The sequence below is a fragment of the Onychostoma macrolepis genome, chromosome 09 (genome assembly GCF_012432095.1).
Source record: "Onychostoma macrolepis isolate SWU-2019 chromosome 09, ASM1243209v1, whole genome shotgun sequence".
Lineage (NCBI taxonomy): Eukaryota > Metazoa > Chordata > Actinopteri > Cypriniformes > Cyprinidae > Onychostoma > Onychostoma macrolepis.
Genome location: NC_081163.1, coordinates 1,118,901 through 1,263,079, shown reverse-complemented (window position 1 = coordinate 1,263,079; position 144,179 = coordinate 1,118,901). Strand labels below are relative to the sequence as shown.

General features: G+C 35.3%; 2 protein-coding genes, 1 long non-coding RNA gene and 1 pseudogene across 4 annotated transcripts; 1 reads left to right on the top strand and 3 right to left on the bottom strand.

Moving 5' to 3' along the window:
* Positions 1–13,656: 13,656 nt before the first annotated feature.
* LOC131546775 (NACHT, LRR and PYD domains-containing protein 3-like) lies at positions 13,657–34,615 on the bottom strand (annotated as a pseudogene).
* Positions 34,616–48,193: 13,578 nt separating this feature from the next.
* arsh (arylsulfatase H) lies at positions 48,194–62,778 on the bottom strand. The gene is made up of 11 exons (XM_058786662.1): positions 62,661–62,778; positions 62,366–62,512; positions 62,142–62,291; positions 59,971–60,092; positions 58,067–58,189; positions 55,168–55,591; positions 53,346–53,482; positions 51,921–52,043; positions 51,672–51,834; positions 51,101–51,222; positions 48,194–48,863 (listed from the first exon to the last, which is right to left on the bottom strand). Exons 2-11 carry the CDS (start codon positions 62,389–62,391, stop codon positions 48,487–48,489), a joined length of 1,767 nt encoding a protein of 588 aa, XP_058642645.1. The 5' UTR covers positions 62,392–62,512; positions 62,661–62,778; the 3' UTR covers positions 48,194–48,486.
* A 1,521-nt stretch (positions 62,779–64,299) lies between these two features.
* On the bottom strand, positions 64,300–88,288 carry si:ch211-39i22.1 (fibrous sheath CABYR-binding protein). Of its 2 annotated transcripts, none has more exons than XM_058786663.1 (19): positions 87,563–88,288; positions 85,291–85,320; positions 84,941–84,991; positions 80,426–80,578; positions 79,417–79,449; positions 79,281–79,319; positions 77,954–78,001; positions 76,594–76,617; positions 76,479–76,520; positions 75,872–75,937; positions 74,343–74,378; positions 73,186–73,236; positions 73,043–73,090; positions 71,751–71,777; positions 71,597–71,647; positions 71,087–71,119; positions 66,343–66,459; positions 66,203–66,253; positions 64,300–64,843 (listed from the first exon to the last, which is right to left on the bottom strand). In XM_058786663.1, exons 1-19 carry the CDS (start codon positions 87,624–87,626, stop codon positions 64,815–64,817), a joined length of 993 nt encoding a protein of 330 aa, XP_058642646.1. In that variant the 5' UTR covers positions 87,627–88,288; the 3' UTR covers positions 64,300–64,814. The 2 variants fall into 2 exon arrangements, with proteins under 2 accessions (XP_058642646.1, XP_058642647.1); XM_058786664.1 differs by having other exon boundaries at positions 74,352–74,378; positions 87,563–88,283.
* Positions 88,289–89,446: 1,158 nt separating this feature from the next.
* LOC131546778 (uncharacterized) lies at positions 89,447–130,913 on the top strand. The gene is made up of 4 exons (XR_009272778.1): positions 89,447–90,716; positions 102,586–102,680; positions 119,406–119,749; positions 128,264–130,913. It is a non-coding gene; the product is annotated as an uncharacterized LOC131546778 (long non-coding RNA).
* The last annotated feature ends 13,266 nt before the right edge of the window (positions 130,914–144,179 follow it).

Sequence of the window (144,179 nt, the reverse complement as noted above, 5' to 3'; positions counted from 1 at the left end):
GCCCGGCGTTCCCCCAGGTTCAGGGGCATCCGGTTCACTTCAGTCAAGGCCGTCGATGCCCCTGTCTTGCGTGCGGAAATTGCAGTCCTGCTGGCGAAGGACGCGATAGAGCCGGTCCCTTCAGCCGATATGAGGTCGGGGTTTTACAGCCCTTACTTCATTGTGCCCAAGAAAAGCGGTGGGTTACGACTGATCTTGGATCTGCGAGTTTTGAACCGTGCACTTCACAAGATGCCGTTCAAGATGTTGACGCAGAAACGCATTTTGGGTGCGTCCGTCCCCTAGATTGGTTTGCAGCGATCGACCTGAAGGACGCGTACTTTCATGTCTCGATTCTCCCGCGACACAGGCCATTCCTGCGATTTGCGTTCGAGGGTCGGGCATATCAGTACAAGGTCCTGCCCTTCGGGCTGTCCCTTTCGCCTCGCGTCTTCACCAAGGTCGCAGAGGCGGCCCTTGTTCCCCTGAGAGAACGGGGTGTGCGCATCCTCAACTACCTCGACGACTGGCTCATACTTGCACAGTCTAGAGAGCAGTTGTGCGCACATAGGGACCTGGTGCTCAGGCACCTCAGCCAGTTGGGTCTTCGGGTCAACTGGGAAAAGAGCAAACTCGTGCCAACGCAGAGTATCTCTTTTCTCGGCATGGAGTTGGATTCGGTCAACCAGACAGCACGCCTCACCCAGGAACGTGCTCAGTCGGTGCTGAACTGCCTCAAGACTTTATCAGGCAGGACGGCGGTCCCACTGAAACTCTTTCAGAGGCTCCTGGGGCATATGGCTGCAGCTGTGGCGATAGTTCTGCTCGGTCTGCTCCATATGAGACCGCTTCAGCACTGGCTCCATGGCCGAGTCCCGAGGTGGGCGTGGAAACGCGGTACTCACCGGGTTCAGATTACACCGCCTGCCGCAGAACCTTCAGCCCGTGGACAGATCCTCGTTCCTTCGGGCAGGAGTGCCCCTGGAGCAGGTATCCAGGCATGCTGTGGTATTCACGGATGCCTCGGCCACCGGCTGGGGAGCCACGCATAACGGGCACGCAGTGTCAGGGGTGTGGACGGGTCCCCAACTGCGTTGGCATATCAATTGCCTCGAGTTGCTGGCAGCACGCTTGCCTTGAGCCGCCTCAGAGGGCGCCTTTGGGGCAAGGGCGTTCTGGTCCGTCACGGACAACACTGCGACCGTTGCGTATATCAACCGGCAAGGCGGTTTACGCTCCCGTCGCATGTCGCAACTCGCCCGCCACCTCCTCCTCTGGAGTCAGAAGCATCTGAGGTCCCTTCGTGCCATCCACATCCCAGGAGTGTTCAATCAGGCGGCCGACGAGCTGTCTCGAGCGGCACTTCCTGGGAGTGGAGACTCCATCCCAGGCGGTCCAGCTGATTTGGAGTCGGTTTGGAGTTGCTCAGGTAGACCTGTTCGCGTCTCCAGAAACCACCCACTGCCAGTGGTTCTATTCCCTGTCCGAGGCAACGCTCGGCACGGATGCACTGGCACACAGCTGGCCCCTGGGCCTGCGCAAATATGCGTTCCCCCCAGTGAGCCTGCTAGCACAGACACTGTGCAAGATCAGGGAGGACGAGGAGCAGGTCTTGTTAGTGGCTCCATATTGGCCCAACAGGACCTGGTTCCCGGAACTCATGCTCCTCGCGACAGCCCCTCCTGGCCGATTCCTCTGAGGAAGGATCTGCTTTTTCAGAGACGGGCACCCTCTGGCACCAGCGTCCAGACTTGTGGAAACTCCATGTGTGGTCCCTGGACGGGACGCGGAGGTTCTAGGTGATCTGCCCCAGGAGGTAGCTCTCACTATTGCTTCAGCACGAGCACCGTCCACAAGACGGGCCTATGCGCTGAAGTGGAACCTGTTCGTCGAATGGTGTTCCTCTCACCGTGAGGACCCACGGAGATGTTCGATCAGAGCCGTGCTTTCCTTTTTGCAACAAGGGTTGGAGCGTAGGTTGTCCCCCTCCACCCTTAAGGTTTATGTTGCTGCTATTTCCGCTCACCACGACCCGTGAGAGGGAGGTCGGTGGGAAGCACGATCTGGTTATCAGGTTTCTTAGGGGCCAGGAGGTTAAACCCGCCTAGGCCTCCCTCCCTACCCTCTTGGGATTTGGCATTGGTGCTAAGAGCCCTACAAACTGCCCCTTCGAGCCTTTGCAGTCAGTTGAGTTGAAGTTTCTCTATGAAAACCCTGCTCCTGACTGCGTTGGCCTCGATCAAGAGGGTGGGGACCTGCAGGCATTTTCGGTCGACGAATCGTGCCTTGAGTTTGGGCCGGCTGACTCCAGTGCAACACTGAGGCCCCGGCCCGGCTATGTGCCCAAGGTTCCTACCACTCCTTCAGGGACCAGGTAGTGAACCTGCAAGCGCTGCCCCTGGAGGAGGCAGACCCAGCCCTAGCTTTGCTCTGTCCTGTACGCGCACTGCGACAGTACGTGGATAGAACTCAGAGCTTCAGGACCTCAGAACAGCTCTTTGTCTGTTACGGAGGACAGCAGAAGGGAAGGCTGTCTCCAAGCAGAGGATGGCCCACTGGATAGTGGATGCCATCACCTTGGCCTATGAAGCACAAGGTGTGCCCTACCCGCTCAGGTTGCGTGCTCACTCCACTAGGGGTGTCGCATCGTCTTGGGCGCTGGCTCGTGGTGCCTCGCTAGCAGACATCTGTAGAGCTGCGGGTTGGGCGACTCCTAACACGTTCGCTAGGTTTTATAGCCTGCGTGTCGAACCGGTTTCCTCCTGTGTTCTCACCTCAAACGGGTAGTGGCATTGAGAGGCCCGGCTCAGAGTCGGCTTGCGGTGTTCTTTCGCCTAATTCTCCAGAGAGTTCCTTAACCAGGCAAACCCTGTCGAGTCCTCCAGCACTCCGGCGTCCGGACGTGGCGGAGCGTCCGGCGCCAGGCCTTTCAGCCAATGAATTCTTGAAATCTGATGTGAGGCTAGTGCCCATATGAGAGACCCTGCCGGGATCCCATATGTGTATTCCACGGTATGCTTATTAGAGCCGTGTTTCCCCTGGCAGACCACGTTCTGCCATCTCTAGTGATGCAGCCTGTGCCATCTCAGAGACTTCCATGTGCAATAGGGCCCTACGGGGTTACTTCACATGTCTAAATGCCACTTAACCGCCTCTGGGAGGAGGTGACTCTGCAGTGTGCCTCTTCCAAACGGAAGGGCATGCTTCCCAGTGTTTCCAAGTCCTACTGTCTGGGTTGTCCAAGGAACAACAGTAGTTGACCTTCTCTGTGTAGAGCCCGGTCCTATCGTCTGCCTTATAGGAAGGATCAAGAGGTCTACACAGGGCACTGGAAGGGGCAGCTCCTGTGGCGTTTTGGTAGGGATCCCAATTCGTCACGTCCCGTCGCCACAGTTTGCTGTACCACCGCTGAGCGGCCGGGTCACCGGCTCGGCTCCTCAGCGAAAGCATGAATTAATGCGGTGCACCCGCTGCCTTAGACAGACTTGCAGAAGAGCTGAAAGAAGGTGGAAGAAAGATAAGCTCCAGATTTCTATGAAATCTTAAGGTCTTCTTTATCTCAATTTCAGAAGTCTATGTATTTATCTGAGGACCAAGAATGCTCTTCAATACTATAAATGCGTTTGTGAATCCACCTGTTTGTAATTATCTTTCTGAACGTTTTTGTCATGTTTTTGTAGAGAAGATAAGGAAATTTAGACAAACTATCAGGCCTGCTACTTATGATCCTGCTGTTCATTCAGATCCCAGTGCTACGTTTAGCCAGTTCAGTTCTATTCCCTTTTCTTTCCTACATGAGATTGTTAACCAGCTAAAGCCGTCTGGGTCTCCTTGTGATCTCCTCGTCTTTTTAAAGATGTTTTTGATGTGGTTGGCCCTGAAGCTCCACAGCAGCTGAACGAAGTCTTGTGAGGGTAAATAAAGATCTTGCTGTTTGAATAAGTACAACGTTTTCTGTACGCGAGAAACACTATGTCTAAAGGCTCATAATTTTATGTATTTGAGGTCTGAGATATGTGGGACCGGAGAGAGAGGGCTAGCGTTTGCCATCTAGTCGTAGCCAATACACTTAAACAGCCTGTGCATACAGTCACATTTCATCTCTTTTATAAAATGAGATTTTGGCCAAATGTATTTTACAACAGGAAAAACTGAGCGCCCATATAGCTACAACAAACTTTGTAACTATGGTTACCACAGTTTTACTCCAGCATTACTAAAATATTACTTTAGTAGAACCATGATATCAAAACCTTAGTTTGAGAAAGACTAAAAAACCCTGATTACTACAGTTATGATTGCTAGTTTTACCATAGTAAAACCATGGTTAACTGTTGTAAGGGTACACTGCTTTTCACAATCAAAGCAGCTTTAGAAAATTTTGAAAAAAATCCTATCAACAGCCTGAGGTGACTGTGATTCAATGGGGAGCATCTTCTGGCAACAAATTAATGTCTATATGTCAATAACTCTAAGATAATACAAGTTATGTGTTCAAAGTCATGTTCAGTTAAAGGGACAACCATTAAAGGGTAGGTTCGGGGAATTTAAATCCACTTTATACTGTCACAAAGTCTGTAATATGTAAATAAACAATATTCGGATAATGCAAAATATTATTTGGCTGACAAATAAATGGGTATATCTCATGGAACTCAGAGAAAGATTAAACATTGTTCGTTCACATATATCACCATCATAGTAACAATACAAAGTGGGTTGAAAATCACTCAACGTATACTTTAAGGCATGATTGCAATACATAACATTTGTCAGGTTGGTATGTTCATCTGTAGTTGCCATCATCTGGAGTCTTCATCTGAAGTCACCACAAGTGAGGCTGGATCCAAGCTGTAGTAACACTGGGATGGAAACCTGAGAGATAGAAACAGGAAAACAAAAGAAGAAGAATTAGCATAGATGCTGTTCATATTATTTCAGGCAAAATATGATCATACGCATTATTACTAGAGTACAAGGTTATGAGTTGTTATGTGAACGCTTGGCTAAAAGATGTATTTTTAATCTTGATTTAAACAGAGAGAGTGTGTCTGAGCCCCAAACATTATCAGAAGGCTATTTGAGAGTTTAAGAGTAAAATGCGAAAAAGCTCTGCCTCCTTTACTGGACTTTGATATTCTGGGTACTATACTGGGTACTTTGTGACATCATTTAGCTTACTTAGCTATAATTTGGTTAAATCGCAATCTGATTTTATTCTATATCCCTTAGTAAGCATATAATTTGTCCTCAGTATTCAGGGACACAGTCTACACAACAGACACAGTCTACACTCTAAAAAGTAGTTTTATAGTCCATTCAAATCAAATGTTTTAATTGCTCAAACATTTAGAAGACTACAGCAAGTTATGTCATTTAAAATTTAACACTTTACTCCATGTGTTTTATATGTTACCTCAACTAAGATTTATTATTTGGGCATCATAAGAAATTGCGGGGGAACTAAAACATATATTTTTATAATTTAACAAAATTATTAAAAATGATTAACTGGTGCTTATCAATCACTAAAAACACAATTTACAACACATAATAGCCATTATTTAATAACAATCTGCATTTATAACATTTGTCATACAGACTAAACATACAGGCTTAAAAAAAAAAAGTCACCTACATCTCGGATGGCCTAAAGGTCAGTAAATTAACAGCAAATTTAAATTTTTGGGTGAACTATCCCTTTAAAGCTCCAGCTGACAAACATTACATCTGTAATACAACTGCAAAATTCAGTTTAAACTTTCATGAACTAAGAAAAACCTAAACAAGCTAAACAAAATGTTAGCAAACAAACATTTACAAATATTACTACTGTTCACAATTACATCTTTAAAATGAGGCAGAAGTCACAAAAAAAAAAAAAAAAATGAAGCAGGAGTTACAGTATATAAAATCAAGTCAAGTCACCTTTATTTATAATGCACTTTATACAATACTGATCGTGTCAAAGCAGCTTTACAGTCAAACAGGAACATAGTTTGTTAATAATGCAAGAGGACAAGTCATTTTTCCAGTTAAAGTCAGTTCATTGATGATTCAATGAAATCATCATTCAGTTCAGCTCTCTTCCAATAGTGTCTATGCAATCAGCCAAGCGTCCCCAAATAAGCAAGCCAAAGGCGACAGCGGCAAGGACTCAAAACTCCATCGGTGACAGAAACTAAGTAGAAACCTTGGGAGAAACCAGGCTCAGTTGAGAGGCAGTTCTCCTCTGGCCAGACGAAACCAGCATGGCATGGTTTAATTCCTGCACAGGTCAGATTGAGCAGAGGACTTGTCTGGTTCTCGTGGTCTTTTCCCGATGGCCAACGAGGTCTTCACTGGGCTCTGTCTCTGGAGCTCATCTAGCTGACATGGTCTCCGCTGACATTCAGGGCTGTAGAGGTCGTCTCTAGGTGCTGATCCACCATCTGATCTGGATACGGACTGGATCTGGGTGGCTATGGTGACCTCGGAATAAGAATGAAACAGACTAATATTAGCGTAGAAGCCACTGAGAACAATAAAGCACATTATAATTGTAGTAAACACTCTAAACATTTACACACATTACCTGGAATGAAAACAATAAACTCCTAGTCTTGAAGGTACACACAGTATGTAGTTGCAGTGGAGCGGTCTGGTGTTTGGTGCCTTGGAAGAACTGACTGGGCTGCATCTGAAATCTTGCAGTGATGACAAAGCACCAATGAAACCTTTGGCCACACCCTGATGGAGAAAGAAAAGTACATTTTAAGTTAAAAAATTTAAATTATATCCACTTAACAACTCATAAAACACTTTCTAAATGTCCACTCAAAAAAGTTGGATATGTTGTATGATTTTCTCGTTAAATTTAGTCTAAAAAATAACATTTATTTAGTGCAACTCACCTGACTCGTGAACTTGACAAGATGACGGTGCTGTTTCTCCTGCGAAGTCACTCAAGCTCGTGCACGTGCAGAATGATCTCAGTGTTGGCTGGATTTGTTTTTATTAGTTTAGTCAACATTTAGCATTCTGATTGTTGATTGGATTTGAAAATAACCATTCATTTAATATTTTTTTAAATATATTTGTGCAGACTTAATATGTCTTCTCAACTAAGCACAAGCAATAAAAAGAGTTCAACTTAAATATCTGGTAACACTTTATTTCGATAGTCCACTTTAGACATTCTACTAACAGTAAGAAACTTTGCAACTACACGTCAACTAGCAGTCCATAGAGTATTAGTAGACTGTCTGCTTAATATCTTCTAACACTTTATTTTGATGGGTCCACAACATACAGCATACTGACTATGAGAAACTTTGCAAGTATATGTCAACTTATTCTACTAACCCTAAACCTACCCTACTGAGAGTTAGTTGCAAATTAATGAGAATTAGTTGACACGTAGTTACAAAGTTACTTATAGTTAGTAGAATGTCTAAAGTGGACTATCGAAATAAAGTGTAACCAAATATTTTTGCCCTTTCAACATTTTGTTAATTGGATTTTTTACAATGTACTGTACATATGCCGCAGTATTATTGAAGTGGGAGGAACATCATAACTAATTTACACAACTGTGACGCCCCCAATTGTTGGTTCTTCACAATTGATGACACTAATGTTGCTTCTGCATGTGTAAATGCATTAAAGGGAATGGTGGTTCCACTAGACCGATAGAGGGCGCTGTGAGAGTGCAGTGTGTTGCAAGGCGTCTGTTGGGTTGCTGGTCATAACCCAGCAAGACGAGAGCTGATCACACGCACATTTTGTCCTGTCTTTATTACACCATTCCACAGGTTGCTGGGGAACACTTAACTGTCAGCTGATGCAGCAGCCCTGTACCCGCTACACAACTGTTAAAAAGTCTGGGGTCAGTAGGATTTTTACATCTTTGAAAGAAGTCTCTTATACTCACAACTCAAAAAACAGTTAAAACAATAACATTGTGAAATGATATTACAATTCAAGAGAACAGTTTTTTTTTATTATTTGAACATGTTAAAATTGTAATGTATTGCTGTGATCAAAGCTGAATTTAACATCATTACTCCAGTCTTCAGTGTCACATGATCCTTCAAAAATAAATCTGATTTGCTGCTCAAGAAACATTTCTGATTATTAAAAATATATAAAAAAGATGTGCTGATAAACTTTTTTTTTTTTTTTCAGGATTCATTGTTAAATCGACTCCAGACCTTTAAATGGTATTGTACAATACTGTTCTAAAGTTTACAGTCAGTGAGGTTTTTTAATAAATTCATTTTTATTCAGCAAGGATGCATTAAATTGATGAGAAGTGAAAGTAAATATTTTTGTTTCAAATAAACACTGTTCATTTTAAACTTTGTTAATTAAGGAATCCTGAATAATACAAACAAAACACAAAACAAAATACGGATCAGGAATATTTCCTGAGCAGCAAATCAGCATATTAGAATGATTTCTGAATAATCATCATGTAAAACTGAAGAGTAATGACGCTGAAAATTCATCTTTGATCGCAGAAATAAAATACATTTTAACATCACTCACTGATGTTTGGAAACCTTCTTAAAATAACTTTAATAAAGAATTGTAAACGATGCATGGTGATATGCATTTTTCACTACATATTTGCATATATGAAGTGATTTAATGAGCTTTCTCACGCACCTTACCTGTGTTTCTATCTCTGTCAGCAGCTTCCTTCAGACATTTAGATATCTTGGAGCTTCTTCTGTTGTAGAAGTGTTACTCCTGAAACCACAGAACAATTTTTATCAATAATTGTTTGCCATTAAATATCAAATCACGTTTTAACTAGATTCAGCTAATACATGCTCCTTTAAGTGACGTCACCGATTAACAGTGAAGTTACAGCACATATTTTAGGCTAAATAAATTCATCTAATTCCAATAACCCATTGACAAAACCTTTACAAAGCTATTAAAATCTTCCAACTACACATAAATATGTGATGAAGTCAAAACTTTGATAAATCAGAGCTCAATATACAGAGTTAGCATACATCGTCTGAAAACAGTTGAGATGCTAACGGACTTTTTCGAAGACACTAAACCGTCTTTATGAAGTAAATATTCAACAGAAGCGTATCAATTACAAGAAAGAAAAGTGTCAGGAACAGTTTTATGTAATATTTGTGTGATTTTAGGGACTAAACTCACCTGAAGACGGTGAAAACAGCAGCGAGAGACGCAGTGTTGCAACTGTCAGTTTGAGAGTTGCCGCCCCGTTTCCATGGTAACTCCCTCCCTGCAGCGTTTGAATACTCAGAGCGCGCTCAAAACATGTCACAGTTACGCACCATTTAAATATACTTTATATAGAACATAAACAACAACAACAACAAAATTTATTTAATTTTGAATTTTAATCGTTTTGTAGTTATATGACCCATTCATACATAGGTGTAAACTGCAACCCGCACGTGATAGTGGGACAAATTAGCACTTTTATTTATTTATTTATTTTTTTTGCTATTTTTTTATTAGATTTTGTATTGTTTTTACGATCATTCAAACTATTTATTTCATTTAAAAATGTGCTTGCAGTTTTTATACTAAACTTTTGTTAATAATTAGAACTCTCACTATTTTTATTCAGTGCTTCAGATTCCTTTTAACTGTAAAAATGTAATGCAATACATAAATGTAATATATATATATAATTTATAATACAAAGATGTCATGTAAGAGCTCAGCAGAACAGGACAGACCCTCCGCTTGCCACTGGTGCACCGACGGAGGCCCAGCCGCGGCAAACAGCTGGTGGCGTGCCACCCAAAAAACACAGACAGAGTTTTTAGATTGATCGGCTCACCGATGGTGTGCCGACGGTGGTCCGACCGTATTAAGCCGCTGAATTTGTGCCGCCCAAAAAACGCTGGTGGACCGCCAGGTCATTGTTTGCTGGGAATGACGGACAAAATGCGCATTTGCCAACCCGATCTCATGAAAGTGCGTATAAATAGTACGCCAAATAAAAATAAAAACTCGTGGTACTGATACGCAAAAATAGACTTTGGCGTGTATATGCTGCGCGATGGGTAGGATTAGGATTGTAGGTAGATGCGTATCATATGTACGCGAAAACTGCGTATCATGCACGACAACAAATTTCGTATCATATGCATGTGAAAACTGCGTATTATATGAACGCCAAAGTCCATTTTTGCGTATCAATACCATGAGTTTTCATTTTATTTGGGCGTACTATTTATACGCATTTCCATGAGACCGCGGCTCATTTGCACACGTTCACTGGTTAAAAACCCCGTAACTGCTTTTGAGTTTTACACAAAGCGACTGAGTGATCCTAGTCACCTAGGTAAAATATATTTCTAAATGTCTTCTTTAATTTATGATTGCTGATACACCTAATTTATTAACATTTAAGCCCCGTTCACACCGCCTGCGATTTTTTCGCTGCTTGTCGCTTGTGGCTGGCAACCACAGTTGCCAACTCTCGCGAGACAAATAAGCAACTGCAGCTTCAAAAACAAGCCCAAAACAAGCCCAATATTTTTTTGATGATTTATTATCATCAATATTATTTTTTATCAATTATTTATTACCAATAAATGAGCCTGCAACATATTAAACTGAAACCACTCTTTTATCTGAAAAGCAAAAACAGAAGCTATTTTACAAAAATTAGCAAACTGCAACAAAAGTAGGAACAAAACTCGTCTCCAATCATCAGTGAGCAGAATAGGGTTGGAGAGATGGAAAAGCAGGAAAACACAAGAGCTTCAAAGGGGAGCTGTAAGTAAAAAAAAAAGTACTGCTGGAACCGGACTTCATCCAGCCGCAGCTCCTGCTACCGGGTTGGGCACAGCACTGTAGCTAGTATTGTGCAAGAAGTTTCGAAGGCCATTTGGGAATGCCTGGTGGAGGACTACATGCCTGTTCAAACCACATAAGACTGGCGGGACATTGCAGCAGAGTTCCACCATCACTGGAATTTCCCAAACTGTGTAGGATCTATTGATGGAAAGCATGTAGTGATCCAGGCACCCAACAACTCTGGATCACTATTCTACAACTATAAAGGGACATTCTCTATTGTCCTTTTAGCAGTTGTAGATGCCAAATGCTGCTTTCACATCATAGATGTTGGCAGTTATGGGAAGACCAGTGATGGTGGGACTCTGGCTAATAGTCCCTTTGGTGAGGCTCTTCGCCGTGGCACCCTTGGCTTACCCGAGGACACACTTCTGCCAGGAGCAGAGCACCTAGGTCCCCAGCCTCACGTCTTTGTGGCAGATGAAGCCTTCCCTCTCCGCAGAGACATGATGAGACCCTTCCCCGGAAACACCCTTCCCAGTAGACACAGGGTGTTCAACTACAGGCTTTCACAAATTCTCAACAAATTAGAATACTTCATAAGACCAATAAAAAAACATTTTGTGAATTGTTGGCCTTCTGGAAAGTATGCTCATTTACTGTATATGTACTCAATACTTGGTAGGGGCTCCTTTTGCTTTAATTATTGCCTCAATTCGGCGTGGCATGGAGGTGATCAGTTTGTGGCACTGCTGAGGTGGTATGGAAGCCCAGGCTTCTTTGACAGTTGCCTTCAGCTCATCTGCATTTTTTGGTCTCTTGTTTCTCATTTTCCTCTTGACAATACCATGGATTCTCTATGGGGTTCAGGTCTGGTGAGTTTGCTGGCCAGTCAAGCAAACCAACACCATGGTCATTTAACCAACTTTTGGTGCTTTTGGCAGTGTGGGCAGGTGCCAAATCCGGCTGGAAAATGAAATCAGCATCTTTAAAAAGCTGGTCAGCAGAAGGAAGCACGAAGTGCTCCAAAATTTCTTGGTAAACGGATGCAGTGACTTTGGTTTTCAAAAAACACAATGGACCAACACCAGCAGAAGACACTGCACCCCAAATCATCACAGACTGTGGAAACTTAACACTGGACTTCAAGCAACTTGGGCTATGAGCTTCTCCACCCTTCCTCCAGACTCTAGGACCTTGGTTTCCAAATTAAATACAAAACTTGCTCTCATCTGAAAAGAGGACTTTGGACCACTGGGCAACAGTCCAGTTCTTCTTCTCCTTAGCCCAGGTAAGACGCTTCTGACGTCTGTGGTTCAGGAGTAGCTTAACAAGAGGAATACGACAACTGTAGCCAAATTCCTTGACACGTCTGTGTGTGGTGGCTCTTGATGCCTTGACCCCAGCCTCAGTCCATTCCTTGTGAAGTTCACCCAAATTCTTGAATCAATTTTGCTTGCCGATCCTCATAAGGCTGCGGTTCTCTCGGTTGGTTGTGCATCTTTTTCTTCCACACTTTTTCCTTCCACTCAACTTTCTGTTAACATGCTTGGATACAGCACTCTGTGAACAGCCAGCTTCTTTGGCAATGAATGTTTGTGGCTTACCCTCCTTGTGAAGGGGGTCAATGATTGTCTTCTGGACAACTGTCAGATCAGCAGTCTTCCCCATGATTGTGTAGCCTAGTGAACCAAACTGAGAGACCATTTTGAAGGCTCAGGAAACCTTTGCAGGTGTTTTGAGTTGATTAGCTGATTGGCATGTCACCATATTCTAATTTGTTGAGATAGTGAATTGGTGGGTTTTTGTTAAATGTGAGCCAAAATCACAATTAAAAGAACCAAAGACTTAAACTACTTCAGTCTGTGTGCACTGAATTTATTTAATACACGAGTTTCACAATTTGAGTTGAATTACTGAAATAAAGTACTGGTTTCAAAACTACTTAAAGGAACACTCCACTTTTTTTGGAAATAGGCTCATTCTCCAACTCCCCAGAGTTAATAAGTTGAGTTTTACCGTTTTGGAATCCATTCAGCCGATCTCGGGTCTGGCGATAGCACTTTTAGCATAACAGCATAGATCATTGAATCCTATTAGACCAGTAGCATCGCGTTCAAAAATGACCAAGAGTTTCGACAGTTTTCCTATTTAAAACTTGACTCTTCTGTAGTTATATCGTGTACTAAGACCGGCGGAAAATGAAAAGTTGCGATTTTCTAGGCTGATATGATTAGGAACTATACTCTCATTCCGGCGTAATAATCAGGAACTTTGCTGCCGTACCATGGCGCGGCAGGCGCAGTGATACGCAGCGCCTGAAAGCAGTCCCCAGCCAGGTAACTGGTTATAATATAGCTGGGGACTGCTTTCAGGCGCTGCGTATCACTGCGCCTGCTGCGCCATGGTACGGCAGCAAAGTTCCTTGATTATTACCGGAATGAGAGTATAGTTCCAAGCCAAATCAGCCTAGAAAATCGCAACTTTTCATTTTCCATTGGTCTTAGTACACGATATAACTACAGAAGAGTCAAGTTTTAAATAGGAAAACTGTCAAAACTCTTTGGTCATTTTTGAACGCGATGCTACTGGTCTAATCGGATTCAATGATCTATGCTGTTATGCTAAAAGTGCTATCGCCAGACCCGAGATCGGCTGAATGGATTCAAAACGGTAAAACTCAACTTATTAACTCTGGGGGAGTTGGAGAATGAGCCTATTTCCAAAAAAAGTGGAGTGTTCCTTTAAGTAGTTTTGAAACCAGTACTTTTACACTTTTACTTGAATAAAAAGCTTGAGTTGATACTTCAACTTCTACAGAAGTCTTTTTAAACCCTAGTACCTATACTTCTACCTGAGTAATGAATGTGAATACTTTTGACACCAGTGGTTACAACGCAGCTATCATCAATTAGATCCTGCTCCAGATTCTGACGCTGCTTGATTCATTGCACACATATAAGCCCTGTGTTTTAACTTTCTGTGATGCTGTGTGTCTCTGTGTCTTCAGTCTCTGTTGATTGTGTGACTGTGATGTCTCTGTAGCGGCTCCTTATTCACCATCAGCTGATCCTGAGGAAACTGGACTGACGTCTAAATACTGAGAGTCCTACAATAAAACACACAGACAGTCACATATGAGTATGAGACATTACTGCTGTCACATCACATCAGCAGGTCCACTTCAGAAAAACACAGTATATTCATATTACAGCCAGAGATATGAATGAACAACTGATCATAGATTAATAACAGTGAATGATCAACAACTCTCTCTTTATCATTTACACACAGAGACACTGGAAGAGATGAAAATATTCATATATTCATAGATCACAGAATTAAACAGTTTAATGTACTGGGACTAAACTGAAGCTGAATTATTATCTTATATTCTCCAATTACACACATATGAGGCCTGTTACTCACCTTTGGCCATTTTAAAAGATTTAAATAATAATAAACTCACAATAGTATAATGTCTCCAGTTTATAATGTGGATCATCTTTAAGATCAGAGAGTAACTTCACTCCTGATTCTCCGAGTTTATTCTCAGACAGATACAGTTCTCTCAGGTGTGAGGGGTTTGATCTCAGAGCTGAAGCCAGAGCAGCACAACCTTCATCTGTGACGCCACAATTATTCAACCTGTAGAGAGCAATGACACACTCTTCACTCTCAGATCAGATCAGTTCAGCTGTGAATACATTAATAAAGAGAAAGAACAAATCAATGTGTGACGCATCATTGGACTGAGATTTAAAATGACAAAGAACAAAAAAACATGATCATAAATCATTTAAAGCCTCATTCAATAAAAATAAGTAATATTTCTTTATTGCACTGTCAGTATTTTTAACCAAATAGTCTGTTTCATGTAGATATTCATACAAATCTGTTTAATCACACTATTCATTACACAGCTGAGCTTTACACTGTTACTTTGATCTATATTAATATGTGAGTGTGTGTGTGTGTGTGTGTGTGTGTGTGTGTGTGTGCGCTTTTGTGAAAAGTCAGGACATAGATGTGTATAATGACAAAGGTATGACAGGTATTACAAGGTGAAGGTGACTTTTCAGGACATTGACCCATGTCCCCACTTTTCAAAACGCTTATAAATCACACAGAGTGAGGTTTTTTTTGGGGAAAGTTGAAATGCACAGTCTCCTGTAAGGGGTAGGTTTAGGTGTAGGGTTGGTGTAGGGCAATAGCACATACAGTAAGTACAGTATAAAAACCATTACGCCTATGGGATGTCCCCACTTTTCACAAAAACAAACGTGTGTGTGTGTGTAACCCAAAGAAGCAAAGCAAAACCTGAGATCAGCTACACTGTGAGATATTATTTATACTTAGTGTAAATTGTGGCAGATAGTACTTGCATCTCAATGTATTGCAGTGATTTACAAAACAGTACGTAATAACATATTCTTTATATGATTCTCTTCATTATAAACAGATGCTGTCTTATAGTGTGGTTACTTGTGTGTATTCCTAAAGCCCCCGCTACACCTGCTCCTAATCACACTGAAGCTGCTGATCAGTAAAGCTGTTCTTGAAGCTGCAGGAAGAGACTCACGCTTTTGAGTTTGAGAACAATATGAGCTGCATGTGTTTGATTCACCAGAACATCTGATCAACGTGACGACACCACAAATAACTTTAATTATATACATATTAGATATTTTATAATATTTTCTTATGTTTTCTTTAGGGCTGAAACGATTCCTTGAGTAACTCGATTACAAAAAAAATCATCTCGAGGCTTCGTTTAGTCCATTTACTGTAACTACACACAGATCACTGTGTTTCTCCACGGACCGTTATTACTGACGCACTGATATTAGTCATGTTCAATACTATTTAGGGCAGATAGGGTGGATAGTATGCACATTGGCACCACAGTTGCCAAGTCCATGTATTATATGCGACTTTGGGCTTCTTTTTTCGTAAAGTTGCTTGAAAAAGATCCCTAGTCACGGGTTGCAGTTCTTTGGGCTTATTTAAAAAAATATGGCTGCTTGTTAGAGAAATCTGACAAGCAACTTCGTTTCTTTATTTATGTTCGCCGTATTCTCCAGTGCATTGATTAACACTGTCTGCTCGCAGTTAATGCTACAGCTCCCCTTTGATGGAGTAATTTTTGTAAAATAGCTTCTGCTTTTGCTTTTCAGATAAAAGAGTGGTTTCAGTTTAATATGTTGCAGGTTCATTTATTGGTAATAAATAATTGATAAATAATATTGATGATAATAAATCATCAAAAAAATATTGGGCTTGTTTTTGAAGCTGCTGTTGCTTATTTGTCTCACGAGAGTTGGCAGCTGTGATTGGCACGCAGGGACATTTAAAACCGTAAATCAATATGGTTGCTAGTTATGATGTCCCTAAGTTAGCTGTGTTTTGTGAAAGTCTAAGCGCCATTCATGTTGATCGTCTTATTCTCTCTCTCTGAGACACACAGACACACACACACACACACACACACAGTTATGCATAAAAATACCACAGAAAGAAAGTTAGTTAATATCACACGAAGAGTGCCAGTTTTCACCTCTAAAAATCAGCATGATTATAAATGTGATACTGATTTTATGCAACAGTTCAATAAACAGGAAGTTAATATTAAGATAATAATGTTTTAGACACTATATTGCCTGTTTTTGCTCTATTTTGGCAACAAGAAATAATCCCAAACACAGTCACAGCACAGTTTCGTGTCTCTGAGCAACATGACAGTATTTCGTTCCTGAATGAATCAATCGTTTAAATGATTCGGTTCAATCACAATGAATCTCTTATTAACAGTGACTTGCTGCCACCTGCTGGCGGTTTTAAATTCACATTTAAAGTATCTTTTCATTTTTAAAATAATTGTAAATATCAGTATTCAATGTTTTATGTTTAAAATAACAATATTATTTATGCATTTGTAACTGCAGGTTAAATGCATTCGTGTCCCTCTGAGCTGAATTAATAGTGTGTAAATAGGTCTCCATCTAAACACCTCTTCAGACGCAGCTTCTGTGTTTCCTCTGCATTGCAAAGATGAATTTTGTTGATACTGATATCATTTGTTTGGTAACAGCCCAAATGTCTTATTATTCTAATTAACTGATTAAATTTAAGAATTTGACTCATGATGCACACTTTTAGAAAAAAAAAAAGGCTTTATAAAAGGTAAAAATGCCCATAAAATGTAAAAATCTATTTAAACTTATTGGAACAGATTAATTTCTATCACTGCTGAGAACTGACCAGCACACAGAATATGAAGGATATCAAAAACAAGTTTCACACACACACACACACACGCACACACACACGCTCACACACACACACACACACACAAACACACACACACACACACACAGACACAGACACACACGTTCGTTTTTGTGAAAAGTGGGGACATCCCATAGGCGTAATGGTTTTTATAGTGTACTTACTGTATGTGCTATTGCCCTACACCAACCCTACACCTAAACCTACCCCTTACAGGAGACTGTGCATTTCAACTTTCCCCAAAAAAACCTCACTCTGTGTGATTTATAAGCGTTTTGAAAAGTGGGGACATGGGTCAGTGTCCTGAGATGTCACCTTCACCTTGTAATACCTGTCATACCTTTGTCGTTATACACATCGTCCTGACTTTTCACAAAAACGCGCGCGCACACACACACACACACTCACACACACACACACACACACACACACACACACACACACACGTAGAGAGACATTTAAGAGGGTTTATTCTCCAAATAACTCTAATTTCATGTTGCACAAAAATGTGTTTAGAAATTGTGTGTCTCTTGTTCTTGTTCCAAGTTACCGTCCTGTCCACTGATTAAAGCCTCTCACAAAAGCCACAAAGCCTTCCAAGAAGACAGTAAAGGCTTGTGTCATGCTGAGCTTTAGTTAGGATCAAACTTGAAAGTTAAGTTGCACGACATAAATGCAATATTTAGGTATTATTTTGATTTATGCCTTAGTTTTAGTTTGTACCTTTTTTAAAGTAATGTGAAATTGATTTTTATATTTATTTATTTTATTTTATTTTTATATATATATATACACACACACATATACAGAGGGTACGGAAAGTATTCAGACCCCCTTAAATTGTTCACTCTTTGTTATATTGCAGCCATTTGCTAAAATCATTTAAGTTCATTTTTTTTCCTCATTAATGAACACACAGCACCCCATATTGACAGAAAAACACAGAATTGTTGACATTTTTGCAGATTTATTAAAAAAGAAAAACTGTAATATCACATGGTCCTAAGTATTCAGACCCTTTGCTCAGTATTTAGTAGAAGCACCCTTTTGCTCTAATACAGCCATGAGTCTTTTTGGGAAAGATGCAACAAGTTTTTCACACCTGGATTTGGGGATCCTCTGCCATTCCTCCTTGCAGATCCTCTCCAGTTCTGTCAGGTTGGATGGTAAACGTTGGTGGACAGCCATTTTTAGGTCTCTCCAGAGATGCTCAATTGAGTTTAAGTCATTTAAAAACTTAAATGATTTTAGCAAATGGCTGCAATATAACAAAGAGTGAAACATTTAAAGGGGTCTGAATACTTTCCGTACCCACTGTATGTAACCCTGTTACTAGAAAACATTTTTTTTCTGTGTTAGTGGGTGAATGTATGTATTTTGTAATATGTGTTGTTGCTTTAAGAGACTCGCTTACACAGGGAGCTCGGTTGAAATGCACTTGGTCGAACGTGCTTAACAGCAAGTTTGTGTGTTGCTGAGATCACCTTGGATAAATTAGAGTATCTAAGTTCATTCCTCCAATCATGAAGGAGAGGGAGCGGGACTTAGAAAAAGAAGAAGGAAGATTGGGGGTCAGAGGAGGAGAGACACAAGAGAAGCAGGATTTTAGGCCATAAAATCCTTAAAGGGGTGGTTTACTGCGATTTCACTTTTTCATTTTAAATAGTGTTTAATGTTGCTGTTGGTGCATGAACAGTATCTGCAAAGTTGCTGCGCTGAAAGTTCAACGTAAGCGGAGATATCGTCTTTTAAAAATCAGGAAGTTTAATGCCTACAAAAACGACTCATACGGGACTACAATGAGATACTTCCCGGGTTGCATACGTAAAAAACCCATCAAACCCCTCCCTCCGGAACATGCAAAAGAGGGGGCAAGGCCATGTTCTGCGGCTTTGTCGAAGAGGAAGAGTTATAGTGGAGAGTTGTAGCCATGCCGTCGAAACGGTGTTATTTTCACCCAGCTGTCAGGTCTTCTGTGTTCGGGCTTCCTACGGATGCTTTAGTTCGTCAACAATGGTTAAAATTGATGTTTGATTATGTTCCTGACAATTACAATCCTAATTTAGCTCTCTGTGCTGCGCATTTTACGGAAGACAGCTTCCAGAATCTACACGAGTTCAATGCCGGATTCACACAGAAACTTGGAGCAGTTACAACTTTAAAACAACTTTAAAACCAGAGGCAGCAGTTGTTGGACCACAGATTTCATAATTTTAAATGTATTTGCATGTATAATTTCAGACGTAATGTTTTACTTTTATCAAGGACGTAAACAAATGCCAACGCTGGCTTTAGTTGCCAGTTAGTTAAATGCTATTTCGTGTGTCTATGACAAACGCGTACAAACATTTTGGACCCGAATTTGTAATTATGTACTAATTTTGTAAATGTATTTTCCATGTATACTTTATGACGTCATTTTTCGATTTGCTCAAGAACGTAAACACAAGCCAACACGGTTTGGTTATAGTAGCCAGTTAGTTCGATGCTATTTTGTGTGCATAAGACAAACGTGTACAAACTTCAAAAAATGATATGCAATCACAACAGCAAACTTCCATTCAGAAACGTTTTGTAAGAGCCGTGCTTGCAGAAGTTCTGCTCGACTCTCTTCATTACCGCTTTCTGGGTCTGATTCTGGCTCAAACTGATACGGCAATATTGACACCATTATTTACATTTGACCGGAGCACATGCAACCGTCGCCCGTAAAGGTAATGGGCGTGAAGTTTCCGGACAATGTGCAGTACGCAGTTTAGCCAATCACAACACACCGGCCCAACTAACCAATCTGAGCCCATCGCCTGTTTCTGAGGGAGTGGTTTCAGAGAATCAGGAAGTCAACCGGTCGTTCAAATGACAGAGGAGAAAGCGGCTTACAATAAAGGTGAAATATATGAAAAATAAGGGTTTTTTTAACAAACGAAACACGAAGACATGTTATATTGCACCCCATAAACACAATCAAGCAAAGAAAAAAAGCAGTAAACCACCCCTTTAACGTTTCCAGCGATTATCTCACAGTAAAAGCCAGAAACCGGGTTTTAGGCCATACAACCTAAAAGTTTCCGAAGTACAGTCCGCATTTTGTCCACATAGAGGTACTGCTCGTGCCTTTATAGAGGGAATGAGCGAAGAGAGTGACGCATGATGTCGATCGGAGAAACTCTGGATTTTAGGCCATACAATCTTTTATTGTTTCTATCGATAATCAGCTTGCACCTACACAACAAATTTGCTCACATCGGATCGTGGAGGTAACACAGACTTCAGTTTAGGGATGAAACGATTAGACGACATTATCGACAACAAAAAATTTACGACAAATATTTTTGTTGTTGAGTAATCGTTTGATCTCACGTGACCTAATGCAAGAGCCTGCAATGCTGCGGTTCGACCAGTGTGGCACTGTAGCGCAAGAATGTAATTCATCCCTCCTGGATGCAATTCAAGAAAAGAAGACACACCCGCACCTGAGCGGCGTTTGATGAATATGTAAATATATATTGCACGCTTTCCTCTCAGTAACAAAATAAACACAACAAAAACTGACAGCGGTGTGAAAGCAGCAGTTAGAAATGCATCTGATTACAACGATGTGGATGTTTGCATGAGCTCTGCAGTTCAGTACTCCAGTAAAGTCCGGTCACATCACGTTTATTCATATAGTACTTTATGCAATAGATGGCCTTAAATCAAGCAGCCTTATGGTATTAAACATGAAAACCCAGAGTCAGTGTCGCTTTCAGTTAGAATTACAACTTGATTTTCTGAAATAAAGCAGCTCTCCAGTGTGGAGCTAGCTAATGATAAAATGTTTTTATTAGTGGGGAAAAAATATTTAATTAAAGTGATAGTTTGTTTTACAGAAATAATTATCATAACCCTATACGGTAGGCTATTTTAAGACATTATGTTTTGAATAAAATAGTTTATCCAAAGCATCTCATCACTTACCTTTATTTTGATTCTTATCACTTACAAAAGGAGATGTTAAGCAGAATGATGTGTTACTTTTCCATGTAGCTAATTAAATGGTGAGAGAGTGTCTCATTTTGTGTGCCAAATACATCTATTTGTATAATGAATTGGTAACACTAACTAATGTTAACAAATGATACCTTATTGTAATGTATTAATTAACATGAATGAACACCACATTTATTAAATTCATGTATTAATCTTTGCTAATGTTGGTTAATAAAAATACAGTTATTCATCATTTGTTCATGTTAGTTCACAGTGCATTTACCAATGTTAAAACACATCTTGTGATTTTAATAATGCATTAGTAAATGCTGAAATTAACATTAACCAAGATTAATAAATGCTGTAGAAGTATTGTTCATTCTTAGTTCATGTTAACCAATGAACCTTATTGTAAAGTGTTACCAATTAATTGTATAATAATTGTAATTACATAATATGCTTTTCTAAAGCTGAATTGACCTTTATGTTAGAATATGTATAACTTATTATTTTAACTAATTGCAAAAGCTGAATCATCAAAGTTTACTGACTAACCAGTGAAATAACCCCTTAGAAATCCTGTAAAATTCGCCTAAAACGCCTAAAAAAGACATACCCAAATTAAATTGCATGCTGTAATTGAACCATTTGGATTATATGCATGGTTTTGGTCTCTTTTGAAAGGTGACACTCTGAGGTTTGTTTCTCAACATCACTGTAAGTCTTACTGGTATTGAGTAATAGCACTTTGAATACAATAAAAAGAGAAAAAATTCCGCCTACATTTTTCTTTGTAAATAGAAGCCTGCAGATAACTGTAGCTGGGAGGTATGAGCTGGAAAATACAATGGGGTCACAGTATAAAGCCTTACCAAGCTAAATATCAAATTTGATAACAATATCTTAGAAAATTAGTGTTTTACACATGTTTATCTAAGTTTATGTCTAGGCGCTTCTCAAAAAAGGACACTTGGAGACTCCAAATGACCCTTTGCAACCAATGACACAAAAAAGGCTGTAATTCTTGAATGCTTTAATGTACAGTCATAGTTTTGGGCTCTAATGAAAGGTTACACTTAGAGCTATTCAATTTCTCATCCAATAATTGCTGACACATAGTAACTGAAGCATAAACACATTATAGTGACATTTATACACAGAATCCAAATTTCGTACACTTGTAAATAACATATCTATTACTAAATTCTAATCTAATTACATTTTTTCCCCTATTCTTCTATTTCTGTACCTAGTACATCATCTAATTTGTTTGTTTTTTCTTATATTGGTGTTATATTCCATCCCTACTGTGTTATTCCTATGTATGTCTGCACTATCAAGCATGTCTGCACTATGTCTGCACTTTCTTCTGCACTGGAAGCTCCTGTCATCAGGACAAACTTGTAACAAAGCTCTTCTGATTCTGATTATAGTGTTTAGTTTACAATTTTTCCAGAGTTGCTGTCATCATGTCCCTCAGTATATGGCTTTTTGCTGACTGGCTCCCAGACTTCATTCAATTCAATGTCAGATGATTGTCTGTGATATAAAAAACAACAACACACAACAGAAGTTAGCAGGAATACATCAAAACACACACACACACCAGAAGTTGGCAGGAACACCTCAAAACACAAATACACACACACACACACACACACACGAACACAAGCACAAACAGGACAGAAGCTAGCAGGAACACCTCACATACCTCCATATATACTGTAAAATATGTATAAGATACATAATTATATGTAAAATATATATAAATACAATTATATAATATAATAAAATACTTATTTACCATCGTCTCCATCCAAAACAACATCTCCGCTTCAATGGACGACACATCGCTCTCTTCGTCAAAAATGTCATCAAACTAGGCTTGGGCGGTTTCCAAATTTTGATACCGTCAAACCTCCTCCCTATTTTACCTCGGTATACGGTATTACCGTGAATAATGAAAAAATTATGACATAAGGCTCAGACAGTGCCACCAAACTGTTGGCTTGTGCCTAAACCGTTCAGAAACTGAATACCAAACACTAATACTGAAACAATAACATGCACAACAATATTAACAACTTTTATTAGCAACAAATAGCAGTTTAGAAAAAAGTGCAAATACAACAGTCAAACAGAATTAAATTAACATAAACATCCATATTATAAAAAGTATTGCAAAGCGGCTGTCGGTGGACCTAGATGTTGTTGGTCCTGCATCGAGGCGTTGAAACTGTTGCACCAACCTGATCTCACAGAATTCGTGTAATGTTCACGGACTTAATTAACTCGAATCTGTGGTGGCATCACGGAATCGCCGAAAATTCCGTGCTGGGCTCACAGAAGGCATCAGCCGTGGTCCATGCACGGATTCACTGGTTCAACACCAGCGCTGCATCGGACCACGTAAAAAGAGTGACTCCGATGCAGTTATACTTTCACCGGAGTACCTGACCCCACCCCTACCCTAAACCTACCCAGTTCTGAACAATAATGATGACGATAAATTTCCCAGTATCGCGTCGGCATGTTGATGCTAAGGGTTTCCGTGCGTGGAGCACGGCTGATGCCTGTCACTGACTTACATTGGTATCACTTCTGTGAGTCCATCACGGAATTTTTTCTGTGAGCCCATCATGGAATTTTCGGCGATTCCGTGATGCCACCACAGATTCTGAGGTTAATTAAGTCCGTGAACATTACACGGAATTCTGTGAGATCATGTTGGTTGCACTGAGTGAACTCGGGTCCATCCTCGCAGCAGTGTGAGTGGATGCTGGTTTCGTATATGCGACCTTAGGTTCGAGGTATTTCCATCTCTCGCGGTCACCTTTTTGTTGCACAATTTGCAAATTGCCTCGTCCGTATTTACCCCCTCTCCCTTCTCGTTCGGTCGAAACCCGAAATACTGCCAAACTGCAGAAGTTGTGTTCTTTTTCGAGACCAGGTCACTTGGTGCGCGACCGCCATCTTTCCCCTCTCTCTTTCTCCTCCACGCTGTCACGTGATGACAACCAAGCATACGCATTTTAGGCATTAAATAAATTATATTTAATATATATCCTCGTCTCCTATATAAGTGCATTGTTTTTTATGACGGTATAACGGTATTGAAACTGATACCGTTGCTATTTTTAGATCCCGCGGTATACCATATTACCGTATTACCGCCCAAGCCTACATCAAACATCGCTCTCTTCGTCAAAAATGTCATCTCTGCACATTGTTCAACAACTTATTAGTGCAAAAAGTTAGTTTTTGTCATTATCTTAGCCGTTTTTCACCTGTAAACATCTTTTAGCCGTGAGCGCACCGGAGCGCACAAGAGCGCACGGAGACGGGTTGGTCAAGCTAGTTTGTACGCTCGAAGATTAGCCCTTGCTAGCCTGAACCGACCCCCTAAAGCCACATATCAATCTGTTCAGAAGCTCATTGGCTATCACATACGACAGTCATTTTCAGATTCTAATGCAATTGGATCGGTCTATTGTCCATCAAAGTGAGGGCGGCACCATCTCCCATACTGGACGCTCTTTGGCTATCGCTGCATGTTGACCCCTCTAAACTGCGTCTATTGGTTCAAATAAGGTGTCATTCAAAAGGTCAGAGCCCCGTGGCCATTTTGAGTTCAAAATATTCCGTTTGTTTACATGAGAAGAGACGCAATATTACAGAATACACAGAAGATTTGATTGCTCTGTCGGATAGTTTGAAATGATACTACTACATTCCATGGATGTTTATCAACATATACATGTGTTATGGACTAAATATTGCACTCGGTTGGATAGTCTGGACCCTTTACCGTGTAACAACACCGTTTTTGTTGGAATGTTATTGATCAGTGGACTATGAGGAGGCTTCATAGGTGAGTTCCTTCAGTTTTGTTATTGTACTTCCGGTTGTTGGTGGTCTGACAAAGACACTGCTTGTACCTGCTGTGTTGATTGTACCTTAAAATGCTATATATCGTTCGAATCACAAGAATCTCAGCTTTCTAAAGATATATGACATGTTCACCTTTTTTATTTTTTTAGTTTTTGTATTTGACGACTTAACCCCTAACCCCCCCCTGTGTCCCGCGGGCGTCACACTGGATCGGTAACAGGATAATCGACGATTAGTCGATCTAATAATCGTTAGATTAATCGATTATCAAAATAATAGTTTGTTGCAGCCCTACTTCAGTTTGTTTGCTCGGCTGAGCGAAGAGGCCTTTGTTTTACTGGCCACAACGATCGCAAACATCGAATCAGGCCTGCAACGGGGTGGGTTTCAGTGGGACGGTGTGTGTGTGTGTGTGTGTGAGTGAGAGTGAGTGTGGATCCACATATTCGTTAATCAGACCCGTCTAAAAATAGTATTCCACTGTGATTTTTCTCATCTGAGCTGATTGATACTGTTAAAGTTAGGTTTGTTAAAGTTTGTGCGCAGAAGATCACAGGTGTTAGTATTAGTTTAAAGTGTTATAAGCTGACGCTATAGAAAATCGTTCACGTCACGTGGACAGGTAAATTTCAGTTGGTGAGAGAATTTGAAGTGTAAGACAGGAAAAAGGGTAAATTAGAGAACAATTATTGAAAGTGAGTGTTGAAGAGAAAGAATTTTGTTTCAGTTAAAAGCATAACAGACAGACAACAGGTTGCATTAATAATCCATTTATTGGTGTATATTTTGTTTGTATTTCTCTCTTTTTGTTTTGAATTCATTTATTGTTAAAACCCTACATCTGCAGCAGTCATATCATTTACCTACGTTAATTTGTTTCAATACATCTTTGAAATCACTCACTTAATTGTGTAGTGTGTTGTGTTCCATTTTCTTGATTGAATTGTATAGTGAGTACAGGAAGAAGCATAAGTCCACAAGAAATCAGTTAGTGATACATTTCCATCAGGCAGCTAGACAAAGGATTAGGGGTCGACCGATATGTGTTTTTCAGGGCCGATGCCGATACTGATTATTACGGACCAAGTGGACCGATAACCGATATTTTTAACCGATATATTATGTCTGATGTAAAAATTTAAATTAATGTCAAAATTAAGAATAACAAGGGCCCTGACAAAAACTGCCTTCCCTGGTGCTGATTGCACTTCTTACTCTTGTCATCCTCCATGCATCCATCAACAATAAGGGTAATATAAAGAGAGTTAAAAGTGGGGCCACTGCATGCTTCATGATTAAGCCTATGAACACTGTACTATAGCTAAACAGCTTGGGGAAATGCAAGTATTTGGCTTCAATAATTTACATGTTAGAAATGTATGTGTAATAGCATAACCTCTCATAATTATAATATAATAAGTGTAAATAATTTAATTGTCTTCATAGATCCATTATAGAAATTGTGAAGAAGACTGCAACTATTTTAATTAAACTATAACACTAATAGCCTGTTATAGGCACACTGGGTTCAATAGCCTATTGAAATGTCACAATTTATGTTGTCCTAATCTTGGCCTGTGTGACAGTAATTGAGTAGTTTTAATTTACAGTGCAGTGCAAATGAAGCCATAAAACATTAATTTCAGTTATCCTTTAATCAAATGAGTGTAAAACTAAATTTTTTGGCAAACAAATGGGTTTACCATTAAAATTAAAACATGGAACAAATAGCGTATTGTGTGATTATTCTTTTAAACAAAAGTTGTTGTTGTTGTTGTTGTAGTATTAGTAGATAAACCGAACTTTTATTTTGACGGGTTGCCATGAGGACCTCTTAAGTTTCTGTATAGCCTATGTATATATGACGATCGTTTTACTCAAATGAAACGGTCAAATGCTCATGAAGCAACTCTCAGAGCAGTTCTCATTTAGTGAGACGGCAGATGCTGAAAACACCGCGAGCGTCGCGCACTTCAGTGTGTGTGTGTGTGTGTGTGTGTGTATAATCAAAACCGCGCGTCTGTGCCATTCACATATACAGAGACGCGCAGAACATGCAGAATTAATATTTAAATAAGTCTTTTTGCAGCTTAATATTTACAGATACTAGTCCATAGCGCGAGTCGATTTAAGTGTACTGACCTACTTTTGATTAGTTCATCCAAACTTTGACGAACTCCGTGACTCCGCGTTATACAGTAAATTCCCTTTATATGACTGGATTCCGAGATTCCGCCTGCGTTTTCCCATCGCGTATCGCATAAATAGATAATATTGAGGTGTTTTGTAACTTCAGTGTAGTGGATTGTGATTTATTGCAACTTGAGCAATGTCTGCTCTACTGCTGCCTTTGAGAGACAACTGATGCGTGATGATCACTGAAACTGTAGCAAGCGCTTTCAGTGTGAGAGTACCTTAGTCTTCCACATTGATTGGTCGGACTCGTGACTCCCAACCAATCAGATGCGCGGTGGGCGGAGACTGCTCGAGGCCACAGAGTGGTGAGTTCTGACAGGCTGCATCAGAGCCAAATACCGCGTTTCAAAATTAAATTAATTTTATCGGCACATCGGTTTTGAAAATGACCGATACCGATAATCATAAAAATGCTTGATATCGGCCAGGCCGATAATCGGTCGACCCCTACAAAGGATCACTTATCAGGCCCTTATCAGTCCAGCGGTAACTTGGTAAGGGGCTACACACATATATATATATATATATATATATATATATATATATATATACACATATGTGTGTGTGTGTGTGTGTGTGTGTGTATTTGCATTTTGAAAGTAATTCGACAATTAAATGCATTAAATGGGTTTAATGTTAACAGTAATTAATGTATGCAATTTCAGCAGTACAAATATTTATTTTTCTAAAAAGGAAATAAATTTGTTGTTTATTTTAAGAGACCTATCTTATTATCTCTTGTATATCTAGTATTGCTCTTTAATAAAGAAATTATGCCTTATCCAATTACTCAATTAATCAAATGGAATAATCTGTAGAATACTCGATTACTAAAATAATCGATAGCTACAGCCCTAGTTTTCTTTAATATAAACACCTCTCTGAGCTAATATACAATGGAATAAATGAGAAGAAATGCAGATTTGTACTCGGGTTGGTCTCCTCAAAAGTGCACTGTCCTTACTCTCACACTTATCTGACTGGTTTCTTTAGTAATTTTGTCTGCTAACAGTCAAGCCTTTGCTAACAAGACGAGCTATTAGCACTTAGTGTAAACAGACAATACATTTAAAGGTTTTGCTAATGCAAAAACTAGTTTAACATGAACACAGAAGTCCGCAAATGTACAAGAAACAAACTCACACAATGTTTTACTTTCTGTATCTTGATTGACAGTTGTCTCATCCAATCAGTAGTAAGTATTCCATTAATAAACAATACCTAATTTTTACATTTTATCTGACTTGTCATTGTGTTTTCAGACTTTTTTGGGTGATTTGTTTTTCACTTCACAAATACTTTACAGTGTGTCATATATAATCTTACCACAGTATCTCCAGTTTACAGTCAGGATCCTGTAGTACATCAGAGAGCAGATTCACTGATTTTCCGAGTTTATTCCCAGACAGATCCAGGTGTCTCAGGTGTGAGGGTTTGATCTCAGAGCTGAAGCCAGAGCAGCACAACCTTCATCTGTGACGCCACAATCACTCAACCTGTAGAGAACAATGACACACTCTTCACTCTCAGATCAGATCAGTTTAGCTGTGAATCATTAATAAAGTACAAACACAAATCAGCATGTTTGATGGATCATTGGATTGAGATATAAAACGTCAAAAGAGTAAAAAAAAAAAAAAAAAACCTGATCATAGATCATTTAAATTCTCATTCTAAAAATATAAATAACATTTATTTATTGCTCTGTCAGTATTTTTAACCAAATTGTCTGTCTTATGTAGACATTCATAAAAATCAGTTTGATCACACTATTCATTACACAGCTGAGCTTTATACTGTTATTTTGATCTGTATTAATATGTATGGAGTGGTGTGTGTGTGTGTGTGTGTGTGTGTGTGTGTAACCCAAGGATATCAAAACATGAGATCAGCTACACTGTGAGATATTATTTATACTTAGTGTAAATTGTGGCAGATAGTACTTACACCTCAATGTATTGCAGTGTTTTACAAAACAGTACGTAATAACATATTCTTTATATGATTATCTTCATTATAAACAGATGCTGTCTTATAGTGTGGTTACTTGTGTGTATTCCTAAAGCCACCGCTACACCTGCTCCTAATCACACTGAAGCTGCTGATCAGTAAAGCTGTTCTTGAAGCTGCAGGAAGAGACTCACGCTTTTGAGTTTGAGAACAATATGAGCTGCATGTGTTTGATTCACCAGAACATCTGATCAACGTGACGACACCACAAATAACTTTAATTATATACATGTTATGTTAGACATTTTATTTCCATGTTTTTAATTTTTTTTGTTATGTTTTCTTTAATATAAATACCTCTCTGAGCTAATATACAATGGAATAAATGAGAAGAAATGCAGATTTGTACTCGGGTTGGTCGCCTCAAAAGCGCACTGTTCTTACTCTCTCACTTATCTGACTGGTTTCTTTAGTAATTTTGTCTGCTAACAGTCAAGCCTTTGCTAACAAGACGAGCTATTAGCACTTAGTGTAAACAGACAATCCATTTAAAGGTTTAACATGAAGACAGAAGTCCACACATGTACAAGAAACAAAGCCACACAATGTTTTACTTTCTGTATCTCTGTATCTTGATTGACAGTTGTCTCATCCAATCAGTAGTAAGTATTCCATTCACAAACAATACCTAATTTTTTGGGCGATTTGTTTTTCACTTCACACATATTTTACAGTGTGTCATATATAATCTTACCACAGTTTCTCCAGTTTACAGTCAGGATCCTGTAGTACATCAGAGAGCAGATTCACTGATTCTCCGAGTTTATTCCGAGACAGATCCAGGTGTCTCAGGTGTGAGGGGTTTGATCTCAGAGCTGAAGCCAGAGCAGCACAACCTTCATCTGTGACGCCACAATCACTCAACCTGTAGAGAACAATGACACACTCTTCACTCTCAGATCAGATCAGTTTAGCTGTGAATACATTAATAAAGAGAAAGTACAAATCAATATGCTGTAACACTCGACTAAATATTATAGTGGTGGTACATTAAACAAAAGGGAACATCAGTCTCACTCAAGCCATATTTATAAATAACCCACAACAACCAAGGCAACATCATTAAGCCCACAGTGTATCTACAAGGTAATATTTCAATAACACAGCCAAACAACATTAACCACCTTCAGATACAAACAATAATTCCAACAACATTGAAAATCGTAGTTGTGTATTTTAGTTGTTTGTGTATGTGTCAACAGTCCAGAGCGTGGCGTGAATAAAAGATCAGCCTCACCGGCATTCAGAGTCCTTCCCCCAAATAACTTATTTTTGTCCAACTGTTCAAAGTCCTCCACAGCGAGAAATCCAAGCGAAATATATATTCCCCAACGAGACAGCAGAACCCCTCGCCATTCCAGAAGAGTCGGAAGGAATTTTCAATCATCAAATGCACCACCACCTAACTTTTTTCCACACGCGCTTTTTTCCTTATTATATCCTCCTCCCTCCCTCTATTCCCGTGTAACCACCCTTACTTCTAGACTGCCTCACATCATCTCCCGTCATCACCTCTCCCCATCACAGATTAAGGCTCCAACACAGAAATACATAGGGGAGAAATAAAAGCATACAACAATAAAGCATTCTAACTTTTAAAGAACACCAAATTACATATATAAATCCCCTTATGTGATCACGCTACAATGCGACGCATCATTGGACAGATTTAAAAATGACAAAGAACAAAAAAAAACATGATCATAAATCATTTAAAGCCTCATTCAATAAAAATAAGTCATATTTCTTTATTGCACTGTCAGTATTTTTAACCAAATTCTCTTTTTTATGCAGACATTCATACAAATCTGTTTAATCACACATAATTATTTTTTTTTATGTAAAAATCTTGACAACATTATAAGTGGACCTCAGAGAACAGTACAAAATAATAAACAGAGGCAGTTCATGACCCCTTTAAAAATTACAATTACTTAAATTACTTTTTTGTAAAGACATTTTTAATTATTGACAAACCCAAATTATTTATTCATCTGCCACTTCTCTGTCTCTGAATCTAAAAGTGTCACTGATTTGATATAAAACACTTCAAAATACTGACCACTAAACTCTGGACAACATCTGCAGCACTGAAGATTTATGAGCTTTTAACTTTGATTTTCTTAATGTTTTAACAGTGAAGTGATTGTTCTCAGTGATACTTACAGAACTGATCTGGATTCTTTAATCACAGGCAGCAGCTTCTGAAGAACTTCCATATTTTCAGCCTCATTCTTTCCTTCAACAAATGTATCAAGACGAAACACATTCAGTTCCTCTTCTGATGTCAACAACACAAAAACTACAGCTGACCACTGAGATGAAGAGAGTTTGGCTTCCTTTATTCTTCCATATTTCAGATACTGTTGTATTTCCTCCACTAGTGAACGATCACCCAGTTCATTCAGACAGTGGAACAGATTGATGGATTTCTCTGGAGAGTCAATGGTCCTGATCTTCTTCTTGATGTACTCAACTGTTTTCTCATTGCTGTCAGAGCTGCTTCTTTTCAGTGTCATTATTTGTTGTAGGAGAATCTGATGAGACTTTACTGACAAACCCAGAAGGAACCGCAGGAAGAGATCCAGATGTCCATTTTTACTCTGTAGAGCCTCATCCACAGCTCTCTGATGCAGCTCAGATAATGAAACATGTTTAAACCAGTCCTTCACTTTAGACCACAAACTCTGGTCAATCACATTTCTGTTGTTGTTTGTCCAGGAGAGGTGCACATATAGAGCTGCTAGATGTTCCTGAATGCTCAGATGAACAAAGCAGAAGACTTTCCCCTGATACAAGCCCAACTCCTCTCTGAAGATCTGAGTGCACAATCCTGAGTACACTGTTGCTTCTGTCACATCAATGCCACACTCTCTCAGGTCTTCCTCATAGAAGATCAGGTTGCCTTTCACAAGCTGCTGAAAAGCCACTTTCCCCAGTTTGAGGATCATGTCTTCATCTGTCACCTTCTTCTCATAGTCCTTCTCATGTTTGATGTTGGTCTGAAGGATCAGGAAGCGTGTGTACATTTGAGTGAGAGTCTTGGGAATCTCTCCACTCTCTGCTGGACTCAACATCTTCTCCAGAACAGCGGCTGAGATCCAGCAGAACACTGGGATGTGGCACATGATGTAGAGGCTCCTTGATGACTTCAGGTGTGAGATGATTGTATCGGCCAGACTCTGATCACTGATTCTCTTCCTGAAGTATTCCTGCTTCTGTGGCTCATTGAAGCCTCGTACCTCTGTCACTCGATGGACACACTCAGAGGGGATGAGATCAGCTGCTGCTGGTCTGGAGGTGATCCAGATGAGAGCAGAGGGAAGCAGATTCCCCACAATCAGGTTCATCAGCAGCACGTCCACTGAGGCTGATTCAGATATATTACACAGCTTCACTTTACTCTTAAAGTTCAGAGACAGATGACACTCATCCAGACCATCAAAGATGAACAACACTTTATATTCATCACTGGATATTTCCATTTCTTTAGTTTCAGGGGAAAAGACATGAAGAAGATCTGAAAGACTGAGTGTTTTGTCCTTCATCAGATTTCTCTGAAAGGCAGTGGAAATATGAGCTGGACGTCCTGATTCTCTTTCCCTTCAGCCCAGTCCAGGATCAACTTCTGCACAGAGACTGTTTTTCCAATGCCAGCGACTCCCTTTGTCAGCACAGTTCTGATGGCTTTGTCTTGTCCAGGTAAAGGTCTAAAGATGTCATTGCATTTGATGGCTGTGTCCTCTGTTGCTGCTCTCCTGGATTGTGTCTCAATCTGTCTCACCTCATGCTCATTACTGATCTCTCCACTCTCACTCTCTGTGATGTAGAGCTCTGTGTAGATCTCATTCAGGAGTGTTGGGTTTCCCTGCGTCGCTGTTCCCTCATACAGACGACCAAACTTCTTCATCAGATTTGATCTAAACGTGTTGAGGACTTCATGCCTGTAAAATTAAAATACTGTATTATTAAATCAGCTAATGAGCACAGTGTCTTTCATGTATTCTGTATCATAATCAAATAATATTTTACAGAAATATTAGACCTCAGATCATTCTTTGTATCTTCACTCTTATAATCTAATGGCTGATTCACAGACGCTTCACTCCTCAGAGACACACAGCTGGACTCTGCTTCTGATCTCTTCTGCTGAACTGAACTATAACAGAGAGAGAATAAAGTGAATCCTTTACCATATTCAACAAAGTGCATACTCATATATTATTTAAACAATCACTTTAAAGAACATTTCATTCACAATATTTTATTACAAAAGATGTTAAATAGAAGAGTGCTTTCACAAATGCATCTATCTGTGTAACACTATGTTAAAATATCAGATAAAGATATTTAAAAATAAAGATAACACTATGTTGATAATATAAAATGACAGGCTATTAGTGCTGGACAACGATTAATTGCGATTAACTGCATCCAAAATAAAAGTTTGTGTGTACATAATATATGTGTGTAATATGTATGTGTATTTATGTTATGCATACATAAATACACACACATACAGTCTAGATTTTGAAAATATTTACATTTATTTACATGTATATATTTATATCCGTATAATTTATATTATATATAATTATATTTAATATATAAACATAGCATATTTTTCTTAAATATATACATGGCTTTGTTTATATAGACATAATAAATATACACAGTCCACACACATATATTATGTAAACAAAAACTTTTATTTTGGATGCAATTAATCGTTGCCCAGCACTAAACATAAAAACGTACCTGAGATCAGTCTTTGTATCTCTACTCTTAAACTCTATTGGCTGATCCATAGACGCGTCACTCCTCAGAGACACACAGCTGGACTCTGCTTCTGATCTCTTCTGATGAACTGAACTATAAAAAAACGGATTTAATCCTTTATAATGATAATCATTTTCTTTTAGTATTTTTCATCAAAAACACTCCACAAGGAGGCCTTTTGACATTTTTTAAAATAATATCTTCATTTTAACTTATAATCCTCCAGACACAAGAACACAATAGAGACTCCCCTCTACCATCATTCAAGGTGATGTAATACAGTGTTTATTGAAAGTACCTGCATCCTGGAGAAAACTCTTCATCTGTGGATGTTTGTGTGTGATCCATGATGAAACAGAATCTGATCTCCAGCACTGACTCTGAATAGAAATGACAAACAAACACAATAATTCATCTGAACGGATCCTGAGAGAAACAGATCATGAGACGCGGTTCACTCAGATACACAATGTTAGTCGTGTGTTAACAAATGATCGAATAAACCACAGACAACACCAAACACCAATCAAACCATGTTTCATCTGCTCGCAAAAGAAAATATTAAAACAACAAAATATACATCCTTCAGAGAAAATCTGAATGCAGAAGTCACTGTAAAGCTGAGCATCAGCACTCACCTTATTTCTATGAAGCAGCTACATGTAAAATCATGGTTTAGTTTTGATTAAGGTTCCTATGAAACACTGATATTCCGTATAGAATCGATTCTGGCTGTTTAAATGGAGAAACATCAACTCTGAACATTTACTTTCACTTTTATTTGTTGGAGTGGAAAGCAATGATGAACACTTCCCCGTTCACACTGCCAGCGATTCTTTCGCTGTATGTCGCAAGAGACTCTGACTGCATTCGAAATCGCATACTCAATGAGTAGGTACTTCATTTCAATAAGTTATCATGTGACTTACGACGTTACAAGAGCAACAACAACTTAAAAGATATGAGCGACAGGTTTAATTCATCTATTTGTAAATATTTTGATCTTGATTGAATTTGCTCATTTTGTGGTCTTGAAGAAACAGCTGCCCTTTTATTGTGATTGTAGTATAACCAAAACATTTTGGGTTGATTTTAAGTTTTTATGTTTATTTTTTATTGTTCTCTTTTGAATATGTTGTTATTTTCTTTATTTTATGCTGAAGATTTTTCACCCACAAGCAAAACCTGCTTAAATCTCCTGTTTTCATCTTCTTCTTTTTTTTGTTTGTTTGTTTCATCCCTCAGGCTTATAACAACAAAAAATTAATTTTTTTATGCATTATGATTATGTGAACATTATTCAAAGATATTTACCCATGTAATTGTGCCTTTTTTGCTGTTTAAACCCATTATATTTATGTTTTCTATTATGACTGTTCATTGTTAAAGATACAACCATCTTTCCCTGAGCTTAAATGTAATTATCAGGTCTGCAGTAATAATAATAAAAAGAAGATAAGAGGGACAGGTGCACTAACACCTCATAGCATCAGTAACCTACCTAGTACAGTTTTCTGCAGCGTTTGCAATATCTGCACAAAGATATATTGCGACCTATGCTCTCAACGTCAAATGCAGAAATGTTTATGACCTGAAGGATAGACTATTGTAATGCTTTATTGGGTGGTTGTTCTGCACGCTTGATCAACAAACTACAGTTGGTCCAAAATGCAGCAGCTAGAGTCCTTACTAGAACCAGGAAATATGACCATATTAGCCCGGTTCTGTCAACACTGCACTGGCTCCCTGTTAAACATCGGATAGATTTTAAAATCTTGTTAATTACTTATAAAGCCCTGAATGGTTTAGCTCCTCAGTACTTGAGCGAGCTCTTATCGCATTATAGTCCTCCACGTCCACTGCGTTCTCAAAACTCTGGCCATTTGATAATACCTAGAATATCAAAATCGACTGCAGGCGGCAGATCCTATTCCTATTTAGCACCCAAACTCTGGAACAGTCTACCTAACACTGTTCGGGAGGCAGACACACTCTGTCAGTTTAAATCTAGATTAAAGGCACATCTCTTTAGCCTGGCGTACACGTAACACACTAATACGCTTCTATTATTCAAATCCGTTAAAGGATTGTTAGGCTGCATTAATTTAGATCAACCGGAACCGGGAACACTCCCCATAACACACGATGTTCCCCAATCAAAAGCTACTCTCGATGCTGCGCTGAAAAGTGTTGTGAAGCACGTGTGTCAAACACACCAAGAATTGGCTTAAATAACCTCGGTGAGTGATGTCATTGATTACGTGCATCTGCAGGTTATAAATAGATGTGAGACGTACACAACTTCAGGTTTCTTTGTCTTCAGAGACCGCATTTTGTGTGTGTGTGTGTGTGTGTGTTTCACGCTGAAAGCAGTATTAAAGTAAAAGTGAAAGTGAACGTTAAAGCTTGTCGAGTTAATCCGCAAGAGATGCATGCCTCCTTTACGGTTCATCTCTGAAGATGACTTGCATGACTTTGTTTTGAGTGTTTGGGCGATTTACTTCCTATCCGCGTTCTTCGCATTCAGCTCGCTTTCTTTTACAAAGAACGAGCCTCTGCGCCCTCGTTACGAGAGGCGGGTCCCCCCCTTTCCCTCCCGCTCTCGCCAGATCGGGAAGTTTTCGCGCCTGCTTCCAAAGCGTGCCCTGGCATTTCTTCGGATTGGGCAGCAAATGTTGCAGCTCTTGATTCTTTTGAAATGGAAATTGGGAGCGTCACCTGCCGAGCGCTCCTCCCGCGATTATAAAACGAATAAGGAGTTACTCGAGGTGATGACTCCTGCAGTGTTATCAGTTTAAAACTGGAAGTTTAAAACTATAAGAGCAGTATTCCCCTTCTTTGGTGACCTCCATGATGAGAGAACTTGTTCATGGAGTAAGCCCTATTTGTCCTTAAATTTTTCGAATATTGTGGATTCAAAGGCACAGGGCTACATGATGATACCCCAGTTGGAAGACACGCTAGCGAGCTATCTCTTCCCTGGGGGTGCATCATCACTCGAAAGTCAACACTCCCTACCAAGCTATGTAGAGCAACATCTACACTTGTAGGGAGAGCATTTCATGCAGCAAGTCATGCTGGTGCTGCCCTGCACACCACAACGGTTCTGCAGGCACATCAGACTGACGTTCATAAACATCTGCGAGCAGGGAGGCAAGAAGTTCAAGAAAGCTTTCAATAAGTTTCTCCCCCACCGTGCTCTAGTGTTGGGGCTGTCGCCACCCAGTCCCAGCACGGCCAGCTCCTCTGAGGCGAGAAGCCCAAATTAGAGTGTGCAAGCTATGCGCCCCCTCGTAAAGACTGGGGAACAGCTCATAGCACTCAACAGCCAAGAGGGAGCCGGACCTAAAAAAAAAAAAAAAACAGTCTTTATGACCTGAAGGAAGTCCTGAGGCTGTGCCCAGGACAATGGGTGTGTCTCCTCGGGGAGTGCCACGGAAAACTCCGACGATGAGAGTAAGGGCTCCTTCCCGGCACCCTAAGGGGATCGCTGTTTAACTTCCGCCATCACTGGTGTTTCGGGAGTCGGCGATCTCCAGTGAGATGTTACATGTTCGGTTGTCTCCTGCCGTGTTTCAGGACACCAAACATTTAACATCCCCCCCCCCCCAGCAAATCGAAGTGTCACAGGCAGTCTCCCTTTCAGAGAATTTGGTAGCGTGGAAGCTACTGCCAAATAATCTCTCCATGGGTCGTAAGGACTCCACAAGAGGGCTACAGGATACGATTTGCGTATCATCTTTCGTGTTTCAACGGCGTGGTCTCCACTACCATGAAACCAGAACAAGTGTATTTGTCGACACAGAATATGCAAGCTCTGCTGGATAAGGAGGTCGTAGAACGTCTCTCCTCCTAGACAGAGAGTCGGGCTGCTATAGCCAATATTTTCTGGTTACCAGAAATGATGGGGGGTTGCGTCCAGTCAATCTTTGCGGGCTGAACCGCTTTCTAAGAATGTACAAGTTCAAAATACTGACAGTCTATGATTGTTTTCTCAGATCCAATCAGGTGATTGTTTATCAACAAACGATCTCAAGGATGCATACTTTCATTAAGAAATTTTGCCACAACGTAGGAAGTTCCTGAGGTTTGCTTTTGGGGATTAAGCTTACCTGGGTTCTTCCATTTGGCCTAGCCTTATCACCCTGCACATACGCAAAATGTATCGATGCAACTTTAGCATCGGCAACTGGCTGATTTGGCTCAGTCTTAAGAGCATGCGCTTCGACATTGGGATGTCGTCCTTGCTCATCTTAACTATCTGGGATTGAGACTCAACGCCAAGGAAGCGTTTTCTCTCTTGCCCAGGGCACAATGTATTTAGGGGTTAACAGGATTCTATCATAATGTGGGCACAGCTGTCTCCTACATGTATGGAATCCATTCTGAAAACCCTGAAGGATTACAGGCTAGGCCAGAAAGCTACTGTACATTACTTTCAGAAAGTTCTAGGTCTCATGGCAACTGCATCCACGTGAAACCTTTGGACGTCTTGCACATGAGACCATTACAGCTGTCTGAATTTGAGCATGCTATTGCTGCCTTCGAGGACGCTGAGTGCAAGCACTGTAATCACTTCGATTGGAGTGCTCTGCTCGAGGCTCACTTTCATTCAGGAAGGGGCGAGCCTCTGCGTCCTCATTGCGATTGTGGGGCTCGCATGTCGAGCTGGCTGAGAGACGAAGGGCGTGCGAACCACCCCTCTCTCTCTCACATTTTCCCCAATCGCTCTGCTCCCAGGAGTCCTGGCCAAGGTATGTCAACGAGGGTCTCACCTCTTACTGATAGCGCCCCGTTGAACGACCAGAGTGTGGCTCTCAGATCTAATATTCCTCCTTGACGGCTCGCTATGGGCGATTCCGGTCAGGAGAGTTCTTCTATCTCAGGCACAGGGGATGGTATTTCATCCCCGGCCTGAGTTCTGGAACATTCATCTCTGGCCTCTGAGGAGGACCACAAGAGATACTGGGTTTCCAGCAGATGTACTACAGACTATTCTGATTGCTAGGACTCCTTCCACTAGAAGAAGTTATGCCCTCAGATGGTGCTTTTTCGAAAGTTGGTGTATGACACCATGCAGACCCAGTTCACTGCCAGGTTGCTTCAGTGCTGGAGTTCCTGCAAGAGTAATTGTCCTCAGGCACATGTCCTGATACTTTCAGAATCTATGTGACTGCCATTTTGGCTTGCCGCGTTCTGATTGATGGTGTTTCTGTGGGAAAGCACCCTCTATTTACCCGCTTCATTCATGGAGCTCAGCGGTTGAGGCCGCACACCAGCAACAGTCCCTTTGTCGGACTTGGCTTTAGTGCCCAAGGGGTCTCGTGGGACCCCATTATGAACCACTAGAGTCGGCGCCTGTCAGGTTTCTGACTCTAAAGATGTTTTTTCTCATGGCTAATTCTTCTCTGAGGAGAATTGGAGATTTGCAGGCTCTGTCAGTCTCGTCATCCTGCCTAGATTTTGCCCCTGGGCTGGTCAAAGCTATTTTGCATCCTCACCCTAGTTATCTTTCGAAGGTTCCATTCTCGATCATAAATCCAGTCGTTCTCGAAGCCTTCTGCCTTCCGCCGTTCACGACACCGGAGCAGGAGAAATTTCTCTTACTGTGTCCAGTACGTGCTCTCCAGGTTTACGTCCACCGCACTAGCCAGTGGCGTAAGTCGGAGCAGCTTTTTGTATGTTTTACCCTTGGACAGACTATGTCACATTGGGTGAGGGATGCTATTGCCCTAGCCTATGAGGCGCGTGGTCAAGCTTCGCCTCTAGGTGTAAGGGCCCATTCAACCAGGGGGATTGCATCTTCAATGGCTTTGGCAAGAGGTGTCCCCTTGCAGCAAGTTTGTGATGCGGCAGGTTGGTCCTCTCCGCACTCATTTGTTAGATTCTATAGTTTGGATGTTCATGTTGCTCCGGGCTCGCATGTCCTTGAGTCGACATCCCAGAGTCATGTCTGAGACCTCTTTCATGTTTGTGTGCACACACTACACAACATTGGGGGCCCAGACACTTCCAGTGCGGCAGCGTGGGTATTCTCGTTCCCAATAGCGCTTTTCAGCGCAGCATCGAGAGTAGTTTTTGATAGGGAAACGTCCCGGGTTACTTGACTGTAACCCTGTTCCCCGAAAAAGCGGGAACGAGATGCTGCGCCTCAATGGCGCACTGTAGGCGTGCCTGGACGTCTCTTCAGACAAAGGTTTAACCTGAAGTTGTGTACGTCTCACATCTATTTATAACCTGCAGGTGCACGTAATCAATGACGTCACTCACCGAGGTTATTTAAGCCAATTCTTGGTGTGTTTGACACACGTGCTTCACAACAGGTCGAACAAAGAATGTTCTCAATAGCGCTTTTCAGCGCAGCATCTCGTTCCCGCTTTTTCGGGGAACAGGGTTACAGTCAAGTAACCCGGGACGTACTCGTTACATCGTAAGAAGAATGGCATCTACGTTAATATTAGTCTGTTTCTTTCTTATTCTGTTTCTCAGTCCGCATCCGATCAGATGGTGGATCAGCACCAAGAGATGATGTCTGCAGCCCTGATCGTCAGTGGAGACCAGGACACCCAGATGAGCCCCAGAGACATACATTTAAATTATAATAAACAAACAAATATATATTATAAAAATAGACCGAGAAACAATAAATGCATTAAACTATACATTACAATTATAGCAAATGAATAAATCATATAAATGAAAAATTTCAAATATGGCCAGAGGAGAACTGGCCCCCGACTGAGCCTGGTTTCTCCCAAGGTTTTTTTCCTCCATTCTGTCACAGAGGGAGTTTTGGTTCCTTTATTCAAACTTATTCTAACAATGATGTATTTACAGACGCTGAACCGACATCCTACTGCCATCTCAACACAGCTTTATTCTGATGAAGCAGCTGACCACCGTGCCCACCTTCACCTGTCTCTGCCGTTCATCACAACCCTCATTGCTCCTGTCAGACTGAATCTGATCATGGATGGGAAACGGACATCGACTCTATCATTGCCTGAGTCCACAGAGAGGATGAGGAAGACCATGATGATGCCCCTGAAACACACAATCTTGAACATGTGTGGGATAATCTGGCTGCTGCTGTGCCTGCTCCAAATATTCGTGTGCTGCTCTCCATAGACACCACTACCTGTAACACATTTACACAGAGTAAATGTTATTTTCCACGCATCATTTTTATGTCATTACAGTCAAATCATTTAAAACAGTGAGATCACTCCGGAACTCTGTTCTGTCTTGCGTGCACTCGAGACGGTGACGTGTGAGCGCTGCTGACAGATTCTTTACTCCTATTGGTTGTCGCTCGCGAAATTCGCTGTTCATTTGCATAAAGTTGAGCAATCCTTAACTTTTGTCGCTTGACCCGCATCGCTCGACACGCCCACATTCCGTCGCCAACGGTCACTGTCTCTCTTGTCGCTGGAAGTCGCCAGCTCTCCATTGAAGATGAATGGGATCATGTCGCTCTGTCGCTGGCGGTGTGAACGGGGGTGTTTGATCCAGTTTCTCCTGAATGAACGAGACATTCAACAGAGACTGATCACCAGTGAAGACCCTGTCTCCTAGATGGCCATCGAGACAAGACCACAGGAACCAGATGAGTCCTCTGCACAATCTGACTCTGCTGCAGCCTAGATTTAAACTGCTGATTTTGTCTGACAAGAGGAAAATGACACTATTTCGACAAACTATTTCCCCGTCTAAATACTGACAAGCTGATATAATGCCACCCAGTTTTATATCAAGCTGATGTAAAGCTGCTTTGACACAATTTGCATTGTTAAAAGTGCTATACAAATAATAGTGACTTGACTTGACTATTAGATACATCAGATCAAACTTCAAGTTATTTTTTAGAAATTTGTTTTCAATTTTGCTGCAGTATTATCTGGCTATTCGCCTGTAGTGCGTAAGGGAGCGTCTTTAAACTCCACACATAGCGGGAAAATGTTTGTGATATCAAATCATTCGTTCAAACAACATACACGTTTTAGCATACAAAATCATGGGGAAAGCATTTGTACAAGAAAGGAGCAGAGTTTATTAAATAATATTAGTTGCATATGTTTCATTGCTCAGACTTTATGGAAGTAGAATAATGACAATAGTTTTTGAAACAAAGCATGCTGAATTCTACAAATTGAAAAAAAAAAAAAATGCATTGCAATTAACAGTGCTTGCATTTTAATGCCTTGTATTTGCATTTTTAGGTCCTGAAATTTATGTAAACCCTTCCTGCTCTGTACCTGACCATGGTCTGAGATGACAGGGGAGACTTATTTTCTGAAGGGCTCCAGGGCTAATTTATAAAATTAGCTTTTTAATCTACACTTAGGGGGTAACTCCCTTTCTCTTCTGTCTGCAGCCAGTGTGAGAATGAATGACACAACGTGATCTCACAGAATTCCGTGTAATGTTCACGGACTTAATTACCCTCCGAATCTGTGGTGGCATCACGGAATCGCCGAAAATTCCGTGATGGGCTCACAGAAAAAATTCCGTGATGGGCTCACAGAAGTGATACCAATGTAAGTCAGTGACAGGCATCAGCCGTGCTCCACGCACGGAAACCCTTAGCATCAATATGCCGACGCGATACTGGGACATTTATCGTCATTATTGTTCAGAACTGGGTAGGTTTAGGGTAGGGGTGGGGTCAGGTACTCCAGTGAAAGTATAACTGCATTGGAGTCACTCTTTTTACGTGGTCCGATGCAGCGCTGGTGTTGAACCAGTGAATCCGTGCATGGACCACGGCTGATGCCTTCTGTGAGCCCAGCACGGAATTTTCGGCGATTCCGTGATGCCACCACAGATTCGGAGTTAATTAAGTCCGTGAACATTACACGGAATTCTGTGAGATCAGGTTGAATGACAACTCGATTTTTGTCTGAGGACTTATTGTTTACAATAGTAAAGGCTCGAGCCCCTGCCCCTTTGAGGTCCGACCGTAAAGTGCCCTTGCGGTCCGGTGCTCCCGGTCTGCGATTTCTGCCGAGGGTAGGGGTGTTCGATATGACGATTTTTGATCGTGGACTATAAAAATGTCTCCACGATTTGCTTTTTTGAAGAAATATCGTAGTATCGTACTTCAGCGCGCATTCTATCAGCTGCAGTTCTGGCGCCGCCGTCTCTATATACTGTACAACGCCACATACATTCACATCAGTGTTAACTCAGCGGTAGAGTTACTCTCACGGGACACTGCACTTATTCGCAGTCACAAAAGTACATTATCTTCATCTGCTTCAAAGACTTACTGGTTAAACGTTTCATTCGTGTGCTGTTCTGACTAGCGCCTTTTCTGAGCACATACACCCAAAGCGCGTGCTGTAAAGCCCGTCAAACAGCGCCTGATTACTGAACTAAGTTATGTTTTGTGCTAATACTGTCAAAACACACCAGGTTTATGTATAGACTCAGTTGGTTATGTCTAAAATGAAAGTAAACAGCTGAGAGAAACGCATGCGTGCCTGTATATTAGATGCGTGCAGGTCTTAAAGGGACAGTACTAAACATGCTGCCGACTGTAATTAAAGGGATAGTTCACCCTAAAATTGTAATTCTGTCATAATTTACTCACTCACATGTTGTCCCAAACCTGTATTAATTTCTTTCTTGTGCTGAACACAAAAGAAGATATTTTGAAGAATGTGGGTAACCAAACAGTTGCTGGTTCACATTGACTTTAACAGTAGGGAAAAAATACTATGGAAGTCACTGTAGACCAGCAACTGTTTGGTTTTCCACATTCTTCAAAATAGCACTTATTTTCAGCAGAAGAAACTCGTTCAGGTTTAAAACAACTTTTGAGTGAGTAAATGAAGGTATAAAAATCAAACACTAGCCTATTTTAATTTTGGGGTGAATTATTCCTGTAATGTTAATAAAACACCAAACACAAAGAGAAAAATCACTCACTACTCTTGACTGAAAAACTTTAATACAGTTGCTTTAATAGGACTCAATATATATAGTGTTTTATTTTTATATTTGTTCATTCAATTTCTTGAATGCTCCTGCTAAATACACCTATTGTAGACTACCTGAAAATAAAACACTGTTTATTTTATTTGTATATTATGTGTATTTGTAATGTGCATCTTTGCTCTCATTTTTTAATAACAAAGATATAATAATGACAACGATTTTTATCTTCACCCACTTTGGCCTAAATATCCGCCATACTTTTTTATATTTTGTTACCTTGAAAGGCTTTGTCTTTATAGTAAGGAAATTAGTTTGGCTGTACTGCTCAAACAGCTTGCAAAATAGAAAATCCAACATGACAAAGAATTGTGATAATATTGTGAATCGTGATATTTAAAAAAAAAAAAATCGTGATATTCTTGCCATATCAACCACCCTTAGCTGAGGGGGACCAAACCCATACAACACCCCACCCCCCAGGTTTTGCCCCTGCCCCTGCCCCTGCCCCTGCCCCTGCCCCTGCCCCTCCGGAGGTCTGTGCACGCCACTGGTTACAGCCGTAACTGTACCCCGGTCGCAACAACACGTCCCGTTGCTACATATCCATTCTGCCAACTCTCGCTGTACTCACACTTTCTACATTCTACACATAGAATGTTCAAGACCAGACAGTGTCTGTGCGGGAGGAGTGCAGGGATATAGTGCTCTAGATGAGTGGTGACAGGTGGCGGTGGTCAATAATCAGGGGATTGGGATCTGGTGAGCGTGGTTGGAGGTGACTGTGACTCCCTGACAGTATCATGATGCATGTAGTGATGCATTAAATCTTTTACTGTCAACTGTAGCCAAAGTAAGCATTATAATATTTGCAGATTCCTTGTTACATCTGAAACTGGTTGTCTGTCTTGTTTTTATGCATTTTACTTTCTAAATGTGTAACAATGAATAGATAAGTATTATAATGTATTATAACAGTGGTTGCAATTATTCATGAGATCATTTGATGTATTATAACATGTAAATAATTAATGACATAAAAATTAAAAATACTTTTATAATGCATTATTATATATAAAGTAAAATGTTACCAAAAAGTTTAATTATAAACGCATATTAGTTTGGTTGCATAAAATCAGTGTTATTATAGTTAAAGTAAACTAAAACCATAAAACTAAAACCATTTTTGTTACTCTGAATAAATGTTAACATGAAAATAAATAAATAAATAATAGTAATAATATATATATATATAAAACACTTCAGCTTATTTTATTTCAGCTATTTGCCATGGAAATATTTCTCATTTTCATTTAGTTTAACTGGAAGTACTACAAAATAACTAAAAAGATATAGATAAAATAAAAACTGTATAGACATGTAAAAGATAATTGTAACGGTTAGGTGCTAGTAAAAGCACACGACGCAGGAGTATTCCAATAAACAGTATTTTAATATAATCCACAAAGCGAAAACAAAAGGAATCCAGGAGCAAAGGGTAGCACAACACGTAGACACAAACAATAATAGACAAAGGACCAGCGGAGAACACAGGACTTCACTAGAAACGTAATTAGGGAGAACTGAAACAGGTGTGGAGCTAATTAACTAATAACCATGGAAACAAACAAGGGAACACAGGCAAACTGAAACACAGAGAAACCAAATACAACAGAAATGTGACAATAATACAAAAATGCAACAAAATTACTAAAACTATATGACAATAAAAACTAATTCAAACTCAATGATCCAACAATATTGCATCGAATTGCATGTTTCTATTAACCAAATTTAACATTTATTTTTCTGTTTAATTGTTCTGCTTTTACAATATAAAAACAGCTGTTTCAGATGCTGTAAAATACAGTAAATGAATGCATATGAATTAAATAGCTTGTATTCGGCCTGGGATGTTTTTAATCAGTTCATAGCTGTTATGAATTACATAAGTTATGATATCTGTTAGATCTGTCCAGCAAGATCAGAAGGATGAAAATCATAATATTATCAGCAACTTTGAACATAAGTGCCTCTGAAACAATTGCTGTATTTGAGTATTTTTCCATCTTTATTAGTTATTTTCCTCACAGACAGAAACAATATCAAAGACATTTTTCAGCTCTCCGCAGATTTTAATAGGCAACCGTTTTATTGTAGAAGAAAAGAGAAAACCCCAAAAGTCAAACAGATGGACTCTTGAGTGTATTTGCCTCAATAATCACAGACACTGATAGGATTTGAATGAAATGAATTTGTCTCTGTATGGCTGGATTTAAAGGATCGTCTCTCGTGAACGCAGCAGGAATCTGACACCTCATGAAGCCCAGACAAACTCTTCCAAATTCATCAAATCTTTGAAAGAGACTCAGAGGCTCAGCTGGATTTCTGTGCTGTTTTCTCTACAGTTTGCTGTCATATTATCTATAATAAGATAAACCTGACATTAAAGAGCAAACAAACTGTAGTTTGCTGTTTGCATGTCAGTCAGATGTTGTCTTTCATGTCTAGAAGAAGCTGCATTGTGGATCAGAGTTTGTTGTTAAGGATGGAAATCAAAGCTGCTTTGTTATAGTAGAACGGCGGCTGTAAATGGCATATGTGCAAGAAAAGAAATAACTACGTTTCTTTTCTTTTTTTTTAAATGTTGTCTTTTAGAATCTTAACATGAGAAAAAAAAGTCAGAATTGCGAGATATTAAACTCAGAATGTTGAGATGTAAACTTGCAATTTTTGATATATATCTTGCAATTCTGAGGAAAAAAGTCAAAATTTCAAGATGTAAACATGAAAGTCTGAATTGTGAGATAAAACCTTGCAACTGTGAGGAAAAGAGTTTGTTGATAATCAAGAGTTTCTCACATGAGACTAGATGGAAATCAGAGCTGCTTTGTCGTAGTAGAAGCGGTTATGAATGGCTCAGTATATGCAAGAAAATAATTCAATATGCAAATGTTAGAAGAAATATTGAATATGCAAATATTTCCATGACATCATCCATGACATCACTGCAAAAAAAAAAAAAATTGTATTTTAGCTTAAAATTGCAAGATCAGTAGCTCAAGTAGCTCTAGTTGAATCTTGTATAACTTCAAAAATGAAGTAGAAATCGGTTCAATTATTATTAGAGTTAATGTAATGAAAACATGTTGCAAAAAAAAAAAAGAATTACAAGATATTAAACTCAGAATTATGATGGAAATGTCAGTTTTTTAAGATGTAAACTTGCAACTGCAATTTATAACTCACATTCTGAGGAAAAAAAGTCAAACTTTTGAGATGTGAACTCGCTATTGAAATTATATAACTCCCAATTCAGAGATAAAAGGTCAGAACTGAGATTCAAAAGAAAAAAGCCAATATTGTGAAATGTAAAAAAAAAATTCCACCTACTTCAACTTAAAAACTTAAGTTATGTTCCTGCCTTAAACCTGTTTGGTTTTTTTTTTTTCTTCACTTTTATAGGACATGCTTCAGAAGAAAATAATCATCTATGGTGTTTTTGTTTAAATATGAAATGATTTGTGTCTGTTCAGTTTCTGTATGCAGCTGCAGCGCCCTCTGCTGGACAGACTGAGTTCATCAAGAGCATGTTCATGTTCATCAAGCTTTATAAAGTCATTAATATCAGATTCAGATGTTTCTTTAATGATTTTGATCAACATTTTAAGTAACACAAACCAATTAAAACCACAGAACATCACAAAATAACATCCAACTTTAATTATATTGTGATCAAAGAAAAGCAACTAATATGATTTCCCTTTTTTTTAAAAAAATGTTTAATGTAGAAATATTTCCAAACTTTAATACTTTACCCAGTACATTCAGACATAAAATAATGAAGAGCTGACAGTATGTGGTACAGTAGGATTGATCCTCTTCATATTAAATCATCACGTTCAGCTGGAGCTCCTTCTGAATTATTCTTCATTAATGCCCTTCATTTGGCATCGTCCTGACATCAGCATGAGTTCTGTGTGGAAGCTTATTTCCACCACGGAATAAAATTATTTAAAAAAAACAACTGTGTCTGTGAGTTTAAATTTCACATGTTTTTTTTTTGTTGTTTGTTTGTTTTGCTATTTTTCCTTGCAATGGTGAGTTTATATCTTCCATCTGCAAAATTCAGTTGTTTTTCTCAGAAATGCAAGATTAGCCTACATCTCAGAATTCTGCATGTGCAGTCCAAACATTTTGGGAAAAAGTCAGAATTGTGAAATGTAAACTCAATTCTGAGAAAACAGTCAACAGCAAGATGTGAACTTAGAATTCAGAAAAAAAGTCAGCTTTAGAATTTTGAAAAAGAAAGAACTTCAAGGTGTAAACTCACAATTGCAATTTTATAACTCACAATTCTGAGAAAAAAAAAAAGTGATATGTAAAACTGCAGTATGTTTGTGAGAAAAGGGTCAGAATTGTGAGATATAAACTTGACATTAAGAGTTCATAACTTGCAATTGTGACAAACTCGTGATTCTGAGGGAAAAGTCAGAATTGCGAGATGTAAACTCAGGAAAAAAAAAAAAAATTACAATATATAAAAACTCACAATTGCATTTTTTGTAACGTGCAGTTCTGAGGAAAAAAGTCAGAATTGCGAGACTAAACAGTATGAATGGTGGGATATAAGAGAAAAGGCTGCAGTTCTCTTCTTTAATGTGTGTATTGTGTGTCTTCCGTGTCGGTGTCCTCCTCGCAGGAGCAGAAGGGGAAGATCCCGCAGCAGGGCTGCAGCCAGGGCTTCCACAGCACCTTCTCCCAGCTCAGCTGCTTCTCCACCGGCTCCAGGGTCCTGCGGTGCTCCGTCACGGCCCGCTCCACCCGCTCCAGCACCTCAGAGAACCGCGGCTCGGTGTCCGGCGCCAGCGGACGGCTCTCTGACGGATCCCTGCTGAGATCGAACACCAGCGGAGGCCTGTGATACGTCACAAACGCTCCGTGACACAAGCAGATGTTGATGTCGTAGCAGCCCACGGCCCCCGCGGGAGAGAAGTTCGGTGTGAAGAAATGCACCTTGAAGATGGATTCACCTGAGGAGGTCATGTTTAGTCTTGATTAGAGCAAAACAATTACAATTTAGGTTATAATATCTGTCTCGGTATGTGTTGCTGTTGTGCACAACTGGGTAATACACTCAATTAACATACTGTAAATGTGTCCCTGCAGCACAAAAGCAGTCATAAGCAGCACAGCTATATTTGTAGCAATAGCCAACAATACATTGTATGGGTCAAAATTATCCATTTTTCTTTTATGCCAAAAACCATTAGGATATTAAGTAAAGATCATGTTCCATGAAGATATTTTGTAAATGTCCTACCGTAAATATATCAAAACTTCATTTTTGATTAGTAATATGCATTGCTAAGAACTTCATTTGAACAACTTTAAATGCGATTTTCTCAATATCCCTCAGAATCACAAAAGCACATTATTTGCATCTGCTTTAAAGCCTTGCCGGTTAAACCTTTCATTCACGTGCTGCGTGCCTGTATATTAGATGCGTGCATGTCTTAAAGTGACAGTACTAAACATGCTGCCGACTGTCATTAAAGGAATAGTTCACCCTAAAATTAAATTTCTGTCATTATTTACTCTCACATGTTGTTCCAAACCTGTATTCATTTCTTTCTTGTGCTGAACACAAAAGAAGATATTTTGAAGAATGTGGGTAACCAAACAGTTGCAGGCCCACATTGAATTTGATAGTAGGAAAAAATACTACAGAATACTATTTTCCACGTTCTTCAAAATAGCTTTTATGCTAAGCAGAAGAAAGAAACTCATTCAGGTTTAAAACAACGTTTGAATGAGTGACTGATGGTATAAAAATAAAACACTGACAGAATTGACAGACAGATTACAGAATTTGTGTTTTTGGGTGAACTATTCCTTTAATATTAATAAAACAACAAAACACAAAGAGAACAATAACTCACTACTCTTGACTGGAAAACTTTAATACAGTTGCTTTAATAGGAATCAGTCTATATAGTGTTTTATTTTTATATTTGTTCATTCAGTTTCTTGAATGCTCCTGCTAAATACACCTATTATACCTGAAAACAAAGCACTGTTTGTTTTATTTTTATATTATGTGTATTTGTAATGTGTATCTTTGTTCTTATTTTTTAATAACAAAGATAAAATAATGACAAAGATTTTTATCTTCGCCCACTTTGGCCTAAATATCTGCCATACTTTTTTATATTTTGTTACCTTTTAAGGCTTTGTTTTTAATATAGGGAAATCAATTTGGCTGTAATGCTCAGACAAAATAGTAAAACCAACATGACAAAGAATCGTGATAAAATCATGATATTACAAACTCTGAGACCAGAACTTTGAGCTCGATTGCTCCGTTTGAACCAAGTAGAACACGCCCCCCTCATTACCATATGGACAAAGAAATGTAGAAATAAATAAATGTGGAAATAATTGAATCTAGGAATAAATAAATGTAGAAAAAATACAATTATACATAAGGAAATAAAAGTAGAAATATTTTATTTATTTATTGTTTTTTTTTTTTTTTGGGGGGGGGGGGGTTGCATTTCTTTGTAGATTTATTTACGCATTTATTTATTTTTATTATTTTAGATTTATATATTTACTTTATTTATTTATTTATGGCAGCTTTGGCATTCCATAATGACAGCGTTCAGACTGACATTATTCAATATTCAAACTTTAAGCTGATAAATTTGATTCATTTCTGTGAATCAGTTCAAACTCTGTTTCAATGAATCGATTTAAAACTTTGATTCAAAAAAATAAAAGCAGTGAGAGAAACACTACCTGTCAGAAGCCTGGGGTCGGTATGATTTTTAATTATTTTGAAACAAGTCTCTTCTACTCACCAAGGGTGCATTTATGTGATCAAAAATACAGTAAAAATTATGAAATATCATTACAATTTTAAATAATTGTTAAACTGTAATTTATTTCTGTGATGCGCAGCTGTATTTTCAGCATCATTACTGCAGTCTTCAGTGTCACATGATCTTCAGAAATCATTCTAATATGCTGATTTGCTGCTCAAGAAACATTTCTGATTATTATCAATGTTGAAAACAGTTGTGCTGCACAATATTTTTGTGGAAACCGTGACGCATTTTATTTTTCAGGATTCACAGATGAATAGAAAGTTCAAAAGAACAGCATTTATTTTAAATAGTGTGTGTGTGTGTGTGTGTGTGTGTGTGTGTGTGTGTGTGTGTGTGTGTGTGTGTGTGTGTGTGTGTGTGTGTGTGTGTGTGTCACTCACTGTCGGCTGGGTGCCAGCGTACAGCGTTCAGGTACATGCCGCAGTAGTGGAACATGAACTCGTGCTCCGAGCGATTAGTTCTGGCCTCCAGCAGAGGCATCAGATCACGACCGTCCAGAATCCTCACAGAATCACACAAACACACAGACTGCACTTACACATCATACAGGCTTTTCTAGGTGGTTGCTATGGTGATACTAGGGTGTTTCTGGGTGGTTGCTAGGGTGTTGCTATGGTGATACTAGGGTGTTTCTGGGTGGTTGCTAGGGTGTTGCTATGGTGATACTAGGGTGTTTCTGGGAAGTTGCTAAGGTGATACTAGGTGGTTGCTATGTGGATGCTAGATTGTAGAGTGTTTCTGCTAAAGTGTTGCTATGTAGTTGCTTTATGGTTGCTAAGATAATCTGTTTGGCATTGCTACGTTAATATTAGGGTGTTTCTTATGTTGTATATTATGTATTATTGCAATGATCCAAATCCTCAAAGGTTAAATGTGTGTGTTTTCTGCAGCACTAGATGCTGTCTGACATGGAGGAATATAGTGTTGAGTATGTATGCTCTGGTGTTGTACCTGTCCTCCGGTAGCGCTCCTCCTGCCAGCTTCACCACTGTGGGAAAAACATCCATCAGACTTGTTGGTTCTGCCACTTCTCGTCCCGGGGTGAGACGCCCAGGCCAGCGAAATATTCCCGGCACTCGGATTCCTCCCTCCCAGCCGCCCATGGCTTTACCACCTGAACATAAGAGGGTCAGTAATGACACAAAATCATGTAGTTTCAGCATCAACATTCCTCCAAATGTCTGCTTTTGTGTTTCGTACCGCGATAGATTCCATTCCAGCCTCCTTTTGGACCCTCTTCGATGTGGCCGCCGTGGTCAGAGGTGAAGTACATCAAGGTTTTCTCCGACAGGCCGTGTCTTTCAATGGTCTCCACCATCCTACCTGTGATCAAACACAAGATATTCACCGTGAGTCAATAATCTGTGATCGTGTGATCTGAGGTTACTTGAGTTTGTTCAATTAAAGGGATAGTTCACTCAAAACTGAAAATGTGCTGTTGATTTATTCTCCCTCAGGCCTTCCAAGATGTAGGTGACATTTCTTCTTCAGTAGAAAAGTAAAGAAGATTTTTAGCTGAGACCGTGTGATTCATAAAATGCAAGTCAATAGCTGCCGTCACTCTGAGAGTCAAAAAAGCATAAACAGGCAACACAAAATGAATCCCTGTGGCTCCTGATAATATTTTGAGGTCTTATGAAGCGAAACGATCAGTCTGTGCAAGAAACAGAGCATTACTTACAATATAATTATTACCTGTAATCTAGAATCTCAGACAAACAGGGAAATATGATTCTTTTCTGTGAACTGATTCTTTGATTTAATGAACTGATTCAATTCACTAGTTTGTTCATGCAATCATGCAATGACATCATGTATTCGCAATTATATCATTAAAGCACCCCAATAATGATGTGAAACGTGGATGTTTTCCATGTCTAAAGCATATTAAGTGAATAAACTACTCTTCATCAGCTCACCTTTTTACATAAACCATGAGAAACCATAAAAACATTAATTTTGCCCCTTCGTTCAAGTGTTCGGTTCACGCATGCACATATCAGCGGCTCTTCGGTCCGAGTCGAACTGTTTCCTCAGTTCAGTGACTGCTGGAGGAACTGAAGCTGAATCAGTTCATTCATCTCAGGATCAGATCCGCCGCTATTTTGTCTCATTGTGATCATCAGGCATCTGAAACTGAGTTTTGATTGAGTAACTTGTAGATCTGTGCTGCTTGAGCCGTGAACTGATTCAGACGATTCAGTCCGATTTGGTGAACTGATTCAATTAGTGATTCAACAGACTGGACCGTTTGCCTGAAGCTCTGGATTACAGTAATAATGTTGTAAATAATGTTCAGTTTCTTGCACAGACCAATTGATTCGCTTCATAAGACCTCAATATTATCATCGGGAGCCACGGGGATTAATTGTGCATTGCCTGTTTATGTTTTTTATGCATCTCAATGTCCCGGTAGCCATTGACTTGCACTTTATAAATCACCAAGGACCACAGCTTCAGCTAAAAATCTTCTTTACTGTTCTACTGAATCAAAAAAGTCACCCACATCTCAGATGGCATGAGGGAGAGTAAATCAACAGCACATGTTCATTTTTGGGTGAACGATCACTTTAATTGTTATATTTGATTCATGAAATGATGCTTTCTTCTTTTCTCGTCACTTACCAATCATCCAGTCTGCTTCTTCCACGTTGTCCCCGTACAGCCCATGTTTGCTCTTTCCGGCAAAGCCCTTGGACTCAAAGAGGGGCGTGTGCACGTGTGCCAGCGACAGGAAGAGCAGGAAAGGCCTGTCCCTGTGTCTGACATCATAAATCACACCATTCATTATCACCTTAAACCCAAACCAAAGACGTTTCCCACCGCAGGCACAAGAAATGAGTGCGTGGGAAACAACCAGACATAAAGCTGATTTGTCAGGACAAGTCTTATATTTTCTGCATTACCACATGATGAAGCAGGCGTGCAAACACGTCAAGAACACGTGCACAAATTCAACAGAAGTAAATAAGAAATTATAGTTTGAATGAAGAAAATGAAGCTTTATTAATTCATTTGCAGACAACAAATCTAATTTTTATTACTGTAAAAAAAGACCCTAAATTGTATGTAGTATTTTACAGTTCAATTAATATCCATTATAATGCAGTATTACAACAAAAATACCAATTTTATTACAGTAAAATGAGATAGGTGGTGCCTGGGCATTGCTAAGGTTGCTGGTTGGTTGCTAGGGTGTTGCTAAAGTGTTGCTTGAAGTAAGTATATTAGAAGTTACTTGAAGTTACTTACTAGCATATTTACTTTAAATTAAGATTACCCAGAGATTTTAAGGTAATAAATAGTGCTGTCAAACGATTAATCGCGATTAATCGCATCCAAAATAAAGGTTTTTGTTTACATAATATACTGTATGTATGTGAACTGTGTATATTTATTATGTATATATAAATACACACACATACAGAATATATTTAGAAAATATTTACATTTATAAAGATTTATATTCTTATATTTCATATTATATATAAATATATTTAATATATAAACATATTTTTCTTAAATATATACATGCATGTTTGTGTATTTATATATACATAATAAATATACATAGTACACACACACAAAAACATAATTAATTGTTTGACAGCACTATTTTTAATATAACTCTGATTGGATTCTTCTGAAAGAAGAAAGTCATATACACCTGGGATGCCTCGAGGGTGAGTGAATAACTAATTGAGCTAAGTTTCATTTTTGGGTGAACTAACCCTTTAAACGTTTAATTAAGATTAAGCTTACAGTAATGTCAATTGTTTTTTGTCTCAAATATTTTAGTGTGTATTTGTAATTAATTAATTATTTTTGTGCGTATTTTATTTGTTTATTTATTAAACTTCCTCAAAAGCTTTGAAATGTCTGAAAATCTGGAATCTGAGGGAGCAAAAAAATCTAAATATTGAGAAAATCACCTTTAAAGTTGTCCAAATGAAGTTCTTAGCAATGCATATTACTAATCAAAAATCAAGTTTTGATGTATTTATGGTAAGAAATGTATAAAATATCTTCATGGAACATGATCTTTACTTAATATCCTAATGATTTTTGGCATAAAAGAAAAATCGATCATTTTGACCCATGCACTGTATTGTTGGCTATTGCTACAAATATACCCCAGCGACGTAAGACTGGTTTTGTGGTCCAGGGTCACATATGTTTTGTTAATTGACTGTCTGCCTCATTTTTTTCAATTCCATGCTTGCTTGTATTACTTATCTGGTACATAAGATGAACTCTGTCTGCTTAATTTGTTTGATCATGTGACTGTATATTTGTGTTCATGTTTCTATCAACTTTATGTAAAGTGTCCTTAGGTTTTGAAAGGCACTATATAAATAAAACATAATTAGTATTATCTCAAATATGTTGGTGGGTCTTGAAATAATAGATTATGCTTGTGTAGGTGTGTCGTGGAATCTGTTCGCACCTCTCCACGAAGCGCTGGGCTTCGCTCATCAGCCTGGCGTTCAGCGTCTCCAGCTTCATGGGCTGCTCCAGCACCTCTCCGTTCCTCATGATGATGCAGTTCCAGGTCCGCAGGAGCTCAAACGGCACGAACCACACGGCGAAGCTCAGCAGAGACAGAGCGGCCAGAAACAGCAGGAGCTTCCGGCTGATCCGCAGCAGACCGGCGGCTCGGACCGCGAGCAGCGAGAGGAACCCTAGCGTTAGCAGCATAAACGTCTGCCGCAGCGTCTCCTGCACATCCACCAGCACACCTTTCCCCGCGCCGGGCTTGCAGTCGCTGAAGAGCGTGAAGGGAAGGCCGTAGAAGAAGTCGAAGCCGTGATTGTTGGGATGGTGGCAGTGATCGTTCCTGCTCTCGCAGTTCACACCCAGATGCCACTTACCTGGAGAGGGAACATTTATTTATATTTATTGTGTATTTTTAACTAATTTAGTATTTTTGTGCATATTTTATTTATTTATTTATGTGTATTTTATTTATTTGTTTGTTTATTTAATTATTTATTTTGTGTATTTTATTTATTTTGTGTGCCTTTTTAATTAATTAATTAATTATTTTGTGCATATTTTATTTGTTTGTTTGTTTATTTATTTTTGTTAATTTTCCCCTCCTTTTTTCTCCTTAATCCCCCTCCATTTTTCTGATTTCTCATCATTTATTTCTCTATTTATTTCCTATTTTCCTGCTCTCGCAGTTTACACCCAAATGCCACTTTCCTGGACAGTGGCCATATTTATGTATGTATGTATGAATTTATTTATTTATTTATTTATTTTATTTTGTATTTAGTGTATTTTACTTATTTAGTGTATTTTTATTTATTTATTTAGTGTATTTTATTTATATATTTGTGCTTTTTATTTTTATTTTTTGTCTGTATTTTAATTAATTTATTTATTTTTGGTGCATATTTTGATTTATTTCTGTTCATTTTTCCTTTCTTTTCTTTTTCTCCTTAATCCCTTTCCATTTTTCAGATTTCTCATAATTTATTTTACTTTTTATTCCCTTATTACACCTCTGTTATTATTAATTACTTTATTTTCCCTCATTATATATAATTTAATTCTCTTTTATCTCTCCTCCTTCTTCAAGCATTCTGTTCCACATATAGCTATATTTACATACATATATGATAGATATACACATACACAGCACAATTTTATACCTACAATTCACTCATAATCACATGTAAAACATACTTTTTTGTGTTTTATGTATTTATTTATAATAATTATTTTGTTTTGTGCCTGTTTTGTACTTTTGGTGTTGTCTTGTGAGCACACACCGTAAAGACTCCTAACAGCAGACAAACTGATATGCATTATTATATATTTCACCTCCTCCTGCCCTCAAATCAAGAGCGGTCAATGGAGGAATTTACTAAAGGAGGAAGCGTGATTTATATGTAAAAGAGTCATAAAGGAAGCGTGATTTAAATGTCATTTAAATGTAAAATGCCATTTAAGAGTCATAAAACCAAATGAGATAACTCATGAAAATACTGCCAATATTGCAATACATGTAAGAATGTGGGAGGGAAATGTGCTTATTTGCCTGGAAAATAATGTCACAATGCAAAATAACTTTAATGGATGGTTCACCTAAAAATGAGCATTTAGTTTGCCTTGTGTCCAAACCTGAATTACTTTCTTTTAGGGTTATTACCGTTAACTAAATCTAAAACTGTAGAACATTTCAGTTAATTGAAATAAAATAAATGTTAACTTTAACATTAACATGAAATAAAAAAAATATTTTAAAAAAAATTCAAATCTTCATATAGTTTAACTTGAAGAATTATAATAACTAAACCTAAAAATTTTTTTAAAACAACTAATAAAAATGAATAACTAAAATTAAAATTAAAATAATAATTATATATATATATATATATATATATATATATATATATATATATATATATATATATACTATATATTATATATAAACAAAAAGTCTTAAAAAGGCAAAAATTGTCATTCTGGCATCATTTACTCTCCCTTGTGTCGCTCCAAGCTTATATAACTTTCTTTCAGGGTTATTATCGTTAACTAAATCCAAAAGCATACAAAAAACACATTCGTTATTTGAAATAAAATAAATGTCAACTTTCATGTTAATATTAAATCAAATGAAATACAAAAATATACTTTTTTTTTAGTTTACCTTTAAGTACTAAAATAACTCAAATGATATAAAAATAAAAATATAATCTAAAACAATTATATAATAAAAATGACAAAAACACACAAAATTATTAAAATTGTAACTAAAATTAAAATGAAAAAATAAAAAATAAAATAAAAACAATTAAATAAAAATATTAAATATCAATAAAAACTATAAGAGTATATTTATTATATTAAAATAACATGCTTTTTATCTGTGGAAATAAAATAAAAATCTCAGTGAAACCTATAATAGTATATCCATGAAATTGATATATAATTGATCAATTGAACTTTTATCTGTGAAACACAAAATCATATATATTGAGAAATGTGTTTTTATTTTGAGTTTGGTGATTGGTTCCCTCAATGTCATACAGGTTTGGAACAACATGAAGGTAAGTATATGATCATTTGCTATCGCTTCAATGGTTTTCTTCATGCATTCTATAATTTTGAACATTTCCAACTCAAGTTGAACACCATTGTCTTGCTATAGCTGCTTTATAGCAGAATGTAAATTAGTCTCATATTTGATGAAGTTTGCATCATTGATTCTCGTGTTTATCACTGTAAAGCTGCTTTGTAGTGATCTGTAGTGTATAAAGCTCTATAGAGATAAATGTGGCTTGACTGTATATGGCTGTACATCTCTGTGAATGATCATTAATACATGTGTGTCTTACCCACGATGCCGGTGGCGTAACCCTGCTTCTGCAGGAGTTTAGCGAAGGTGGTTTCATTCGGTAGAAGACCTCCGGATCCAGCGAGAAACAGAATCACCTGAACTCGGCCTGTGCTGCCCAGACCTTCACAGAGACACGTCACCATATCAGACACACCAGATTAACACATCACACAGCTCCAAGGATTTATTGACACTGCAGGCCTGTCCACACCAATGCAAGATAGCGTTCTGTTTATTATAAGCACAATCTGCAGCTTTAAATGCTCGAGCTCTTTAAAGCAGGATGGACTCTGATTGGCTGTCAGTGTTTTTATCGTTCATCAGCTGAAAAAAATAACTTTGAAAGTAATTCCAATGATATCGTTCCTGTGTCATTATCACTGTAGTTGTGGTTTATACTTTTATTTAAAAATTGTATAGTTTATCATTCTTAGTGTAAATGGGCCTTTACCTTATATCAGCGCTTATGTCAGTATTTTAGTGAATTTTGCATGAATATTGCATCAGAAATATTTAATTTCAGTGTATACGCTTACTTCTCAATATAATATAATGTAATATAATTTTATGAACCTATATCCAATATATATTTGAAAATCATATTTTCTGGATATTATATTAATGGGCAGTTTTTGTCTTTATTGGACAGATTAAGTCAATACACTACAAAAAATGCTGTTCTTGCTCAGTATTATCATCTTGTCTTTCAGTACAAATATCTAAACAATTTTAAATCAAGACACATTTACTTAAGGGTCAAAATAACATTAAGATAATAAATCATGTTTTCTGAAAAATGTATCAAAATGAAGTTAGTTTTTGCTTAAAATGAATACAAATATCTGCCAACAGAACTGATTTGTCTGACTGCATTGACAGATATTATAAAACTCACTTAATTTTATTGCATTTTTCAGAAAACAAGACTTAATATCTTGCATCATTTTGCTTCTTCAGTAAATGTATCTTGATTTAAAAAATGTTTAAATATTTGTACTGATAATACTGAGGAAGAACATCATTTTTTTGTAGTGTATTGACTGTAAGACAAAAACTGCCCATTAATATAATGTCCAGAAAATAATATTTTTCAAATATATATTGGATATAGGTTCGTACAATTACATTATATCTTTTGAGAAGCACACATTTTACACTCTAATTATTTTGTCTTTCTTTTTTTTTGATGCAATACTTACTCAAAATTCACTAAACTATGAACGGACATAAGGTAGAGTTAAGACCCAGTCATAACTATAAAGTTTTATTAATATTTGTTGTAGATGAAATGTAAAGATATTTATATATTGGAAAACAAGACAAAAATACTAAGTAAAAAAAAAAAACATTTTCTGCATTTTATTACTAAGTCTTGTTTTCAGTTTTTGCTCAAAATAAGAAAAATATCTGCCAATGGGGTCAGAAAAATATTGCTTTCCTGATTGATTTTGTTCTGACTGCATTGGCAGATATTAAAAAACTCACTTAATTTTAGAGCATTTTTTAAAGAAAACAAGACTTAACATCTTAAGTCATTTTGCATTTCCAGTAAATGTATCTGGATTTAAGAATGTAAATATATTTGTACTGGAAAACAAGACAAAAATACTAAGTAAAAAAAATTCTAATAATTTTCTGCCTTTTATTACCAAGCCTTGTTTTCTGAAAAATGTGAGTTTTTTACTGGAAAACAAGACATGCAATATTGATGCAATGATGCAATATTTACTTACAATTCACTACAATATGAACTGACACGGTAGAGTTATAGCCCATCCATAACTATAATGATAACTATAACTAGCACTGAGGAAGAATAGTTTTTTTTTCTGCACGTGATGTTTGTTGTATTTCTGAGCGAGGCATTTCTGGACGAAGCAGGTGTTTTTGTCTCTCTCTCACCGGCGCGCAGAGCGTAGCGTCCCGTCATGAAGGCGGTTCTGCTGGGAGTACAGAGCGGAGCCGCGGCCAGATGCTGGGTCAGCTTCACTCCGTCCGCCGCCAGACGATCGATGTTTGGTGTCCTTCAAACACAAGACATTCATCCAGTCGCTGACAACAAATCTGTCATTATTCACTCTCTCATGCACTGCAAAAAATGATTTTCTTACTTAGCATTTATGTCTTGTTTTCTAGTATAAATATCTAAACATTCTTGAATCAAGATGCATTTACTTTACAAGTAAAATGACTTAAGATATTATGTCTTGTTTTCTGAAAAAATTATCAAAATTTTGTTAGTTTTTGATTAAAATCTTGTCATTTTATTTGAGAAATAAATGCATCTTGATTCAAGAATTTTTTTATATTTATACTAGAAAACAAGACAAAGATACTGTTGCAGTGTGTTGTTTCAAACCCGTGTGCTGTTGATTTTTTTCTGTGAGACAGAAAAGATGATTTGAAGGATCTTCATGCAGCTCTTTATATACGACAAGCTCATAGTAACCACGAGTGTCAAGCTCCACAACGACAGAAAAGGAAAGAAAAACTCACATTTAGAGTGCGATTATTGGTTATTTGCAGCAAAATCTTCATTCTGCGTGTTTAGAGTCAACAGCATTTCCAGCATCAGACTTCAGTGAGGAGCAGATTCTGTTCTGTTCCATCAGAATAAAGCACAGCAGTATATGAACTACCGTATTATTATCATATTTTCATAGTGTTCCTGTAGCTCATCCAGTAGGTAATGTGTTAAGCTGACTGAGACTTGTTACAGCACTTGCGTATTGCTTTTTTGTTGATTTTGATTGCTTCCATTGTCCTCATTTGTAAGTCACTTTGGATAAAAGCATCAGCTAAATGACTAAATGTAAATGTAAAAATGTATATAATGGTGCATGCAACACCAAGGTCATGGGTTCGATTTCTAGGGAATGCATGCACTGATCAAATGTATGACAAGAATGCAATGAAAGTCGCTGTGGATAGAAGCCAAATGCGTGAATCTAAATGTTTTTCTGTCCTTTATGGAGTTTAACAGACATGGTCACTATGAAATATGAGTAAAAATGCTGTATAGAAAAGATTCTTTTTGAACAATATTACATTGTTCTTAACCTGTTTTCATAATTCTGATAAATGACAGATCAGCACTGAAGCATGGCATCTGTTTACAGGTAAAGCAAATCACTTATTTTGCATATTGTTTGTACAATTATTCTATTTTATTCCAGCAATTCATTCTCAATTGAGCAGCACATTGCATTTTTTGTATTATCAAAATATGCATAATGCATAATACAGAATCTATTTAATTTGTTATTTATTTAATTTTTAAATTGTGCAGTTATTTTGTCAAAAGGCAAAAATAAAACTATAAATGATAACTGGTTTTCCTTAATGGAAATTGGACACTTAAAAATACACTGCATCCATAAAAAACAATATTTGTTCATCTCTAGAAAAGAGTTGCGTGAAGAGAAAAACATTGCATTTTATTAATATTATTATTAAAATATGCATAATGATTATTACATCATTTTTTTAAATTGTTATAAACTAATGATTTTGTTAATTTTGTCAAAAAGCAAAAATAAAACTATAATCAATAACATGTTTTCTACAACGGTTCTTAGACACAATATTCTGCATCCATAAAAAAAATTTAATAAATAAAAAATAAACAATTGTTGATTTCTAGATAAGAGTTGCATGAAGAGTTGCATTTTATTATTAATATTACTAAAATATGCATAATGCATATTACATAATTTTTTATTATTTTAATTATTTTGTTTAGTTTTAGCTATATAAAAACAATATCTATCTAACATATATATATATATATATATATATATATATATATATATACATACAGTATATATATATATATATATATATATATATATATATATATATATATATATGTGTGTGTGTGTGTGTGTGTGTAATTGGTTTTCCACAATGGCTATTAAACACCTAAAAATACTCTGCATCCATAAATAAACAATATTTGTTAATCTCTAGAAAAAAGTTGCATGAAAGTTTCTTCAGAAATTCTTCAAAATAACATCATACATATGCCGTATGTCACTTCACTTTCACTTTTTCACTTAAATAAAGTGATTAACCTGATGGTGTGGTTTCCATAGCAACCGACGTCTCCGATGCCCAGATCATCCACCATCATCAGGACAAAGTTGGGTCTGGAGTCCTGCTCTGGTTCTGCACTGCTGACATATGAACCGGACTGGAGCAGAACCAGCAGACCAGTCAAGAACCTGCAAAACAGTAGAGCTGGATCAGATGCTGCTGTCATATTCATATCTGTTGTGAACTCTGCAGACACACGGACCTCAGTCTCCTGTGTTCCAGCAGCATGTTCCTCTAAACATGTTCCGAGGCGAAGAAGCAGAAGTTGAACTTTGATTTGTCAAATGCAGGAAAACACGGAAGTGGCGGTGATTCCGCTCACTCTCCTCCTTCTGTCCTTCTGTCCTGACTGAGAGGAGTTTGACCATCAGCTGATCATGTAATGACTGATTTATTAACAGGAGAATCAAACAGTGCGCTTTATTTAACGACGCTTCCAGCTGCTTTCTTCACATAAACCCGGCGAGCAGCTCACAATCTCTCTTTTATTCGCTTACCTTCCCTTAAACAGTCAGTTTTCCCGATTCCTGACAGGATTCCTCTCACTTCTCTGCAGACAGGAGAATAACATCCACATTCCCGCTGTACCTGTGAAAGACGCGCTTACCGTAAACACTCATGTACCGACGCGTCTATTAATAACCGAACCAAACAAACTCACTTTATCTCTGCGTTTTGGTGTAATTTGGAGTTAATCAGCCGCTGTAGTTGGACCCAGGTCTGTGTGATTGTGTTGTTCGTTGTTTTCTCTCCAGCGGAGTGTGTTAAGAGCGAGTGCGCGTATAGCGGGTACAGTACGGTAGATTATAACAAAGAGTCGCTTATATCACGCATTTTCAAATCTTGTTTGCCTGGAAAAGCTGCTTCAGCACAACTCAAACATCTGTTTAACATTTATGTGTGCACTAATTATTTGCACAGATATTTAATGAATATTGCTCTTAAATATTTAATAATAATATGAATTATACCACAATGTAAATTAGCCTATTGTTATTAGTAGTAATAATTAATAAAAAAGAAAAAAAATATTGTTTATTATATATTTGTGTGTGTGTGTGTGTGTGTGTGTGTGTGTGTGTGTGTGTGTGTGTGTGTGTGTGTGTGTGTGTGTGTGTGTGTGTGTGTGTGTGTGTGTGTGTGTGTGTGTGTGTGTGTGTGTGTGTGTGAGAGCCTGGTCCACAAGACCAGTCATAAAAGTAAATTTTTTTGGAAATTGAGATTCATACATCATCTGAAAGCTGAATAAAGGATAGGATTTGTTTATGATAGGACAATATTTGAAAATCTGGAATCTGAGGGTGCAAAAAAATCTAAATATTGAGAAAATGACCTTTAAAGTTGTCCAAATGAAGTTCTTAGCAATGCATATTACTAATCAAAAATGAAGTTTTGATATATTTATGGTAGGAATTGACAAAATAAATCATTAATATCCTAATGATTTTCAGCATAAAAGAAAAATGGATAATTTTGACCCATACAATGTATTGTTGGCTATTGCTACAAATATACCTGTGCTGCTTATGACTGCTTTTGTGATCCAGGGTCTCATATATATATTACGCTTTTAACTTTAATATTTGGTATGTTCACCTTTTGCAGCAATTACAGCAGCACAGTATATTTCCTGAGAACTTCAACACTAATGTTATCCCATGCCTTCTTCTGCAACTCAAGTCAGAGGCTTTTCTTTGAATGTACAATAGATCTGTCCAGTTTATTTTCCAACTCGCCCCAAATTTGCTCGATGGGGTTGAGATCTGGACTTTGTGGGGCGAGTCCATCATTTTCAATGTTCAGCAGATTCTTTCCGTCGCTGGTAGTTTGTTTTATGGGTATTGTAATTACCAATTCAACAAAAACAACTGAAAACTCTTAAATATGCCAAGTGTTCTAATAATTTTGGCCACCACTGTGTATATATATATATATATATATATATATATAATAAAGTATTATTACTAACATAATTGTATATAAAAATATATATTTATATTTGATATATATTAGAATGTTTTATTATAAATAGCTGAAATAATGAAGGGTACTTCCTCCAAAGAAGGTTAATTGCTCCTAAAAAGGACATTTCATGTATTTGCATTATGCAGTAAAATACACACACAGTCATTTAAATGTAATCACCCTTTTATTCAAACTCAACAATTATTTACAGGATTTAAAAAACAAAAACAAAATCGAAAGAAACATCCTATGAATTCTAGTTGTTCACACTTTCAAAGTGAATTATTCCACGGTGTGAGATTTGCTTTTTTTTACGAATCAAACAAAACTGTGCGATTAATGACACCGTAATGAAACTAAACGACACTTTTTAAAATAACGAAATGAAATGCCTCTCCCAAAAGGCTGTCGAATTACACATGCATGCACGCACACACACATCCAGGCCCACTCAAACTATGTGAAAATACATTCAAAACAATTATTAACAGTCCTAGTGCTAGTTCAGAACTGTAGTCGAAGCAGTAGGAAGATGAGATATTATGAACAAGCCCTTAATCTGCGTCAGGAAGTCGAAATGATATTTGTGCTGACGTTCTGTACTGCGAATGTGTTTGTGAAGTTGACTCAGGTGCGAGTAGTTCTGATGTAAAGCAGTTCACAGTAGCTTCGCTGGACTGCTGGAGTTAGGATGAGTTCAGGAGAGTGCTTAAAACTGCAGAAGAAAAACAAAAACATCACAAATACAGTAAGCCCTTCACATCAGTGTCGTGTGACTGTAGTTTATGACAGCGTTTCTCAACTGGTTTCCCTTCTGGACACGGCTGGACATCACATGTCCACCAGCACAAAACTGGGATTCTTTATTCATTGTATAAAAATATACAAAACGTCTTTATAGTCAAACACTGAAATCTATTAATATTATCAAGAACTGGCCTTGTTTTATAGATGATCGATTGGACACATAACCTTAAAGAGAGGATGTGTTTCTCCTCAGTTCTGAGAGCTGGTGAAGTCTGATTATTTTGATGTCCAAATGGTTCACGATTATATGATTTATTGTTTTTTCATCACTGTTTCTCCCTGCTGAGCAGATCTGAGACATATCAGTTCAGATGTTACTAGGGCATTGCTAGGTAGTCGTTAGGGGGTTCTGGGTGCTTGCTAGGGTGTTGGGGGCGGGTTCTAGCTGGTTGCCAGGGTGTTTCTAGGTAGTCGTTAGGGGGTTCTAGGCGCTTCCGGGCTCCTGAGTGGTTGTTAGGTGTTCTGACTGATTACTAGGGTGTTGCTAGATAACAGTTAGGGGGTTCTTGGTGGTTGCTAGGTAGTTTGGTGTTCTAGTTGCTAGGGTGTTGCTAGGTAGTCATTTGAGGGTGCTAGGTGGTTTCCAAGTAGTCGTTGGGGCCCCTGGGTTGCTAGGTAGTTGTTAGGTGTTCTGACTGGTTACTAGAGTGTTGCTTGATAATAGTTGGGGGTTCTGGGTGGTTGCCAGAGTGTTGCTAGGTAGTCATTAGGGGGTTCCTGGTCGTTGCTAGGTAGTTTGGGATTCTAGTTGGTGGCCAGGGAGTAGCTAGGTAGTCAATAGGGGTTCTGGGTGATTGCTAGGGTGTTGGTGGTTCTGGGTGGTTACAATGGTGTTGCTAGGTAGTCATTTGAGGGTTCTAGGTGGTTGCTAAGTAATCACTGGGGCTCTTGGGTGGTTGCTAGGCAGTTGGGAGTTCTAGTTGGTTGTTTGATGTCGCTCTGTAGTTTTGGGGGGTTCTGAGTGATTACTAGGGTGTTTCTAGACATTAGTTAATGGGTTCTGTTTGGTTGCTAGGGTGCTGGTAGGTAATCATTAGGTGGTTCGGACATCAACAGCAAAAGAGAGGAAGTGTTTCTCCTCTGTTCTGAAAGTTGGTAAGTGTTTATTTTGATGAATTGCTTTCGTTGCTGTTTCTCCCTGCTGAGCAGATCTGAGACCCACCAGCTGAGAAGCACTTGTTTACAGCAGTATCCAACGCTATATAAATATGATAATATTCAGTGACAAACATGATTCAAAGGTGAAAATGAGCAGTGGATGGCTCACCCTGTGGGTCACTCTGTGTGCCGTTCTCTTCTTTGGCGCTCTCCGGGTCACCTGAAGAGAAAGCATATGTTCTCATCACACTCGCTGCGTCATCTGAGACTCAGATGTTCATGTGAGGGAAAGTGTAAACACCCACACACCTCTCTGGACCTTGAAGCACAGTTTCTTCTTCTGATAGGTGAAGTATCCGGTTATGGCTGCAACAGCTGCTACTGTGATCCCACAAACAACACCAACAACCGTACCGGATCCGCTGTCTGCAACAGAACCACACACACCAGGTCAGTCGTGTCAGTGTGTGTATATATGGTTACTCGAGTGTTTTAGGTGGTTGCTAGGGAGTTCTGGGTGGTTGCTAGGGAGTTGTTAGGGAGTTCTGAGTGGTTGCTGGGGAGTTCATAGGTAGTTGTTAGCAGTTCTGTGAAGTAATGGATTACGTTACAAACTACAATTTTTGTCATGTAAAATCTGGAATACTGTAACGGATCACAATTTGTAAGTAATCTACCCAGCACTGGTTGCTAGGGGGTTCTGCGTGGTTGCTAGGAAGTCATAAGGAAATTCTAGGTGAAGATTTCCCCCTGTGTCTCTCTGATCTTCTGGTCTGTAGATGTGGCTTGGTTCTTCTTCAAGCAAGTCTGTGGGATTTTCTTAACCTGTTTTATTGTCCAGTAGGTGAAAATATTTAGTGTCACTTATAAATATTAATGCTTAGTGATTTGAACAAACCCCTGACACTGAGCACTAAAAACAGTGATGCTTGACTAGCACCAGTAATAATAACATGATCATCTCCTCCAGTTAACAGACACAAAGATCTGCTTGTTCCTGATTCTGCTTCATGTGTTCACTAAAGTCAACAAACACAGATCAATGTTAAAATCACTATTCTTTTTTTTATTTTTTATATAGTATCAGTGGATAAGAAGAAACAAGATTCACATAATGGTCCACTAGATGGCAGTATTACATTAGAGCCACTTTAGGTTTATATTGAAGCCCATTTCTGCCACAAATAAAAATAAATAAATAAATAAAATCATGCTTTGATGAAACAATATTATGACATAAAATAATTAAATAGTTAAAATTATCCAATTAAAAAATAATTATGAGATAAAAAGTTCAAAATTATGACAAAAAATTAATTATGAAAAAAAGCCAAAATTATGATATACTATGTTATGGCAAAAAGCTTCAACCTTTTGTCATAATGATATACATTTTTATCTCATTATTTCAACATTGTCTCTCATAATAATTTTAATTATTTTTTTATTATTTCTTCCATGAAATATGATATTAGTGTGTTTTGTGACATCAATTCCCAAAACGATAATTCATCATTTTGACTTTTCATTTATTTTATTTCATTATGACAATTTTTTTTATTTTTTTATTTTACAACTCACTATTTTAAGTTTTATGTCAACATTTTGACTTTTATTTAGACTTTTTTCCACATTAGTTTCTTTCTTCCATTGGGCATGTTAGATTATTTTTACTCAGAATTTTCTTTTTTTATATATATCATAATTGTTTTTTTAAATCTCATAATGTCATAATTGTGACTTTTTTTCTCATAATTATGACTTTTTTTTGTCATAATTATAATTTATATTAGAATTTAGACTTTTTATTCCGATCTCTCTCAAAAGCTGCATTATTTTTTTTCTCCCATGAAACATGTTAGGTTATTTTAGCCAGAATGCTTTTATTTCATAATTTCGATATTTTATCTCATATAGACTTGGTATGTCATAATTATGACTTTTTATGTCCATGTCAAAAGAAAGGGAAAATGTGTTTTAACTACAGAAGTTTTTAGTTTTTCTGTGATATTTCCAGGTTTAGGGGATCCTGCGTATGATATGAAGCAGACACTTCACGTGGCTACAGGTTGGTTTCTGCTTCAGCATTTATCACAAGCACCAATGCAGCAGTGGCACTTATCAATAGTCTACCCACAATGCTGTGCTGCAGGGAAGCATCAGTACGCTCGGCACAGTCGGCCCCAGCGGATTCGACGGAGCGGAGCGAGACTCCACACACGCAGTGACAGGAATGTTTGTGAGGGAAAAGACAGACAGACAAGACTGAACCTGATTTACAGATCCTGCAAGAGAGAGAAAGTGCTGCTCAACAGGAGTTTATTTACTTTAAACAAGGCTTCTGAGGTTCACTGATAATAAAAACTGACCCATGAATATTCTGTCATCATTTACTCTCGCTCATCTCACTTCATTCACATGTATGCATTTAGCAGATGCTTTTATTTTAAAGTGATTTACAAAAGAGGAACAAAAGCAATTTGTCAAAGAGCCAACGATATTCACAATATATTCTGACTGACATCATCTAACATGTTTCATGGAAGACAGGACATAATAAGGGTTATTTAGATTAGATTTAACACAATGACCAAATCTAATCTAATCTAAATGACCCTTATATGTCTTTTCTTCCACAAAACCTGTTAGATAAAATTAGTCAGAATATTTATTTTTATAACGCAAATCTCTAAAGCATGTTTCATCATTTATACTTTTTTCATATTTGAAATTTTGTCATAATTTCGATTTGAAATTTCAAGTTTTATCTCAAAATTATGACTTTTTAAATCTCAGATTTTTAAAAAAAATCCCATAATGTACATTTTGTCAATTTAAATTATCTCAATTTAGATTTTTTTATAATTCAAAATTTATACTTTTTATGTCATAACTGTACTTTCAACATGTCGCAAGCCTGTATTATTTTCTCAAGCACCAAAAGGGTAATTCATTATTTAGACTTTTTAATTTCAAAATTATGACATTTTATGCCAATTTTGACTCATAACTTCCAACTTTTTTCTCATAATGATGTTTTTTTGTCAAATGTATTGACTTTTTATGCCATTTTTTTTTTTTATTTGTCAGTTTTTTCTTAATCTTGTAATTGACTTTTTACTCTCCTAATTGGCATTTTGTCATCATTTTGACTCATCTCTTTTTTAATCTTATCATTTTAACTTAATGTCATAAATTTGACTTAATTTCAATAAAACTATTACTTTTTCTTCCATGCAACACGTTAGATTATTTTAGTCAGAATGTTTGTTTTATAACATCAATCTAAAAAAGGATAATCCATGATTTAGACTTTCTATTTCATAATTATGACATAAAATGTCATAATTTTGACTCAATTTCAACTTGTTTCTCATAATTATGACTTTTTATCTGGTAATTTAGATTTTTTAAAGTCATAATTAGCTTTTTGTCATCGTTTTGATGTTTTAATTTCAACATGTCACTCCAAACCATATTATTTCCTTTCTTCCATAAAACGTTAGATGATCATGCCAGAAAGATTGTTTTATAACGTCAAATGACACGGTGCCAGGTTTTACATCACTGGTTCCTGCATGCCTTGAATGCAAACGTGACGTGTTTAACAGCTGATCACTGTTTGTTCTGAACACGTGAAGCAGAATCAGTGGCGAGCAGATCTTTGTGTCTGTTAGACTGTGTGGCACGGCAGGTATTACAGACGATTAACTGGAGATGATGATCATGTCATCACTGGTGTTTGTTCAGTCAAGCGTCAGTATTACTAGTACTCAGTGTTAGGGGTTTGTTCAAATCACTAAGTATAAGTACTTATGAGTAACTCTAAATATTTTCACCTGCTAGACAATGAAACAGTTTTTTCTTAAATCCCACAGACTTGCTTTGAAGAAGGGACCCAAGCCACATCTACAGAGCTTAAGATCAAAGATGCGAGGGGTGAACAACCTAGAACCCCCAACAACTACCTAGCAACACCCTAACAATCACCCAGAACTCCCTAATTACCTAGCAACACCTAGTAACCACCCAGAACCCCCTAATGACAACCTAGGAACCACCTAGAACCCTCTAACGACTATTCAGCAACACCCTAGTAACCACCCCACACCTCCTAACTACCTAGCAACCACCCAGAACCATTAAACAACTACCCAGCAACACCCTAGTAACCACCCCACACCTCCTAACTACCTAGCAACCACCCAGAACCGTTAAACGACTACCCATCTATCGACTACCCAGCAACACCCTAGTAACCACCCCACACCTCCTAACTACCTAGCAACCACCCAGAACCTTCTAACGACTACCCAGCAACACCCTAGTAACCACCCAGAACCACCTAACTACTTAGCAACATCCTAGCAGCCACCTAGAACCCTCTAATGACAGCCCAGGAACACCCTAGTAACCATCCCACACCTCCTAACTATCTAACAACCACCCAGAACTCCCTAATTACCTAGCAAACACCCAAAACCCCATAATGACAACCTAGCAACACCCTAGTAACCACCAAAATCCCCCTAACAACTACTTAGCAACACCCTTGTAACCACCCAGAACTCCCAAACAACTACCTAGTAACCACCTCAATCCCCCTAACAACAACCTAGCAACCACACAGAACCCTTTAACAACTACCTAGCAACATCCTAGTAACCACCCCACACCTCCTAACTACCTAACAACCACCCAGAACTCCCTAATTACCTAGCAACCACCCCAAACCCCATAATGACTAACACCCTAGCAACCACCCGGAACCCCTAATGACAACCTAGGAACCACCTAGAACCCTCTAACGACTATTCAGCAACACCCTAGTAACCACCCCACACCTCCTAGCTACCTAGCAACCACCCAGAACCTTCTAACGACTATCCAGCAACACCCTAGCAACCACCCAGAACCCTCTAAGAACTCTCAGCAACACCCTAATAACCAGCCCGAACCCCCTAACAACAAGAATCCACCCAGAACACTCTTTCTCACAAATGTAACATTTAAGAAATGTTTGTTTCTATGATGTAGTAGAAGGATAAGATACCGTTCGACTCAGAAACGGCTCCAGCGCTGCGAGCTGTAATGAGAGAGAAAACATAACGAGATTCAACACAAATATTGCCAATAACTATTGCTGTGTGATATGAATATATAATATGAATATTTTTATTTTAGTTTATTATTTTATTATATTTTTTTATTTCATTTAATTTTATTTTATTTCCAGGAAATGCTTTGTACATCAGTATCTCTGATGCCTAGAAGCCCAGAGCTGAAATCCTGATCATTCTATACATTTATACCATTTATATGATTTAATATGCTTATAATATATACATTTTTTAATTGATTACAAAAACTGCCCACTAAGGTTTTAATCTTTAGTATTTCAAGACCTTGAGCAAGAACAAGCATTATAATTTAGGCCAGACTCAGTTTACTTCATTTAACCTGAGAATAATGCATAATAAGATCAAACGCGTTGAGATTAAAGTATGCACGGCAAAAGATCACGTAAATATGATTAAATGGTATAAAACATGAAGTGCCGTACCTTTGCCTTGACCTGCGCTGTGCCGGTCTGCACCACCCATTGCAGTCCCTACTGTAAGCAAACATATAAAGCATTGTGTTTATATATGATATAAATTCAAGAGAAATATTGCATGTTTATGGACATGCTAAAATTGAATACAATAGACTGTTACCTGGATCCTCTGGTTGTGCTTTATCTGCTGTAAAGTAAATGAAAAATGATACATGAACAGTCTGCTCATCGTGTTTATTATTTATTTGCACACACTGCACATAAGTTTAGCATCATCTTCCTCTGAATCACTAATCGTCTCTTTTAATTGACAGTTTTGACTCGCCAAACCAGGAGCAGCAGATAAATGAAGTGTGTGATCACTAACAAGAAACTGAGTTCAGTAATCAGACACACACCACTGAATCTGTTCCGGTTCAGTCATGCATTATGTGAGCGCTTGAAATGCACTCAAACCGTCGAGACACAGGGATTTTTCAGAGCAGTGCTGTGTGATGCGTCATGTATAAAATCATTGGACGAGGCTAACGAGGTTTGGAAATTACAGGCAAACACTAATTATATGGTGCACTGACTGTCAAGAGATTGGAATGATTAAAATACTTTCAATGCTTTTGAAAAAAGTCTCTTCTGCTCACAAGTGCTGCATTTATTTGATTAAAAATACTGTAAAAATTTTGAAATATTATTGTGATTTCAAACAGCTGTTTTCTATGTGAATATGTGTTAAACTGTAATTTATTTCTGTGATGCAGCTGTATTTTCAGCATCATTACTCCAGTCTTCAGTGTCACATGATCTTCAGAAATCATTCTAATATGCTGATTTGCTGCTCAACAAACATTTCTGATTATTATCAATGTTGAAAACAGTTGTGCTGCACAATATTTTTGTGGAAACTGTGATGCATTTTATTTTTCAGGATTCACAGATGAATAGAAAGTTCAACAGAACAGCATTTATTTGTTATTTATTATTTATTAAATATAAATATTTTGTAACATTATAAATGTCTTTACTGTCATCCTTGATAATTAAAAGTATTATGAAGCAGCACAGTAATTCAGGTGCACATCACAGAAATAAATTACAGTTTTACACATATTCACATAGAAAACAGCTGTTTGAAATTGTAATACTATTTCACAATTTTATTGCATTTTTTAAAATAAATTCAGCCTTGGGGAGCAGAAGAGACTTCTTTCAAAAACATTAAATAATTGTAATTATTAACGTTTGGCCGATACTGTACGTCTGTTCTTTATAGACTCATAGAGAAGCTCAAGACTAATGGATGCAGTCTCTGTTAAATGATGGAGAATGCAAGTATAATTCATCATTAATCTACGGACACGCAACAACACAGCATTACAGCATTAACTGGAACAGTCAGGGATTGTTTTATTTTCACTGTAATTCCAGATTGAAAACACCAAAACAAACCTCTCTTACCTAGATCTTCATTGAAAGCATCGGCAAGATCAAATCCTACAGAATGAACTGGAGAAACACAAGAGCACAGGTAAACACGGAGCGTAAAACAGATGATCTGACCCTAAAGACTTTAATAAATGACAGATATCTGGGTGTCAAACCATCCTCTGCATCGTCAGGGTCCACAGGTTCCTCCTGTACAACGGTCAAATCTAGGAAAAACACAATATGACATTCAGTCCAGAAAATAATTATAATCCACAAAAACCATCCAAGTCAACAAATTTCACAACAAATTATTATATTTATTACTATTATAATTCCTATTTTTATTAACAATGAATCTGTAATACAATATTAAAAAAAAAAAAAAAATCAACATGCATAAACTACAGAGCAACAAATACTATCATAATGTACAAATACCTCAAAATAAACAAAAATACTGTAATTAAATTAAATAATAGGTAGTTTTTTTCATATGTCCGTAATGAGAATTTGGTGGGAAAATATGCTTAATTCTCACAAAAAAATAATGTAAATATAAATGTAACAAAAATATATTTGTTAAATATAATATCTTTTTTTTTTCTTTTGTTTATGGGTGAATAATATGTAGTTTATATATATATATATATATATATATATATATATATATATATTATATATAAAATATAAATGTACTTAAATGTACTTTAAACAAATATATTTTAAAAATTCACATGCATTCTTTTTTTGTTAAATATAATATCCAATTTTTTCCTTTTGACTATGGGCAAAAAAAAAAAAAGTACATGAAAGTACTGATAATTTGGAGGAAATATGCTTAATTGTCACAAAAATAATGTGTGGGTATATATATATATATATATATATATATATATATTTTTTTTTTTAATGTTAAATATACTATTTTTTTCTTTTGATTGTGAGTGAATAATAGGTTGTTTTTACATGGCAGTAATGAGAATTTGGAGGAAAAATGTGTTTAATTGTCACAAAAATAATATAAATATAACAAATTACATATAAAAAATTAATCTGTGTAATTTATTTATGTTAAACATAATATCCTATTTTGCCTTTGATTATGGGATAATGTTACCCGGCATGTACTGTATGTTCTTGAATGAACGTGTTTAATGAGATTTGTCCAGTATCTCCTGATACTTGTTTTATAAAGTAAATAATGTGAAATATGAACAGTATTTGTTTTGCTGTTTATTTTCTAAAACATGCTGGATTAAAGCAAACGCTAATGTAAGTTGTTCCTGTAATAGGTGTTATATTGACCGTGTTCACAGCAGAGGAAATGAACCTGTTTCACCTGCATCTGCATCTGCATTTTCTTCACCTGCAGACAAACAAACAAACTGATTTCACTGGACGGATCTGAGCTCTGTTTCTCCGTCTGAAGCAGCGTCGTGAGCGAGTGATTTTAGTCTATTCTCCACAGGAAGTGACTTTGATGCTCAAGTGATTTCAGTAGAGTTTGGTTTTAACATTCACTCCGTTATCATCAGCATTTCCGTGTTTCTCAGAAACAGTCATAGTTAGGGAAACGTCTACAGTGGAGAACAGAAACTACCACAAATATATGTTTTGCACTCTGATAGCAAAAGAAAAAAACTGCAATATTGTTTCTATGACTTTCCAAAAGAGGAAAAAATATGTTGATTACGTCGGTCAGAATAGAGAAAGATGTCAGATCTGCCATTATATTAGAAACACTCAGACAGCAGCGTAACTGTTTTTTTCCCATTTAATGCCAAAGATAAAAGAACACAATGTAAATTGCATTTTTTAACCCTTGTGCTGCTGGAAATGTTTTTGTTTGTAAATCACTCATCATACTGTATTATCAGCAAATCTTGAATTCAATCTTTTATCAGCTTGTTTTCTTTCGATTAGCACAGGTTTTGTGTTTGTGTTTGGAGCTGATTGATCGTAGGCCTCGCCGATCTCTCTTTTTGAGTGAATGTTGCCAAAAGCTGAGGTGCGTGAGCTCAGATCAACGAGGTTTATAATCAATCAGATCCAAAAAGAAACACAAAACCTGTGCAAATCGAAAGAAAACAAGCTGATAAAAGATTGAATTCAAGATTTGCTGATAATATCGCATAATGAGAGATTTACAAGCGAAAGGCTGGTCATTTCTGAACATCACAAGTGTAACAAGGTAGGGGGAAAAAATACAAAAAAATACAAAAATAATCCTATTTCTTTTATTTTTGGGGAAGTTGTTCTACCCTGTGAGAGTGAAGTCAGTTTTAGTCCAACGCCACAGCATTAACTCGCATTTTCTGGGAAAAAGAAAATCTTTTCAGGGTCAAAATGACCTGAACACAACGTGAGGGTTAAAAATGAAAATATCTAAAAATAAAAAAATAAAAGAAATCCTCGCTAGATCGACACCAGTGATAACTGTGGAAATGTGGCGTTGCAGTCTGTGAAAAGGGCTGACACTTAAATAAGCATATGAAAAATTGGATAAATTAGTCCTTTTTATTAGATTGCATTCTCATAATAATTTGCATATTGAAATAATTATATTTTGAATTAACAATTTATTCACTCTGTCAAATGACAGATGTGATTCTGCCTTAGAATTTGGTCAAAATGAGGAATCTTATAGGCAGCATATTCACAATGCCTTAAAATGCTCCCTACACAGACAGCACACTAGGTTTTAGAACACAGCCCTGAACTGAAGAGGAATCTGTGAATTCATTTGACAAAGACCAGGTTGCATTGAGTCCTCGAGTCTATTTTAACATTCACACACACACACACACACACACACAGACGGGAAACATTTCTCAGAATTTATGATGTTTATGACGTTACCTCCTTCTGTTTCCTCTTGTGCTGGTTCTTCTTCTGCGTCACCTGGAGCTTCTTCAGGCGTGATTTCTGACAAAACAAAGATTTTTTTGATGTCTTCTGGCATGAACAGTCAAAAAAACAGCGAGTCCTATACAATTTGGTATCCACTTAAACAATGTTTCTGATGCATTTTCATCTGTGACTCAGTAGAAACTCATCAAAATGAGGCATTAGTCAACAGACAGAAGACCCTCATCCTCAAAACCATCATCAAACTCCACGAGGTTAAAGCAAACACAACCCCGATGACGTTAAATACGGGCTCTGGTAAAATTACTAAAGCAACACCAGTTTAAAACAGCTGATCAAACTGTAATGCGAGTGTAAGATTGAAGAGTTTTCTTATCAAGTCAAAGATGTTGTCTGTATTTATTGAAAGCATTTTTTTATAAGGACTGATATGACAATATTTATATAGCGCCATAGTAACGAGTTGACGTTGTTGCAGTGTAACTGTGGCAATAAAAGGCGGTTCATAAAAATCTATTGTTTCTAAGGAAAGCAAAGTTTGCGCATGACGTTGTGAAGATCGAACGGAGATAAAGACAACAGTAAATCTCTGTTTCACCTTCTTCAGTAACTTCAGGATCTCCGGCAGGTGCATCGGCTTCTGAAACACAGAGGATTCAGTTCAGAATAATACATAAACATACAGCTAATATGACAGAAAGTGAGCTGCGCACCTGTTTTAGTTGCATCGGCTTCATCTGAAAGCACAATAAACAAACACTGATCAATATAATCTGTTTGTATTAATACAGGCTTTTATTCACAAGCACTCAAAGCTTTGGATGCAATCACAAAATATGTTGTCCTAAATTTAATATTTATGTGTTTGAATTGCATATAAAATTCCCCTGCATTTGGATTACAGAGTTTTAACATAAACTAATAATAATAATAATAATAAATGTGATGCATATTTGCCAGTCATACATAACTCTGTTATTATAGTTAAAAATTACAATCATAAAAAAAAGAAAGAAAAAAAAAGTTTTGTTTTTTTAAATAGAAATAAATGTTACCTGAAATAAAATAAAATATATAAAACAAACTTATTTTATTCAGCTGGTTTCCAAGGAAACATTTCTAATTTATCTTGATGTACTAGGACCAAAATAAAAATTTATTAAAACTATTTAAACATATTTAAAAACAACAAAAACTAATAAAAATGACAAAAATGCACAAGAAAATAACTAAAGTTAACATGAAAGCAGAACATATAAAAATAAAATATAATTCAAAATATTAACAAAATAACACGGATACATAAATGATACAGGTCAGATTTCTTCACTCAAAAATCATGCCGTGGTTTATTATTAACTATTTGCATCTAATTGATTTCATTTAAATAACCATATTATTCAAAATAATGCATTTATTCAAAAGGCTTAGAATCAGGATAAATCAGCATAAATCACATTTATTCAAATGAACAGTATGAACTCGGGTAAAAATATGACTATAACTGTGGAACAAGAAATTATCAATAAGATAAATGTTTGAGACTGAAACAATCTGGATTTATTGATGATAAAAACCTTGTTATTGTGCATTAAAAACACTTTCAGTTTATTAGTGCTTTTACAGAAATCTGATCAGTTTCATTTGTGCTTCATATTTATGTTTAAGCTAAAACAATAAAAATAAATTTAAATTTTACATGCAATTCAAATGCATACATTTGAAAAATATTTTTTGAATGCACAAAATTTGATGTAAATGCTTTAGAAGTTAGTTTCAAATATAAATTGTCAACACAAAACGAATATTTCAATTCTTTATTTAAAATCTATGTATCCTGAATGCAGTGTAAGATGCTTCACTCATATTCAGACGATTATTACAGGCTTTATGTTAGAAACCATCAGTTTTACAGAAAGTGCTGCAGTATGACTTCTGCTCACGGTTGAGATTGGGAGGAAAGCGTCCTGAATACCTTTTTGTGAAAGTCATTTGAAAATGCCACAGAGTTTGACGCCAAAACAGCGGCCGCAAGAGTCAAAACAGCAGAGAAACAGAGTTTAGTATTTCTACCTGCTTCAGCTTCTGCTCCTTCTTCTTCTCCAGCAGGTTCCTCTTCAGCTGACGGAGCAAAACCAGACAAACAGCAGTCAGACGCACATCGCGTTTGTTTGCGTTCATCAGATAACATCAGTCCTCCGGGTCTGTGTGAACGCCACGCTCGTCCGACTCGTGAGTTAAACACCGCATCTCTTTCATTACTCTCAGTTTTTCAGTTTTCATTTTAGTCTTAGTTTTGCTGTGTTTTTGTCATTTTTATATTGTCATTTTCTTTTATATTTCTATTTAGTGTTAATTTATTCTTAATTATATTATTAATTATTATTACTAAAATATTATTAATTATTTTAGTTTTAATTCATGTCTAGTTAGTAATTTTAGTGCTTCAGCTTAAACTTATTTCAGTTAGTTCCAATGTTTGTATCTATTATTTATATTTGTATATATATATAAGCTTTATTTCAATTACGGAATTTATATATATATATATATATATAAAATATACTATAATTTTAGTTTTAGTTCATATTTTTTATATCCCCCAGTTAGACTTTAGTTAACTTTAGAAGAAACTTTAGTTCTTTAACAAACTTATTTCAACAAATAATTTTTTAGTTGCTGAAACTTTCTGTTTTTTGGTTAGTTTTTCATATTTTATTTTACTTTACTTTATTTTTCAGCTTTATTTTAATTACTGAAAATAATTATTTTAATCATTTTAGTTCAGTTTCAGTTAGTATTTTTAATGCTTCAGCTTTAATTTATTATTATTTAATTTATTAATTTAATCTATTTTAGGTAGTTGCCAAGGCACTATTTTTAGTTTGGGTTTTTCATCTAATATAATGAATAATAATTCATCATTATTTTTATGTTGTTTATATTTATTTCAGCTTTTTCCCCATTACTGAATGATTTTGAATAGTTTGAGTTATTTTATGTCCAGTTAGTAATTGTGGTGTTTAAGCTTGAGCGGGTTTAGTTGCCAGACCAGCATGTCTGATCTGTTGCGTCTGTTTTTTCAGCGAAACGGCAATAGAGAGGAAAATACGTCATAGTCAAAACCACATGATTATTACAGGCTTCCCGGCCCACCGACCGATGAATTTCTATGACTTTTCCAGGCCTTCATGGTTACAGGATATTTGAAGGATTTTTGAACACATTTCATTAAAGATTGCGTTCAGAAAGAGCAGCTTCTGGCTATGAAATATTTCAGGGCTGAGAATAACTGGGACACGTTATCTGTTCGAAACTCCTTCTAAACTGTCCTGATCTACCGGGTTTCTGAATCTGTGTTTTTTGAGGAGTGTAATGGTTTTATGTTTAATCAGATCACCTGCTGGTGTTACTTCTTCAGCATCTTCTATCGCGGGGTCTGAGGAAACACACATCAGGGTTAAAACACTTTAAAGCGCTTCTTGATTTTCTTTGGTGACTGAATAATATTGAAATCTGTAGTAACTGAAGTGTACCTGCGTCAGGGTTTGTGTCTTCAGCTTCAGGCTCTATTAACACACAAAGACAACACGTCATGCTGCGTTATTATACAGATAATGCATCGACTAACAGACTAACTCTTTATTCTGATTATTATTATCAAATACATATATACATATTTAACATTGACCGTTTTTATGCATTAGACCAGCTGAAGCTGTGTGTTACAGTGATTTTACCACAGAAAACAAGGGCTATTTGTATTATTTTAGTATTATATACTATTTATTTAGAATAAGCTATTATTTTTATATTTTCAAATTTTGGTTAAATTTTTTGCACTTTTATGTGCTTTTGTTTTGTTTTTATTTTATATTTAATTTGTTTTATTATATATTTTTTCCATTTAAGTTTTTATTTATTTGCAGTTACATTAACTTTGTTTCAACTTGTTGCCAAGGCAACATTCTGATTTTAAGTTTTTTTTTTTGTTTGTTTTTGTTTTTATCTAATATTTATATTTTATTTAAAGTTTTAGTAATTTTGTTGTTTTGTAACAGTACACCTAACAAGCTTCTTTTTTTAATTGTATAAGAAATAAAAAGAAAACAGACAGAATACAAAAAGCTAGTGTTAGTTTTTTTTAAAGAAAACAAGCAGCTAGTAAATGAATAGAGTGCAAGTCTAAATACAGTTTTTATTCATTTTTAGTTATTTTAGTACATCAAGTTTCAAAAACATTTTTTAAAAATATATTATTTTTAATTAACTTATTTTATTTCAAGGAACATTTATGCTTTTAATTTTAGTTTTACTTAATAATCACCCTGGTTTCAGTTTTAGCTCTTATTTATTTCCAGTTAGTGTGTTGCTTAGCTGCCAAGTTTAGGTTTTTCATCTAATATTTAAATTAAAATTTTATTTATTTATTAATATTTTTATGCTATTTCAGCTTATTTAGATTTTTAATAGCTATAGTTAAGTAAACCCTGCTATGAACACCTCTTACTCATGGTCAAATTTTAATGTCTGTGTTTGTTTAACCTGCTGGTTCCTCAGGTGCTGGTTCCTCAGGTGCTGGTTCCTCAGGTGCTGGTTCCTCAGGTGCTGGTTCCTCAGGTGCTGGTTCCTCAGGTGCTGGTTCCTCAGGTGCTGGTTCTTCAGGTGCTGGTTCTTCAGGTGCTGGTTTTTCAGCATCTGCAGATGAAACACAGAGATCTCTGATTCAGACAGGAGACAGCATCCCACAGATTTGTCCTCTTTTATCAGCATCAGAAGCCACAGCTGCTGTCGGATCATAACTCTCTCCTCAAGCGCACAGGTGACCATAAATCACAGAATCAGGCGCTAAATCTCCCGCGGCTGTGTTTTCAGTGTATATAATATCTATATGTTACGTGTCGGGACAGTTCTGCGATTCTACCGTCACATCAGAAACATCCAGCGAGGGGCTTTATCAAGAACAGACCTGTTCCAGACCCTCATCTCAGCTTCATTACCAGGATCAAACGACTGCCTTAACATGACTATAGAAGTCTAAATTCAAGTCATTATTCACTGATAATCTTCCTCTCGTATCATAAATGCAGGTTTGTTTCCACATGAAAAACCAAAGGAAAGTAAGTGGTGTTTCACCAACGTTTTTTAAAAGTTATATAAATGGACAAACGTTCTTAAAGTAATGTTTCTGGAATGTTCTTATAACTTTAATAATATGTGATATACATTCTCATAATGCTGAGAAAACGTTCTGAGATCAGGGTCCGTATGATGTTATTTGTACTTGATGGATGTCTAAGAAACGTTTTTGTAACCTTTAAATAACGCTATAATCACGACACGAAAACTGGACGTTTTAACGTTCTTAGAATATTAAAGATAAACCTTATTTTGGGTGAAAATAAAATTAGTAGAACGTTTTAGAAAAGTTTTTGTAACCTTTAAATAACGACAAATCTAATCATAACAAGAAAAATTTTATACAATAACAAAAACGTTCAAATAATGTACAATTAGTACAACATTTGAGAAATGTCAAAGAATTAGTGCGATGTTTTTGTAACCTTTAAATAATGTTATAACTGGACATTTTAACAATTATAAAATAACAAAAATAAACGTTCAAATAACATTAAATTTTGGGTAAAACTAAAGTTATAAGAAACTTGTTTTAACCTTTAATGTTCTTCGAATATTTAAAATAAACATTCAAATAATGTTATATTAAAAATAAAATTAGTACAAAGTTTAAGGAACATTTTTGTAAACTTTGAATAGCATTATAATCGCAAGAAACTGGACTTTTTAACATTCTTAGAATATTAAAAATAAATGTTCAAATTACATAATATTTTTGTTAAAAATAAAGTTAGCAGAATGTTTAAGAAACGTTTCTTTGTAACCTTTAACATTATGACCAACCCAAGAAGACGCATTTAGTTTTTATTTTATTAACAGCTAGTAACTTAGTTCTTCAACTTATTTCAGTTATTTGCATATAATATAAAATATTGGATTTTCTTACAGCTGAAGTTTTTCATCTAATATTTAATTTTATTTGATTTCAGCTTTATTTCAGTTACTGAAAATGATTTTTAATAGTCTTAGTTGCAGTTAACTCTAATAAAAACACCACTTACTATTAGTAAAATCAATTTAAAAACTATAATATAGTTTAAGAATAGTTCCCAAATGCAGGTTTGCTGCCACATAACATGTAAAAATCATCAGTGTTTCCCGTCATATGATCTCAGAACACATGTAATATACACTTCTTTTTTTTTTGGCGTTTCATCCACTTTCATTGTGTGTAAAGACAAAAGCTTCATGCATGCATCTTCTTTTGTGTTTCAGGAAAGACAATCATACGGGTTTGGAACGACATGAGGGTGAGTAAAAAATACCAAAATGGCATAATTTTAATTTTGGGGTAAACTATTCCTTTAAACTTGGAGGAAATGTATCTGATATCTAAATATCCAAGTAAATAGTCGACAGACTCATCACTGCATTAGAAGCGAATGGCAAAAACAGACACTTAACTAGTTACTAAATCCAACAAAAGCCTCTGAATCGGTGCCTTTGAGAGTCAGTTTTGACAAAACGTTCACTTTCATGCTCTGAACAAAGATGAAGTTCAGAACAGGCCATTCCTGAAGCACAGACTCACAAAACCTGCCCAACGCTTTACATTCGGAGAAAGCCAGAAATCACTGCCAACGCTCAGAAATGGTGTGGAATCGTAATGATACGGGCACACGTCTAAAAAAACCTCATTCGATCGTACGATGGAACATTTGGAGGCCATTTTACAAAAAGTCTTCTCACCAGTGCTGCATTTATACAGTAAAATTGTGAAATATTATTAGAATTTAAAACAGCTGTTTTCTATGTGAATATGTGTTAAACTGTAATTTATTTCTGTGATGCAGCTGTATTTTCAGCATCATTACTGCAGTCTTCAGTGTCACATGATCTTCAGAAATCATAATAATATGCTGATTTGCTGCTCAACAAACATTTCTAATTATTATCAATGTTGAAAACAGTCGTGCTGCTCAATATTTTTGTGGAAACCGTGATACATTTTCTTTTTTAGGATTCACAGATGAATAGAAAGTTCAAAAAACAGCATTTATTTGGAATTTAAATCTTTTTTCACATTATAAATGTCTTTACTGACACTTTTGATCAATTTAATGCTTCCCTGATGATTAAATGTATATAAATATTTCTTATTCCAAAGTTTTGAATGGTGAAAATAAATAAAAAATCTAAAATGATTTCAAATTTTGTGACCTGCAGTGTATTAAATTCAATGGTTTTATATAATATTTCTATTACTGTTTAATCTCATGTTGTGTGCTGTTGTGAGTAAGTTGCAGATAAGAGGATATCTCTTTCTCAAGGATTTTGTTGTGAGCAGTAATTTTCCATTGCTTTGGGATAAAAGCACCTGTTGAATTCATGCTGGTCTGAAGTCGTGGAGACATACACAAGTAATGAACTCATGAGCTGATTTCAGTCTGATTGCTGATAGTAGAGTCAGTTAATGACTAGTTTGGACGCCTGAGAAAACGCAGTTTGTTGGTTTTGGCTTTCAGACTAATTTCTGTGATAAACAGATAAATGAATATCTTCTGACGGGATCTGCTGAACAGACTGGATCCAACATTACGGCTCTGGCGGCAGGAACACGACATTTTTCTATTTCAAGCAAGATCTACTATATGAATTCAAGAAGGGTTTCATGATCAAATACACTCTTAAAAATAAAATTAAAATGCCGTAAGAACCATTTTTGTTTCCTCAAAGAACCTTTCAGTGATTAGTTCCTAAAAGAACCATTTTTTTCTTAATGTGAAGAACATTTTAATAACCTAAAGAACTTTTTTCTACTATAAAGAACCTTTTGTGTATAACGGAAAGAGTTGAACCTTCGATGCAGTGAACCTTTCATTTCAATAGTGTTTATTTAGATTATTTGCACTTGCAAAGAAATGAAGGGAATTTACTGCCACCGCTTAAATTAATGCGTAGTTTTATAAAACATTTAATTAAAACTTTTAAGGTGCAAACATTACTTTGATGAGTTCTATTGACATCATAATGCATTACGATTAACGTGTGTTCTGTTCATTTGAACTGAATTAATAGTTCTGAGTAATTGGTTCAAAGACCAATGCTTAATCATGTTTTTATGAGTAATCTACTTAATGTGTGTAAATGCTACAAATTATTACATTCCTCTGATTCAATGCATTGATATTAATTAGAAGTTGTGGAAACATTGTTTTCAAATGTTTCATTATTGAAAGATTACAAATAAAGTGCTCTACTCATTTATTTTTAACCCAAATATGTTTATATTTAATATATTCTAAGATTGTTAGTCCGGTTTTCTTTAGAATGTTTTAAAAATGTTTCTACTAACTTTATTTTCACCCAAAATAAAACGTTACTTGAATGTTTAGTTTTAATAATTGAAGCATTTTCTAAATAAAGAAGATTTTGTCTAAACATTATTGAATGTTCCTCAAATACAAATAACATCATAAGGATCTCAATAACATCGCAGAACAGTTTCTCATAACTCATAATCTCATAACTCCTAACATTTAAAAAAACGTTCCCTGTCATGATATGATATGATATGAATGTACTATATGTTTTCATGGTTTTATTCAGAGATCTACACAGCAGCACTTTGCATAAATCAACGAAATACGAGAGTGACGTTCCTGTGAAATCATGAAAATGATCTCTTTCTGGTGAAGTTCTCAGTGGTGACAATACCAGACCCGTATTTAATATCGCCCGGCTCGTATTTACTTCTGTTTCTGGTCTTGTTGACGGTTTTGGAGCATGAGGGCATGAACACCGTGTCCATGTTGACATCGGTCTGATTTGACTACATTCGAGTAAAACACTCTCAGTCTCTGACGTCAGCGATGAAGGACGAGTGCTGCTATAATTCTTATTACTTTTCATCCTAAATATGCATGATTTGTGTTTGTGTTTTTGCATGGAGATCCCCTGCTGTAAACTCAAGCTTATCACCTTCATCAGGAACGGTTGATTCCTCTGGCGCAAGGTCATCTGCTGGAGAATCTGGATATGAGATAAAAGGTAAATTAGCAATCCACGTTTATCATCTTTATCATCAGAACAAAAAAACAACCCAGGTGTCGCGGCAGGTGATATATACTGGACACGGTCAACGGGTTGAGTTGAACAAACACGCTGTGAGATCACTGTTATGAGGAACTGTAAAATAAACCTGAAGTCAGAGCTGTAAAATCTTGCCATCGCTCAGTTTTATTGCTTTGGCTCGTCACAGAGGAAGTTTGCTAACAGAGAAGGGTGTGGTCAGAGTTATTATCACAGCACATGCGACGACGGAAACATACCTACATTCTCTGTGCCTTCCACTCCATCGTCTGAAAGACAAAACAAACGTGAGAGTTATCCTGTAGAATTAATAGATGCACAAATATCAGAAAACTGGTCATATGTTTGGTTTTCATAACTTTACTATTATGGATGCACTGTATGTTAGTACTAAATGGGTTAATAATATTTGACAATATACTGCATATCAGCCAGTATGATATATTTGATATTTAATTGTGCATGCTCATTTCCCTGTGTTTTTACATTTGTATCTTCATGGTCATCTAAAGTCAGGGTTATTACAGTTTAATACAAAACAGTTCAACATACTCGAGATAAAATAAATGTTAACTAAAATAAAATAAAATGTAAAAAAAACATTAGCTAGTTTCCAAGGCAGCTTTTCTCATTTTCATTTTCAGGACATATTTAAAAACAACAAATAAATAAATAATTAAATAAATAAAATGACTAAAACTAACTCAATTTAACATGAACTCAGAAAATATAATGACAAAAATGAATCAAAATATTAACAAAACCGTTAATATGGAAAACACAATTGAAAATACAATATGCAACTCCTTTTGAAAACTGTCTGGAATATCCTTCCATATATTAATAGTATCTCAATGATATTAAAATAACACTTAAAATTAATCTTTTACAGCACTAAGAATTTAAAATAAAATGTTGTGATGCATAAAGTCACGTGTTACATTTAAAACAACTGATTTTAGCTGTTAGTGTTTTGTTTTCCACTTCTATCATGAATAGGATAATAAAGGAGTTTAATATGTGCTATTTATTGGTTATCAATCATAGCATGTAAAATAATTATCACAAATAATTATAAGTATTTTGATTTCAGTGCATCTCCATTTACTATTATTCTAAAATGTGGAAAGCTAGATGTATCCAAACTATTGACTGCTTGCTTGTCAACATGGTAATGAAGGGATATGCTTTGATATGATCTTAAACAGATGCATATTCAGTTTTAATGCAAATGCAGTGTTATGTTTAGTCTACCGGCGGCTTTGTTTGTTTTATTAGCCGGCTCACTCCATGGACATCCAGTGATTCGTGCATCATGTCTTCATATGCCTTTTGTGTTAGAAAATGACGCAGATGCATTATATAACACCTTCTTTCAAGGTCGTCACATTTCATTGGCTTTTGTGTCGTCGAATGGAGCGAAATCCTGCATGCATTTGCACAATTGCTAATGACTTAAATGATTTTTGTCTCTCAAGCTTTTAATTTCCACAGCCGGCCTTTTATTTGATGCCATTGGCACAGTTGTCAGATTAAGAGACACAAAGGAAGTTTACTCTAGAGCAGAGAGGAGAACGGTTGGCAACACACCTGTCCACACAAACACCAAACAAAGAGCTTCTCTCTGCGCAACAGAATACAAAAATCCGAGGCTGTGGCAATGCATGTGCCTCGCTGCGTCTCTCAGAACGCAAACTCCCTCGGGTGCCTCAAAAGCATCCCTAACTCCACCATATTCTCCATACAGGGTGTGGTCTACATCTGGGACTGGATTGAATTTCTGAGACTACACCTCAGTCTTTCTCAGTTTACAACAGTGAGCGAAATGCATGCATGTTCTCCTCTACATCTGGAGGAAATTTTACATATTAGCAATAAACATTCCTGTAAATCACCAAAGATGTTGAGGAATCAGTATTTAGATGGGGTTTTTTAAACCTTTTTACGTTCATTCCTCCTCGTCCCGAACATTTGGTTACATCCTGTAAACGTTTAAGATGTGCGAAACATTTGGATGAAGTCATTGAGACTCTGAGTGGCCAAAGCTGTTAGTCAAGAACACAATGTACAAAGGGGAAATGCAGCGAGCTGTGCTGCTGGCAGAGCTGGGTATGGCTTTACAGCTTCAACAAGTCATTTCTGAGGGTTTTATTTTAGTGACCAACAACATTCAACCCAGAATGGATGGATTTCCAATTATGCATGAATAATAATAGTCCTTTTGTCTTAAACATGTGATCTTAAGAGTTGATATACAGACTCACTCTATCAAAAAAGAGACATGCATGCTTCCCATTTCATCATTTTGTACATATACATATATATATATTAACATATATAAAATCAATACATTATATAATTTCAATGTTCAATTTAAAAGTGTATATCACTTCATGAATGGGTAACACAAAACAAGTGTGGAAGCAGAAAACAAAGAAACTTTGAAATGTTAGTATCTCTTGTCAGTAAGCTCTTAAATGTGATTTTAAACTAGTTTAAGTAAACTCTCACCTTGCATCTTCACTCCAGTCACGATTAAACTCCCAAGGACGAAAATCCACAAATATGACATCATTGTGGCTTGAATGAAACTGAGCTGAACGGGGTCTGAAAAGCAGGTTACTTTAAGTCGTTTTCACTTTTAGCGCGTGTAGATTGAGGTGTGAGTATAATTCGCGTTCGCTCGCATGTGCAACTTTCCCGCAAGCTTTTGTTGTACAAACTTTACTTTACTGGGTGTGCAGCTCTGAATCCACCGCCCACCCACATGTGGGATTGACTTGTGTAGGATCCAATTGCAGGTCTGTCTCACTGGTTTCTCACTGGAGTCTCGTGCGCGGAGGATGCACTAGGAATCCCTCCCCCGCTTGACATATTATAACATTGCACGACTCGACAAAAGCACATAATAGGTGTGCATGCCGTGTAGCGCAGTGCAAGACGTTTCCGCTATTGATGCATTCTCGTTTTCCTTTAGAATTCGTGTTTAAATTCATAGCAAGGTTTCTTGACCTCCATGAACGAGCCCTTTGCCCTTTGCCGTGCACTCCCGCCCAAGTAATACTTCTCAATATATACGTTTCCTAAACGTTGAGAGGGAACTTCCCCAGAACGCAATGAATAGAGCTGGTTTAAACCTAGCGAGCTGCCTATAGCCTACTTAAACAGCGGTTTGGGGCTTCAGCATTGGCTTTCAGCTCGCTAGAAACCCACCTTTGCCTGAAGTGCTGGACTTTTGAGACACAGCTCCATTCATCCGTTTCGGACCTCTGGGGAAGTTCCCTCTTTAACGTTCAGGAAAGCTTTTACTATTGAACTTGAGCCACCCAGCGGGGGAACGCAGCAGCACGCACTTGAGTTCAGGAGTTGAATGTCATATCTGACTTTAGGCACGTTTTGAAGCTAAAAACGCAAACTATGCAAATTCTTTGTTCACGCGTTTAACTTATCAGAAGGGCGCGGTACTGGTGAGGCTTCATCCGCTAACGTTAGTAAACAAACAGTAGGCTACAAGTTTTTTTTTTTTTGAGTAAAAAAAAAAAAAAACACTAGAGTTGGGTTTACTTCAAGCAGCTGCTAGTGCATTTCACAACTAATTACAAAGAAATGGCAAGTATGTGAAAATTTGAGGTAGAAAGACTGAAGTATTTTTCAGTAATCATTGTTTTATCACTGTTGTAGGCTATTTTCACCTGACGGTAAATACACGTTGGCGAACAGAAATTGCATCATCATCATCAGACTGAATGTTGACAAAGCAGTGCCGATATTTGACACTTCATAGTTTAATGTCATATCAACATATCTCAGTAATTCAAGGGCGTGTATTTACAACACAAGCTCGCAAACAGGATATTGCGATCACTACAGCCCTGATAGCACACGTACATCTCGGAGACGTCTGTTTGACGTCTGCATTTACATCTGCAGGACGTATTTTTTAGGGAGTTTGCTCATCTGCAATACATCTATAAGATGTCTTTAAGATGTTTATGATTTATATGAATATATGTAAAACTGACATCTTACAAACATCTGTCAGACGTTTGTAGACAGCAGATGCTTTCCAGATCAAGAGATCTTTAACAGACGTATTGCAGATGTACGTGTTGCAACAGTATGCAACTTGAGCGATTTATCGCTTTGACAGCATCATCGACAGTGCCAATATTTGACGCTTCATATTTTTATTTATCATAAACCAATATCTCAGAAAGTCAAGGGTGTGTATTTTCACCTGGTGTTAAATAGACGCTCTGGAACAGAAACTGTGGTTGCTGGAGGAGGTAACCAGTGTGCCAGTTAAGCAATTTACGAAAGTTGACAAAACAGTGCCAATATTTGACACTTTATCATTTTATTTTTCATAAACATTTCTTGTCCAAGGCATGTATTGACCTGGTATTAAACAAATGCTTGCGAAGCATTTGCGATCTTGTAAGCAGGTAGCCATAGCAACAGTACACGAGTTGAGCGATTTTTTACGAAAACTTCATCGGATGGAACTTTGACAAAACAGTGTCAATATTTGACCTTTATAGTGTTTTTAGTCATAAACATATATCTGAAGTTAGTCAGGGCACGTATTTACACCTGGCCTTAAATACAGGCTTGCGAACAGGTATTGCATCTCTTGAGGAGATCACCATGGCAACAGTAAGCGACTTGAGCGATTTATCGGCTAAAACCAAAACAGTGCCATTATTTGTCACTTTATAGTGTTATTTATCAGAAACATACCTCAAAAATGTCAGTACAAGTTAGTCAGGACTCATAATTTTACCTGGCCTTAAACAAGGGAATTGATATCGGTAACCATAGCAACAGTATACGACTTGAGCGCTTTATGAAAGTGTCATAATCGGATGGAAAGTTAACCAAACAGTGCCGATATTTTACATTTATAGATCAGAAAATATTTACATCATAAACATATCTCAAAAAGTCAGTGTTTTGTTAAAGAAAAAAGTCTAACGTTGATATTAGCTAACTGGATCCTCCGAAATGAACTAAAAGTTTTAACCCTTGAAAGTATAGCTGTAATGGCCACAGTAGTAGGCTTATCTCAGATAATTAAAAAGAATAATTTATTTATGTCATAAATGAAACAAATGTGAGCATTCATAACGTTCTTCATGTGTTCTTTTATTTGTTCAATTCCATCACTGAGGGTCAATCTCTGTGGTCTCCCCCCTAAACACGGGGCTTCATTGGACAATTCCATCTGATGAAGTTGAAAAAGGCGAATCAACCTGTTCCACAGCAGACCCAGAGCCGCTGCGTCTGCTCTCCAGTCCGAACATGATCAACACCGGCCGGCTTTCTCCAGATGATCGCTCATGATGCGCCTTCACCGGGAACGCGTGTGAATGAAACGCTGGAGATGTCAACGCGAGAGACTCTAGCGTCAAAAGCCAAAGGTCTGGTCTGATGGTGAGGAGCGAGCCGAGCATCCATGCGCCTCAGCGGACTGTTGCGAATTGCTGAAATGCAGTCTCTCATCTCACCAGTGACTAAGGCTATCCTTGTAGCTCTGTTTATTTTTGCCATTTTGCTCATCCTCTATGTGATACTGTGGTATATATGCAGAGACGTGGACTGTGATCACGGCATTTGATTTTGGAGACCGAAGCTGCGGATCCGCGGAGAAGTCAGGGTGACCCCGGTAAGCGCGTCCGCATGCCCTTCATTCACACGTTATCTTTATGAAATCGCCACACAACAGTGGTCAGAAACCATTATTTGTGAGTTATGCATTCGTTCGTTTTCCATTATAGCGCGCTATTGCACGCGAAGTGATAGATGTGTCACTCTGCAATGACTCCACGGCTCATCAAACCGTCATCATCTTGTTCATTACGAACGAAACGGCATGCACTTGAACGTTTTTTTTTTTACGAAAAAGAACATTTGAATAGATGCGTTAGCTGTTCGTTCAATTTTGGTTCCATGCACGTTCCGGGAACGTTAGTTTATGGTTACTAAAATACATCTAAAAAGAATAGAACGCCGGGATGAATTGGTTACCAAAATAATAAACACGGAGCGTGCGCCAACGTTCTGCGCTTAATAGATGCAAAATTTGAAGGAATAGCCCAAATTTTAATCAACGCAGATTCAATTGTCGAAAAGTAGCCTACTAGTTAAACTAAAGTCGGACTCCAACAATGCACGAAGGTTATGAGAAATAAACAAACTGTTGTCGCAGGTTGCAAGATGCATCTGTAAAGAAGATTTTGATACTTTATACTAATTTTCAGCAAATGTTTGTTTTTCGGTAGTCTGTTATCATGCACTTGTGTGGCGAGTGAGCGTTCAGCTGAGGGACGCTGAGACTGACCGCAGCTTTGCAGTAGTTTATTGCAGTCTGTGCTCTTTGAACTTGTTAAAAGCATTTCATTATTGCAGCTCTGGGACTTGAGGAGACAGACAGCGTGTCGAGGGTAATGGTTTTCTGCTTCCCTACAGAGATCCTAAACAACACGCTTCTTTAATATTACCCTTGCTGTCTTAATTTAATACCTTTAATCTCTCGGTTAATGAACATGAGTTGAGGCGAAAACTCTAAACTCGAAGTGAACCGTGCATATTTCACGCTCTACATGCTCGCATTATTGGTTAAAATAGCCGTTATGGGTTGTGAAGGAGAACCCAAGGGCAGATGCAAATTGCCACTGCAGTGTGTTTGAGAAGCACTGTTGAACTCATCTCAGCAGGGTTCGTGGCATTTCATACGCTTTAATCATCAGCCACTTATGCATTTACACCAGTCGAATAGACATTTATCTATTCATGCAGATGTCAAAGTCTTTTGAGTGAGATGTGCTGATTGGTGTAGCCTATTAATTGAGAACGAAACATGCAAAAGGCAGAATGGATCTCGGCTGTGATGGTTAATATCATGGTTGTTCTTGGAGTGGGTTGGAACGGCAACAGACAGAGAATTAAGTGTCACACTGCAAGACAGAAGGAACGTCCCCAGACAAATCATATCAAACGCTCCTGTTAGTCCACTGCTGCTCGACTGCCTGCCGTCTGTCTGTCACTCAACAGGTTTTGATGGGCATGTTGGGGAATTCACTTGATCGTGGTTCCTTCTTTCAGTCCCTTACAGAAGCTACGCATTGATGGCAATGCTTTGTAAAACTATACATGAAAACCTCTTAAATCTGTATCTGTGCATCAAAGCACAAGTGTTGTAAAGGAAACATTGCTGTGGTTGTGCATCACTAAAATGTACGAAAGCCTATTTCCCACCACGGGATAAAAAAAAAAGGTAATTGAGACTTTTGATCCCACAATTATGAGAAAAAGACAGAATTGCAAGTAAAAAGGTTCTGGTTTAACATCTTGTAATTCTGCCTTTTTTTTCTTATAGTTGCAAAAGTGTATCTTGCAATTCTGAGTTATTTCTTGCAATTCTCAGTTTATATCGCACAATTCTGAGAAGAAAAGCAAAATTGTTAGATATAAACCCAGGATTACAAGAAAAAAATCAGAATTACTAAACTCAGAATTGCAAGATTAAAATTCACTAAATATTTATTTTTTGTTTGTTTGTTTTTTGTTTTTTTTGTTTTTTGTTTTTTGCTTCCACAGAAATGTCATTCTGCATCTCATCTCAGTTCAGTGGATTCTGAAAGCCTTGGCAATAGTTTCACATGTTTGAATGATGGATAATATGCAAGTGATTTTAACTGCAATATGTTTTATTATATTTTAAATATATGAATGACATACTTGAGTCTCTAACCCTAAAAACTACACAATTATATATATATATATATATATATATATATATATACTGTATATATAGCATTCAGATACTGTAAATGTAAAGTCACAAATCATAATTTAGTCTAGAAATGAAAAGCATCATAGAAGTAGTCCATGTAACTTGTGCACATTTATTTCCCGTGGTGTCATATATCTAGCTTTACAGTATGTGAGGAACACGACGGCTTAAATTTCAGTTGTTGTTTTTTTTTTTTTCTTACACAAAGCTATTGTGACTACATTTATGGTATTATTGTTGTGGAGCCCAACAGAAAATATCAATATTTACTGTCACTCTTAATAATAAAGGTTCCTAAAGGGGTGTCATAGAAGAACCATTTTTGGTTCCCCAGAGAACTTTTCAGTGAACAGTTCTTAAAGTAAGATTTTTTTTTCTTACTGTAAATAACGTTTTAATAACCTTTTTTTTTTTTTTTTGCACTCTAAAGAATCTCCAGGTTCTTCATGGAACCATCAATGCCAATAACTTTAGTTTTAAGAGTGTATGACACAAAGTTCAAACATTGTCAAAAAACCCCTCTTTGTTTTATGTAAAATGCCTACAGGTTTGGAATGACATAAGGGTGAGTAAATGGTGACAGAACTTTTATTTTCTATCTAAAAGCCTTGAGTAATTAATCCAAAAAAAACTAGTTAAAAAAGAGTGCATTTGAATAGAAAAACTCCAATTTACTCCAAACTGACTTTTAACAATAACTGATAAACCTTTAAAGACAGGCGTGTTGTGAGCTCTGGGGTTGTTAATTGATTGTATGCACTTTTGTTGAACCCATCCGTTTGCATTAATTCAACTTATTTGTAAAATAATTGTTTAATAGCAGAATTTACAGAAATGCAGATGCTGTACAGAAAATTCCACCAATCAGAATTGCAGCAAAAAGTGTTCCAGAAAAGATCTTTAGCTCCGCCCACTCACATAAAGCACCACAAATGACACAGTTGACCATTCGCAGGGAACTTGATTGACAGGCGATCTGACCAATCAGAACACGGATATTATGTGCCGCTGCTGCTATCCGCCATCTTGCCCGACAGCTACGGCCGGTCTCCATAGAAATCCATGTTAAAACAGGGTAAAAAAGATCGACTGAATTGAAACTATTTCAGTATAACTAAATATAAAAATGTGCAATAAACTAAGGGATTCTTGTTTGCATACCAGAAAATCTGTCTTGTCCGCCGCTGTATGCATGGCTTGCAGCGCTTAAGTTAAAATACTGAGTGTTAAATAATAAAATAACATGTTAAAACGTGTGCTCTTATCATTCTGTGGACAAAATCCAGTGAACTTGGCCCCGATCGAGAGCGGTTTATGCACATGTGCGCTCATCTGTTCTCAATGCAGGTTAACCGCGTCGCTTCATGCCATCTTCACTCATTAAACTATGACGGGTCCTTTACTGCAAAAAGACGGTCACTGCGACACTGTGAAGTGATCAAACTATAGCGCCGTGTGTTTTTTAAAATCATTTTCATAGGATTCACATTATATTGTTGGCTCGGAGAATATGTAAATGCGCATGCCCAGCTGCAGCTGTATCCCTTCCAGCCTTTAACCACAAATCAGAGAGTAGATGAACTTCGGTGGACTTACACTAGAGAAATGGTGTGTTCCGCTGTTGAAATAAAACACTTTCTGAAGTTTATTCATGTTCATTTTGTGCTTTATGTAAATATGAAAAGACGATAGGTTCACGTGTTTGAACTGAGGCAATACAGCGATCTGTCACCGTGTCACGACACATTAAAGAGCCACAAAACGGTAGCCTATTTATTGTTTAAATTTCTTTAAAAATGACTCGATTTAAAAGCTGAGAGTCCGGAGACCTTGTTTCACATCAGAAGTAACCTGCTCTGTCTTGTCTGTCGGTGTGTTGTCAGTTTCCTCTTTGCTCTGCGATGTGTTTTTCACTGCGTGAGAACATGTGTGTAGTGTGAGAGCGGCATTGTTTGTCGGGCATAGCAACAGTAACTAAGGAGGGCGGGTCTTTGCAAACAGTCAATTGAGTCTCAAAATACTTACAGTTTCTGTAGATTAAAACCAGCGACTTTAAATTAATAGTTTTATATTTCTCCATAATTTTTAATTTGGTTAATGTCATTCACAAAGCTTTATTGGATTGTAGTTCTTTCCCTAATTAACCGTCTGGTGATATTCGATCATTTTCGACTGAAAACATTTTTGTTTAGATTTTTATTTTTATTTTTTTATAATTTTTTACTTCATCAGAATGGTAGGAAGCTTGGTAAAGGTTATGACACTTGCATTGTTCGCGGTCAAAAATGACGCTTTGGAAATGAATGGGAAGTGAATTCCTAGTGGAAGCATTTGGTACTGCGACCAAACAAAATCCTATCTTTTTGTGTTATCAACTTCAAATTTGGAACACAGCTTGTTTAGATTAATGGCTTTGATTTTCATACAGTTTTAGAGTAAAGCATATTTTGGAAAATGTATATTTTATAAAAAATAAAAAAAAGTTTTAAATATATATATATATATATTTGTGCATTTTTCATAATATTAAACTTAAACTTCTATAACTTTTTTTTTGTTTCACTTTTTTCACTTCAGCAGTAATCTGCCAAATGTTTTCTTTAAAAAGAGACCAAATTTAAGTTTAAGTTTAACATTTAATTTTCAGGTCTGTGCTGTGGTTAACCCATAATAAATGGATTACATAAATATAATTTAGTACAATAACATCTCCTAAAAAATACAAAATATGAAATAAAAAACAATATCAAACTAAAATATTGTACATTCGTTTCATTGAAATATTTTTTGAGTCAAAGCGGTTAAGTTCACAGTCTTGCATACGAACTGGTTGCGAGATAGTGTTTGGAAATCTCACACTCATCCAGGCCATAAACCCACAACAAATTCTGAAACAACCCTATTTTTTATTTATTTATTTATTTTTATTTATTTATTTTTTGTATGGCCATCACATAAAAAAGGTTTAAATCCTTAGGCTAGGGGCATGCAAAATAATTAAAATTTCTCTAGTGAACTGCACCTTCACTTTCATTTGACTTTTCAGTCTCTTTATTTTGCCCTGATATCTCTGTCTCTCACACAACTTTAATACTCCAGATTTAACAAAACTACTTTCTAAATTGAAGCTGAATGAGACCTGTTATAATTTTCATAGCTTTACCTAGACATCTAGTCTGAAAAATTTGATGTAAACCCACCACAGGCATACCATGTAATTTACTCGCAGTACTTAACATTTTTCTGTTCCACCGTAACATTCCCGAACCAGCAGATAATACAAAAGGTCAATACACTTCAATAAAAGAGTTATAAAACACCTTTAACAATGAAGGGCTTACGCTAAATGACACCATTTATAGTAAAATTTGGTTAATTTTCATAAGGGTTGTGTTGTCTGCCCTATTATAAAACAATATGATTATATGTCTGCTAAATTACTACTGTAACATTACAATTAATAATGATGTCCTTTAGTGTACAGTATTTCGAGCAATGAGTAGGCCTAATGAGCAATGGGCTGCTACTGCTTAAGTAAACAAAGATTCAACTACAATAGCCTATTTATATTTCATACATTCTGGCTGCAGGATGAAAGCTGTTTCTCACTGGATCGGCGTCAGTGAGGTTGTGTTTGGTGGGATGGATGGCAGATAAGGAACTCCTGGAAACGTAATCGAGTGGCAATCATAGAAAGTGGGCCAGGAAGGGTTCTCTCGGGAGGAATCTGAAGCCGTCCGTGTTTCTCCTGCGAAACCGCCAAACGCTCACTTTTAGCTGTCAGTCGGATTGCTTCCACCCAAGCTGCTGCGTGACACGGAGATATAATAAAGTCAGACATGGATGCGGGGTTATAAATAGATGATATGAGTCAACTGTTATGTAAAGTTACATTTTTAACTGGCTGTTTAAAGAAAGGGATGTAATCCAGATTTGAATTGGATTAGAATTGCTCTGTTTGGTTCCATGCGCTTGCATTGCACACATGAGATTTTTCTTTTACTAAGCTTCTGTTGAGAGAGAGGAAAAGTGTCCAGGTAACAGTTATATTGGGATGATGGAGCAACTCACATTCAGGGTTTCCGCAGGTTTTAAAAACTCTTAATTCCCCCTTTTACAAATTAAGGCATAAACATCTTAAATTCATAAACTTGTGGCATTCAATTAAATTATTTTCTATACTTGGTCCTGAAATGTCTTAAATTACACACTTTTGAGACATGAATTAATGCCAGATGTAAATGGTTAACCACCTGTAATTGATGTTAATCCCAGGTTTAATAGTTAACAAATACTAAAACCATCAAAAACATTAACATTACTTGAAATGCACGTAAACTGAAATGAAATAGAATACAAAAATAAATAAAAATTTAGTTTAACTTGATTACTAAAATAAGTAAAACTGAAATAACAGTGACTAAAACTATAAAGACATATAAAACATAATAATAATAATAATAATGAAATGACAAAAACACACAATAAAATTACTTACAAATCATAATTCAACATATAATTCAAAATATTAATAAAACTGTAATAGTATCTCAATTCTTACACTAAAAGAAAAACATTGCATCTCACAAAAATGTTATTCTGATATTCTCTTCTCAATTCAATTCAACTCAATTCAGAGGATAAACTTCAGAGGTTTAACAGTTAATTGCTAACAAAAACCGAAACCATAAAAATTCACTTGAAACAAAATGATCATTAACTGAACAATTTACAGATATTTAAACCTACTTTTTCAGCTACAGTAGTTGCCATTTCTTGTTTTCATTTATGTACTAAAATAACTAAAACTACAACTGAAATGACTGAATAAAAACTGTAGATATATTTATTTACACAATGAAAAACTCACAACCAAATTGCTAAAACATGAACTAAAATGTATGTATGTATATATATATATATATATATATATATATATATATATATAATCACAAATTAAAAATATTAATAGTAGTACATCATAACACTGATTTAAACAGGGCAATTCAGACTGAAATAGGTTTGACTTTTAGTCGGTGGCATGGAGGAATTTTACTCCCTCATCCATCACATGACGGCAAGATCTGCTGTAGAACGCTGAAGGGCGGCGCTGTATTTAAGCAGCTGATGAAGGCAGCAGATACTGTAGTTTCCCCTGCTCCAGTCTGGCTTAAGCTGACCCAACACTGCCTGTGAATTTCAATCAGCGTTTCCTGTTGTGCCAAAAGAACCCACACATGAACATGAAAATGGATTGCAAAAACATATTTCTGAATGTTTTTTAAATGTTCAAAACATTCCAGAAGAACATTCCATTTAATTATTTTTAAAATGTAACAAGAATGTTACATTTAAATGTTGTCTAAACATTTAAAACACCCATTTTTGGTTAAAACACCCAAGAACGTTTTGTTTTTGTTTTCTGGTTATGCAAACATTAGAGGAACGTTCCATTGTATCATTATGAAAACATTATTACTGAATGTTTTTTTTTTTTTAACATACTTTTTTTAAAGGATTAAGAATGATTTCTGGTTATGTGAACGTTGTGGAACATTCTATCATTTTGAAAATGTAATGAGAACGTGACATTATCCCTGATGAATGCATGAATAACATCATATACATGTTCTGAGAACACTGATCTAAGAACATTTCCTCTTAACATTACGAGAATGTATATCAAATATTAATAACGTTATTAGAATGTTCCATAAACATTCATTTCAGAATTCTTTTGTGTTAAAAGGGTCATCGGATGCCCATTTTCCACAAGTTGATATGATTGTTTAGGGTTTTAATGAAAAGTCTATTACATACTTTTGTTAAAATTTCTCAATGGTAGTGTAAAACAACACCCTTTTAACCCTGTCAAAATCAGCTCTGTTCTGACCCCGCCCCTATCTTCCATGGGGTGATGAGTCGTTCTCATGAGATTTAGGTAGATCAGGGGTGCATTCCCTTTAAACACAAAAGTAATCCTCTGTGTCTTCAGCGGCTCAGATGTCAGGAGTAAATGACGACTACTATGTTCATTATTACATCCAACAACAAAACACCTCAATCACTTAGGAGTCATTCTTGTCTTCCCCTGCTCCGGCTTCGAAAAAATGATGACGGCTCACTCAGGGCGGAGCTGAGATAAAACACCTGAGAAAGACTTGATCTGAGAAAGAGTTATTATTTACAGGGATTTAAAAAAAAAAAAAAAAAAAACTCGGTTGTGGATTTTTATCATTATAGGGCGGATGTGTGCACACACTGCCAACACACATTTATGTTCAAACAACATGTAAAAGTGAATTGTGCATCCGATGATCCCTTTAACATTCACATAACCTGTATAAAACATTTCCTTTGAGCTGGGGAAATGAGCTGAAAACATGCGATCATGACAGGAGCAAAGAGGCAAATATATGGCAAAGTCGTTCTGAAACTGATATTTCTGACTCTAAATTCTGATTGGATGAGGTGTGCATTCAGTGTTACTCCTGAGGATGCAGTTTAACGCTTTAACACAGGCTGCTAATGAACGGCGTGCAGTGGAAGTGTTGCTGCTCTCTCTGCTAACTTGTCAGCACACATCTTGCACGTTCTGACACTGAGGATAAACACAGTCATCCCGCGTTTCTGAGACGGCAGGCCTTTGTCGTGGAACAGCTGGCACTGGAGATTCAGTAGCTGCGCAGGAAAAACATCAGAGTAGATTAATACAGCATTTTACATCCACGGCGGCAGAAGATACAGGCGTTCAAGAACATTTAACAGAAGTGAACCTACAGTTATCAGCCACTGCTAATAATCTTGAAATGGTCAAATATTATTTGATTAATCAGCCTGATCTGTCAATCATTAGCATCAGGTCTAGATGTCATTAGCTGGAATGTTCTCAGAATGTTCTGGCAAGGTTCTCCTGAAGTTATGAACAAACATTCTCCTGTTACATTAATAGAATGTTCATTCAAAGTTATCTAATCTTTAATAACATTCTAAAATGTTAGCACAAAAACATTTATACATCATTCGTGGAACTTTTCTTTGAAACACTGTAATTGGACCTAGGGTTTAGAGAACATTCAAAATAAAATAATACTTCAATATAATTAGTGCTGGGCAATGATTAATCGCAATTAATCGCATCCAAAATAAACGTTTTTTATAATATATGTGTGTGTACTGTGTATATTTATTATGTATATATAAATACATGCACATATAGTATATATTTTGAAAATATTTGCATGTCTTTACATGTATATATTTATATTCATATAATTTATATTATATATAAATATATTTAATATATCTTAAATATATACATGCATGTGTGTCTATTTATATATACATAATAAATATGCACAGTACACACACATATATTATGTACACAAAACCTTTATTTTGGATGCGATTAATCATGATTAATCATTGCCCATAACTCAGTATAATAAATTAAATAAAAATGGAACATACCTCTTAATGTTGTCTTTAACTTTGACATAAATAAATAAATAAATAACTTAAAAAAATAAATACAATTTTAAAGTTCTGAGAACATTCAGAAATAACGTTTTGTTGACATTCCTATTAGTTATAAGTTAAAACATTATTTCTGAAAGTTCCCTGAACATTAAAAAATGTCTGTTTAAGAAACATTTCTCTTGGTTATACGATGTGATAGTTCACCCAAAAATGAATCATTTACTCACCCTCAGGTTGCTGGTAGCCATTGACATTCATATAGAAAAAACACTATAGAAGTCAATGGCTACCAGCAACTGTTTGGTTACCAACATTCTTCAAAACAGTGTCTTTTGTGTTCAGCACAAGAAAGAAATTTATACAGGTCTGGAACAACATGAGGGTGTATAAATGATGATGAAATTTCATTTTTTGGGGAACTGTCCCTTTTTTATTTTTTTGGTCAACTCAAACATGAATAAAAATGCTGTAAGCTCCAAAATCTATGCTCAGTGTGTGCTTTATCAGACATATCAACGCAAAACTCAGTTCGGCCTCGCAAGGGTCTCATAAAGGAAAACACACAGAAGTCTGACGAGCTCCAGGATCCCAGAGAAACGTGAATTTTGTTGCATAAAATGTTGCGATTACCCAACATATTGTGAATTCGGTGTCTTAACTTCAGATATCGCACGTGTCTCCATGACAGCACTAGACGCTGACCTGCCCCTCTTTAGCCAATCAGAAACAATCCTTGCCTAAATCTTTGATAGTGTTGGGACTATTGTGCTGAATTTAATTAACAATTGGTTTAGTCAGGGCATTTGTTTTTAATTCTATTCTTTTTATTCTTTTTGTATTCTATTTGTTTTCTTTTTATTTATTATACAATTAACAAAAAGCAAAAAAGGCCTCTAACACTAGCTTGCTCTATTCTTTTTCTATTCTGTCTATTTTCTTTTAATTTATTATATAATTAAAAAAATAAAAAAAACCTTGCTACATGTACTGCGTTTGGCTAACTGAGACTTGTCATAGTACTTGCATATTATTGCTCTTTTGTTGATTTTGATTGCTTCCATTGTCCTCATTTGTAAGTTGCTTTGGATAAAAGCATCTGCTAAATGACTAAATGTAAATTTAAATGCTTGATCTTAGTGTGGCATTCGACATGGTGGAACACAGGATTTTAATTGAGCGCCTGGAACATTGGGGTGGCCTAAAAAGCAATGTGCTGAAATGGTTTGAATCTTATCTTATGGATAGATCTTTTTCAGTGAGAGTTGGGAATTGTAATTCTTCAAGATTACATCTTCCCTGGGGAGTTCCACAGGGGTCGATTCTGGCACCGTTGCTGTTTTCCCTCTATATGCTACCTTTGGGGGCTATTTTTCGAAAATACAAAGTATCATTCCACTGCTATGCTGATGATACTCAGATTTACTTAGCCATGAGAGGAGGGCTGCTCGATTATGGCAAAAATCATAATCACAATTATTTTGGTCAATATTGTAATCACTATTATTTAACATGATTATGAGTGGGCCATATGACCAAAACTTTATATGAGTGATTTATTTAAAGATAGTGATATATATATATATATATATTCTGTAAATAAGGCTCCTGTGACATCTACATTTCACAATTCTCAATACCACAGCAGAGCATTATGGCACCGCTAGAAAGGGAGTGTAATAGGGTACAATAATCGTTTTATCTTGATTATTGTATTTTCATAATCGTTGGAGGCCGAAATCAAAATCATTTTTCCATTAGTTGCACAGCCCTACATGAGAGTCAAACCCAGATTCTATGAAGGTGTTAGCAGCAAGTTTACAGGATGTAAAGGCTTAATGAAAATAAAACTGAGGTTATTAAAAATTACAGAAAAATTGTTTGTAAATCTCTTGTTATGCTATATTATCTCCAAATATTGCATTCAATCTTTTTATCAACTTGTTTTAGTTCAATTAGCACAGGATTTGTGTTTGTTTTTGAAGCCGATTGATCGTCGGCATCACTGATCTGACCTCATGCACCTCAGTTTTTGAGTGAAAAAGCATTATTTATGGTTAATATTGGCTCAAAAACAGAGTTGCATGAGCTCACAGAATGAAATCCTGTTGCAACATGAGGGTTAAGCCTAATTTTTCTCAAAAAACAAAAATGAAATGTACTGTCATTTGTCTGAAGGGGTTTATACAAACTGATCTAGTTTTTAGATGCTGCATATCTGAAAGACCGATGACTGCTCATTTATTTATTTTTTATTTCACAGTTTTGCACAAACAGAACGGCTGGGTTGTGACGCCAGAGGACTGGGCTATGAGACAGTCAGACAGCTGAAGGATCTGGGAGTTCATGTCATAATCGGTAAAGTCCAGTCGTACATCAGTTATCGTAATACAATCCACAGGCATTGAGCTTTGAGCCTCCAGTCTGCAGAAATGACAAAAGTCAGTTTGCATCGTGTCATTACGCCTCAGAAAATGTTATTAGGATATTACAATAAGATTGTGGGCCTTTCAGACGTCTGAGTGTGGCATTTAAGTCTGGCTTTGATTTATGCATGTAATATATGATGGTACGAGCATTAAACTCAGCATTTATCATTGAATATTCAGAAAAATAAGTATTTTTGTGACATAACACAAATATACCAAAAACAGGGTTGTTATTAACTAAAACATTTTTTTAAATTGTGTTACTTAAAGTAAAATAAACTTTAACTGAAAAAAGTAAATATTTTAAAAAGAAAATAAATGTTAAAATAAAATAAGCTTATTTTATTCATAAAATAACTTACTATTTTATTATTATATTAATATATTTTATTGATATATCATTTTATTAAACTTTAAAATCAAGTAAACTTATTTGATTTCAGCTAGTTGCCAAAACAACAATTTTTATTTAGTTTATCCTTATGTACTAAAATAACTAAAACTGAAATAAAAATGAGAGAAAATTATATGTACATATATTTTTTTAAAGTAATAAAAACAACACAAATGTGCAACAAATTACTTAAACTTTAACTAAAATTAAAATATTAAAACAATGTATAAAAACAAATTCTAAATTAATAATAAAATATATAATATATAATAGTTGTGGGTTTTTCAGTGGCAGGTACAGATACTGATATCTACCAATAATGCATAAATAATACTTACTTTGCACAGTATTTAATATGAAACTTTTACTTGCAAAAGTTTTTAAACACACTGTGGGAAATTTTGCATATATATATATATATATATATATATACACATATAATGTATCTGCATATAGAGATATGCAGTTTTATTTGAGCATCTTCAAGATATTATTGTAGAGTTTCAATGAATATAATGTATATTTAACTTTTTAAAAAACTGACTGGGGGAAATTTTGGATGCATATACAGTATATTTAATGCATGCACATAAAGATACATGCATACTTTAATTTAATTGCATATAACTTTACATACTATATAGAAAATACATAACAGCTTACTATACCTGCAGTGTATACTATCTATACAGAATGTGGGATATTTTTTGTCTAATTTATCAGTCAAGTGAGCTGAAAATCTCGAAATGATTAATTTATGTAATATATGGAGGCACAAGAAGCACTAAACTGACCGTTTATCATCGGATATCCAGAAAAATAAGTGTATTAGTGACAAAGCACCCTTTTCTAGTTAAAGGGTGTGTGGATAACATTGCCTTTTCATGTTTTAGAAACGAATATGAATCTATGGTTGTGAATTTTCTATCAAAATGCAGCTGTAATCTATCACAGATGTCATGCCTGCTGATTGTTATCTGTTATAATGTGTTTATTTTTACAAAACTGAGAGGAAGAGATCTGATGATGGTCTGTGATGTCTGTGCCAGCTGGAGCGACTTTTCACAGCAGCGCTTCCAGAGCCTTTAATAAAACACACAGGGAGATTCTACACATGACTGCGCAAAATTCAGAATTGAAGAATTGATAGAAATTCAACATAGTCATGCAGTCATTGCATTATTCCAAAGTATGCAACAAAAAAACATTAATTTTGACTCATTTATTCTCTGATATGTAGATTTTGGTTTTGAAGCAGTTTTATGAGCTCTTAAAATCAAAGTGCAGTGCTTTTGGGTGCCGTGTCTGGTTGTGCTCCCTCGGCTTCAGCACTGTTAATAGGTGCAGATAATTAGGTTATACTTTTAATTCCCAGTAGCCAGAAATATTATCTGGCAAATGACTGCCTTTGGGCTGCGTACTTAATTACCAACTACTCTTATTGAGACTCTGATAGTGAACTTTCTGTGTTGTAGTCATGATATCGATATGTGGAAGATTATAAAACAGACAGTTATGAAATTCTGAATATATGAGCTGTGTTTGATGCTGCTGTAAAATGCAGCTTTTTTATGTCGTATGACACGTTCAACATGCAAAGGTTTCAATTTGTGGTCGACAGAAACAGAGTTATTATAGTTTACTAAAACTAGTGCCATAAACATTTTGTCTCTTAAAATAAAATAAACTGTGAACATATAAAAACCAGTTTATTTGTTTTATTTCATTTGTATTATTTTATTTATTTGATTAAAACTGGAATAACAATGAACAAACAAAAAAATAAAAAAATATATATATAAAAGCTACATGATATCAAATAAACCAGGACTTTTTTTTGTTTGTTGCTGTTGTATCTACCAATAATGCATAAGTGATACTTATTTACTATGAATCTTTTAAAATATTTACTACAAAATTTTATAAATAAATAATATAAATAATAGATAAATAAATACATATAATAAATATAAATAGCAGATATATGCAGTGTTATTTTAGCATCATTGAGATATTATTATAGTTTATTAATATTTTAGATTAGTTTTTAATTTTATATTTTCAGTTTCATTTTAATTTTAGCTATTATTTATTTAATTTTAAAATACGTCTTTATAGTTTTTAGTAATTTTTCGTTTTAGTTTTAGTTATTGTAGTACATCAAGTTCAACTGAATGAAAATTAAATGTTGCTTTGGCGTGTACCTAAAATAAAACCTTTTCTATATATGATTTAATTTAATGTTTATTTGAAGTAATGAAAATTGCTTTTCATGGTTTTAATTTTAGTTTCAGTCTATAATAACCCTGGATGTAGGCATACAATTTAATTGCATGTAAATTTACATACTATATAAAAATATATAATAACATGGTATGTTTACTATACAATACATGTAGTGTATACTATCTATACGGACTGCATGGGAATTTTCTGTCTACTAATGTTCATCAGTCAAGTGAACAAAAAATCACAAAATGCACAAATATATAAAAATACTGTTTGCATTTCTCAATGATGTTTCAAAATTGACCCTTTTGACTGGTTTTGTGCTCCAGGGTCACATATAATGTACATGTGCTTCTGTTTGTGTGACTGATGATCGTCCATATTGTCATCTTTCTGTAATGACAGTAAGGCTCATGTTTGGGGCCGTTTTCAGGTCGAGCAACTCAAGGAGACTCAGAGACGCAGAATGAATGCTAATGGAGCTGCAGTGAATTGATTGTGTTGAACTAACGAATAAAATGTCAGTAACAAGCTGAAGAGAAGGTCAAGAAAGCAAGTGTGGAGTACATAGTGTGTTGCTTGCAAACCATTATGATGTCCGTCTGTGTCTTCACCTAAAGACGGTTTAACAGGCGGTTGATTCGATCTCGATTCACAAGCTTGCGATTCAATTCAGTTCAATTCGATTTGACATCGATTCATTTGGATATAATGGCAGTCACGTACAGTACATGTCAGCTTTTTCAATTCAACTTCAGCTGTAAACTATACAATAAACCCTGTCATGATTCAAATGATTTGTAAACAAATATTTAAATAGCACATAAGGCAGTTTTATGATATAATTATGTTTCTACTCCAGTTTGTATTGAAATATAAACATTTAAACAGTGGATGCCTTCATTTGTTTTCATGATAGTTTTATTCCCAGGAAACAAATTTAGGTTATAAAAACATTGTGGGAACATTGTTTTGAAATGTTTCTAAAAACTCAAAATGTCTATTTTTCTTGTCATGATTATAACAATATTTAAAGGTTACAAAAACCTTCTACCATCATTCTACTAACTTTATTTTTACCCAATTCTTTTAAATATTCTGAGAACATTAAAATGACCAGTTTTCTTGTCATAATTAGAACTATATTTAAAGGTTACAAAAACGTTTCTCACAACATTCTATTTGTTTTTACTCAAAATGTGGCATTATTTGAATGTTTATTTTTAATATTCTAAGAATGTTACAATTTGCATGATTATAATGTTATTTAAAGGTTACAAAAACAAGTTTTCTCTCACTGTTATGAGAACGTATATAAAATATTAATAACGTTATAAGAACATTGCGTTAAGAATGTTTTGTCCTAACATTTATAGAATTTTTTTTAAACATTCCCTGCTTTCAAACATTCATTAGATACTGAAGAACAGGTTCAGTATAAATATAATGAATATGTAATATAGTGCATATATTTATCAAAATGTATTTTTTTTCTAGCTGAATAGTGAGTTTATGGTCATTGAATATCTTTTCTGAGGTAAATGTAACATTACATGACAGTATTGATCTCAAGCAGTTTTATTCATGTCTTTCCGTGGCTGAAACACTGATTGATTGATTGATTGATTGATTGATTGATTGATTGATTGATTCATTGATTCATTGATTCATTGATTCATTCATTCATTCATTCATTTCAGTTCTGATGTTCATTGATGTTTATTTGCTGCTGTAACTTGTAGGAATTTGAAAGCTGAGACTTTGTTTCATATCAAACGTATCAAAGCACAAAGATTATTATGATTTATTGAATGGGAGGTGCTGTTTGATTATGTTTTGTTGACATATCAACTGAAAACAGCACAGATTGATTCTTTGGATTTAAGAAATCAATATCAGTTCAACCAAATGAGAATCGATTCAAAATGAGAAATCAGTATTTCCAACCCAACCCTGCTGTATTCTGCAGTGAAATCTTACTTTAATGTGTTCTTTTCCATATTGTCACAGTAATAGAAGTTTTGGGTGATTTTGTGCATTTTGAGCAAATCATGCATCAGAAACACGTTCTTGTCGTCGAGCAGCGACGCTGCGTTTGTGTGAAACAGAGCAGGTTTGTGTGAAATCTCTGTTGTGCTTGCAAGCGTATTGGTGTTGTTTTGATGTTGCCCAGCAATGCTTTTGTGTGGAGAAGCCTTAAAAGATTATTTCGAGGCTTTAGTCAGTTATAAATCAGTCAGGAAAACGCAGGAGGTCTCGCGTGATTCCCGCAGCCATTTGCTGGAGAGAGACGAGCTGCGGGATACCAAATGAGGGAAAATCTAAAAAATAAAACCAATGGACTTTACTTAACCCTCTAAAGCACAAGGCCTCTAAATGATCAATGATCATGATAAATATAAATACATCACAGTGCGATTACTCGGTGGTTGCATATGCATATAAATTTGTATGCATGCATATATCTGTATCTATATGCATATTACATTATACTATACATTGCATGCATTGTGTGTTAGCATAGTATGTTATGTATTTTTAATTTCTATTTTATGTCAATTTATATGCATATGCATGAAATTGTATGCATTTGTCTATATGCATATACATATTTTATGTATTTAAATTTATTATGCATATAAACGTACATACTATATAGAAATTACATACTATATGCTGCAAGAATATTAAGCGTAGTATGTTATTTAATATTTTCTACATATGTATATGCATGGAAATTTAGATAATATATCAAATATGCATACTATACACTGCAGGAATATTAAGCATGCAATGTTATTATGAAGTTTCTATTAGTGCTGTCAAACGATTAATCGCAATTAATCGCATACAAAATAAAAGTTTTTGTTTGCATAATATATGTCTGTGTATATTTATTATGTATATATAAATACACACACATACAGTATATATTTTGAAAATATTTACATGTATTTACATGTCTATATTTATATTCATTTAATTTATATTATAAATAAATATATTTAATATATAAACATAACATTTTTCTGAAATGCATGCATTATATACATGCATTTGTGTGTATTTATATATATATGTACATAATAAATATACACAGTACACATACATATATTATGTAAACGAAAACTTTTATTTTTGATGCGATTAATCGCGATTAATCATTTGACAGTACTAGTTTCTATATATTACGTAAATTTGTATACATATATATTTGTATGCATATGTCTGCATTTGCAAATGATGCATTTAAATTTAGATGAATATGCATACAAATGTACATACTATATAGAAAATAAGTTCTATGCACTGCAGGAATAGCATATTTTGTATTTTCTATTATGTCACTTTATATGCATATTAATTTGTACTGTATATATGTGCATTTAAATTTATATGCATGCATATACATTTACATACTTTATAGAAAGTTCTATATATTATGTATATGCATCTAAATTTGTATGCATATGTCAATATGCATGTATGCTATATGCATATAAACGTATAAATACTTTACACTGCATAGTATGTTATTATGTATTTTCTATACACTATATAAATGTATTTGCATGTGCATATACATTTGTATGCATATATCTATATGCAATTAAATTTATATGCATTTAAATGCACATACTATATGGAAAGTGTAAGTATATATGTTCTTCTGAAAATGAAGTGTTGTTTTTGAAAATGCAGCTTTGTTAGTCATTAATGCTGCTGATGAACCTGTTCAGACAGGCTCTTATTCTGTAGAGTTTTGGACCCTCCAGCGATCTTCACACGGAGACTGTGAGTGTTTCTGAGAGCCAGTGTATTTAATTCACTCACAGCAGACATGACACTAAAAGACACGACTGCTCTCGAGCCGCTCGTCCCGTAAGCGTGAGGTCAGGGGAGGCAGTGGGACACTAGGAAGTGCTCATCCATCTGGATGGGATTCCACAAAGTTTGAGCACTAAATGAGCAGCATGAGTCACTGTGGATGAATGATTCATCTGAGCGCTTTCTCAGGGCGCAGTGCCGTAAATCGCTCTAAACCCGCGCGAGGGGATTGTGCGTCTACAGCTGCCGGCTCTTATCTGCTCCAGATGAAGCTTTGGTGAGAAAGACCTTCAGAATTATCTCAAACCCAACGCATGAGAAGAGATTGAAGACTTACTCAGTTCAAGCAGATTTACTACAGTTAAAACACAGTACTTCTGTCTCAGACTCAAGTGTGAGAAAGTCACTTAAAGTTAACTTCATGACTCAAAACATTGAGCTCTTTGATTGAGGTTCTTATGTTCATGGAAAACCTGGAAATATATAGGGAATATTAGGAAAGTTACTAATTGTGGTTGCCCACAGTGTTATTTTAGTATCTTTGAGATACAATTGTTGTTTTTGTTAATATTTTGAATTAGTTTTTATTTGTATATTTTCCATTTTAAATGTAATTAATGTTTTAGTAATTGAGTTTTTGTCATTTTTTTATTAGTTTTCTTTTTTAATGTCTCTCTCTCTCTCTCTCTCTCTCTCTATATATATATATAATAAACTGAAATAAATGTATTAATATATATATATATAGACATTAAAAACTATTTAAAACAATGACAAAAACTCACAATAAAATGACTAAAACATTATATATATATATATATATATATATATAAAGTTAATATAAGTTGATAATTTTTTATTTTATTTTTAGGATTTCCATGACTTTTTCAAAAGTAAAAATACAACCATTTTTGTTACTTTTGTAACTTTAACTGATTTTTTTCTATAAATATAAAATATTTAAATATTTTTATTTTATTTCAGTTAAAGTTTATTTATTTCAAGTAACAACTTTTTATTCAATTTATTTTATATTGTATTTATTTATTTATTGAATTTTTATGGTTTTAATTTTAGTTACTATAATAAACCTGGTTTCCAGGCCTGAAAAAAAAGTCATTAAACAAGTAAAATCTGAAAAATTCATGGAATAATTTGGTCCAAATGTACTGTTGTGTTATTAATTTTGAATCTCAGTCTCCATTATTCAGCTGATATGTATAATTCAGAGTTATTATATGCTGTAATGTGTGTGGCTGAGAGATAGTCTTTGACACTTTTATCTCTGTGCTTCTCATTACAGATCTATCATATCATTATTGGCTTTTAATTGAGTAGTTTGTCATTAGTGTGGTGTTTGAAACAGACCTGTTCTACAGAGTCAGGAAATGAGAATACAGAGGTGACCTTGTTTGGACGTATGCAAATGAGATGCAAAACAGGTGCTTCCTGTTCCTCTCATTGGCTACTGCTTGATTTCCTTATGCTGCAAACTCACTGACTTCACTGTTACATGATTTACAGCTGTTTGCCTGATTTAGAGTTTCCAGTCAAGAAATCACTGGCTTTTTAGAATTAGAATCTCTTTTCTTTCAATTAGCACAGGTTTAGTGTTTGATTTTGGAGCTGGTTGATCGTAGGCCTCAATGATAAGAACTCATGCACCTCAGTTTTTGAATGAAAAAAAGCATTATTTGTCAATATATATTTGGCAATATTCACTCAAAAGATCAATGGAGGTAAAGAAAGTACAAAAAGTGAGCGAAGTCAGTAAGTTTTAGTCCAATGTGATGACAATAACTCACATTTACAGAAAAAAGAACCTCTTTGAACACAAATTACAACAAAATTAACAAATGATTGCTTATTACAAAGTATTTACAATTAAACACTGTAACTCAAAGCATTGATCAATCTGATTGACAAGGTTGTTCATGAAAAACATATATATATATATATATATATATATATATAATTTTACTTTATTAATTACTTGTGTGCTTTTTGTATTTTTAAATTTTTTAATACGACTATATATTTTTATTAACTTTTTTATTTCAGTTTTAGTTGTTTTAGTATGTAATTTGCAATTAATATGTAATGCATAATTTACATTTAATTAAAATTGTAGAAATAAGAAAATAAGATTTCCAGGTGAACTTGTCAAAATGTAGCGTTGGATTAGATTAGATGTTGAAAGTGTTGTCATGTTCTTGATGCTGACAAACGAAATCGAAGAGTTATTTCATTCTGATGAAAGCTTATGAATCCAAACATGTTTTTCCTGAGGAATAACACACAGCACGGACTCGCAGTAGACTTTCCTTCAAGCTATTTACAGCTGCCTGTTTGCAAAGCTGCACACAGAGACAGAAATCTCTGAAGCCTTCTGAGGAAAACTCATCAGCAGAGCCGATTTCTGATTTGATTTCTGTAAACCCAGATCCGCTTCAGAGTTCGACAGAAAGAGAGGATATCTTCACCACATGTGTCTGGCAGAAAACATCTCCTCAGTTTTGTGTTTTTGAAGCTCGTTGTCGTCATCGTCCTCTTAAACGAACGCCAGACGCCCTTCAGGTTCAGCCAAACATCTCAGCGAAGGCCAGAATAATAATGGAAATCATTGAGAAGTAAATAAGGAGCGCTGCGCCTCTTTAATGTGCTTTTAGCTCGAGCTCAAACTGCTAAAGTCTGTCCTGAACCTGCAGCACGAATGAATAACATACTTATTTATTTCTGCATTAAATAGTACGCATACTGTGCGGTTTGTGAGGGTTTTGTATACATGAAATATCCAGATGAAATATCCTTTTTTAGATGCTTTTTAAATGATGCCCTGGCAACTAGCTAAATATTTTTATTTATTTATTCATTCACAGTTCATTTATATCATTTTTATGGCTTCAGTTTCAGTTTTAGTTACCTATTAGATTGCTACTAGATTAAAAAAAAAAAAAAAAAGTTTTTGCATTTATTTGATCAAAAATACAGTAAAAATAATAAAGTGTTATTATAATTTAAAACAGCAGATTTCTATGTGAATATGTGCTAAACTGTAATTTATTTCTGTGATGCGCAGCTGTATTTTCAGCATCATTACTGCAGTCTTCAGTGTCACATGATCTTCAGAAATCATTCTAATATGCTGATTTGTTTTCAGAGTTTATTTGCATTCAAAAACTAATATGTAATGATCATTTGACAGACATAATTGTATTCTGTAGAGCTGCCGAAATTGATGTCGTTTCATAATTGATAAATTTTGCAATATTTAATGTTGAATTTTGCCCTCTTATTGTCCTGTTTATTTCTGTGAAGCTGCTTTGATAGAGCTTTAGAAATATGTGACTTGAGCAGAGTTGTTATCAAGTAACTAAACAGGATTAACTAAAACTTAAACTAAACTAAAACAAAAATAATAATAAAAAAATTGTTACTTAAAATAAAAAAAATGTTAACTGAAATAAAATAAAAATAAAAAACTCACTTTATTTCAGCTATAAACCATTTTAAATTTCAGCAGAAACATTTTCATTATTTGAAATAAAATATAAAAACTTAAACTTAAACATTTCTCATTTTAATTTACTTTAACTTGATGTACTAAAATAACTAAAACTAAAACGGCATAAAAAATTATAAAAACTACACTCTTTTTTTGCGTTTTCTCAACTTCTTGTTTTCAGTTTATACAACAAAAGGTTGAGAAAACTCAAAAAAATCTCCTGAAGCTGGTTGCCTTAAACTTTCAAGTTTTCTCAACTTTTGATTTTTATTTACAGTGTATAATAGACATATAATTTTTTTTTTTTTTAAACTACTAAAAATGACAAATGACACAGAAAAAATTTAAAAATAAATAAATACTATAAAAGTGTATCAGTAAGTAACACTGTAACTCAGTTCGATTTATTTGATTCCACGTGTCAAAGAAAACTTTTTTTTTTTATTCAATTTTTTCATGCAAATGTTTTTGCTGTTGTATAATAGGTAAAAATGGTGAAATAAGATGAAAATAAGAAATAATAAAATAAATAAAGTATGAAAAAATAACATTTACGAAATAACAACAAAGTATCATACATTAAAACCCAGAGTTTGTGTTTAGTAGACCGAGACACGAGTAGTCAGATGCACAGAGAATGTGTGAGAATATGAAGTGTAAAAATGAATTATGAGTATGTGAGGGATTGTGGGGTTTCATTTCCGCTGCGAGCGAATACTTTCTCTGTGACGTTAAAAGCAGGATCTGTCACTGTGAGGATTCTCACACGCTCGATTGCTGTGGGTCAAAAGCTTTAGTCATTAAAGCTCCTCATGAACCTGTTCAGACAGGAACACACTCGACTGCGGATCGCTTTCAGAACAGCGTAATATAACGTGTGTGTGTGTGTGTAAATCATCTATAAGCATACGAGGCTGCAAATGTGTTGGAATCTCAGATCCCATGATGCAATGTGCTCATCGCGACCTTTCATCTGCGATGGATGAAGCGAAAGTGATTCTGCTCACAGCTTTAAATGTACATGTGTGCGAGAGCATGCAGCTAGTTTTTACTCTAAAATTAATTTAGAATTTATTTGAAATTATTTCTCCATTTAATTTAAATTAGTAATTTAAATAAATGTATTTAATCTATTATTTATTTATATGTATGTATAATTTTTATTTAATTTATTTAGTTTAGATAGAAATATTTCATTATTTAAATATTTGAATTTATCTATTGTAATTTAATCTTTTATTGTGTTTGGGATAAAACTAAATATTGTTGCTCCGTAATAGTAAGAAGAAGAAGTAGTTGATGGTTTAACAGTTGTAATGTAAAATAAAATTTGTATTATATTTTCATTTTTATTTTTGATAGGGTTTTGGTAATTTTGTGTTTTACTTTTGTCATTTTATTATTTTTTAATGTCTATAGTTTATACTCATTTTTATTTCAGTTTTAGTTATTTTAATACATCAAATTAAACTAAATGGAAAATGAGAAATGATGCCTTGGCAACTAGCTGAAATAAATTGATTTTGTTTAAGTTAATATTTCTTTTATTTGAAGTAACAAAGTGCCTGAAGAGTGAAATATTACAATAGTAATATTTCTTATTTTTATATTTTATTGAGAAATAATAATAGTAATAGTAATAATAATACATTGATGGTTTAACATATGAAAATGAAGATATTAAGACAAAATAAAATAAAAATGTAATAAATAAAACTATTATTTAGTTTTTTGAATATTTAAAAAAAAAATTTATATTTATGTCTTCTGTTTTATTTATTTTAGTTTTAGTACTTTTGTGTTTTAGTAATTTATTATTATTTTTTAATGTCTATATCGTTTTATTATTATTATTATTATTATTATTATTTTCATTTAATTCCATGTATAATTATTTTAGGACATAAAGGTGAACTAAATGAAATAATTATTAAATTAATCCTGAATCAAAGCAGGGATGATGATGATGATGATGATGATGTATTTCATGCTCTCATATTAAGCAGTAACTGTATTTGGACGTTTAGTTTACAGCCATATTGATAAACATTATCACAAAATGTATATCCAAATTGTGCAGACCTATAAACAACTTAAATAAAGACAGCCATACATAATAGTATTTCAATTTTGTAGGTTTTGTTTACAATAAATGATTGTTATTATATTGTTTTTCTTAAAAACCTAAGTTCAAGTTCAAGTTCATTTATGTATAAAGCACATTTAAAAACAGCCACAAGACTGACCAAAGTGCTGTACATAAAAACAAACCATAAACACATAAAACATACGTACATAAAAATCATAAAACATTTGAATTTAAAAACTAAAAAGGAATGACAGATAAACGTTCTGAAGACAGAGTAATAATCAAGACCATAATACAATGTAATAAGAATATTAGTAAGCCAAACGAGGCCCACAGAAAAAGCTTGATTGAAGCTGGATGGATCTATTCTCCGTCTCCGCCAAAGTCCCTTTTTTAAATAATCTTTGATCTCCGCTACATTTGAGCGTATTATCTCAACTTAGTCATCGAATCACCACATCATGATAAATTACTTAAAAATGACAACATTTATGACCAGATGCGCATTTTTCCAAGAATACATTAAACACTTCTCAGTCCGGTTGAAGCATATTAAACTCGAACAACGTAATCCCGATAAAATAGAAACAAAGCCATGAAAGTCAGCTTTTGTTTAATATGTATTTCCCAGGGCACATTATACAACGTGCATTTACGTCATCACATTAATAATGCAAAGGAGAGCAAGTAGAAAATACAACATTACTTTAATAATAATAATAATAGCGAAAAAAATCACGTGGAGAGTCATAATGCACAGCCAGCACCAAACGGACAGAATGGCAAAGCTAACTGAATTATAACTTCCACCATTTAGAATTAAACAAACTTGTATTTGATGTCCCGAGCTGACCAAACAGTTAATTGTAAAATGTTTGCACTTTGTAGAGTACAGGCAGTTCAAGCATTTTCATATGATCTAATGTGTAAAAAAAATACTTTGATTCTCGAATTCATTCTTGTTAAGTATGAGTATCTCGCTGTTGTCACCGGAAAAACTTTTACCCTGCAAGCGCCAATCCGGAAGCCAAGAACACGGAAGTGTGAAAAAGGCACACGAGAAGATCTGAAGGCCGATAAGCTGCCCATATCTAGGCTGGTAGCATGAGAATGATCAGTAGGACTGAAAACAATCACCTCTGTTTTATCTTCATTTAACATTAAACATTTTTGAGCTAGCCAGATTTTGACCTTCTCTAAGCACCTTCGTAAAATACTAAGTGCTGAAGGATCTTTTCTCATAATAGCTCTCATAAATCTGGGTATCGTCAGCGTAAAATGAAAAGACACCCCATGCCTTCTTGAATGGAACCTAAAGAAAGCATGTACAGGGAAAAAAGGAAGGGTGCCAATATCGAGCCTTGGGGGAGGCCACAGGTGAGATGAGCAGCAGGGGAAATCAGAAAAATAAGTAGCCTTTGCAGATTTGGCAACAGACTGATAAGCTGATAAACTGTCTTTAAACAACTGAAATAAAATATATAATTGATCCTTTTTCCATTTGTGCTTGGCCCTTCTACAAGCTTGTCGTTAGAGTCTAGTATCAGAATTTTGCCACAGAACTGTAAGGTCTGTTTTGGGGTTCTGTTTCATGTTCTGTTCTCATGTCTTTTATTTTGTAATTGTTTCACGCTGTTAGTGTCATGCTTCTCTTGTCCTCTTGTATTCCTGCTATTGGTTCCTCTGTTCAATGTGTCATGTTCTGATTGGTAGTCTTAGTCATGTGTCCTGTCTCTCATTGGTTGATTCTTGTCATGTGACCTGTATTGTTTGCTATAAGTAGCCCTCTTGTTGTCATTGTTCCTTGTCGTGTATTGAAGTTGTAACCCGCCGTCGGGGAGTCTAGTTTGTCCATGCCATGTCAAGTCTGTTCAAGTCAAGTCTTTGTTTGGATCACTTTGTAAATAAACTGCATTTGGGTTCTCACTACGCTCGCCTTCAGTGGACTGAATCTTTACAAGAACAGATTTAAATTTGTGCTTATAAGATTTTTTTATTTTACTGTGGTATACTGCAGTAGAAATAGTTCTTATTTTATTTTCATTTTGCAAATTTTATTATTTTTGTAATTATTGTTATTTTATAGCCATATTAATATAGAATTTAGCCAAATTGTTCAGCCCAACACAGCAAATCTGGATTTTTCTAAATCACTTTTTCAACCACAAACACAATTTTTATCTGAAAAAAATCGCAATTTATTAGATTTATTTAGCCGTACGTTGAACGCAACATCCTTGAAAGTCATTATGGATGAGAAAAATTGTAAAATGCATAAATGTAAATATAATGGACTGTACAGAACTAATAATACATAAAATGATTAACATGACAGAATAGGACGATCAAGATTTGTGTGCATGTCTAAACAACAGCAGAAATGTGATTGACTCATGTTTCATCTGTCTGATTAAACAAGCCTCTATCAATGAATTTGAGTCTGAAACAGAAGCTTTACTGTCCGTGATTCTCTGCTTCTTATTGTTTGTCCTGCTCTCAGATCAGATCAGACCAGAGGCGTTTTTGGGTCACGGTGCAGTAGTTTGCTGTTATTTTGGTCATTGTCACCTCAGGCAGTCAGAATGACGTCAGTCGATCGTTACTAGACCCATTTCTGATTAAAACACTATTTATATCAGTTTAATCCAGATTATATGTGCTCAGAGCGTCTGAAGAGCGTGGCGGTTGATTGATGTTTGTAATTCTGAACACCTCCGTGATCTTCAGATGAGTCGTGTATTATTCAGAGTGATTGATGATGATAAACGTGTTTAATGAGAATCAGCTGTAATGGGGTCAGTGTGACCCTGGAGCACAAAACCAGTCATAAGGGTCAGTTTCTTTCAAATTAGATGTATGCATCATCTTTCCATTGATGTATGGTTTGTTAGGATCGGACAATATTTGGCTGAGATACAACTATTTGAAAATCTGGACATTTCTGATGAAAAAATTCTTATTGTTTTGCACATAATATACCTGTACATACAATTGTCAATTTGTATATTGTTATTCCTTATTTACTTGTATTATTTTTTTATTCTTCTTTTTATTATCTGTTTTTTGTTCTGTCGCTGTCATTCTGTTGCACTGCGGAAGCTTCTGTCACAAAAACAAATTCCTCATATGTGTTAACATACCTGGCAAAAAGCTTCATTCATTCATTCATTAAAAACTATATATATATATATATATATATATATATATATATATAAATATTGAGAAAATCGCCTTTAAAGTTGTCCAAATGAAGTTCTTAGCAATGCATATTACTAATCAAAAATGAAGTTTTGATATATTTACGGTAGGAAATTTACAAAATATCTTCATGGAACATGATCTTTACTTAATATCCTAATGATTTTTGGCATAAAAGAAAAATGTATAATTTTGACCCATACAATGTATTGTTGGCTATTGCTACAAATATAGCTGTGCTGCTTATGACTGCTTCTGTGCTGCAGGGACACATATGTGCTCTGATTATAATCAGAAGATGATTGTTTATATAAATACTTATGAATAATATTAATCATAACAATAACACTAATAATATAATTATTTAATAATAGGAACAATAACAATGTTCTATATACATAAAGTGTTTTATGTGAATGTATGTTATAAATATATAAATATTTAATTACAAAATTAATAATGCTTTTGCATAAATATTCATTAATAATAGAAAAATATAAATATAAGTATTATAATAATCAAAATAGCAACAATGAATCCCAGAATCACTTTACAGAAACAGAGGATGTATGTGGCTTAAATACAATTTAATAAAATAATTGCATTGCTGATTATGCTGAAATGGCTTGTGCTGATGTAAAATCAAGGTTTTTTTCCAAAAGAAAAGAATAAAGTGTTGAGAATGAAATTGACAAAACGGTTTGCTTGTCTGATTAAATGCAGTCTTCCTAAAATACTTAATTAAAACGGGTATTTGGAATAGTACCTGTTAGACTAGTAGATGCTGGACCAAGACTATAGATGTTAGACTAGTATATGTTGGACTAGTTGATGGACTAGTACTGTAGATTCTGGACTAGTAGATGTTGGACTAATTCTGTAGATGTTGAACTGGTAGATTTTGGACTAATACTGTAGATGTTGGACTAGTTGATGGACTAGTACTGTAGAAGTTGGACTAGTACTGTAGATGTTGGACTAGTTGATCGACTAGTACAATAGAAGTTGAACTAGTAGATGTTGGACTAAGACTATAGATGTTAGACTAGTACATGTTAGTACATGTTGGACTAGTACTGTAGAAGATGGACTAGTATTGTAGTTGTTGAACTAAGACTATAGATGCTAGACTAGTACATGTTGGACTAGTTGATGGACTAATATTGTAGATGTTAGACTAAGACTATAGATGTTAGACTAGTAGATGTTGGAATAGTAGATGTTGGACTAGTTGATGGACTGGTACTATAGATGTTGGACTAAGACTATAGATGTTGGACTAGTACAGTAGAAGCTGGACTAGTAGAAGTTGAACTAGTAGATGTTGACTAGTCCTATGGATGTTGAACCATTACTATAGATGTTGAACTAGTAATCATTCTGTGAATCTGTGCTCTGTGTTTCATGTCAGCTGCTGTTATGCTGGTTCCTGAAGGTCAAACTGAAGACGGGTTTGAGACTCATTTTGCCACTAACTATCTAGGCCACTTTTTGCTGACCCGCCTTCTGCTGGACAGCCTGGTGCATTCTGGGAAGGATGGCTCATGCTCGAGGGTCGTCAGTGTCTCATCCTCCGCACACTTCGCCGCTGACGCCCGTCTGCAGGATCTTCTCAGCATGTGAGTGGAAAAACACAGCACACGTCTGCAGTGGAAATCAGTGACCCGAAGCCAGACGTAATCTGCAGATCTAGAGCGCAAAGATGCTGGAATAAATCACAGATAGGAGCCATCCGGCCTGGAGCGAGAGGGCTTGGTATGTTCTGTGTCACATGTGATCGTACATCATAAACACGGGAGATATGGCTTCATAAATCCTGTTCATGAATCCTCCCGCAGCACAAACGCCCTGTTCCACCTTCAGACCTCAAACCCATTAAACACTTACATCCTCAAAAACCATCAGTGCAGCACAAGGGAACTTTACTAAATCAACCCCTCTACTTATTATTGTTAATGAATGATCTTCTGCCCCTCCTGAAGATCCTCTTTTACTCTCCTCTAATGCCACAGTCCAATATATCTGAAATATATGTTAATGGATTTTTTAATGGAGGGCAGATTAGTTTAAAATTTTTAAATAAAAAATAAACTTTAAAACCTTTTGTAAATGTAGTTTTTATATGTTGTTTATGTATAGTGTAGATATTTATATTTATTTATTTACCTTTCACCCTTTTATTGTTCACGTTTCTCATGTTTGCTGACATCTATCTATCTATCTATCTATCTATCTATCTATCTATCTATCTATCTATCTATCTATCTATCTATCTATTCATCTATCTATCTATCTATCTATCTATCTATCTATCTATCTATCTGTCAATCTAGCTGTCTGTCTATCTATCTATCTATCTATCTATCTATCTATCTATCTATCTATCTATCTATCTATCTATCTATCTATCTATCGTTCCATCGTTCCATCGTTCTATCATTCTTCATCTATCTATCTATCTATCTATCTATCTATCATCTATCTATCTATCTATCTATCTATCTATCTATCTATCTATCTATCTATCTATCTATCTATCGCTCTGTCTGTCTGTCTGTCTATCTATCTATCATCTATCTATCTATCTATCTATCTATCTATCTATCTATCTATCTATCTATCTATCTATCTATCTATCTATCTATCTATCTATCTATCTATCTATCTATTCATCTATCTATCTATCTATCTATCTATCTATCTATCTATCTATCTCTATCTATCTATCTATCTATCTATCTATCTATCTATCTATCTATCTATCTATCTATCTATCTATCTATCTATCTATCTATCATTCTATCGCTCTATCTATCGTTCTGTCTGTCTGTCTGTCTATCTATCTATCTATCTATCTATCTATCTATCTATCTATCTATCTATCTATCTATCTATCTATCTATCTATCTATCTATCTATCTATCTGTCAATCTAGCTGTCTGTCTATCTATCTATCTATCTATCTATCTATCTATCTATCTATCTATCTATCTATCTATCTATCTATCTATCTATCTATCGATCTATCTGTCTATCTATCTATCGATCTCTCTCTCTCTCTCTCTCTCTCTCTATCGCTCTATCGTTCTATCTACCGCTCTGTCTGTCTGTCTGTCTGTCTGTCTATCTATCTATCTATCTATCTATCTATCTATCTATCTATCTATCTATCTATCTATCTATCGATCTCTCTCTCTCTCTCTCTCTATCTATCTATCGTTCTATCTATCGTTCTGTCTGTCTGTCTATCTATCTATCTATCTATCTATCTATCTATCTATCTATCTATCTATCTATCTATCTATCTATCTATCTATCTATCTATCTATCTATCTATCTGTCAATCTAGCTGTCTGTCTATCTATCTATCTATCTATCTATCTATCTATCTATCTATCTATCTATCTATCTATCTATCTATCTATCTATCTATCGATCTATCTGTCTATCTATCTATCGATCTCTCTCTCTCTCTCTCTCTCTCTCTATCGTTCTATCGTTCTATCTACCGTTCTGTCTGTCTGTCTGTCTGTCTATCTATCTATCTATCTATCTATCTATCTATCTATCTATCTATCTATCTATCTCTCTCTCTCTCTCTCTCTCTATCTATCTATCGTTCTATCTATCGTTCTGTCTGTCTGTCTATCTATCTATCTATCTATCTATCTATCTATCTATCTATCTATCTATCTATCTATCTATCTATCTATCTATCTATCTATCTATCTATCTATCGATCTCTCTCTCTCTCTCTCTATCTATCGTTCTATCTTTCTATCGTTCTATCTATCCTTCTGTCTGTCTGTCTCTCTCTCTCTCTCTCTTTCTATCTATTTATCTATCTATCGTTCTATCATTCTGTCGTTCTATCTATCGTTCTATCGTTATGTTGTTCTATCTATTCTTCTATCATTTGATGCATGTCTAGTGTCTCAGTCTATCATCACATATATCACTCTGTTGTTCTGTTTATACCGCAGTAAATATATTTGCAGAGCAGGCAGGACTGTTTTATGTTGTTTACACACGAGTGATGAATAAATATGCAGTAATGTGAAAATACAGAGCAGGGTGTGAGACAGACAAGTCAAGAAGCCTGTAGCTGCAACATCACAATTTGCCACTTTAATTTCCAGCAAAAAATGACTATTTCTCATGATATAGAGTCAGTCATAATGTGATATTAGATCTGTGTCGTACCCTATAACTCTGATTTTCCTTTGTCCTTGCAGGTATTTGTTTCTAAGCATGATTTTATTCGGTTGGTCTGTGCTCATGTTTCACTCCAGTGAAGGCTGTTAGTTTGTTGCTCTGTGGACAGATAAATGACCGTAGATGAGCTGCGGCTGACATGACCGTCATATTCCCAGCGCTTCAGGCTGTGTGTCGGTGTGTGTCAGATTTAACTATTTTTAAACAGTACTTTTATTTTGTTTTTCAATGAAACCGGCACAATGTGGATTGTCACAAAGGATACATGTAATGCTCAGTGTTGTGACGGTTAACTAAAAGTCAAACTCATGAAGCTAAAAAAAATCATAAAGCTAAAATAAAATAAAATAAGAAAAATATTAGACGACAAACAATATTATTTTAGTAGGCTATAATATACCATTATAGTTTTTGTAAATGTTTTGATTGATTTTAGTTTTATATTTTGTTTTTAACTTAATTTCAATATACTTTTATTTTTAAATGTTTATTTAAAAATTTTTTTTTAATAAAAATTCTTAGTTTTAATTTTAGTAGATTTGTTGTGTTTTTGTTAGTTTTAGTTTTTTATATGTCTGTATATTTTTTTTTTTTTTTTTTTTTTTAGTATTAGTTAATTTAGTACATAAATTTAATCTAAAATATAAAATTGTAAAACTTAAAAATATAAATTTTGCCTTGGCAACTAATTGAAAATTGAATTTGTTCTAAAACTGCTAAAACTAAAATTGAAATAAAAATAAATTAAAGCTATGTAGAAAGATTAAATAATAATAATATGACAAAAGCACATAAAATTACTAAAACTATTAAAAAATTACTTTAGTTAATGTTTATTTTATTTAAAATAATAAAAGGTTTTTATGGTTTTAGTTTTATTATTATTATTATTATTATTATATAACAATAATAACCCTGATGAAAAACTAAAATTACAAAAATTAAAGCTGAAATAAAAAGTTAAAGCTATGTAGAAATATTAAAAACACAAATTAACAAAAAGACAAAAGTGCATAACAAAATAATTTAAAAAATTTTATTTAATGTTCATTTTATTTAAGTAATGAAACTGTTTTTTGTTTTTTTTTAGTGTTTTACTTTGTTAACAGTGGTATACCTGATGGAAAAAAATAAAATTTTTGCTTTGAAAACTACATTAAATAATTTAAACTGAAGTAAAAAAAAAAAAAAAAAAAAGAAATATTTTAAAGAAAAAAACAAATAATAAATAAAAGCACATAAAAATGTTTCTAAAGCTTAATCTAAAATTAAAATAAAATGAAAATATAAATACAAAAACATTAATGAACAAGACTATATATAATACTAAAACAACACTGATAATGCTTTGTTAGAATTTGTGTGCAGGTCTTACACTTCAGTTCAGTGTGTTTTACAGAAAATCATGATCTTAATGTTTATAATATCTTAATAACTTCATGTCTTATAGTCCCATTTAACAGATTAGAGCTGGAAGGTTATATAGTTACATTTTCTGACAATAAAAACACTCAAGCCATTGAGATGTGCTATATAGTACATAATATTGCTTTATGTGAGCGTACTGTATGCATGCATGCAGATAAAGCAGGATATAATATATATTGTATAACTTTATATACTGTGCTTTAAAATATGTATTATAGGGTTAATATATATATATATATATATATATTATATACTGCATAATAAGGTTATTGTTGTTAACTAAAGCCTAATCCAAAAACACTAAAAACATTTTTGTTGCTTGAAATAAAATTAAACATACTGAAATAAGATTTTATGAAATTTATGAAGTTTTCAATGCAACATTTATCATTTTCATTAGTTTATGGTGATGTATTAAAATAACTAAAAAAAAAAAAAAAACTAAATAGACATATTTAAAAAAAGTAAAATTAAGATGAAAGCAGAAAATATGAAAAACAACTTAAAATATTAACAAAAACTGTAACAGTATCTCAATGATACTAAAATAACATAGATGATAGATAGATAGATAGATAGATAGATAGATAGATAGATAGATAGATAGATAGATAGATAGATAGATAGATAGATAGATAGATAGATAGATAGATAGATAGATAGATAGATAGATCTATTTGTTTAATTGTCTTGAAAATAAAGGCTTGATAAGAAAAAAAAAATGGTTTTAAAAATAATCTTTATTTCCTTTCAAGAAGACATACTTTCTTTTCTTTGTGTTTGATTGTGATGTGAAATGTGCCTGATCATGACTCATCAGTGGAATTATGAGATTATGGATGACTGAAGTTTCTAAATCAATAAACAGTGTATTGATTCCTGCAACCGCACAAAAAAAAAAGCTCGTCATGTTCTTGATTTAATTAAACGGGCTGTTTGTGTGTGAAGCCCTCGGGGAGTCGAGCTCCTCAGAACCGCCTTCGTGTTCCAGCAACCATAAATCCAGATCATTCAGAAAGCCATGTGATGAATTCATTTCTCCAATCGTTTCTGTGTGTTTCTGCATTAGCAGGGCGTTAAAACAGAGCCGGAAGATTGACGCTCATTTGTTGCAGATGCTATAGTTGGGTGACGCTGATGTGAGGAGACACATCTATTGTCCGATTAATCATTCAGGGCACTTCCTTTAACAAACCAGCTCTGGGAAGCGTTAATCAAACATCAGACGTCACGCCAGTGTCCTGCTCGCTTTACTGTATCCTGTCAAGCTGAAACAGACAAAAATAAATAATATAAAATAAAGAGAATCATTGAAAACGATACATTAGTAGCATGAGATTTTCTGTATTTCTTAGTGTCTTGTTGCAGTACTTTCTGAACTGAAAAAAAATTATACTATTTTTTTTTTTTTAAGTAAGTGGTTGCAAACTATTTATTTTAGCTACATTTAAAAAATAAAATCATGTTGAAAGTTAGTCAACTAAATTTGTTTATTTAAATGTAGCTAAAATAAATTGATTGCAACCACTTACCTTAAAAAAATGACGTAAATTCAATTAATTTTAATATTTTATATTATTAAATTTAATATTTCAATGAAATATTATTTTATTATTATTATTAAGTTCTCCTCATTCTCAGCAGTCACTCTGAATTTGCTTTAGATGATCATTTTCTGTAAAACAGGATCAGTCTCTTTATCATTGTCATTTTCACAAACTAAATATTAAAATAATTATATAATTTTAAAACATCCCAGTAATTTAGGTAATTTACTCACTAAACATATTTGTATAATAATAATAATAATAATCAAAAAATCCAATGATTGTTTGTATTTAAAGCAAATAATAAAAATACTGTCAACTAAAGTTAACTAAAGCTTTGAAAAATCATGTTACTTGAAATAAAATTAACTTTAACACAAATAAATAAAAAACATAAAATAAAAATATTAAAAAACATACTTTTTTTCAGCCAAGGAAACATTTCTCATTTTCATTTGCTACACTTACTTTATGTACTAAAATAAGTAAAACTAAAAACTAAAAAACAAAACAAGCAAAACATAACAAAATTACTAAACCTTTAACTAAAATTAAAATGAAAACATAAAATGTAAAAATAAAAACTCAAAATGCAAGTGCAAACTATATTATACAAATATATTATATGAATATTATACAAACCTGCAATAATTAAATACGTTAAATAAGAACAATATCATTTATGTATTTAATCCCATTTTATTAACTGATGTCTTTGCTGCTGACCTTCAATGATTCACTTCTATCATACTAATAATCATAAATGACACATTTGTGTTTTATTTTAGTTATCACTGAATAGAGTTGATCTTTCTTCTCCTGCGTCGTATTCTTCATGTGATTAGTTTGATCTGCGTCCTCTACTGTACAGACGTGAATCTACATCTCCTTCAGTCTGAGCCGCATTCACTTCACTTTTAGTGTGAAAGAGCTTTACATTTGTACAAGAACAACTTTTTATATTAAACACAAACAAACAAGCCCTGCCCAGATTTACAAAGCAACTCAAAAGTAACGCAACGCATTACTTTCCATAAAAAGTAAGTAACCTAATTAGTTACTTTTTAGGGAGTAACGCAATATTGTAATTAGTGCCGTCAAGCGATTAATTGCGATTAATCGCATCCAAAATAAAAGTTTTTGTTTACATAATATATGTGTGTGTACTGTGTATATTTATTATGTACATATAAATACACACACATACAGTATATAGTTAAGCAAAATATGTTAGGTTTTATATTAAATATATTTAATGTATAAACATAACATATTTTTCTTAAACATACACATGCATGTGTTTGTATTTATGTATAGATAATAAATATACACAGCACACACACATATATTATGTAAACAAAAACTTTTATTTTGGATGTGATTAATCGCGATTAATCGCTTGGCAGCACTAGTTGTAATGCATTACTTTTAAAAGTCACTTTCCCCAACACTGTCAGTGATAAATAACAGCACTATCTTATATCCGTGCCACTGGAGAGTAAGACATGCATCTATTTATGTCCATTTATAACGATGTGCATGTAAACGCTCGTTTATCAGACATGAATGTGTGTAAATGCAGAAGCGCCGCTCTTGTGTGAAGTGCTGTGGATCACTGAATGAGTGAAATATTGCTGATGTTGTGCACGAGTGTCACTCGTTACTCTGATGCATGATCATGTGAAGCGTGTGAAATCTCACAATCATGTGCCGCTTGGTTTCTCTGAGCTGAAGTCATTCTTCTGTCTTTGTCCTTCATCTGTCCTTGCGTCTGGGATTGTGCCGGTCTGTTTAATAAGAGATAATGATTGGTGTGAGTCAGAAGTAGGCCAGCTCATGCTTTATTTTTAACAGGAACATCTTCTGGGTGATGAATACTGAATATTGCTTTTATTGTCCATATACTGCTGTTAAAATCTTCCCAAACTCAATCATTTATACTGTGTTTGAGTTCATGGATGTGAATCAGCAGATGCCGGATATTTCCTCCTCTTCTGTTTTTGCACAGGCCTTCAGTCGCATTTTCACAAACTAAACATTAAAATGATTAAATAATATCCCCACTAATAATAATCAAACCCACATGATATTGTAACTCAACATTCACAGAATTAGCTATAAATTAGTCCACTATAATAATAATAATAATAATAATTGTTCTTATAATAAATGGCTAAATTATTGTTATTATCATTGTTTTTTATTTATTTATTTAATTATTGTTCTTATAATTATATTATAATAAAGGCCCTAGGAACTCCTGGTTTATGTGATTAGGGTTACCCTAACCCTAATGTATTATTGTTATACCCATGTTATGATGATGATGATGATAATGATAATAATAAATAAGTATAATAACAATAACAACAAAATAATAATAATAATATTTATTATTATTATTGTTTTATAATAAAGGGCTAATATATTACTATTAGTAGTGGTAGTAGTAGTAGTAGTATTGTTCTTGTTCTGTATTACTATTATAATAAAGGACATATTATTAGTAGTATTAATTATTTTATACTGACTGCTCTTATAATAATATTATAATAAGGTGCTAATTTATTATTATTATGGACTAATTTATTATTATTATTATTATTATTATAAGGGGATAATTTATTATGAGTATACTGACTGCTCTTATAATAATATTATAATAAAGTACTAATTTATTATTATTATTAATTATATTATAACAAAGTGCTACATTATTATTATTATTATTAAAGTATTATACTTACAATAAAGGGTTTTATTATTATTATGATTATAATTATTTTTATTACAATTCTATTATACATGGCTAATGTATTATTATTATTATTATTAATATTATTATTCTAAGATGTGTTAGTAATTAGCGTCTGTCAGCAGATCCCTAATATATCTGCCCAGAGACGGATCCGCTGATAGACGCAGATTTGAAACGCTCTCGTGTGTCTCGGTGAAGAGAAATGTTGGTGAGGAATGGCCGGTTTTAAAATGTCATTACCGCCCGGCACCGAAGCCGGTCCTCTGAGAACACTAGTCCTAATGCAGACTGAGACTGATGAGCGCTGTGTTTGACCTCCAGACTCCGGCTGAAGGCTGAGGTTTCTCCGCATCCGGAAGGAGTCGATGGATGGTCCTCAGCAGCGTCTTACGATGAAGATCTTCAGGCTGGACTCTGGAGAAACACCTGCGATCTGCTGGACCTCCAGGACTCGGAGCTCCTTCGCTAACATCAGCGCAGCTGAAGAATGAACGATGGACAATCTCACACCGGAGAACTGTGAGGAGTCGCGTCGCTCCCGTTATTTATGCTTCTTCTGAAGGGCTCGGCGCTGTTGGAGGATCACTGTGAACCACTGTGAGTGTCGAGCTTCAAAGCTCCTTTCCAGCGAAATCTCCTGTGCTGCTGTACTTCATTCTCTTCACACAAACCTCTGCTGCGTTTCTTTGGGCTCCTGATCTGTATTATTAACCAATGACACCTTCTTAAAAGTCAACACGACGGACTCATTCCCTTATATCCATGCTCTTATTGTGAATGATTCATCAGTGCGCGTTATTTCGAGTAAGTAATACGTTTGTCTTTGTAATCGTTCATCGTGTTCCCCAGCTAACTGGAAACGTTCCTATAACGTTCTTTAAAGGTTATGTGAATGTTAAGACAGGCATTCTTAGAATAATGTTTTAATCTACGTTCTCGTAATGTTGAGCGGAAACGTTCTCGGAATATACTTACGATGTTATTAGTACGTTCTCGGAACTTCATGTTCGATAAGATTCATCAGTAGCAACAATGTGACGTTCTCGTAACGTTATCAAAATGATCAAATGGAATGCAGTTGTTCTCAAACTTTTTAGGCATTTAACGTCTTTCTGCGTACCCCTTCTCTCACGCTAGTCACAAAGTATTTTAAAAACGTGCATATCATTTGTATGCAACCTATTGTATATTTTTAAATAAATGACTAACCGATGCACATGTTGAAACAGATGATGCAACCCTCCTCTCCTTCTACACTTTTAAGCGTACCTGTTTGCCACCTTACCTTATATTTTTCCCTTCTCTTTTATTCCACATGAGTTTGAGAACCGCTGCTCTAATGTTCTCATTACCAAGAAAATCATGCGTATAACTACGTCAACTGTGTTTAAATGTTGAGAGGACATTCAAATGTAACATTCTCATAATGTTTTAAAAATGATAGAATGTAACATTCCTCTAACATTTAGAAATGTTCTTTAAACATCAGAACGGGTGATTTGAGAGAACATTTAAATGTAACATTTTCACAATGTTTTCAAACTGATAAAGGGATTTTTTTCACTAATTTCTGCAAGACAAAGAAAAAAGGTTCCTTAAATATGATAAAAATTGGTGTTGTAAAAGTTAAGAGAATGTTCTCATGCTGCAAAACCAGGAAAAATTCTTAATACATAAACATGTGTTTTCAACATGTAAAAAAAAAAAAAAAATTTAATGATTTCAAAATGATAAGATGGAATATTCCAAAACCAAAAAGAAACATTCTTTATAAAAATGGGTGCGTTTTCAAAATGATTGAATGGAATATTTCTCTAATGTTCACATAACCAAAAAGAAACGTTCTTAATGCATCAAAAAATCTGTACATTTTCACATTTAAAAAACATTCAAAATAACGCTTTCACAACTTAATGTTAATGTTGGCAAAACATTCTTAGAAGGTCTTTTGTTAGCTGGGTCTAAACTCTCTTTCGTTATGATTAAAATGGTTTGCAAACAGCGTTTGATGTAGAGTTTTACTGTACTGCTCAACCTCTTGTGAACAGCAAAAACACACCGTTGTGCAATCAATACTTACATTTATTAACAATGATAACTAAGTTATCAATTATTCCTCCAAGTGTTGTTCATAAATGCAATTTTTCACAATGAAATTAACATGCATTTGATTTACAGCAGGATTCAGAGTATGAGCGATTCATTCACAGTCCATCATTTTAAGAAAACATCCATATTTTCATGTTCAGAACTCTTGAATTTATCCTTTCACAAGACTGAAATGCAGAAGCATGATTTGGTATATGACAAGCTCATATTGTTATTCAATCACACTCATGTTCAATGGTGCCAAATGCAAAATTATACTAAACTTTGAAGGAATAATTGAGTGAAAATGATCGACTGTCCTGCAAACACAAACCCGAACGAATTTCTCTCGTGTCTCACTGTCAACGTTTTTCTATGAAAATCTAAGAAACTGAAAGAAAGCAGGTGAATCTTGGAACTACGGACTCTGGATATTGATTTTTGAATTTGCCTAAAATAATAACAGCGTTGCATCTTGTGTTGTCTGATGTTTTGTTTCTGAACTCATGCTGTAAGCGTAGCTCTCTTTGATTCAGGTCTGCTGTGTGATATTAATTACTGTAGGTGTTATTAATATTCTGTACTCTGATGTCAGTGTCATGCGTGTTGTGTTCACACACGTTCATTTCTTCAGGATGAAGCGCTGATCACAGATGATGGTTCATCTTCATCTTTCAGAAGCTGTTAGGATTAAAACAATTTGCACTGTAAAAAAAAATAAATAAAAAATTTGAGAGATTTGCTAAATGCTTTTATGATCTTGCATATGAAATGCACTTTAGCAAGTATAATTTTGAATGCAGGTGACAGTGTGACATTGCACAGGTAAATCTCACAATAAAAAATAAAAATAATATTTAATCCAAAAAATAATAATAAAATGAAAAATAAAGCCACTTTTTTTTATTATTAATTTTTTTTTTTTTACACAGTGAAATTTTCATGACACTTTCATGGATTGTAAAGCATTTAAATATGATAGTACTTGGTTTTTTAAAATAAGAAAGAAAAACACTTAATGTCATGAAACTAATGTCTCAAAGCAGAAAATAATTTATTATTTTTTTTACGTTCCTTTTTTCATTTGATTTTGTGGTTAAATGTGTCCTTCATATATTTTTCGTGAGATTCTCCTGTACTTTTAAATACTTGACATTTACTCTTATTAAATGTGAGTTCAGGCAGAATGGAAGAAAGAATTTAAAATATACGTGATTGAAATTTGTTGCTTTTATTTTCAGTATTTTCTTCCAAACAAATAGCATATAGTATGAAAATCTAACTGTTCAGTGTTTAAGCATCAAAATTCTTTTGCATCATTTTATGAATCCATATGTGACTTTCCGGAATATTTTACCAAAGCGAACAAATATGAGATTCAGCACATTTTGTTTATAAGAGTTATGTATCATCGCTGAATTATGATGTTGATGATTATGGCATAAAGGAATTTCTGTCGTCACTGTGATTCTGAAGATGTTCAGTGTTTTCTTACAGAAGTTATTTAATGTGCTTTAATTTGTTTGTTGTTTATGAAGACCTGATTACCCATGAGCCTCTTCTCTGAGCCGATTCACATGCAATAACTGGTAAATATACCAACACTTGTTTTTTTCTCTGTGATGAAAAAGTGAAAAAGCCTCAATCATCCCGTCTGAATATTCCATATCAACGTTTGCAATAATAATAAAAACATGTTGTGTTTCTTTAAGAAGTCTGTCCTCTGTTAAATGTTCCAAACTGCTATTTTTTTTAAAAGTTATATAAATGTTAGGACGAAATGTTCTTATATATTTAATAACATTGAGAGAAAATATTCTTGGAACAACATTTGTACTTGAACAGTTTTTGTAACCTTTAAATAGCTTTCTAATCATGACAGAAAACTAGACATTCAGTGTTTTTACAATGTTAAAAATAAATGTTCAAATAACAAAATTTTGGGTGAAAAGGTTAGTAGAACGTTGTAAGAAACATTCTTATAACCTTTAAACAACGTTCTAATCATGACAAGAAAACTGAACATTTTAATGTTCTTAGAATATTAAAAATGAATGTTTAAATAATGTTATATTTTGATTTTAAAAAGTTAGCAGAACGTGGTAAGAACGTTTTTGTAACCTTTAAACAACGTTCTAATCACGTCAAGAAGACAATGTTCCTAAATGTGTTCGCTGTGTCGAAGTGACTGATATGAGCTAAACTCAGCACAAGAAAAGTGTTTTATAAGCATCTATATTTGGGAAGAACCTGCTAAACTCGAGTGACTCTAATGTTTCAGCTTCAGAATAAGCTCCCAGATCTACAGAAACACACACGTGATGGAAACGCTTCAGCGACGCCATAATGAAGCCCTGACTCTATTAATCAGCAGCTCCCGGTGTAATTGCAAACAATAGCCGGCAATTAAATGTCAAGAAAAGCACAATTAAACGTCATTAGCGTCTGCGTTCCTGTATAAAGACTCCAGATGTGAGCCGATCGCTTGACACGACTCAGTTGTTGCTTTTATTTCATTTCTTCTTTCACAGAAGAGTGGCTGCGTTTAGAAAGAGAGCAGCAGTGTGTCGAGAACACGAATAATTTCACTCTTATTATTATCTTAGACGAGAAAAGAATCCTGCGTGCCAAAAGACGCCAAAGGCACAAACTTACACAAGGAAATAAATAAATCAAATTATGAGAAAATTGTGACTTTTTTTCACAATTCTGACTTTTGTCTTGCAATGGCAACTTTATATCTCATAATTCTATTTTTTATTTATTTATTTTTTCTCCACCATAGAATTAAAATAGAGAAGGTAATGATGGCTTTTACTTTTTTCTCCTTTTTATATCTCAGGATTGTGAGATATAAATTCTGAAGGACAAAAAGTCAGAATTGTGAGATACAAACTCGCAATTGCAAGAAAAGGTACAAATTCTGAGACAAAAAGTCACAATTTATTTATTTTATTTTTATTCCATGGCAGAATTTTTTTTTTTTTAAATCAGGATTGCGAGAAAAAAAAATCTAAATTTCAAGATATAAATTCATTGTGAGATGTAAACTTATATAATATATTATATATTATATAATGCTAATATATAGAAGGCGAGCAATACAAAACACTTAAGAAAAATGCAATTCAACAACAAAAGATGTAACATAAAATCCTAATTTATATATCTGATATGACAAAACTAAGAAGAAACAAATATTTCCATGAAAAATAACAGAGAATTCTGGGAATGAAAATTTTTACTTAGTTTTCACTGTAATTTTTTTATATGTTTTTGTAATGTGAGAAGTATTAAAATTAAAGGTTTACTTTTTTTTAATAGTGTGACTTTTGGTGAGTTACTGTATATTGAATCCAGTAAATTTGAGCCCCATAATACTAATCATGCCCAGATTTGAAACCTATAAAAACATGTATTGCTATGTGTGCTTTATGGTTTGATTATTTAACTGTTGAAATGAAACCAACTGTTCAGAAATAAACAGCAAGTCAATGATTATTCTTCAGTATAATCAATAGACATGCATGTATGTGAATTTATAAAATGAGAAGGATTTGCTTGAAGAAAGCTGTCTTACAGTCGCCGTGATGTGGCTTTCAGAGACGAGACGTGAAGAACATCAGACGGACACCGAGAGCCGACGGCGGCGTCCTGCGATGATAAAAACACACGGAGTGAATCTGTGACGCGGCGAGGCCTGGAGGTCACAGGAGTGACATTTACACTGTCGTCGGGTTCAAGAGCACATTATTAACACCTTCTGTCATTACAACCCTGCGTCTCGTCTGAGCTGCTGTTTTCCAAACGCTGGATAGATTTCGTGCCGGTGTTAAAGACTTTCAGTTCACATCATTTAATTGAGCCAAATGAACATTTTCAGTGCAGTCAGTCATCATAACATTTTGCGTTTTGACCTGCAAATTCTATTTCTTTAACATTTTATGCAAAAGTGTGCAAAAACAGCAGATCATGGTGCTTGCAACGGCCAGGTCATGGGTTTGATCCCATGTGCTTTTGATTATGAGTAAGTTTCTTTGGATAAAAGCATCTGATAACAAACTGATAACATTGAAAATGTTTTTTTAGGCCTTTGCAGCTTCCTTTAACATGAATATGTGGGTCAAATTGACCCAAAACATCATAATCAAAATCAAAATTTTGTATCGATATTCCACAACACACATTTTTATAAAACACACACAAAAAAAAACACTAATGTGGACTCGATTCAGTCTAAAAACAAATGATTTGGTTCAAATAAATATGTAAAAGTAATTAATTAACTCAATTTTCATCAGTCTTTCTGAGTTAAACAAAAACTACATTAAGTTAGAAGAACTTAAGATGTAGCAGAAAAACTTCATTTTTTTAACTGATTACTCAAAATAATCAAGCTGTTCCTACTAATTTGAGCATAATTAAGCACTGGCCTCAGGCTTCAGTGTTCTGGTCACCATCACTGACCTGAAGATGCATTTAAACAATAAGAGACACTCTGAAATAACGAGGAGAATCTCAGCCGACTCGTTTAGCATTCAGACGCACTGAATGAATGACGGGTTTCACACACATTCTTCTGGAGGCAGGTTAATTACAGTCGTAATCAAGCATGCGATAAATGCAGCATGATCACCAGCGCATGACTAATGGAGTTCAGCTGAATGTCACACAATATGATCTGACTGAATGGAAAAAAACGTTCTGTCCTTCTCTCTGGGTGGATCTGTGAGTCTTTAACCAGCACCATTCAACTCATGCATGAAGATCGTTTGCCATCAGCTCTTATTACCTGCAGTGACGACGTGTGGGTTCGAGTACATTGCTGAAATTTTAGATTGTTTTCATATTTTTCTAATCAAAGACAAACATAAATAGCGATGAAAGCCAAAATATTAAGTGTCACAGATGTATATTTACTGAGTAATGCACTTTTTTGTAGAGGGTAAAAATTTTCAGCTGAGATTCAGAGCTAAATTACAGGAGGGTAAAAATGACTTTAGAAAGACGGAAGCATCATAATGTTATTTTTACACAGAGATTGTAAGCTCTATTAGTGAAATCTGCTGACTTTAGCAATCTTTGTTGCATTATATGCCAATGGTGATAGTTCAAAAACATGATAAAAGCACTTTTTATGTGCTTTTCCCCAAAGTTTGCATGCTTACAACTCGAGAAGTATTAAAGATGCTGAAATATCCTTTTGGATTCTGGTTCTTAACAAACTATTCTGTTGTTATCTTCATTTTAAAGGCCCAATGTGGATCAGACACAAACATACAGGGATCTCAATGTGGCTGCATGAGTAAATCGTTCAAAAATGGAAAAAGCACATTTTGAGTTTTCCTCAAAGTCTGCATGCCTGCAACTCAAGATGTATTAAGGATATCTTAACATCCTTTTAGATTATGGTTATTAACAAATATTTGTTTTAGTATCTTCATTTTTAAGGCCCAAAATTGTTCAGGCCCAGAGATATGGGGATCTCAATGAGACTCCATGTGAAAAATTGTGCCAGTTTTCAATGGTCGAAAACCAAATGTAGGTTACTTTGCATACAAATGATACGTGTAGTAGGAGAACATCATGATCAGCACAGACAGAAGAGCAGAATGAAATCAGAACAAATTCTGGATGAAATGAACTTTTGCTTCTCTGAAAACGAAATATTTCTGCAGGAATGAGTTCTGCTTTATTATGCTGTTTAATTATCACCCAGTATGATCAAGTAGTGCGGAATAATTATAGCTTTAGTGGTGAACAGAAACTACAACAAAGTAATGAACAAATGTTCTTCTAGTAAAATTAAAAGAACATTAAATAATTAAACTAAAATTAAAATGAAAAATGAAAATATACAAATAAAAGCTAATTCAAAATATTCATTATAAAAGAAAATTATTCCAGTAACATTAAAAGAATGTTCATTTAAAGCTATCTGGTCTTTAATGATGTTCTCAAAAAGTAAACTAAAACTAAAATTTAAAAAAAAATTAAAATTAAAATAAAAAAATAAAAAAGACAAAAACATGTAACAAAATTACTAAAAAAAAAATTAAAATGAAAATTGAAAATATAAAAATAAAAGCTAATTCAAAATGTTAATAAAACATATCCATCAAACATGTTGTTCATTGAACATTTTTATGTTTGCAAAATGATAAAATGTAATGTAAAAAAAAAAAAAAAAGTGTAAAAAAAAAAAGGTTTTAAAATGTAAAAAAAAAAAAAAACCTGATCATTTTGAACGTTGAGATCATTCAGAAATAACATTTTCATAACACAAAACATTCTAAGAACATCTTTGTTAGTTGGGAAGGCAATAAAACACAAAGTATAGTGTTATAAATTTATGGTAATATTTAAAAAATGAACATTAAAAAAAGGTTATTGTGAACGAACGCTAATATAGTTATGATCATAGTTACTGCTTTTGGTGAGAACAGTGTGTTCTTCTGAATATAATAAATGAGAGGCAGTTCATAAACGGCCAGCACGTGTTTCACAGCTCTATCCATCATCTTAAAGCATGTGCAGAAGTATTTAAGTTGCTTCTGATTTAGTCTCTCTGTCTGTGGATTAAATGTGCGTCAGACCATCTCTGCAGCTTAACTCACACACATCCTCTGCCTGCTGATTTATGGATATTAACTCCGTTTCTGACACATACTTACACTATTTCTGCATACAGTATTTAAAAGTTGCCAAATGTGCAGCAGACGTCAAGAGTACTGTATCCCACAATGCAATGCGCTCAACTTGACCTTCCTGACCAAAGCATTATGGGCCCAGCTAACAGAGAATGTTCCCGTAATGTGTTTTTAAAGGTTATTTAAATGTTAGGACAAAACATTCTTGAAATGTTTATGGAACGTTAGTATAATTTTATTAATATTTGATGTATGCTCTCGTAATGTTCTCAGAACAACCTTATTATTTTATTTGTATGTTCTCAGAACTTTTTCAGTACTGTGTTCAATAACATTCATCTGTATTAACAACAGAACGTTCCTGTAATATTTTCTAAATGACAGAATAGAACGTTTGCATAAACAAGAAATGTTCTTAATAGATGCTGGATGCGTCGAATGCTTAAAAAACATTCCGAAATAATGTTTTTAAAATAATAAAATGGAACATTCACATGACAAAAAATGTTCTTTAAATATAAAAAATGAGTGTTTTTAAACATTGAAATGTAATGTTTGCATAACATTTTCAAAATAGGATGGAATGGAATGTTCCTCTAACATTCACATAAACAAAAACAAGTTTTTAATCCATTAAAAAGAGATGTTTTGAATGTCAAAAATAACATTTTCATTAAGTTTTCAAAATGATTAAATGGAATGTTCCTTTAACGTGTGCATAACCAAGAAGAAACGTTCTCAACACATTTAAAACATTTTTTTTTTTTTTTTTAGATTTAAAACAGGTTCAAAATGATGGAATGGAACCAAAAACATTCTTTAAATACAAAAAAAATGAAAAATAAATAGTGTTTTTAATGTAACATTTCAAACATTCACATTTCAAATGTAACATTCGCAAAACATTCTCAAAACGATAAAATGGAATGTTCCTTTAACGTGTTCACAACCAAGAAGAAGCGTTCTTTACACATTTTTAAAAAGATTTTAAAAATATTCAGAAATTAAGTTTTCAAAACAGGTTCAAAATGAAATTGATCATTCTCATAACCAAAAACATTCTTTAAAAATAAAAAAAGTAGTGTTTTTAAACATTCAAATGTAACATTCTCAGAACGTTTCAACATGATCAAATGGAATGTTCCTCTAACATGTAACGCTTGGATTTCCATTTGTGCTCCACAGACGACCGAAAAACACTCTGATTGACATTTGTGACATTTGTGCCAGTAAACCTGCTGGAGCTGTTTAATGGCGGACGAAAGTGTGCAGACTGACGTCTCTGATGAGCGAGTGTACTTCTGCAGATGGAGGTGGATCTGAGTCTCAGCTGCTTCAGTCGGCGAGTCTGGACCTGTGACACGATCCACCCGAGGCGTCCACCAGCCACAGCTGAGACACTCCATCAAACATCAGCACAAAACACACCATCTGTGGGATCGTCAGAAAGAGCCTGGAGTGCAGAGACTCAATCAGCTCAAACTAAGTGGCATTTAATGATGGTTACTACCGCAGAAAACCGTTCAGACGCACCTCTGAGTTTAAACAAATACAGACATTAACTCACAACAGTAGAACAACAATAGTGCTTACATGGAAATAGTTCATTGTTTGAGCTGTAAAGTCACTAAATCATGTTCTTCTGATGTGCCGGTTACTTATTTATGGAACAAATCCACAGATCAAAACACGTTAGTCTCTTCTGACACACAGTAAAACATTTGCTTCACCATGTTGCAGAACGGCAATTTGTGACCCTGGACCACAAAATCTAAATACTGAGAAAATCACCTTTAAAGTTGTTCAGATGAAGTTCTTAGCAATGCATATTACTAATCAAAAATGAAGTTTTGATATATTTACGGTAGGAAATTGACAAAACATCTTCATGGAACATGATCTTTACTTAATATCCTAATGATTTTTGGCATAAAAGAAAAATGGATAATTCTGACCCATACAATGTATTGTTGGCTACAAATATATCTGTGCTGCTTATGACTGCTTTTGTGCTGCAGGGACACTTATTAGTACAAGTCACACAAATCCATGTTTGTAATTAATACTAAGTAATAAATTAATACTGTTATTGAACTGAACTGAATCAACATTGATCTGAATAATGACTCTATTGTCTTCTCTATTTTCTGCTGCTTTATAGCTAAAATTGAATTTGTTTGATAATTGATGGATTTTGCATCAATTTAAATGTTTTTCTTCTTCTTCTGTTCATTAATGTGAAGCTGCTTTGAAACAATTTGTCCTTTATAAAACGTTATCCACCTTATTCTTCAATCTGGAAGTAAGCACCTATTTTTACGGGAAGAATAAGGTGGATAGAAATAAATGTGACTTGGTTAAAATTATTTAAAGTATTAAGACATTGAACTATTATCTGTAAGAATCAAAGCTGAAAATTTTAAGAAATTATGAGAAATTATTTTCATGACATTACATGACATTTCTCCCAAATTCATTGTAATGTGTCTTGATGTTTTACTTTTGTGGTTCTTTGTAATTTTTATTACTGTTTTTTAAATAATCAGTTATTTTTTAAATTTCATTTTATATTTAAATCGGCACGACCAGCATGAAGGCAGTACAACAAATATTACTGTGATGTGTAGATATTTCATAATATAAATCATTTTGTTATTGTGTAGCTTTACAGTTATAAGTATTTGATATTAAAAGTGCTTAATTGTTAAGTAATAAATGTCACAATACAAAACATCTTAAATAGCCACCTTTTTCTATGAATATAATATAATGACCCATTTCAGACTTTAAACATTAGTGTTTTTATTAAAAATGCATTTTTGAATTGAAATCAGCATGAATGCAGTGCAACAAATAGATATTTCATCATTTAAATAATATATTGTTATTGTTTAACTTCACTGACTGAACTGAGCCAAATAATAACTCTATTGTCTTTTTAGAGTTGATTTACAGCAAAATTATGGAAGCCCATTTCAAAAAGTCATGCTTTAGTAAGTTATAATTCTAAGGTAAAAAATAAATAAATAAAAATAAAAATAATAATAATTACTTTTACTAGTTTTAAATTTTTTTATCTTATCTCTTTACCTCATAATTTCAACTTTTTATCTCATAACTGTGACTTTCTCATAATTATGAATTTTTATCTCATAACTTCTGCTTTTAATTTAATAGCTATGACTTTATCTCATAATAATGACTTTTAATATCATAATTAAGACTTAGTATACCCGTATCTATAAGTATATATAATTACAACTTTCAAAGTAATAATTTTGACTTTTCATGTCATAATTCTGACTTAGCGAAGCATGATTTATTTCTAATGTGGCAGAAATGGGATTCCATACAACTTTAATTGATCTGATAATTAATGAAGTTTGCATCTGTCAGTCCTGTCTTCCCGTGTCTCGTGTTTCCCCTCCTCTCGTGCCAATATCTGGTTTGTTTCTGTTCCTGTCATTATGAGTTGATTAGTCTCCATCCGTGTTTGATTTGTTCCCCACCTGTTTCAGTTGTCCTCGTTTGATTTCGTTCTGTTCATAAGCCCTGTGTTTCCCTGTCTCCACGTCGGTTGTTAATTGTTATTCTGGTGTATGTGTCCTGCTTCCCTTTGTTCCTGAGTTCAAATAAAGTCTGTTTGGAGAAACTTCCAGTCCCTGCGTTTCCCTGTCTCCAGCAGGACCGTGACAGCATCATTGATTCTGTTATTTTCCTGTTTATTAATGTGAAGCTGCTTTGAATCAATCTGTACTGTACAAAGTCAGGTCATATTTCTATAGTGCTTTATACAATACTGTTCACTGTAAAGCTCTATAGAAATATTTGAAATGAATTTTTTTGGGGATGTTGAAGTTAAAATACAACTTCATGTGATACCTTTGTATTTCTTTCTAAATACTGATATGTGTAATATGATTGATAATTAACTCCCAGCAGCAGAGCTCTGATTAGTGATCTAATGATTTAGAGGATCTTCATCTACTGTACCTGTTTCTCTGCTCAGAGCCGCTGGAGCAGTGAATCATTTATTTACATACCTGCTCTGTTTCCTCCGTTTCACGTGGATCAGGAAGTTCAAGGTAACAGAAACTCTGAATCATTTATACCCGAGAACTTAACGTGTGTGACTTACTCAGAATAACCCCTGAGGACAATCCTGCCGCACCCAGAGCGGATCTCAGGCCTGTTTCTCCAAATCATTTCTCTCTCAATCTCTAGAAGAAATACAAACAGACCCGAATGAGTGAAGAGCCGTCATAAAATAAGATTCAAATGCTATAAATGTAATGCGAGAGCAGCTCAGATCATTTGAGGTTGATGAGAAAGTGAGATCTTTGAGCTTTGATTCCTTCTCAAATCTGAGCACACTTTGAGATATCGTTGAGATGTTGAGAACAAAGAACAAAACATTCCTAAAATAATGCTTACGGAATGTTCTGATAACATAATTAATATTTGATACATGTTCTCGTAATGTTGAGAGGAAACGGTTTAAATATAAAAAGGAGGGTTTTATACGTTGAGAAAACATTCAGATGTAACGTTCTCAAAACGTTTCCCGAATGATAGAATAGAATGTTCCTCTAACGTTCACGTAACCAAATTAGAATAATGTTACGTGTGCTTGCTAAAGAAAGCGCACAACGAGGAGTATAAACAAAACAGACTCTTTTAATAAAAATCCAAACAGAGATAATCCAGGAGCGAGGGATAGCAAAACACAATGATCAAATAATAGCAGACAAAGAAACAAAGACGAACACAGGCTTTAAATACAAAACGTAATCAAGGGGAAACAGAAACAGGTGAGGAGCTAATTAACTAATGAGGAGAACTAAGGAAACTAGGTCAACATGTGACAAATAATAATAAAATAATAATAATTCTTAGTACATTTTTTGAAAAACTGAAATGTTTTGAAAACATTCCAAAATATTTTCATTACAGTTTCAAAATTATTTAAAAATCGGTAACTTTCACAAATCCAATAGTAAATGTTCTTTACATATAAAAAAGAAGAAGTGTGTTTTAAAATTGAGAGAACATTCAAATGTAACATTCTCGTAACGTTTTCCAAATAATAGAATAGAATGTTGCTCTAATGTTCGTAAAACCAAGAAAAAACATTCTTTAAATATAAAAAATGGGTGTTTTGAAAAAGAACATTCAAATGTAACATTCTCGTAATGTTTTCAAAATAATTTTTTGTAACATTCACAAATCCAATAATAAACATCTTCTACACATAAAAAAAAGAAAGAGTGTTTTAAACATTGAGAGAACATTCAAATGTAACATTTTTGTAACAAAATGATAGAATGGAATGTTTTTCTAACATTCACATAACTAAGAAGAAGCATTGTCAATGCATAAAAAAACTGGATGCTTTGAATGTTTATTCAGAAATAACATTTTCATGACTTAATGTTAGTTAAACGTTCTTACAGCATATTTTTGTGAGCTATTCCTCTCAATAGAAATATATGAGAAGATTAAAGCTAAAACCTCCAGGAGAAAGAACGAATCAACTGCAGATTCATTAGAAATAAACTCATTGAATTTACCGTGCGGTGTAAATTTAACGAAGTAGTTCGTCACCGCAGTAGTCAGTATGCAGTGTGCACTAGTGAGTGAGTGAGTGTGCAGTGAGCTTCTCTCGCTGAATCCTGTAAGACATGTAAATCATGCCTAATCTTCAGCCTGTCATCACTAACAAAGCAGGGAATATTTGTGGTCATGGGGCCTTTATGCAAAGCTCAAGCGGAAGAGCGGATGCATTAAATCAACCTTTAGACTCCAAGCACGCCATCAGAGTCTGTCCTGAGCCGCAGACACACAGAAGAAGATCTCAGAAGATTCAGAGCATTTATTCCACTAGTACAGAGATTCACCTCCGTCCAGCCCACATCTGACGTGAAACTGAAATGATTTCAGGATGACTGCGTGCAAATCAGCAAATCAGAGCCACTTTCATGCTTTATGTGCAAACAAATCAGATACTTATCTGGGGTATTCTTACACCTTTATTTTTTTTTTTGTTGAAAACTATCACTCTGTATACAACATAAATCAACATTCATCACACCTATATGCTTAATTCAGGGTTATCATTAACAAAAATAGCATAGTTATTGTGTGTGTGTGTGTGTGTGTGTGTGTGTGTGTGTGTGTAATATTTATACTTATAAATATAATTATTTTTAATTAAATATTTCATAGGTGATTATTTTGAATAAAGCCAAAATAATATAAAATACAGGTGCTGGTCATATAATTAGAATATCATCAAAAAGTTGATTTATTTCACTAATTCCATTCAAAAAGTGAAACTTGTATATTATATTCATTCATTACACACAGACTGATATATTTCAAATGTTTATTTCTTTTAATTTTGATGATTAGAGCTTACAGCTCATGAAAGTCAAAAATCAGTATCTCAAAATATTAGAATATTACTTAAGACCAATACAAAGAAAGGATTTTTAGAAATCTTGGTCAACTGAAAAGTATGAAAATGAAAAGTATGAGCATGTACAGCACTCAATACTTAGTTGGGGCTCCTTTTGCCTGAATTACTGCAGCAATGCGGCGTGGCATGGAGTCGATCAGTCTGTGGCACTGCTCAGGTGTTATGAGAGCCCAGGTTGCTCTGATAGTGGCCTTCAGCTCTTCTGCATTGTTGGGTCTGGTGTCTCTCATCTTCCTCTTGAGATTCTCTATGGGGTTCAGGTCAGGCGAGTTTGCTGGCCAATCAAGCACAGTAACACTATGGTCATTGAACCAGCTTTTGGTGCCTTTGGCAGTGTGGGCAGGTGCCAAGTCCTGCTGGAAAATGAAATCAGCATCTCCATAAAGCTTGTCAACAGAAGGAAGCATGAAGTGCTCTAAAATTTCCTGGTAGATGGCTGCGTTGACTGTGGACTTCAGAAAACACAGTGGACCAACACCAGCAGATGACATGGCAGCCCAAATCATCACTGACTGTGGAAACTTCACACTGGACTTCAAGCAACATGGATTCTGTGCCTCTCCACTCTTCCTTCAGACTCTGGGACCTTGATTTCCAAATGAAATGTAAAATTTACTTTCATCTGAAAAGAGGACTTTGGACCACTGAGCAACAGTCCAGTTCTTTTCTCCACAGCCCAGTTAAGACGCTTCTGACGTTGTCTCTGGTTCAGAAGTGGCTTGGTAGCCCTTTTCCTGAAGGCGTCTGGCGTGGTGACTCTTGATGCACTGACTCCAGCTTCAGTTCTCTCCTTGTGAAGCTCTCACAAGTGTTTGAATCGGCTTTGCTTGACTGTATTCTCAAGCTTGCGGTCATCCCTGTTGCTTGTGCACCTTTTCCTACCCAAATTCTTCCTTCCAGTCAACTTTGCATTTAATATGCTTTGATACAGCACTCTGTAAACAGCCACACCTTTCAGTAATGACCTTCTGTGACTTACCCTCTTTGTGGAGGGCGTCAATGTTCATCTTCTGGATCATTG

Excerpts from the sequence above, each read along its gene's own strand:
- arsh (XM_058786662.1), bottom strand. The coding sequence starts at position 62,391 with ATGCTGCTGGAACACAGGAGACTGAG. Across the intron at positions 52,044-53,345 it reads AGAAGCAGACTGGATGATTG|GTAGGATGGTGGAGACCATT; the intron begins GTAAGTGACGAG and ends GTTTGATCACAG. Across the intron at positions 48,864-51,100 it reads ACGCTGGCACCCAGCCGACA|GTGAATCCATCTTCAAGGTG; the intron begins GTGAGTGACACA and ends TGACCTCCTCAG.
- si:ch211-39i22.1 (XM_058786663.1), bottom strand. The coding sequence starts at position 87,626 with ATGATGTCATATTTGTGGATTTTCGTCCTTGGGAGTTTAATCGTGACT. Across the intron at positions 66,460-71,086 it reads AGCCGTTTCTGAGTCGAACG|ACAGCGGATCCGGTACGGTT; the intron begins GTATCTTATCCT and ends GTTCTGTTGCAG. Across the intron at positions 66,254-66,342 it reads GTGCTTCAAGGTCCAGAGAG|GTGACCCGGAGAGCGCCAAA; the intron begins GTGTGTGGGTGT and ends CTTTCTCTTCAG.